General features: G+C 39.7%; 2 protein-coding genes across 16 annotated transcripts; one reads left to right on the top strand and one right to left on the bottom strand.

Moving 5' to 3' along the window:
• Positions 1-32477: 32477 nt before the first annotated feature.
• Positions 32478-106155, bottom strand: arfgap1 (ARF GTPase activating protein 1). Of its 15 annotated transcripts, none has more exons than XM_043710388.2 (16): positions 75352-75499; positions 66911-66954; positions 66417-66533; positions 64270-64388; positions 60790-60899; positions 58988-59156; positions 55925-56025; positions 48920-49000; positions 48705-48816; positions 46759-46815; positions 46330-46362; positions 45989-46018; positions 42083-42139; positions 38565-38624; positions 35956-36017; positions 32478-34111 (listed from the first exon to the last, which is right to left on the bottom strand). In XM_043710388.2, exons 3-16 carry the CDS (start codon positions 66421-66423, stop codon positions 33811-33813), a joined length of 1299 nt encoding a protein of 432 aa, XP_043566323.2. In that variant the 5' UTR covers positions 66424-66533; positions 66911-66954; positions 75352-75499; the 3' UTR covers positions 32478-33810. The 15 variants fall into 15 exon arrangements, with proteins under 15 accessions (XP_043566323.2, XP_087851015.1, XP_087851011.1 ...); XM_087994889.1 differs by having other exon boundaries at positions 35956-36023; positions 64270-64334; positions 75352-75498; XM_087994885.1 differs by having other exon boundaries at positions 35956-36023; positions 75352-75497.
• Positions 106156-106479: 324 nt separating this feature from the next.
• rh50 (Rh50-like protein) lies at positions 106480-112502 on the top strand. The gene has a single exon (XM_043710387.2). The coding sequence runs from the start codon at positions 106631-106633 to the stop codon at positions 108059-108061; it is 1431 nt and encodes a 476-aa protein (XP_043566322.1). The 5' UTR covers positions 106480-106630; the 3' UTR covers positions 108062-112502.
• The last annotated feature ends 19179 nt before the right edge of the window (positions 112503-131681 follow it).

The following is a 131681-nucleotide window of genomic DNA, read 5'->3' as shown; positions in this document are numbered from 1 at the left end:
TCAGTACAACATGTATGCAACTCTGCTTCGCATATAGCATTATTAGCATTCTGTAGAAATTGTACTGAAATTTGGATGTCTATGTCATACCTTTCCTTAGTTTATCTTAAAGTGTGACTCAACAACCTAAATTCTGGAAGGAAAATGTAAAAACAAATCTCAGTGTTGGATACCTTAAGCACTGAGCAGGCATATGTCCAGAGCATTGTTGATTTAATGAGACCAGAAAAAAAATTGAGCAACGTTTAAGCAGATCAGTGCAAAGTGGAGGGGGGTGAGGGAAGATATTAAAAAAGAGAGATAAAGTTACATTTATCTTAAAATGGTTTAAAGGACAAATGATAAGATTGTTGTGATGATATTTCTATCACATGACAAATAATAACCATAATAATGACATACTAACTAAAAACATGATGAAGGGCATGTGTAAAGCTAAGCTAGCAGGGGTAAATTATGTCTGAAATGAAAACAGGAGAAACTAGTAGAACCCAGAAATCTGAATAAGGAAACAAAACTAGTCAGAGAAAAGCATCATAAACATCTTCCACTGGCAAAACACAACTGAAAATTTTCACAGCAATCACCAATTCTTTGCCCTCTCCCATTTTATTTCTCAAAACAAACACATAGAAGTTCCATTTAAGTTCTGTGGTGATTATAGTAAATTAAAATGGTAAAGCACAGGAGTCTTAAAGTCACAATTGCAGACATAATTGGAATTGTAAGGTTCGTAATCACCTGATTATCATTTATAGAGCTGTTAACATCATAAAATGTCACAGGGTGCTTCGCAAAATTACAGATAACAAGCTATAGAAAATTACACCAAGAACGATGACAAAACTTTTGATCAGGGTAAGGACAGTTGGAGGATAATCAGGAGGAAAATCAGACGGGAAAAAAAGGTGAGAGAAGATAGCTTTGGTAAATAGGGTTAAAGAGAATCCAAAGAAATTGCACAAATACATTAAGGGTAAAAGAGTAATTCGGGAGAGAATAACAGCCTGTAAAGATTAACAAGGCCATCTTTGTGTGGAACCACAGAAGAAGGGTGAGATACTAAACAAGTATTTCGCATCAGTATTTACTGCGGAGGAGGGCATGGAGGCTAGAGAACCTGGGGAGATAAACAGTAATTGCAACATTTAAGAGGCATTTGAATGGGTATATGAATAGGAAGGGTTTGGAGGGATTATGGGCCAGGTGCTGGCAGGAGGGACTAGATTGGGTTGGGATATCTGGTTGGCATGGACAGGTTGGACCGAAGGGTCTGTTTCCATGCTGTACATCTCTATGACTCTATGACTCTATAAGTGTCCATATTACAGAAAAGGAGGTGCTAGAGGTCTTAAAATGCATAAATGTGGATAAATCCCCAGGACCTGATCAGGTGTATCCCATAACTTTGAGGAAAGCCAGGGAAGAGATTGCTGGTCCCCTGAGTGAGGTATTTGGATCATCAACAGCCAGGTGAGATGCCGGAAGACTGAAGGGTGGCTAATGTGGTGTCACTATTTAAGAAAGGTGGTAAGAAAAAGCCAGGAAACAATAGAATGATGAGCCTGACATCAGTGATGGGGAAGCTGTAGGACTGGATTCTGAAAGACAGAATTGACATGCATTTCGAAAGACAAGAACTGATTAGGGAGAGTCAACATGGTTTTGTAATTGGGAAATCATCTCTCACTAACTTGATTGAGTTTTTTGAAGAAGTGGCAAAGAAGATTGATGAACGCAGAGCAATAAGCATTGTCTATATTGACTGGCAAAGCTTTCCACAAGGTTCCGCATGGCAGACTGGTTAGCAAGGTTTGATCACACGGAATCCAGGGGGAGCTAACTAATTGGATACAAAATTGGCTTGAAGATAGGAGACAGAGGGTGGTGGTGGATGGTGTTTTTCAGACTGGAGGCATGTGACCAGCAGTGTGCCACAAGGTTCAGTGCTCAGTCCACTGCTTTTTGCCATTTATATAAATGATTTGGATGTGGACATGGGAGGTATGGTTATTAAGTTTGCAGATGACACCAAAATTGGTAGTTTAGTGGACAGTGAAGAAGATTATCCTAGAGTACAATGGGACCTTGATCTAATTGGCCAATGGGCTGAAGAGTGACAGATGGACAGTTCCTTGAAAGTGGAGTCACAGGTAGACAGGGTGGTGAAGGTGGTGTTTGGCACACTTGACTTCATTAATCTGTGCACTGGGTATAGAAATTGGGATGGGAATGTGGGGACTGCAGATGCTGGAGATCAGAGCTGAAAATGTGTTGCTGGAAAAGCGCAGCAGGTCAGGCAGCATCCAAGGAGCAAGAGAATCGACGTTTCGGGCATGAGCCCTTCTTCAGGAATTGGGATGTCATGTTGCGGCTGTACAAGACCTGGGTGAGGCCACTAGTAGAATACGGCATTCATTTCTGGTCTCCCTGCTATAGCAAAGATGTTGTTAAACTTGAAAGGGTTCAGAAAAGATTTACAAGATTTTTGCCAGTGTTGAAAGGTTTGAGCTATAGGGACAGGCTGAATCGGCTGGAGCTGTTTTCCCTGGATTTTGGGAGGTGATCTTATAGAGGTTTAAAAAATCATGAGGGGCATGGATAGGGTGAATACCCAAGGACTTTTTCCCATGGTAGGGGAGTCCAAACCTAGAGTTATACATGGCCACACTTACAGTCTTATCCAATTCCTTAAGCAGATCGCACTCAGATCTACTATTTGCTCAGGGATGGTGAAAGAGAAAGGAATGATTGAACTAAGCAAATGCAACATTTAAGAATAAAACTTCAGATTAGAATCCCCAAAATATTAGTCAAAATCTCAAAAAATAATAGAATTTGCCTAATACAGTCACAACAAATCTTCATTCACATTTTCACCATCAGAGTTGAGGCTATCAAAAGTTTAACTTCTGATAATGGCTAATCACCACCTTTAAGTTGATGGGCCCCAATCTATATCGTAACGACTTGTGTCTCTTTTTTTCTAAACATAGGAGGATGCTTATGGTCAGTCATGGACAATGGCTAATACTGTACAGATCTGCATCTAATGAATGTATAATTTGTAAAAGAATGTATAGGGATTCATAAAGAAACAGGAAATTCTTTACACAATAAAAATACTAGTTGAAGGTCACAATTTTGATCTCACCATTAATACACCTATTAACAAGACAGCAGCATGCATTCAAGGGTCAGAAGATAATATATTATTGGTTGTGAAGGGTGCCTTGTAAATGATTATGTACTTAGTCATTAATTTTTTTATATCCATTTGTCCTGTGTAAGCTTGCAGATTAAACTATTTAAGTACAGCATGTTCCACTGCTGGTTATGTTTGATTCTGCCTGCTAATAGAGGCTGGGCTTGTTGCCACCCAAATCACTTCAAGGGTTAATGAGTTTTAGCCAGAGATAGTGGGTCAGGAAAAGTAAGTGCTGTTGCAGTTCACTCGGGACAAAGAAAGGCTCGTAGGCAACATGATTGTGCTAAGAGCAGTTACAGAACTGGAATTATCCCAATGTAGCTGAGCTGCTGTATTGACTATGCCTGTGTTTAGATGCTGCACCACAGCCTGGCCAGAACAATGGGTTTCAGTCTCAGAAGTTGTCAGCTCAGCTGGAAATGTCTGAGAAGGCAGGGTCTGACAGCTCAGGGTAATTCAAGGGTAACACCAGTTCAGTGAAGTTAGTTGTTTAGTGAAAAGCTAAAATTGTGCTGGTCATTAATCACTTGCGAGTAGTCTCCGGAATTGGAGAATGCAGTGTGAGGAGAAGAGATTGAACAATTGGGACATAGCAATCATTGAGGCAGTATGTATTGGAGTGGTGTTTGAGGAAGCTGAGGTTAAATCTTCATAAGTGAAGAATTTCAATCCCTTATGAAGGAGGCAATGTTTTAATGAGATTTGCAGGGTCAAAACAATCAAGGTGTGATGCTGAGAAATCTATAGGATTGATCTTGACTACGACATTTTCAATTTGATCCCACAATCAATAGATGAGATCTAAGCTCTGCAGTCCTGCCATTTCTGGTCATGAATGGTAGTGGACAATTAAACAACTCACTGGAGGAGAAGGAGGCTCCTCAAATATCCCCAACCTTAATGACGGAACAGCAAGCACATCAGTGCAAAAGAAAAGGCTGAAGTGTTTGCAACAATCTTCAGCCAGAAGTGCTGCATGGATGATCCATCTCGGCCTCTTCCAGTGGTCCCCACCATTAACGATGCCAGTCTTCAGTCAATTTGATTCACTCCACATGATATCAAGAAATGGTTGAAGGCAGTACAAAGGCTACAGGCCCTTACAACATTCAAGCAAAAGGACTGAAGTGTTGCAGAACCTGCCGCTCCTTAAGCCAAGCTCTTTTAGTACAGTAAAAACACTAGCATCTATCCGACAATGTGGAAAATTGCCCAGGTAAGTCCTGCACACAAAAAGTAGAAAGTATCCAACCTGGTCAATTATTTGATTATCAGTAAAATGATAGTGTCGTCAACAATGCTATCAAGAAGCACTTGCTCAACAATAACCTGCTCAGTGACTTCCAGTTTGGTTTCTGCCAGAGCTACTTAGTTCCTGACCTTATTACAGCTTTGGGTTCAAACATGGACAAAAGAGCGAATTCTAGAGGTGAGAGTGACAGCTCTTAACATCAAAGCCACATTGAATGTGGCATCAAGGAGTCCGAGCAAAATTGGAATCAATAGATATCAGAGAAAAATTCTGCATTGATTGAAATAAAGCCTCACACATCTGTAGATGGTTGTTGGAGGTCAGTCTTCTCAACTCCAGGACATCGCCTCAGGGTAGTGTGCTAGGCCCAATTATCATTAACTGCTTTATCCATGACCTTCCCTCCATGATTGGGTCAGAAGTGGGGAAGTGCCGATGATTGCTTAATGCTCAGCACCATTCATGACTCCTCAAATCTGGAGGCAGTCCATTTTCAAATGTAACAAGATCTGGACAATATCGAGGCTTGGGCTGACAATTGACAAGTCACATTCGCACCACACAAATGCCAAGCTATGGCCATCACCAATAAGAGACAATCTAAACACCATTCCTTGACATTCAATGGAGTTACTATTACTGAATTCCCACTATCAACATCCTGGGAGCTACCATTGATCGGAAACTCAACTGGACTCACCACATAAACACAGTGGCTATGAGAGCAGGTCATAGTGTCCTCCTGACTCCCCAGTGCCTATCTATCATCTCAAGGCACATATCAAGAGTGTGATGGAATATTCCCCACCTGCCTGGATAGGTACTGCTTCAACAAAAATCAAGAAACTTGACACCATCCAAGACAAAGCAGTCCACTTGATTGGCATTACATTCACTCCCTCCACCACTGATATCAGTAACTGCAGTGTGTACTATCTACAAGATACACTTCAGAAATTCACCTGAGATCCTCAGACAACACCTTCAAAACCCTACTTTTCCAACAGAGTATAGCAAAGTTTATTTTAGTTTAAACCTGTGAAAACTTATGGATGGACCAGAAGACATAGGAGTAGGGACAAGCCATTTCACTCTTGGAGTCTTCTCCATCATTCAATTAGGTCGTGGCTAATTTATAATCAATTCCACTTTCCTGCCTTTTCACCTTAATCCTTGATCCCCTTTACAGATTATAAATAGAATGTACTTAACAACCCAGCCCCTACAATCCTGTGGTAAAGAATTCCACAGATTCACTATTCTCTGAGGGAAGACATTCCTTTTCATCTCTTCTTAACTGGGAAACCCTTCAATCTCAGATTATGTCCCCTGGCACGAGACTCTCCCATAAGGAGAAATATCTAGCCTGTAAAGCCCACTAAAAATCTCATCTGTTTCAATAAGGTTGCCTTTCATCCTTTTAAACTCAAATGAACATGGGTCCAGTTTACTCAGCCTCTCCTAATATGAAAATCCCTGCGTAATCAGGATCAGCCCTGTGAACCTTCTCTGGACTGCCTCCAACACGTTTCCTTAGTTAAGAGGGACAAATGCTTTTCAGTGTGCTAGGTGGGTGTAACTAATGCCTTGTATAATTTTAATAAATCTTCCCTATTTTTATATTTATTCTCATTTGAAGGCCAACATTCTCTTCGCCTTTTCTATCACCTGAACATATATGCTAAATTTGTGTGATTTATGCACGAGGACCCCAAATCCCTTTGTGCTACAGCCTTCTGCAGTTTTTCTCAATTTAAATAAGATCCAGCTCCTCTATTCTTCCTGCCAAAGTATGAAACTTCGCATTTTCCCAAATTATATGTCATCTGCCAAGATTTTATCCATTCACTTATTTATTATGCTGAACAGTACAGCAGAGGAAAAGGTCCTTCGGCCCACCATGTTGCACTGACCATGTGCTGGCACTATGTCTGTATCCCTCTATTCCCTACCTGTTTATGTGTCTAATGTGAAACATATAGTAGAGCAGAACTGATCAATTAACTAGGGATAGGGCCCAAAACAAAAGCAGATGAATCAACAAACAAATTTAACAAGTATAAGATGTACATATCTCAATAAAACATAGGCTTTCAGTTTTTAAAATCAGACAGGAAGAAAAATAGTAATTTCCCAAATGTTACAGAAACAAAACCCATGCTATTTTCACTGAACTTGTTTTTAAAGCGCTCTGTCGACTCCCTGTGTCATTCTCACCTCTTGCCTTCTCACCTATTTTTGTACTATCTCCAAATTCGACAGTTGTACATTCACTTCCTTCAGAGAGTCAGTGAACGCATTTGTGCCATCCAGATATCCCATTCTGACCTTGTCCCATTTGCCAGCTTTTGCCCTATATCCCTCTAAACACCTTCTACTCATAGACCCATTCAGATGCCTTTCAGAATATTGTAATTATTCCCACCTACACCACTTCCTCTGGCAGCTCATTCCATTCACGCATCACCCTCTGCGTGAAAAGATTGCCCTAGTAGAGCAACACACAGAAAAATCGAGAAGGACTGAAAAATCACTTAGTACTTTTCCAACTCTGGGTACAGTTGACTTGTGCAAACTGAAAGTGTGCCACAAATATTCAATGAAAACAGCTGTGCTTTGACATGGGGAAGCTGCACCTTTTGCTGCATTGGCTACTGAATATATAACTGAATCATCAAATGTGGAGGTAAGTCATAGTAATTTTCACATTTTGAATTATTGATAAGAACGGATAAATATGAGTGGGCTACATCAAAAATGCCAAATGTATGCTGGTGAATACATGCTAGACACAGCCCCAGCAGAATCAATCATTCTGGAAGGAATTGAGTTTGTATAGCAGCATCACATTTGGTTTGTAATGTTAAATTAATCTTCTTCCTTACTATTAATATAGAAGACACAAGTTACTCATTATTGCTTTATTTCATCAATTATTTGACACTTACTGTAGGTATTGGGTCAGTTGGAAGGTAGTGTTTGCATTGGTGTTTTAGAAACATTATTTGTTCTTAAATATTGTAAAATCTGTTGAACTACAGCTCACTTTTGATTCCATGCATAATAAGCTTTCCTTGAGAGTGCTCTATTACATCTGACTGGATTCATTATCAAGGAGGCAAAAGTGAGTACTGTAGATGCTGGACATCAGAGTCAAGGTTAGAGTGGTGCTGGAAGAGCACAGCAGGTCAGGCAGCATCCGAGGAGCAGGAAAGTTGATGTTTCGACCTGCTCCTTGAATGCTACCTGACCTGCTGTGCTTTTCCAGCGCCACTCTAATCTTGACTCTCGATTCATTAACAGCCTTCGCCTCCTAATTTAAAGGTGCAAATTGCTGCTGCTTCCAAATTGCTCTCAGTCTTTGGAAGGTAAGCATTGAGGGGGTGTTACCTGGGAGTGGCAGTTGGTGAGCATGTTGTATATAATCAGCCTAAGCACAAATGAGAAGAAATTATTGGAAACAATGTAAAGAGACAGGGTAAAATGCCAGTTGGAAAGACACAGATTAATCAAGCATAATTAGCATGAATTTATTTAGGGAAGATCATGTCTGATGAACTTGGTTCAATTTTCTGAGAAAGTAATAAGGAGAATTGATAAGATATTGATGTGGTCTACATGAATTTTAGTAAGGCTTTTGGCAAGATCCTATGTGGCAAACTGATTAAAAAGTGAAAGTCCATGGTGTCGGGGGTATGTAACAAGCTGAATACGAGGTTGGCTCAGTTACACAAAAGAAAGAATTGCTGATGAGGTTTTATGTAATAAAAAGGTTGCTTCCAATTGAGTTCTGTAGGGCTTAGTACCAATTCCCTTTCATGTTGTGGTATATCTTAATGATTTAGACCTAGATGTAAAAGTATGATCTAGAAGTTTGAAGACAATATTAAAAACTGACGGCACAGTTGCTAGTAAGGAGAATATTAATGGATGGATCGGGCACGCAGAGAGTGGCAAATGACATTCAAGCCTATGTGAGATGATGCGTACTGGAAGGTCAAACAAGTCAAAGGAATATATACTTATTGAAAAAATATAACATGGTACAGAGTAAGAGAAACATCTTGGAAATAGCAGGTCAAGCAATAACATGGTTAAGACAACATATGGAATCCTTCCCTCCATTAGCCATGGTATAAGAAATAAAAGCAGAAAAGCAATGCTGGAACTACATAATTGATTAATTAGGCCAAAACTTAGCTACATCTGCAGTAGGCATGAATAGAGTAAGAGATGGAAATGTGTTGCTGGAAAAGCGCAGCAGGTCAGGCAGCATCTAGGGAACAGGAGAATCGACGTTTCGGGCATTAGCCCTTCTTCAGGAATGAGGAAAGTTGGTCCAGCAGGCTAAGATAAAAGATAGGGAGGAGGGACTTGGGGGAGGGGCGTCGGAAATGTGATAGGTGGAAAGAGGTCAAGGTGAGGGTGATAGGTCAGACTGGGGTGGGGGCGGAGAGGTCGGGAAGAAGATTGCAGGTTAGGAAGGCGGTGCTGAATTTGATGGATTTGACTGAGACAGGCTGGGGGGAGGGGAAATGAGGAAACTGGTGAAATCCGAGTTCATCCCTTGTGGTTGGAGGGTTCCTAGCCGGAAGATGAGGCGTTCTTCCTCCAACCGTCGATTCGCTGTGGTCTGACGATGGAGGAGTCCAAAGACCTGCATATCCTTGGTGGAGTGGGAGGGGGAATTGAAATGTTGAGCTACAGGGTGGTTGGGTTGGTTGGTCCGGGTGTCCCAGAGGTGTTCTCTGAAACGCTCCGCAAGTAGGCGGCCTGTCTCCCCAATATAGAGGAGGCCACATCGGGTGCAAAGGATGCAATAGATGATATGTGTGGAGGTACAGGTGAATCTGTGGCGGATATGGAAGTTTCCTTTGGGGCCTTGGAGGGAGGTGAGGGGGGAGGTGTGGGCGCAAGTCTTGCACCTCCTGCGGTTGCAGGGGAAGGTGCCGGGAATGGAGGTTGGGTTGGTGGGGGGTGTGGATCTGACGAGGGAGTCACGGAGGGAGTGGTCTTTACGGAATGCTGATAGGGGAGGGGAGGGAAATATATCCTTGGTGGTGGGGTCCGTTTGGAGGTGGCGGAAATGACGGCAGATGATGCGCTGCACATGGAGGTTAGTGGGGTGGTAGGTGAGGACCAGTGGGGTTCTGTCCTGGTGGCGGTTGGAGGGGCGGGGTTCAAGGGCGGAGGATCGGGAAGTGGAAGAGATGCGGTGGAGGGCATCGTCGACCACGTCGGGGGGGAAATTGCGGTCCTTGAAGAAGGAGGCCATCTGGGTTGTGCGTTTTTGGAACTGGTCCTCTTAGGAGCAGATGCGGCGGAGTCGAAGGAATTGGGAGAATGGGATGGCGTTTTTACAGGGGGCAGGATGGGAGGAGGTGTAGTCCAGGTAGCTGTGGGAGTCGGTCGGTTTGTAGTAGATGTCCGTGTTGATTCGGTCGCCTGAGATAGAAATAGAAAGGTCGAGGAAGGGGAGGGAGGAATCTGAGACTGTCCAGGTGAATTTGAGGTCGGGGTGGAAGGTGTTGGTGAAGTGGATGAACTGTTCAACCTCCTCGTGGGAGCACGAGGCGGCGCCGATACAGTCATCGATGTAGCGGAGGAAAAGGTGGGGGGTGGGGCCAGTGTAGTTGCGGAAGATGGATTGTTCCACATATCCTACGAAGAGGCAGGCATAGCTGGGGCCCATGCGGGTGCCCATGGCTACTCCTTTCGTTTGGAGGAAGTGGGAGGATTGGAAAGAGAAGTTGTTCAGGGTGAGGACCAGTTCAGTCAGTCGAAGGAGGGTGTCAGTGGAAGGGTACTGGTTGGTACGGCGGGAAAGAAAGAAGCGGAGGGCTTTGAGTCCTTCGTGATGGGGGATGGAGGTGTACAGGGACTGGATGTCCATGGTGAAAATAAGGCGTTGGGGACCGGGGAAGCGAAAATCATGGAGCAGGTGGAGGGCATGGGTGGTGTCCCGAACGTAGGTGGGGAGTTCTTGGACTAAGGGGGACAGGACGGTGTCAAGGTATGTGGAGATGAGTTCGGTGGGGCAGGAGCAGGCGGAGACAATGGGTCGGCCGGGGCAGTCAGGTTTGTGGATTTTGGGCAGGAGGTAGAAGCGGGAGGTGCCGGGTTGTGGGACTATGAGGTTGGAGGCGGTGGATGGGAGATCCCCCGAGGTGATGAGGTTATGGACGGTTTGGGAGATGATGGTTTGGTGGTGGGGGGTGACTAAGGGGGACAGGACGGTGTCAAGGTATGCGGAGATGAGTTCGGTGGGGCAGGAGCAGGCGGAGACAATGGGTCGGCCGGGGCAGTCAGGTGACTAAGGGGGACAGGACGGTGTATAGAGTAGAGTAAGGTTGAATAGAGTAAGGTTGAATTATCTCAGCAGAGGAGTTAGTATCTAGGGGGCAGATCTAAAGTAACTGATTGGAGGATTAGAAGAGTGATGGTGAAGACTATTTCCAGAGTGTGATAGGGGTCTGGAATTCTATCTAAAAGCATAGTCAGGGCAGAAACTCCCAATTCATTTGAAAAGTGTCTGAATATGCAATTCATGTGTTCTAACTGGCAAGACTACATCGAAATGTAGGAAACTGGGACTATGCTGGGTAACTGATTTCACAGCTGGAGCAGACATTTGTATTTGTACCATAAACATTCTATAATTCTTCCCCAGAAGCCATGCCACCCCATTTACATCATGCTCATTAACCCCCTTATGTCTTTAAAGGAGTAATCACCACCCCTACCAAGGAAAGGATTCTTGCACTAGCAGGAGAAGAAGAAGGCCTCTCCAGCAGGGAGGTGGAGACATCTATATTCCACCACCCAAGTACCTGGCACATCGTCCCACTGCAGATCACATTAACCAGGTGAATACCATTACTAACCAGTTGATGCAATGCTTCTTTCCTCTTATGTCTTACAGATGAATCCATCATCTCAAAAGCGACATGTATCCCATAGAAGAGAGTTCCTCGACTCTCTAGATCATTGTGGGGAAGTACTGGAGGGACCACCATCTGCACAGTGCCCACTTCCCCTGCCCCCTACATCTTGTGTAGCATCATTGTGAATCATTTACAAGATGCAGTTCAGAAATTCACCAAGATTCCTCACAGAACACCTTCCAAACATATGGCCACTACCATCCAGAAGATCAAGGTCAGTAAATACATTGGAATACCACCACCTGCAAGTTCCCTTCCAAGTAACTCACCACCCTGACTTGGAAATATATCACTATTCTTTCAGTGCTGCGAGGCCAAAATCCTGGAACTCCCCTCTCCTCCCCAAACAAACAGCACTGAGTGCACCTACAGCAAAAAGACAGCAGTGGTTCAAGAAGGCAGCTCATTGCTACCATGCGCAACTAGGGATGGGCAACAAATGCAAGTCCAGCCTGGGAAGCCCACATCCTCGAAATGAAAGACATTCTCATCAGGAATGCTTAAGAAGCCACATGAGAAGAGTGCCGATATCTTGATCAGCCTGAACAAAATTAGACAGCACAAGGGTATTAGGCAAACGGGACTTTGTACGTGCAAGGCCAGAGTCAGAAGTGTTTTAGACGGCCCCACATTATTAAAGGTAGAATCTGAGAGGTCAGTCAGGAATGAAATGGAATTGAGGTAACAAAGACCCAGGGGGAACATTCCAGCAGGAAACCCATTGAAGGTGGGACACAAGTGAATGATTTTAGTGTGGTGATAGTCTTAATAACAGTGCAGATATGCAGTTGAAAGTTCATCTTGGGGTCAAACATGACACCAAGGGTGAAAGTCTAGTTCAGCCTCAGATGATTGCAATGGAGTGGAATGGAATCAGTGGTCAGGAAGCAGTGTTTGCAACAAGGACTGAAGACAATAATTCTCAATATTTAAAGAGGGAATCTCTGCTTATCCAGTACCTAGATGTCAGAGAATTACGAAATAGTGGAGGGCTCAAGTGAGGTGTTGGTGAGCTAAACCTGGCCGTTCTCAGAACATAGGCAGCAACTTTTCTTTGGATGATGTCACAAAGGGCAGCATCTGGACGATAAATGGGAAGGAGGCAGCTATCTTGGGTGACTTAAGAGGTAACTCTGCAGAGTTGAGAAACTAAGTTCTTGATGATGATTTGCTTACTACGATTAAACAGATAAGAATAGAATCAGAGGAGAGCAGACTCACCTACCTTGTTTACAGTGGAAAATCTTCAAAGACTGCTGTTGTGATCACAGACTGTAGACAGGTTGAGAATGATGAAGAAGGGAAGTTTGCTTTGTCAGTCTCATAAGATGTGACTTTCATAAATGATTCATTTTGATTCCACAAAAGGAGTAGGATTCTGATTGGAGGACTGAAGTATAGAGTTCAGGGAAAGATGGAGATATTTTACAGCCAACATCACATTCAAGAAGAAAGGAAAGTTGGAGATGAGGCAGTAATTTACAAGGATGGGTTTGGGGGCTTGCAGTTTCAAAGCTCAGCTTTTTTTGAGTAAAGTATATACCAATTGGGCTCCCTCTGGCAGAGATATACGAGGTTTTGATTTATGTTATTAATCAGTACTTTCCCTCCAATCGTTTCAGAGAACATATCTGTTAAGATCACCATAATCCACCATTAAAAAGTAAAGATTAATGTGGCTTACTACTTGTTCATTACAGTTTTCAAGCTACTTTTGTGCTAACATTGATCTGCTGTGAACCACTGTGAATAACATTTCCCAGGTTACAGATGTGATTGCTGTATCTAATAACAGATTTTATGTACAAAGAACACTGATGCAAACATATAGGTCAGTCAATTTTCCACCAGTGAACAATCCCATCCATTACAGACAATTGGTTCTATTTGTGGTCTATTTACTTTTAAGCTATTAGTCACAGTTTCTGTGCTGCTATAGCAATTAGAGTTAAGAATATGAAGGTCAACAGTCTAATCTATGAACATAAAAGGTTAATACAGAATTTAGCCTTAAAGCTGGTACTAGTTCATTTTAGAGTGAACTCATGTCAATAATAACCTTCAGTACTAAGCAAAAAAAAGTTATTTATTCATTTTAGTTTTAAAATTAGTTTCCAAGGCACTCTGAGACATGGTAGCATATTAGGTTGCTATATAAATGCAAACTATTAATGAATCACCTTTATTTCTGTTTTCACCAATTTTCCATAAAACTGTCCAAATATTCAATACAACCAACAGTATACAAGAATATGTTTACTTATAACAAATAATTATGAACACCATTTCAAAGCAATTGATTGAATATTTTTGAAAACTGTGACTACTGAAGTAAGGTGTTTTTGGGAAAAAGGCAACAATCACTAATTGCCACTATTCTGGTTTATAGATTAGGGTTAATATCCAGCATGTATTTTCTGTGAAGCACAGAACTTGCTCAGGTTTGGAAGGTTACTAACAAACCTTACTGGACAAAATGATTTCAGTTCCATTTTGGCTTCTCTAAACAAAGGGGTTCACACTTGCACATACTAAAAATACCTGTTTAATCTCTATACTATGGGAACATGTAAACACTGTAAAGTGCTACCACACCCAAAGTAAATGGTCACAGAATTAAGACAAGTTTGCAAAGCCTCCCTCTTATGCAACTGTAGCAGCGATCTTGAAGAGATATAATTCTTTGCTCACACACTAAGAGCTAAATCAGCTTGGTTAGGCTGATAGATAAAACCAAACATTTTATAGAGACCATTTTCACAAACAAAAACCACATTCATCATAATAATGTATTAAGTCAGATCATCTTCCCCAAATTATGGGGTGACTAATGGAGAAATATGTTTCTTAATACCAAAATATACAACAAAAATCTACCTAAATTAGTTAACTACTGAAAAGATCATATCACAGTTTGATAAATAGAAGTTTATAAGGTGTGCCATTGAGAATATGATCCACATTTCCAACACAAAATCCTATTTCAGAAAGAATATTTTATAATGTACCAAAAACATGAGCAGTTTAATGATTTGGAATAAACAGCTCGTACAGAAAATCACATTTCATAGAAATTATTACCATTGACACTTGTGTCAATGTCTATTTCCTAGCAAACTGTGTGTGTGTTTATTTTAAATGCAGCAGATGATCACAGATTTCAAAAACCAGCAAAAACAATATGTCTGGGAAGGTCCTATCATTTGCAATTAGTGATGGCAACCTGAAATGCACATGGTTGACAAGCATCAAGCTTACTAGTGATTTCAGACCACAGTCAAAGTATCTGCCAGTTTTCACTCTTTGGGGCCACATTGATACTATGGCAGATTGGGTGGAAACTGGAAGGCAGTTGTTGAGCCAAGATGTTGATAAACATTCAGCATCCTGATAAAAGGCAGAGAGTAAAAGATTTCAAATTTCTAATCTCCTCCTTTCGTCTGATTCTCATCCTTCATTATGTTTTTTGGGCTTTTCTTTATAAAAAAGAATTTTCAGTTGCTGAAACTATTTTCAAACTACTTTTTCAGCTACTTTAAATGCCTTAAATCAGGAAGATCAACAAGATTCCATACCAAATTTTAGTACCTTTGACACTGTTATATTATCAATCTCTCATCAATGTCCAAAAGGTTAATCTGACTGTAAAAATCACGAAGAAAATGGCCAAAATAGTTTAGGAAACATTATCTTCCCTCCTCCATCTTTCATGGTGGTCTGACCTCTAGCCATGTAGAGGAGAATACATCAGTCTAATGTAAACAAAGCGTTCAGGTCATTAGTGGCAATTTAACACACTGAGGATGCTGGAGTGACTCTCTGGCCTCATTTTTTGGTATCAGGTGTGGAAAACCATTACCGTAGACTTGAGTGGTAATGGATTGGCCACATGCGTTTTCTAGCTGTTGTCCAAAAATAAGTGACCAGAAGACCTTCACCTCTGATCTCTAGTCCACAATACTTAAAATAAGACTGCACCACATTATAGTCCAACAGGTTTATTTGGAAGTACAAGCACTCGGAGTGCTTTTCCTTCCTCAAGTAACTAGTGGAGCAGGATCATAGGAGACAGAATTTATAGCAAAAGATCATAGTGTCATTAAATTGAAGCTATCTATTGAACAAACCTAGATTGCTGTTAAGTCTTTCAGCTTTTAGAATGGATTGCAGGTTTCAATTCCTTAATATGTAAATCACAGAATTTCTTTCAAGTCACATTCTCAAGACAACATAGTTTTGTCAAAAAAAGGTGACATCTCAGCTCATACAATGCATTAAAGGTGTGAGTTTAGAGTCTGTCTGTGTTCCAATCTTGAGTCAGACTGGTTCTATTTCCAAAGTAGGAATTTATAGAATGTCACATGGATTGACTGCCTACAGATTGTGTGCTTCTTGAATAAAATAGAATGTATCTGCAAATACAATTCTGTAAATGCAAATTCACCCCATAGGCTTGTGTGTGTGTGAGCGCGCAGAGAAACCTTGATTATCCGAATACCAGTTATCCAATAAGCGGATTATCTGAAGGAGATCTCAAGGTCTCGATACAAACATTACATCAAAGATGTGTTTCCAACAGTGAACGCGTCTTGTTTACAGTGATTAAACAGGCACCATCTCCAAATGACTGTCTGCCCACCCTCTCTCTCTCCCCACAGTTTCTACAGGGGGTGTACCTTAACCCTCCCACCCCTGATAATCTCTCCAACATTGTCCTGCAGAGGGCAAACGTGGAACCTGATAAAAAGTTGCAGTAAAAAGTTGTGTGTGGCTGTGGGTGCGTGTATGCGTGTGTGTGTGTGTGTGTGTGTCCTATTTAGAGTCTTACCCCACAAAGGCAACTGCAGTAGCAACAGTCTTGTTATTGGTGCCCCGGAGAGGGGGCGGGGATGGACGGGATTGGGTTGTGTGGGGGGGGGGGAGCGAGGGGGCAGAGGGTAGTGTTGGGTGGGGTTGGAGGGTGGCAGGTAGCATTGGGGGTGGGGGCTCACGCGCTGTGTGCTACTGCACGGGGTGTGCTGCCGTCTCCTGAACGGGGAGCAGACTTGAAAAACTCCGAGCTCCAGAGGAAAGGCATTTAATCGATTAACTAAATAATTAACGGGCGGGCACTATTTCGTTCGGATAATCAATGTACCCCTGTACATGTGAGGGAGGGAGGGAGAGAGAGAGACAGACGGAGTGTGTGTGTGTGTGTGTGTGTGTGTGTGTGTGTGTGTGTGTGTGAGTGAGTGAGTGAGTGAGTGAGTGAGTGAGTGAGTGAGTGAGTGAGTGAGAGAGAGAGAGAGCGCGTGTGTGTGTGTGCTTAATAGACTGTGTGCGTGAGTGTGATGGAGTACTGTATATGCCTGTAAGAATGTGTGCACATGGGTGTGAGTGTGGGGGTTGTATGTGTGAATGTGTGTGTTTTAGAGAGAATGTTTATGAGAGAGGGTTTACATGAGTGTGAGATTATGTAAGAGTGTGTGTGCTTGAGTGTGAGTGAGAGTGTATGGTTTGGTGGGGTCACCTGTAGTGTGACATGAACCCTCGGTGCCATTGAGGCCATGCTCATGGGTACCGAACATGACTATCAGCCTCTGCTCTGCCACTCCGTGTTGTTGCGTATCCTGAAGTCTGCCTTAGAGGACAGTAACCCGAAGATCCAAGGCCGAATGTCCCTGACAGCTGAAGTGTTCCCCTACTGAGAGGGAACATCCCTGTCTGGCGATTGTCGTGCAGTGTCCGTTCATCCGTTGTTGTAAGGTCTGCTTTGTCGAGCCAATGTATCAAGCCTTGGGGTATCCTTGCCCACAGCATATGAGATAGACAACTTTGGCCAAGTCAAATGAGTACCTGCCGCGTACCTGCCGGGTGGTGTTCCCATGTATAATGGTAGTATCTATGTTGATACTATGACACATCTTGTAGTGGTTGCCACAACAGGACTGTATGGTGTTGCGGTCAATGTTGTCCTGAAGGCTGGGCAGCTTGCTGTGAATAATGGTCTGTTTAAGAATTGGCAGTTGTTTAAAGGTGAGAAGTGGAGGCATAGGGAAGGTCTTGGCGAGGTGCTTATCCTCCTTGATAATTTGTTGCAGGCTGCGAAGAACATGGCGTAATTTCGCTGCTCCCAGAAAGTACTGGACAACGATGGGTACCTTATCAGTCACATCCCATCTGTCTCCTGGGGAGGTCATTATGGTTTCTCGCTGTGGTACGTTGGAACTGGCGATTGATGAGTTGAGCATTGTGCCATGAGGGCGACCTTCAGGTGTCAGTCGCATTCCTCCTCATCTGAATAGATGCTGTGAATGCATAGAGCTTGTCCGTAGGGGTTGGCTGTTTTAATATGTTTAGGGTAGAAGCTAGAGAAGTGCAGCATCATGAGGTTACCCGTGGATTTGTGGTAGAGTGAGATAATGAGGTGAGACAGATACTAAAGAGTAGTCCATGGTAAGTCTAACGGTGGGATGAAACTTGTTGTTATCACTGTGTAGTGGTTTCAGTGACTCCTTGCCATGGGTCCAGAAGAATAAAAATGTCATATATCTGGTGTAAGATGCTGGTTGGAAGTCCAGTGCAATCATGGTTCCATACCATGGGTTAAAATAAGAGACATACCTTTCTGGCCCTCCTCCAATCAGACGACCTTTCTCTTTTGAAAGCTTTCAAAATGAGTTGTCTTTTAAATGAAAAAAATGAGGTCGAGGTTCAATGATATTCCTTCAAGTATCATTGTCATGTATTCTGTTTGCACTTTTACAAACACAAGCACACTATACCAGGAGCAACATTAGAAATCTTTCAGCAACATAAAGGTGCTGCTGACCTGTTGACATGCTTCTCCATCACATTGCTATAACAATGTACCTGGTAACAGAGTTTCCCAGAAATCAGATGGGAAAACATTCCCTTTGTGGTAACAATTATAGAGTCAGAGTCATACAGCTCAGAAACAGACACTTTGGTCCAACCAGTCCATGATGACCATTTTCCTAAACTAAACTAGTCCCACCTGCTTGCAATTTGCCCATATCCCTTCAAACACTTATTATTCATGTTTCTATCCAAATGTCTTTTAAATGTTGTAACTGTACCTGCATCTACCACTTCCTCTGGAAGTTCATTTCACATATAAATCATTCTGTGCATAAAAAAGTTGCCCGTCATGTCCCTTTTAAAATCTTTCTCCTCTCACCTTAACAATATGCCTCCTAACCTTTAAATCCCCCACCTAGGGAAAAGACACCTGTCACTCACATTATCTATACCTCTCATGATTTTATAAACCTCTGTAATGTCACCCCTCAACCTATGCTCCAGTGAAAACAAAATTACAATGGAGCATTTTAGCACATTACAAGAAATAATGTACTACACAATTACTAGAACACAGGGGAGAATGCTGATGCTTTCCTTAGAAATGTGTCATGGGAACGTTTACATCTACTTGAGAGGTCAGACATCTGACATCTGACAGCTCAGCATTTCCTCAGTACTGCACTGAAGGTCAACCTGGATTTTTATTCAATCTTCTGGAATGTGGTTTGAACTCTTAAATCTGACTCAAAGCAAGTGCTCGTTTTAATGATGACTAACAGTTGTGCATGTAAAGTTCACAACAAACAACCAAATATCACTTGCAGAATGAAGTTACCTTAGTAGTTGACTAACCTCCTTTATGTGAAAGTTTCACTTTGTGCTCCAGCAAAGTGCAGCAGTTTAAGTAAGAGTGGCTTGGGTTTCACTTAATTTCCAGAACAGGGATTAAAAAAATATTTTCTGAGACATTAAACATATTTAAAAAGGACTGGATCATATTTTAGAAATTCAGAATTTACAAAAGCTACCGAATTCACTAGTCAATAAAACCTATTTGACAGTCCTGATCTGCATATAATATCATCTTGTTGAACTGCTGAGGAAGTTTGCAATCTGTTGGTTGTCATATTTCCAATATTCCTTTTAAGCAATGATGTGTCCTCTCAGATCTGGTGCAAGAATTGTTCTACTGAGAAACTCTGCCACCGTTTTACTAAATAGCAGCAATATAACGATACTATCCTGCTTCTAAATCCTTCCCATATCTTCTATTATTAATAATAACATTTCTATTGACACTGCAAATGAGTCATGAGGATAGGAATGTAACCTGATGTTACAAAATTATCATATGTTGTTCTGAGATTGTGAGGCAGAAAGAGTACTCATCTGAACCCCAGAATAAATTATCCAAACAAGAAACTCATTGATTTGTAGGATGTGGCCAACATTTATTGGCTGTACATAATTGTCCTTCAGAAGTTGGTGGTAAAACCTCCACTTGAATCATTGTATATGCAAATACATTTGTGGTGCCATTAGGACAGAAAAACAAGAAGCTAAAAATACTCAATACAATCTAAATTTAACCAACATATTCACATTTGAAGAATCATTACAACATAAGAACATGGTAGCATTGCATACTTCAAAAGCCAAGTCTACTTACTAGGGGATGCAGAAAAAATTGGGGAGGCTGCCAAGACGAGTCGGGGGAGGTGACAATTGTTAAGATCTTTCCACGACAGTATACTAAGGGGCTGTAAACTGTAGAACCCCTCTAGCTCACATGGAATATACATTGTGAGCAAGAGCATTGAAACTATATGAGGCATCTCAAAGTGGAGTATGGTGTATGGAGAAAAGTTTATTCCCAGTTCTTTTTCTGTAAATTTTTAATTTGAAATGTTTTGCCCTTGAGCAGTATCCTCACATTGTGCATATATTGTAAATGTTAGAGGCACCAATAGTGGAATATGCAGCATGTTGAATTCTGTTACCCTTTCTATACATTCATGTTGAAATATTTTGCAATGTGCTTTGACAAATTATGTATAAAGTATATGTTTATTTTTTTCCAAAAAGCACTGAATATTAACTTTTTTTATCTAAAAGTGGAGACTTATCTGTAAAGGTCGCTACTTCAAAAACAGTCTGAGAAGTATTGCCCATTCAGTACTTCTAGAAAGGAAGTCCATTGCAAAAACATCAGCTTTAGCTTTTGTACTCGTGTACTAGGCTCCCAAAGTCTTACCTCTATACTTGCCTAGATGTAAGGAGTAATCATGCAAACTGAAGCTTGTCCCCAATCCAGAGCAAAGTAATATTAGTAGTGTCTTAGGCCCACCATTTTCCACTGTTTCAAGCCTTTTTCTGCATCATAACGTTAGAAGTGGGAATATTCTAAACCCATGACCACCACCAACGAGAAGGACAAGGACTGAAAATGCATGGTGATTCGACACCACCATCAGCCACCAATTCCACTCCAAGGAATTCACTGTCCTGACTTAGATATGTTTTGCCAATCCTTCAGCATTACTAGGTCAACATCCTGGAAGTCCCTCCCTAATAGCTTTGCGGGTGTACCCACGTTCACTCCAAGGACTGCAGTGTTTCAAAGAATGCAGTTCAACATCACCTTCTCAAGGGGAATTGGGGTAAGCAATTCATGCTAGCCAGTCGTGTCCACATCCTTGAATGATTTTTTAAAAATTTCTAGTGCTCCCACCAATTGCTTTAAAATTGCCCTTTTTGGATTTTTAAAATCAGGAATCTTTCTTTAAATATACGTTGAAGTCGTCAACATTAAACAAAATTGATCTGTGTCAATTTATAAAAAACATAACAGCGCTTACAGCTATATACAGGCAGATAGCGTAGACAAATGCAAGTATTCTCTATTGTACTCAAAATGCTCTGTTCTCACCTACAGAAGTCCCCTTCTAACGCTGTGCAGTGCTTCCATTATCCCAGTGAATGCATCATGAATCCACTAGCAATTGGCTGAGACTTCGCAGACTCTTTCACCCATGCCTCGTTCAATCAGTAGAGGGATGCTGTACAACCTACTCAAACCAAGGTTCCACACTGACAGTGAACTCACTACTTTAATGAAAAATTAACCAATTGTGTAATATACATATATTCATCTAATTTCACTTAAAGCGGTGTTGCCCAATAGAAACTGCTGACAAGCCACAGATATTGCTATGGCAACAGTTTTAGCCACATGCATTTCCAGTAGAAATTACATACACAATACAAATAAATTTCCTTCAAGGTATATATTTATTTTACAGGCACACATCTTCCTTTAGTAACCAAGTAGGTGAAGTGTTTCCATGAATCTGAAAACATTTGTTCACTCGTCTTTTTTAACTTACCATTCTACGAAGTAGAAAGAGTTTAAAGTCCACAAGTTTTCACCGTATGATTCAAATACTCATTCACATGTCCAGTGGCATTTCTTTGATTAACAAATGGGACAGTCATTGTCCAAATCTAGACATCTAAATTAGCCACATGACTAGTGTTAACACATTGGGTAACACTGACCTACTGTTGTGTTGTTAAACTTAACATATTCAGTCAGAAAAATAAAAGGCCACTCCCACAAGGATCTCGGAAGATTGGACAGCTCTGTTATCCTAACAGTTCTGATAAGAGCATTCACAGAAAATCTACATCCAATAAAAATTTGAAACAATTCTGTATTCTGTTAATTAATTGTCTTTACAGCATGTGTCATATCATTATAGCAGGTTCAATTTGGCAGAAATTAGTTTGGAACTCCTATCAGACAGTTGAGGTACAACACAGCAAGGACATAATGTTAGGCTGCATTTACAAATGAGAATGATCAATTACAGAAAAAGAGGAAAACATTCCAGAAGTTAGATATTAGTCTTAAAAATTAATTCCAAACTGGATTTAAATGTTTCAGATGTAAACTAGCACTAAAATTGTGAGAATGCAGGAATGGATGAAAATGTGGCAGCTGAAATATGTGGGAAAATGTGAAATTGTGCAATTAAACAGGAAAGAGGAGCCGAACATTTATATTATTTAAATAGAGAAAGAATGCAGAAAGCTGTAGCACAGAGGAAGATGGGAGTCTTTGCGCATAAAAAGCTAGCATACACATTCAGAAGGTGATAAGAAAGGAATATGGAATGTTGGCCTTTATTTCAAAGGTAATGGATTATAAAAATAAGATCTTGGTAAAACCAATACAGGGTACCCATCGGACCACAGCTGAAATACTGTGCACAGCTTTGTGGCACTTATTTAAGAAAAGATACACTGGCATTGGAGGCAGTCCAAAGAAAGTTGACTAGGTTGATCCCAGGTCTGGAGGGACTGCCTTATGAGGTCAGGTTGAATAGGTTACAGTATAGTACCGTCCCATACAAGTTCACTTCTGCTATCCTAATAGCAATCTAAATCCCATCCCATGTGGAAGTGAAGAGTGGGTTTGACGAAGTGTACAACACTATATACAGTCTTGAGAAGGAATATCCTGTGACCTTACTCATTGTAGCTAGTGACTTCAACCAGGCCAACTTCAAGAAGGTGCTACCAAAATGTCTTCTGTCCCACATGAGGTCTGAACAACCTTGACTATTGCTATACAACCTAAGATGCCTACCGCTCCATTTCTGTCTGCATTTTGGAAAAACAGATCACAAAGCTGTGTTCCTCCTTCCGGCTTACAAGCAGAAACTGAAGTGCGAGGACTCAGTACAGAAAGCAATGCAGTGTTGGGACTGCTTAGAGTCGGTAGAGTGGCCCACGTTCAAGAACTCAGCAGCCAATATAAATGAGTATGTCACAACCATTCTAGACTTCATTAGTACTGCATGCTGAAGAAGTTAATCCAAATGTTCCCCAACCAGAAACTAGGAACAAGCCAAGAGATCCACTTCCTAGGGAAATCCAAGCCTGAGGCATTCAAGTTGGGCAACCTTGACCGATATAGGAATCCAGGTGCACCCTTCATATGCCTTGGCTTCCCCCTCTGTAACTGGATTCTCAACCTCCTGATCCATCATAAACCTCAACACCGTGCCCTGCAAAGCTGTGTTATCAGTCGCCTATTATACAGTCTGTTCTGTTTTAATGCATGTTTCTTCAACGCAAATTGGCTTTAATATGATTGAAAAATTTTAGACTGTTATTTGTAGAACATAAACTTTCTTTACCTGTATTGGCTATAATGCTATTCTGGCTCCATTAGTTTAAATGGCATGGCTATTGCGCGATTTTCTTATAATGCGGGATCGCATGAGAACTGAACTATTGCATTATATCAGAACCGACTGTACTCCTTTTACACTCGTGACTGTGTGCTAAATTCCACCCCGACTCCATTTACAAGTTTGCTGACACCACCACTGTAGATCAGATCACAAACAATGAGACAGAATACAGGAAAGTGATTGAGGTGATTAGCAATATGATGTAAAGACAACAATCTCTCAATCGATGTCAGCAAAACAAAGGAACTGGTCATTGACTTCAGGAATTTGAGTGGAGGGCACACCCCTGTCTGCATCAATGCTGCTGAGGTGGAGATGGTCAAGAGTGTCAAGTTCCTGAGAGTGACGATTACCACACATGATGATGCAACAATCAAGAAAGCACACCAGCATCTCTAGCTCTTCAGGAGGATAAGGAAATGGCAGCAAAATTCAGCATGTCCACAAGGACTCTTACCAGTTTTTATAGATGCACCACAGAAAGTATCCTATCTGGGTGCATCACAGTGGGGTATGGCAACTGCTCTTCACGAGACCACAAGAAACGACAGAGAATCATGAATACAGACCAGTCCATCACACAAACCAGCCTTCTATCCATTGACTCTATCTATATTTCCTGCTGTCTCAGGAAAGCAACAAATGTAATGAAAGACACCTCCCACCCCAGCTATATTCTCTTCCAGCCTCTTCTGTCTGGCAGAAGATAGACAAACTTAAATACACGTACAAACAAATTCAAGAACACTTCCTTCTCCGCTGTTCAGGCTTTTGAACGGAGCTCTCAAATATTAATTCTGACCTCTCTCTCTCTCCGAGGCTGTAACAATATATTCTCCACTCCTTCTGTTACTCTGAAGCACTTTGTATTGTACAATCTGCCCACATAACATGGAAAACAACACCTTTTGCTATATTTTGGCAAATGTGACAACAATAAATCAAACTCAAACTCAGAGTCAAGGACCAGAGGACATAACCTCAAAATTAGGGATTAGATTACATTACAGTGTGGAAACATGCCCTGCGGCCCAACAAGTCCACACTGACCCACCGAAGCGTAACCCACCCATATCCCTACATTTACCCCTTACCTAACACTACGGGCAACTTAGCATGGCCAATTCACCTGACCTGCACATCTTTGGACTGTGGGAGGAAACCAGAACACCCAGAGGAAACCCACGCAGACACGGGGAGAACGTACAAACTCCACACAGTCAGTCGCCTGAGGAGGGAAATGAACCCGGGTCTCTGGCGCTGTGAGGCAGCAGTGTTAACCACTGTGCCACCATGCCGCTCACACATTTAAGACAGAGATGAAGAGAAATTTCTTCTGAAGGTGGCAATTCTGTGGAATTCCTTACCACAGAGAACTGTAGAGGTTGGTTCATTAATATGTTCAAAGCTAGATAGACAAACATTTAACCAGAATGGGACTCAATGGGAAAAGGCAGGAAAGTGGAGCTGAGGGTTATCAGATCAGCCTTGATTGAATGGTACAGCAGAGTTGATGGCTGAACGGCCGAAATCCATTCCTATTTTAAGATCTTAGGAATGTAAACTGATGATAACAAAGTGAAAGACCATGAGCCACGTGTATTATTAAATGTATGTGGGACCTACGTAAGCACATCTAATGTTACACTGTTAGAACCATTGCTACTCAACTTAAAATGAATAAGTCAATCCAAGACACTAATACAATTTACATTATATGTCAATAAATATTCAACTGCAAATTTATCATCTTCCATTTGATATTTGTTGGTTTATACAAAAGTAATGTCATTTGAACGTGTCTCAACTAAATGACAGGTGATGATGAATTTGCTATTGCCATTTTATGAAAATACCATTCACTGATTGAAGTGCCATCTAGTGGTAATAAAATCAATTCTAAAACATTAACTACAAAAGCTGGAAAACTGAGGATAGACCTGAAAATGCTAAAAAACAAGTACGAGCAAGAGTGGACCATGTGGTTTTCTGAGCTCCACCATTCAATAAGATTATGGCTGACCTGATCCTCAGCATTAACTATACTGCTGTCCCCATGCTATTTAATTTGATTTTTCAAGACCCAAAATGTCTACGTCAACTACAAGTCAACAATGGTGCTTCTACAATGCTCTAGGGTAGAAAATTCTAAACGTCCACAACTCTAAAAAAATGTTCTATGACCGTACCCTTATGTTTCGTCTGTCAAGCTCCTTCAATATCTTAAATATCAATGGTATCGCCTTCTAATATTCTACATTCCAGAGAATAAGCCCCATGTACTTAGTCGCTTATCAAAGGGCAAGCCTCTCACCCCATGAACCACTTTGGTAAATCTGGTATACTGCCCCCGCCCCAGTGCAGGCATATCCTTTATAAATAAGGAGACAAAAACTATTTAAAGTATTCTCAATATCAGCTAAGCCCTTAACAACTGATTCTTGTACTCCAATTTTCTTGCATTAAAGGCCAACATTGCATTTGTTTCCCTAATTGCTCATGAATCTACACGATGCCTTTGTTCTTTTTAGGAGAACAGACACATCTTTCTGAATGTCAACATTGTTAGTTTCTGCCTTTTCTGTACCTAATTTCCCACATACTCAAGATGGCAAAAGAGAGAAAAAAAGACAGGGCTCAGAGGAAAAGAGAGATGGGGGAAAAACATATTTTTCTCCCACTAAATGTATAGCTTCACATCTACTAATTTATTTGTTCTCTAATCAAACAAAAGCACTTCTTGCTCACCTTCTCCAGCAGGATGAATAAAAACATAACACAAAGTCAAGGAAACATATCTATCCACCACAGGACTGAAAGCTGGAGGCACAAAACATTCCAGCCAATCAGGAACCACTGTGTGTGAAGCAAGTTATTGTTACACAGTGGGTGGAAGGTGCTTGGAATGTGCAGCCAGGGAGGTGGTAGAAGCAGATGCAATAGCACCATTCAAGAGGCATTCAGACAGATGCAAGAGCAGGCATGGGATGGAGGTATATGGACCATGTGCCAGCAGTGGGGTTAGTTTAGAATCTTAAAAATGATGTCTTAATGAGGAAATGGAGACCATCACATACTCAGGCAGATGAGAAATCGGCAGAAGTTCATCAAGTCATATTACCAGTGGGTTACAGACAGGAGATGCTGCAGGTAGCACATGATCTCCCAGTCGGAGGTAATTTAAGGGTAAGAAAAACTCAAGCTAAAATACATTTTTACTGGCCTGCACAAGGATGTTATTGAATTTTGCCAGTCATGTCATCCATGTCAGGTAATTGGAAAACCACAGGCAGTAATAAAACCCACATCTTTAATACCGATTCTTCCATTTGAGAAATCTTATACAAGAGTTGTAATTGATTGCATAGGACCCCCACACAAAACAAAAAGTGAAAATCAGTATTTGTTAATAATGGATGTGTCCACTAGATTTCCAGAGGCCATTCTGTTCTACAATTCTTTTTGCTGTGAAATTGTGGAAGTTAAATTTTTCATGAGGTACAGACTACCCATACAGATACAATTAGATCAAGGGTCAAACTTTACACCAAAATTATTGAAGGAAGTTATGGATAGTTTTGGATTAAAACAATTCAAATCCACTATGTACCATCCAGAGTAGCAGGGAGCGCTAGAAAGGTGGCATTGGATATTAAAGACCATATTGAGGGCTTTTGGTCAAGATTATCCAGAAGATCAGGATATAGGAATTCTGTTTGTATTTTTTTCCATTAGAGATGCACCAAATGAATCAAGTCCATTTGAATTAGTTTTTGGGCATGACATAAGGGGACGATTAAAATTAATTAATGAGAAGCTGGTGAGTCAGAATTCAGAGACCGCATATTTCGAATGTGTGCGAAATTTTACAGAGCGATTAAATAGTGTGGGAGAGATGGCTAGACAGCATTTAAAAGAATCACAGAATAGGATAAAACAAAAAGCAGATAAGAAATCAAAACTCAATTTTACTAACAGAGATAAAATGTTAGTGTTACTTCCAGTGATAGGTGAATGTTTAAAAGCAAGGTTTAGTGGACCTTATCAAGTCAAAAGGAGATTCAGTGAGGTGATCTAATTGATAAGAACTCCAGGCAAAAGGTAATCTCAGAGTGCGTCATGTGAATATGCTCAAAAGGTATTTTGATAGGGAAAGAAAGTAAACGGAGAATGTATTACCGGTTACAACACAGAGTGAAGAACCAAGCTCAGAGGCTTCTCAATTGGATATTCCTCATATAAAGTTGGGCAATGAGGAAGCTGTCAATGATTTAGATAAATTAAGTTACCTTCCAGAAGAAAATCAAATGACCTGAGTTATTTGCTATTGCATGGGGAGAGATGTGGAAATAAGTCAGGATGTACTAATCTAGTTATGCATGATGGAGAGATAGGAGATGATGTTCCAATTAGGCAACATCCTTATAAACTTAACCCTCTAAAGTTGACATAGGTTCAAAAAGAGATTGAATGCATGCCCAAAAACAACATAATTGAAGTAAGTTGCAGTGACTGGAGCTCACCCATAGTAATGGTGCAAAAACCAGATGGTACCCAATAGTATGTGGACTATCACAAAGTCAATGCAGTTACAGTGTCTGATTCGTATCCAATTCCACGTTTGGAAGTCTGTATTGAAAAGGCGGGACAAACAACTTTTATTTCTAAATTGGACTTACCCAGAGGATACTGGCAGGTACCTTTACCCAAAAAAACCAAAGGCAATTTTGGCTTTCGTAATGCCGAATTGACAGTATCAATTTAAAGTTATGCCATTTGATATGAAAAATGCACCAGCCACATTTCAAAGACTAACCAATAAAGTCATTTCTGAATTACCCAATTGTGCGGTATATATTAATGACCTGGTGATTTTTAGTCACACATGGAAGGAACATTTGCAGCATTTATCAGAATTATTCGACCAACTTCGGGAGGCAGGCTCAGTGATAAACCTAGCTAAGAGTGAATTTGCCAAAGCCTAAGTCACCTTCCTGGGCCATATTATCGAACATGGACAGCTGGCCCCACAGAATGTGAAAACAAAGGTTATTAGAGTTTTCCATACCATTGACGAAGAGAGTACTCTGGTTCGTGGCACTAAGTGGGTTTTATTGGAAGTTCGTACCAGTGTGGCTGCTCTACTCACTGAATTACTAAAGAAAAGCAAAAAACTTTCAGTGGACGGCAGACTGTCAAAAAGCATTTGACAGCCTGAAAGCGGTGTTCACCACTATCCCAGAATTAGCCACACCTAATTATGCAAAGCCATTCAAGGTGGCTATAAATGTGAGTGATGTGGGTATTGGTGCTGTGCTCTTAAAAGACAAGATAGAGAGATCTATCAGACATTTCTCCAGGAAATTGAACATTCATCAACAGAAATTTTCAACAATTGAGACTTGAGCTTGGTGTTGGCATTAAAATATTTATGTTGCCAGTAACGTGTCTGAGACAATCTTATATACTGCTCACAACTCTTTAAAGTTTTTGGAGAACTTTAAGGAGAAGACTTCCAGACTATTTAAGTGGAACTTATAACTGCAGCCATTCAGTTTGAAAATTGTATTTGTGGCAGGGCAAGAAAACATGATTGCTAACGCATTGTTGAGATTGGGATGAGAAACAGCAGCATACAGTGGCAGAATTAAACAGACTGAAATAGAATGCAGTCGGGCATATTTACATGGTTTTAGTTAATGTATATGCATTGTAGTGTACTAACAGGTTAAGGTTCAGGGATTTCAAAATGCAGCCATCTTTGTATATTGTTGGTTCATTTTTTTTAAAAAGGGCAGAGGTGTGACGATACTGCCCCTTTAACAAGGTCATTTTTGTCCTTAGCTTTTTTTCAAGAGGGGTGCCGATCTATCTGGAAGTGGCTACTTTAAACGATGGACAGTGAGGAGTGGCCAATTCTCCCAGTTCAGGTTTTTTCTAGTTTGTTTTGTTTTAGTAGGCAGTCAGAATCTGCTGGTAGCACAGAAGCTGTTACTGAGAAAAAAAAACTCCATGCTTCAACAGATATTTCTTACCTGACTCTTTATCTCTGCAATTTCCCCTGCCTGTAAGAACCAGAGTTTGAACTTACCATTTGCTAAGGGGTGTGTTTTTGGGACGTTGCCTGTATTGGAACAGCTCCTTTGTTAAGTCGTGATTTCAAGTCAGTTGGGTTCCCTAATAATTGTTATTCTATATTGTTTTCTTTTGTTCATTTTTCAACCATAAGTGTGTAAATAAATTCTGTTTTGCTTAAAGCGGAGTGGTTTGACCAGCTGCATCACTCCTGGAACATCTGCCTTTAAAATAAGAAAACATTAAAGTGTTCGGAGGGTGTCAGGGATGGTCCATGACATCTTACATTGGCACCTCTTTATTCTCAGATTCCACCCTCTGGTCCCACACATGCTCAAAGAGAAAGAAATATGGGCAAGTTGTTGGAGGGAATCCTGAGGGACAGGACGCATATGTTTTGGAAAGGCAAGGACTGATTCGGGATAGTCAACATGGCTTTGTGCTTGAGAAATCATGTCTCACAAACTTGACTGTTTTTTGAAGAAGTAACAAAGAAGATTGATGAGGGCAGAGCAGTAGATGTGATCTATATGGACTTCAGTAAGGAATTCAACAAGGTTCCCCATGGGAGACTGATTAGTAAGGTTAGATCTCATGGAATACAGGTAGAACTAGCCATTTGGATACAGAACTGGCTCAAAGGTAGAAGACAGAGGGTGGTGGTGGAGGGTTGTTTTTTAGACTGGAGGCCTGTGACCAGTGGAGTGCCACAAGGATCGGTGTTGGGCCCTCTACTTTTTGTCATTTATATAAATGATTTGGAGGTGAGCATAAGAGGTACAGTTAGTAAGCTTGCAGATGACACCAAAATTGGAGGTGTAGTGGACAGCGAAGAGGGTTACCTCAGATTACAACAGGATCGGGACCAGATGGGCCAACGGGCTGAGAAGTGGCAGATGGAGTTTAATTCAGATAAATGCAAGGTGCTGCATTTTGGGAAAGCAAATCTTAGCAGGACTTGTACACTTAATGGTAAGGTCCTAGGGAGTGTTGCTGAACAAAGAGACCTTGGAGTGCAGGTTCATAGCTCCTTGAAAGTGGAGTCGCAGGTAGATAGGATAATGAAGGCGGCGTTTGGTATGCTTTCCTTTATTGGTCAGAGTATTGAGTACAGGAGTTGGGAGGCCATATTGCGGCTGTACAGGACATTGGTTAGGCCACAGTTGGAATATTGCGTGCAATTCTGGTCTCCTTCCTATCGGAAAGATGTTGTGAAGCTTGAAAGGGTTCAGAAAAGATTTACAAGGATGTTGCCAGGGTTGGAGGATCTGAGCTACAGGGAGAGGCTGAACAGGCTGGGGCTGTTTTCCCTGAAGCGTCGGAAGCTGAGGGGTGACCTTATAGAGGTTTACAAAATTATGAGGGGCATGGATAGCATAAATAGACAAAGTCTTTTCCCTGGAGTTGGGGAGTCCAGAACTAGAGGGCATACATTTAGGGTGAGAGTGGAAAGATATAAAAGAGACCTAAGGGTATGTGTATGGAATGAGCTGCCAGAGGATGTGGTGAAGGCTGGTACAATTGCAACATTTAAGAGGCATTTTGATGGGTATATGAATAGTAAAGGGTTTGGAGGGATATGGGCCAGGTGCTGGCAGGTGGGACGAGATTGGGTTGGGATATCTGGTCCGCATGGATGGGTTGGACCGAAGGGTCTGTTTCCATGCTGTACATCTCTATGACTCTACGACCCTGTTGAGCCTCTTAAGAATCATGCGTTTTTCAATGAGATCATGTTGTATTCTTCTAAACTCCTGTAAGAAGAGCCTCAACCTATCTAGCTTTTGTTTAAAAGTCAATCTCCATACTGGGCATCATCCTAGTGAACCTTCTCTGAACTGCCTCCAATGAAGTAGCTTTCCCCAAATAATTTTTCTCACACATCAGCATTCATCACTGCATATAGCTCATACCACATAACAACTGCCGAGTCAACATCAATGCAATGTAGTTCAGAGTACCATTGTTATATAGGTTGCTACTTATGCAACTCAGTCACCATTGAAGATCAGATTTTCCAAGAAGCTCAGAGACAGGAGTAATTGCCATTTTGAAAAACATTCCTTGCTCAAACCCTTGGAGGTTTTGGAAATTTCATAAGCATAAACTCAAACTGAACAATAATAAAATTAATAATTCTAACATACAGTGAATAGAAACTCCACTACTCAGTTTCAGAAGGAAAAAGGTTTGGCCATTGTTTACTCAGAGACTGTTAAAGGAACAGAAATGTATTGGGTTTGGAGCCTATAGGACTGAGCAAAGGTCACTTTCAATACCCATAATGTCAACAAAGTGTGCACCATATTTACAAGCTGACGATGCTAAAATATAACTGATAAATCAGAAAGTACCCAATATTTTGTACTCGAAAGCAGAATACATTCACTTTGAAGAATCTTCACACATTGAATTCCAATCGTCACTACACCAAAAGTCATCATGTAAAGTACAGATTTTTAAACAGATAACTTTTATTTGTTTGCATTGGAGAAATAAATGATTTAGAAAAAGTGCACCACCTATTGACCAAAGAGTGACAATATTAGAGGGCTGGAGCATTTTTGGCCAATGCAGAACTTCAGTCAATACGGTATCATAGGAACTGTTACATTAAACATGCACACAAACTCTCACACATACCAATACAATGAAGAACATAAATTCTGCTCCTGTAATAGTAAGTGATAGGTATATGTTGATCAGACCTCAAGAAGTATCACTCCTGTTAGAGCATAAGAAATAAGTATGGGAGTGGGACATGTGGCTCTTCAAGCCTGCTCCATCATTCAAGATGATCATAGCTAGTCCTGATGTTCATTACATTCACATTGAAAGTGTTCAAAAATTGGGATGTCAAAGTGAAAAGAATGAAGTCTTAAAATAAACTGGAATGTTAATAACTCTTCCCATGCAATTAAGAAAAAAGACAATCACTTTCACCTGCTTTATTGTCATACATCAACAAATAAGCGATCACACTCAAAAATGGGTGCAAAATAATTAGCAACGCAAGTTGCTATACAGAATTTGTAGATATTCATTCATGTCAGCAATCTTCCATGTTGGCTTTTATAACATAAAAGCTCAATAATCCCAAGCTACAGAATGAGAATACATTAGCTTGTTTCATGCTCAAAAATATTGCACAGATTTAATCAAAAAATCCAATACTGAAAGATCACTTATCCATATTATATCCACACTATATGCAACTGGAATGTTTCTTTTGGTGGTGGGGGTGGAGAGATAGGTTTTGGAGGCAGAAGACCAGACAAGAAATGTCACTGCACTTATAAATCTAATACTTTAGAAAAATTAAAGCTGACAAACCAGAGAATGGATTTAATTTCTGAACATTAAACAAATAAAAGATTTTTATGTCACGTCATACATTTAGACTGGAAAAAGTTTCTGTTCTAGTTTGATGCCAAAGGCCAGTAAAATTATCCACATTTTGTTTAAAATTGACATAATGGAGTACTCTCAGCCCCAGATGAATATTTAATAGACTAATTTATTCTTTCATCTACTATTTTAGTGGTGTTAACCGATTGATGTTAGAAAGTGTTAAGATAGTAGATGACAGAATGTTATAATAATTATATAGTCATTTGTAAGGCATGTAAAGTGAAGAAGGAGCAGAGTTAGTAATCAATTATGATTGGATTAGATTAGTCAAATGAATCATCTATAACCTTATTTCTATCATCTAGGGAAAACTATAATAAGTCACACTGAAAACACCAATAATGAATTTGCAAATGCTACCTGCCCTGTACAATTGCACATAAAAGCTGAAGACAGACACAATATAGCACATGCAGTAAATGCTACGTTTGTTGTGTTTCTGAAAGAAAACCTGAGCTACAATAATCGCTGCACTACTTAACTTTACATTTTTCTCCTTGATACCCTGCAGATTTCTAATGAATGTTTGTATGTGCAAAAAAAATTGTGGCAAATTAATGGAGAAATTATATTGTCTTAAAAAGAAAAATGTATGTGTCATGTATTCAGTGTAAAAATGATACATTTAAATTCAAAGTATGCAAAGGGTCAGTGTTCTGGTTACAATACTGATTGCTCATTGTAAAGTCTCCTTTTGTTGGTAAAATATGCATGTAACCAGCCTCTGAAATGGAAAATAGATTTATGAAACATTGATTCTTTATAGACAGAAATAGGAACTGGTTTATGACAGCAATGAAGCCAAGTAATGCAAAGTGAATTGCAGGTCCATTCAATTTCAGGCACTTTCCCAAGCTACCAATTTTGATTGTCCCATCCATCATCCACAGTTCCTTCACTTTCTTTCTTCGGCGACTTTTTATTTTTGCTTTCCCCACCTGCTGCCCAATTATCATCCCAACTGTCCCAAGCATTGCTACCGTTTGCTTGTTTTTTCATGCTGTTCTCGGTGCCCCACGCATCATCATTTTTTTCACCTGATCCCCAAGCACCAGCATGAGATGGCATCTTCATCTTGGAACTCTCATCCTGATCAAAATTTTCCCAGAAATCATCTTCAAGTCCACTGTTCTGATAACTTTCTCCAACCGGGTGGCTGTAGTAAAGAGAATACAACAGACTTCAGAAGTGATCAGGCATTTGAAAAATAATTTGTAATGCAAGCTGGACCTTGTACAAGATTTTCAATTTATGCACGAGATGGTGTATGCGCTTTTGTGCCACCAGACGAGACCACTAAATTTAATGTTACAATCTGACTAAGGACCAGTATTCATTTTTAAGTTGATAAATTGAGATCCCAGGTCACGTCCTACGTGTATAAAGTCACAAAATTCCACAGTTTTGAACAAAGAATGATAAACTACTTTACAAAAAGTTGTAGATTGTATTACTGTTCAAACTTATATTCCAGCATCCAATTAGAGTTACCCTAAGATAATTATTAATAACAAACAAACCTGATTGAATACCCTATAGAACACACTGAATACCAAATGTTGTCAAGACAGATCCCACTCAGTGAGCCTAATTAGTGACATTATGGGACATCAAAATTTTACTGAAACTTTACAAGGGTTTCCAATTCTTCTCTTTCAAAGATCTAGCTTCAAATGCTCCCTCGAAAGCCACTCCATCATGGAATTCCTCAACAACTACTCACATTTGGATAATCCACCTTCCATTCCCGGGTCTACAAACCTGGATTTTGGAAACTACACTCTAGAACTTACTCTCAGGCACAAATGCAGCTTTTCAGGGACAGCTAGCTTTACCAAGCCTCCAATACTGCTGCTGCTGAATTCTCCACTGCCCCATACCCCCCCAAAACATTCTTCAAGGACTTACCTCACCCCTAACTCCAACACTTAGTTACACCTGCTGGCTCCAAGAACATCCCAGAGTCCCAAGTGCACAGAGCTATCCAAGTACTCTTGGGACATCTGAGTTCTAGTACACAGAACTGACCATCTTCTCAGCAGCACAACTTTAACAGCAGAATGTTTCTGCCTGAAAGCTGCAAGAAGCTCTGTCTCATTCTCCAAATGCCTCTGACACTTGAAGTATTCTTCAGTGATCCATGAACAGTTTTGTTTACCTACTGAAAGCCTTGCAATAAGATCTGCCCTTGCTCCTTGGCAGAATTGAACTCAAGCGTAGCAATCCCTTAGAACTCTGTGTACCCCGAATTTTGCAAAATTTCAGAGTTTGCTGGCTTACACAGTAGGAATTGCATGCAAAAGAGAGTATTTGAGCACAGTTGCAATATCAATGCATTTTAAAAATGTCACACATCAACACTCCAATAAAGTTCTGTAGTTCTGTAACAGTTCAAAGATTCACCTAATTGAGTGAGGGTATCATATCTGTCCCATAGTTCTACCTCAGAAATAGAACAGGCTAGCCTTCCAACCAGTTACAAACCTGGATGCCCTCTGCGATTACATGCAGTGGCATAAAACATAAATATAAAATACCATAAAACTCTTGATCTCATGACCCCAAAATTGCAAAGATATTTCCATATTTATTTTAAAGAAACGATCAAGTTGTTGAACACAAAGCTAATTTATTACTAGTCAGAACGAAATACTACACAAACTGGGCATGGCAAATTTTACCATAAATGCACACAACTTCAGTGTCATACCTAAACCTTCTCACTGAAGAATATTGCATACATTGGAATCTCCAACATATATTAAAAAAAAATTGATTTGATAAATAGATGGGGGTGGCAAATCGTCGACAGAAGGAAACAGTTCTAATAATTTCTATTTGGATCATAGGCATAATTGTCCAAAGAATAGAAGAGAACATAATTCTGTTAATGTATTAAACTTGTTATTTCTGGATCCATAATGATTCATTAAACTATTAAGTTCTACAAATGTGATGGTTTTATTTAAATTTATTTAAATGTGTTAAGTTGCACATTACCTTTCAGAATCCTTATTGGTAAAGAAAGAACTGACATCTTGCCACCCTTTAACGGTCACTCCCTGCACCTATGAATGTTATTAAAATGCTTGAAACATCATTCCAGTATAAATCTAAAATCATATTTAATTATATACACAAATTAAAAAAAATAAGAATTGATGCTCTAACATCAGCTATTAGTCTTCTATTACTTAAACCAAGAAAACAAATACAGTTCCTCACATCAATGTTATCATTATCATACAATACTCAGTAAAGTATTAGAACTCAGGTTATAACCAGTTTAAATAGACTAAACCTTTTCCTACATACTAAGTTGGGGAAACTCATGTAACAGTCCAATGAATTAAGTATTTGATCACTGAGGTATCAATATAATATCGAAATTTCATTCAATATACAATATTACAATAAAATATGAAATCAGAACATAATTCCAGAACCACACACATCTTAAGGCTAACCATGATTCAAGTTATCAAATCTTCCTCAGAACCAAACTTTAAAATTATGTATTGGTTCTCTCTGCAATTTTAATAAATAAATCACTTTTCCACATAGACACTCACCGCATCAATTATCATTGATAGCAAAAAAGAGGAAAACACAAAATTAGTACTGAATCAAAAAGGTTTGCATGACCACTCTAAGACAGATTTCATACCTGGCAACTGTGCAGCCAAGAAATTTATATACAATTCTGATGTGAACTGTAATGTTATCTAATTTTGCTTAATGGTTACATTAAATGTACAGTGCAAGTCCAGAGGGAGTCTCAACCGATTTCACTCTGGTGTGAGGTTGGCTTCACTTCACATTTGTACAGCAGGGTTGATACCAGATCACAACTATGTTCAAGGGCAAAGAACTACACGCAAGACTGAAATACCCAGTAGGAGAGTCACAGCACTCCATCCACTCCACCCAGGAATTCCTAAAAATCATCAAAAACACCAAAATAGAGGAAGACGAAACAATGATCTCATTCGACGTAACAGCACTGTTCACCTCCGTCAACATCGACCTGGCAAAGGAAACACCTACCACACTTTTAGAAGAGACCATCACACACACTCCAACCACCATCAATCACATTACCAACGAAAACATCATGAAGCTAGTGGACCTGTGCCTCACCACCCACTTCATCTTCAACAACATAATCTACAAACAAACCAACGGCACACCCATGGGTTCTCCGCTATCAGGATTCATAGCGGAAGCGGTAATGCAAAGACTAGAACAAACAGCCCTACCAACCATCAAACCAAAAATCTGGGTCCGCTATGTAGATGACACCTTTGTCATCCCAAAATGAAACAAGATAGAAGAGACATTTAACATAATCAACAACACCCTCACAGGCATAAAGTTCACCAAGGAGGAAGAAACCGACAACAAACTCGCATTCCTGGACGTCACAGTCCAAAGAACGGACAACGGAGAACTACAAACCTGTGTATACAGAAAACCGACAAACACTGACCAAATACTTAACTACACCAGCAACCATCTCAACACACACAAATGAAGCTGTATCAGAACACTATTCCAACAAGCCACCTCACACTGCAGCACAGACGAACTTCGGAAAACAGAGGAGAACCACCTATACAACGTATTCAAGAAGAACGGATACTCAAAAAAATACAGTCCGCAGATTCCTCAAGAACAAACCACAACAAGCAGACCAAACCCTAACCACCTTACCATACATCAAAGTTGTTTCAGAAATGACAGCCAGACTACTAAGACCCCTCAGAATCCTAGTAGCACACAAACCCACCAACACTCTCAAACAAAAACTAACAAACTTAAAAGACCCAGTACAACCCATGGACAAAACCAATGTCGTCTACAAAATTCCACGCAAGGACTGTCACAAACATTACGCAGGACAAACAGGAAGTAAGTTAGCCACCAGGATACACGAACACCAGCTAGCCACAAAAATACATGATCCTCTCTCCCTCGTAGCCCTATACACAGATGAAAAAAAACCCTCCATTTCAACTGGGACAACACATCTATCCTGGGACAGGCTAAGCAAAGACATGCCAGAAAATTCCTAGAGGCCTGGCACGCCAACCACAACGCCATAAACAAACACACAGATCTAGATACCATCTATCAACCCCTCAGAAAACGAACAGGAAATGACATCACCACAAACCCCATCCAGGACAAAAATATAAATAGCAAGCAGGAGACAACAGCTTCGCTTCACTTGGAGATCGCCACTGATGATGTTACCTAGCCAGGTAATGAAACGTCTGGATATCAAACCTACAGCTCAGCAAGCAAACCTACACTCTAAACCTCAACCTGAGCTACAAACCTTCACAAACTTTGCAAACTAATGCTGCTGCACATAAAATCTTTACAGTTTCTATTCCATTAGTGAGTTTCCCAGCTCAACTGACAGCTGTAGTTTTAAGAACTTGATTTTTTTTCCCCATCTTATAAAATTTAGTTTTATACTGATCCAGGAAGGCACTGTGAACTATTGTTTTTTCAACAATGTGGCCTTTAACCTGTTCTAGCATCAGTTGCACAGTATATGAAGGCTGGCTTTGAGACTTGACCAGCTGCATCTTTCTTCATACCTTATTAGCAATGTGTGACACACCAATGGATACATCATCTAAAAATTTCCCATCTTTCACCTGTATATATAAAAATGCCTACAATTAAAAATAAAGGCAGTTTTGAGAGTTACACAACAATTTACAGAATACCTTTATCGATGAAAAATAGAAGAGTGCAAATATCCAAACATTCTCTAGGTGATGATAAATATCGAGATCAAAAGGTGGGAATATAATAAAACTATCAGTGATTTTAAGAACGGATAGTGACCAAGACATTATCAGAAATAAATGGACATTGCACCAAAAGGAAGTGTATCAATGTCTGACCATTTTGATGAGCTCCTCTGAAGAAAAAAGGGAAGCATAAAAAGTCAGCAAGATATTTCAAAGCATGGGGTTTCGGAGCTAACAATGTTTGTAACTGGTGGAGTGATATCTAAAGATCAGAGGCAGACACAATGAAGTTGCCATTAAAGAATAACATATTTTTAACAAACTAATATACATCTTTATTTGTCAATCATTTGACTTAAAATTTTCAAAGTGCCACATACGAATATGGACAAGGTGGTAGAGAGAGGAGGAACAATCAGGCTTTCTTCAGTTTCCACAGTTGAATAGTTTGTAAGCAGTATTTGCCTCAATTGTGACACAAGATTTAAAAGAACAACCAGTTGGGAAAGATATTAGAAAATCAGAAGCAGCTATGGAATTGCATCCCACCTGAAGTCAGTGCCTTCAGGCAGAGTACAGAAAGTTAGAATGCTTTCAATAATAACACTTATTCTTCCTTTTTGAAGGAAGATACATGAAATCATTAGGTAATTAATCTGCTAAACAAAACATAAAAAGATCAAAAATGAAATTATTAGCTATATCAGATGTTACTATTAGCACAAATACTAGGCTAAAATAGCGACTTCACCTCTCTATTCATACAATGCTGCCTGCAGGCAGTCATTTCTTGGGATATACATCTCCAGAAGCAGAACACACCCAAAATCTGGTTTGGTTTCTATGGTGACTGATAATAAAGGTGAATGGCCACTGAACATATTGGCTGATTACATTAAATATCTAGGCTAATGTGATTTCCATGCTACCTGGCTGTACACTGGAACAATTTAAACAGACAACTTAACAAGTAATATTATGACACCAATTAGACTCAAAGCAGTCCACAGTAACATTTGATAAGGTACCACATAAAAGACTCATGACAAAGATAATGGCAGATCAAATTAAGGGAGATGTGGCGAAAGGAATGGAGGAATTCTTGAGGGTAGATTGCAAAGAATGAAGATCAAACAGAAGTCTTTGCAATGAAGAGATATGCTGAACAGTATTCTACTGGGATCAGTTTCAACCCTGCTGTTATATTTTGCACATGTGAAAAAACATACTCAGAGGCAGACTGAAAATTGTTTATTCTAATGTGTGGACAAGAGGATGTGGCAAATGAAGAAAAGCATTATCAAGACTGGAACAGTCCATAAAAGTAGAATAAGCACATACAGTTCAATACAGAAATAGTTAGAAGTAACAGCCTTTGGAATCAGAAGTGAAAGAAATACATTTCAAATAGTAAGATTTTAATTGTACAGGAATAAAAGAGGATCATATCTACATATGTATATCCCAGGTGGCAAAGCAAGATTAAAAATAAAGCTTTTTTTGTTGTATATAGAAGCACAGAATGTAGGAATGATGACGCAATGTTGAACTTGAACATCCAGACTTCAATTACTTGGAACACTGTGCACAATTTCGGACATCCCATTATAGGACAGAAATCAAAGTAGAAACAGCGCCAACTACCAGTGAAATGGACTGTCTTTGATGTGCATTCTAATATATATGGAATATTAAAACACTAACTGCCAAAGGAATATGACAACAAAATGTACAATTAAACATCAATAAAACCATAAAAAATCATCCACAGGTAGGTGCACGCAATATAGACCAATAAGCATAAAGAAGCGCAGAATTCACTATTTCTGAAAGTAGTATTACTTATTAGCTTCAAGTATCCTTATAGGAATGAAACACGCACCCAAGTAGCATGGAATGAGGCTTTAAACATTTAACTAAAAACAGAATACGAATGCCAAAACTGTTCAAAACTAAATGCCTCAAACAAAAATAACACAAAGATAAATATTAAAAGTAATGGTACCTTTAGAAGTTTGATTCTCTAAAATCCAATACCATTACCATAAAATGAAAAATACTTTATGGCTAATAAGTTATAAAATGTAACACAAACAGATAAATAGTCTGCACAATTTCAATACAAACAATGGGTCAACTTTTACTGTAAAGATATCCCTGCTGTTTATGGATAAATGGTACATTGACTTCAGATTAAAGCAAATATTCACAGCCACACCACAGTTAGTAGCACTCTCACCTCGGTCAGCAGGATGTCAATTCATATCCCATACATAGTTTGACCACAAAAATCGACTCAGAGGTCACAGGACAACAGGTTATAGTCCAATAGGTTTATTTGAAATCACAAGCTGTTGGAGCACTGATCGACCGTTAGGTGAAGACCTGTTTGTCTATAATCTACTGTCGTGAGACATCTGCCTTTGTCCACCGCAGTACAACACAGGCACCTCTACATCATGGCTACCAGAAAAATCAAGAGTGCAGTATTGAGGGAGTGTTGCATTTTTGGAGGTGCTATCTTTTGACATTTCACCAAGGTAGTGTCTGCCTCTCCAGGTGAGCATAAAGGTTTTCATGGTAATATTTCTAAGAGCAGAAGGGCTGTCCTCTGTATCCAGGCCAGTATTTAACCCTCAATCTGCATCACAAAAGTAGATTATCTGGTCATTATCATCCTGATGTTTGGAGGAGTTTTGGGGTGTGTGCAAAGTGGCAGCTCAGTTTCCTGCAATGGCTATGAAACACTTTGAATTTCATGACTGGCATACATTGAATGAGGAGACGCTACTGATATTTGCAGAGTGGCCACAAATTAAACTCACTGCAAATATTTAGGATTAGTAATTAATATACTATTTTTAGTTATGCACTTTAATCACCAGAAATCAAATTTCTATGGCACTGCAAATTAAATATTTTTTTTTTTACTTACTTGCTGGTGAAGAATATTCAGGTGTTGCCAGAATGCAACTGGAGGGTCCAGCTGAATAGTTATCCAGGAGTTACAGAAGAATGTTTTAATACAGTAACATTTCCTGGGCAACAACTAAATTTGAGTGATCAAAACCCTTTGAATTCTGACTTTAAAGGGACTTCAGAGGGGTCTAGAAGCAACTCAATTTCCTGGTCAATTCTCATGGCGTTGACTGCATGAGGTATTCTGCATAGTCCTAATGCACAACTCCAGCAACACAGTGATCATTGAAATATCTGGGCAACTAGCTGCAGAAAATTGTCTGCCAACCGATTACATCCTCTTGATTGGGAAAACGATTGCCCAAAACTCAAGTAGTAAGTTTTTAAGTACATTAGTGCACTGATAATAATTTTGAGCTCCTCAAGCAGGGTTGCATTACCTTGTCCTGAGCAGGTTTAATGACATTCTCATTAATTGTATGACTTAATTCTGTAGCCTATTTAAAAACAAGAAAGAGTTCATCAGTACTGAAATGAATGCATCGCAAATTTATTTCAATCACGAGAAGCAAATAGTTTAAGGATACACATGCTTCAGCTTGAACCACAATACATGCAGACAAGACACAAGGACAATGTCAACAAAACAGGCTTGCATGACATAGCAATCAAGGTTTCAGTCAAACATCTATTTCAATATTGCATGAATTCAATCTAATGCATGAAACACAAGAAGGACGCAGTCCTGTTTTTAAGTTCAGTCAGGCATATAGTTTAAGCTGAGTTCGAATTCTAAAGGTCTCTCCCAAGTAACTATTAAAGAGATCCACGCTGCATTATTTTAAGAGTTTTTAATGTCCTGTGCCCTGCTTAGGATTTATGTTCAAAATTTCATTTTCAGTACAGAAAAACTTTAATATAAAGAGATAAATTCAACTTTCATGGGGGTGCAAAACAGACAAGAGCAAATCAACCACATGCACTGCTGAAAAAGAAGTTGAGTCGAGGGAATGGAAGGTGGCCAATTCATAACCACTGGTTTTCTACTTCTACCAAAGCAGAATTTTACCTCCAAGGCGCAAAATAAAATTTTACTGGAGAGCCTCCAAACTCATTTCGAAAAAAGATTGTTGACCAGTTAGCTAAATTTCCACTGTAGAAGAGAATTTTCTGCGCTAGTATGTAATCACATTTGTAAGCCATTAACTTTTACAATTACTTAGACTCTGTGACCTTTGAAGCTTTCTATCTAAATCAGTAATAAAACTATAATAAAGCTATAAAGGTCTTCCACAAAGGCAGGAAAGATTGTGTGTGTCTGGAAAACAATGTTAGTATGATTTTGTTTACAGAAATATTTCAATTTTAAAAGGCTTTATTGGCTATATTACACAAGTTTGTGAGATTTCCTGCTTGTATACAAAGCTGGACTTGAAACACAAAGGATTACAAACAAACATAAATGCAATGCTGAGACTGAGCTGTTAGTATACCTGCATGGTGATGACATGAAAAGGATCTGATGTCTGACTCGGTCAAATAGCCTGCCATAACTCAGAATCCAAACCAACACTAAGTGCGGCTAACAACGCTGTGACACAAATTTTTTTCCCAAAAACATCTATCAGTGGTTTCAGGACAGAAACCACTTATGTAAAACAAATTTAAAATATTATGGGTTCTGGAGTTCTGAAATAAAACCAAAGTGCTGCAGAAGCTCAGCAGGTCTGGCAGGTTCCATGGAGAAAAGGAACAGAATTAGTGTTTTTTCACGCAGAGGGTGGTACATATATGGAATGAGCTGCCAGAGGATGTGGTGGAGGCTGGTACAATTGCAACATTTAAGAGGCATTTGGATGGGTATATGAATAGGAAGGGTTTGGAGGGATATGGGCCAGGTGCTGGCAGGTGGGACGAGATTGGGTTGGGATATCTGGTCGGCATGGACGGGTTGGACCGAAGGGTCTGTTTCCATGCTGTACATCTCTATGACCCTTCTTCAGAACTGGAAAAGTGGAAAATGATGTTGTTCCACCTAGTTTACCCAACCACTTTCTACAATGTAAAACAATATAGACATTTTCAACCTCTCTCTTCAGTCATACCAGACTCGAAAGGTTAACGCTATTTCTCTTTCTACAGATACTGCCAGATCTATTGAGTTTCACCAGCACTTTGTTTTTAAAACAATACGTGAACTTGGTTCGATACTTTTACTTACTTAGAGTCACAGAGTCAGAGACGTACAACATGGAAACAGACCCTTCGGTCCAACCCGTCCATGCCGACCAGATATCCCAACCCAATCTAGTCCTACCTGCCAGCACCTGGCCCATATCCCTCCAAACCCTTCCTATTCATATACCCATCCAAATGCCTCTTAAATGTTGCAATTGTACCAGCCTCCACCACTTCCTCTGGCCGTTCATTCCATACATGCACCACCCTCTGCATGAAAAGGTTGTCCCTTAGGTCTCTTTTATATCTTTCCCCTCTCACCCTAAACCTATGCCCTCTAGTTCTGGACTCCCTGATGCCAGGGAAAAGACTTTGTCTATTCATCCTATCCATGCCCCTCATAATTTTGTAAACCTCAATAAGGTCACCCCTCAGCCTCCAATGCTCCAGGGAAAACAGCCCCAGCCTGTTCAGCCTCTCCCTATAGCTCAAATCCTCCAACCCTGGCAACATCCTTGTAAATCTTTTCTTGCAAGTTTCACAACATCTTTCCAATAGGAAGGAGACCAGAATTGCATGCAATATTCCAACAGCTGCCTAACCAGTGTCCTGTACAGCCGCAACATGACCTCCCAACTCCTGTACTCAATACTCTGACCAATAAAGTCCTGCTAAGATTTGCTTGCCCAAAATGCAGCGCCTCGCGTTTATCGGAATTAAACTCTATCTGCCACAGATCCTGTTGTAATCTGAGGTAACCCTCTTCGCTGTCCACTTTACCTCCAAGTTTGGTGTCATCTGCAAACTTACTAACTGTACCTCTTACGCTCGCATCCAAATCATTTACGTAAATGACAAAAAGTACAGGACCCAACACCGATCCTTGTGGCACTCCACTGGGCACGGGCCACCAGTCTGAAAAACAACCCTCCACCACCACCCTCTGTCTTCTACCTTTGAGCCAGTTTTGTATCCAAATGGCTAGTTCTCCCTGTATTCCGTCAGATCTAACCTTGCTAATCAGTCTCCCATGGAGAACCTTGTTGAACGCCTTACTGAAGTCCATATAAATCACATCTACTGCTCTGCCCTCATCGATCTTCTTTGTTATTTCTTCAAAAAACTCAATCAAGTTTGTGAGACATGATTTCCCACGCATAAAGCCATGCTGACTATCCCTAATCAGTCCCTGCCTTTCCAAATACATGTACATCCTGTCCCTCAGGATTCCCTCCAACAACTTGCCCACCACTGAGGTCAGGCTCACTGGTCTATAGTTCCCTGGCTTGTCTTTACCACCCTTCTTAAACAGTGGCACCACGTTAGCCAACCTCCAGTCTCCCGGCACCTCACCTGTGACAACCGAAGATATAAATATCTCAGCAAGAGGCCGAGCAATTCCTTCTCTGGCTTCCCACAGAGTTCTCGGGTACACCTGATCAGGTTCTGGGGATTTATCCACCTTTAACCGTTTCAAGACATCCAGCATTTCCTCCTCTGTAATCTGGACATTTTGCAAGAAGTCACCATCTATTTCCCTACAGTCTATATCTTCCATATCCTTTTCCACAGTAAATACTGATGTAAAATATTCATTTAGTATCACCCCCATTTTCTGTGGCTCCACACAAAGGCCGGGTTGCTGATCTTTGAGGGGCCCTATTCTCTCTCTGGTTACCCTTTTGTCCTTAATATATTTGGATTCTCCTTAATTCTATTTGCCAAAGCTATCTCATGTCCCCTTTTTGTCCTCCTGATTTCCTGATGCATAAAAGCTGACCTCTACTACCAGCTAATATGAAGTCGGAATAAAATTGAAGTTGAAGGGAAAAGAGAAAAATTAATGGAGTTCTTTATACCATGACAAAATATCATTACAATGATAATACTAGTGGTACCTTCAGACAATTTCTGGACTGCTAAATGGAAGAGGTAAACCACAGCTCAGCAACAACTTAAAAGGTTCCAATCATGCATTTAAAACACTTGATAAACACTCATTACTTGTGCAGACAAACTTATGATTCAAAGCAAATTCCTAAAATTTGAGTAATCACATAAAATCAAAGTGATGTTGATCAAAATAAAAGGAGGATATTGATGCTACACATTGAACGGACACTGTTGCTAGTAAACAATCTATCGTGCTTGGAAAACGAACACTTTACCGGCTCAGACTGCTGCTTGTAGCCCCAAACCTTTATCCAGCAAGAAAGCAACAAAGGACAGAACAACCACTTTTAGCAATTCAAAAATTCCCAATATTATTCCTCATTACCAAGGCGCCACTCTGCCCCAAACCAAAACAAGATTATTTAATATGCATTCAATGCCGTAAATATGAATTGCATTTGAAAAGCTGGTTAATCTGGAGTGGAAAATCTAAATTCCAGTCCTTTGATTGTTCTGCCAAAGCCTGTTATTTTGGGTGCTAAACTATCTCAGCCACATCTGACAGTAGTTGACATACAGAGTATGGAACAACATGAATAAAGAAAAAAACAGGTACCTTTTGTGTTGCCTGACTTCCAAGTTTCACTGCCTGGTGAGCAAAATAATGATTAATTTCACCCACATATCTTCAGTACTTTTCATCATTAATCTTCTTTTAACATTACTCTCCTTCAATATACAAACTTGTCAAAGAAAACCACATTGAAAATGTCTTAATTAAACAAAGAATGTTTTTGTGCCTGACTTTTGCTTTTTTTTTTTAAAACACACACTGCTTACAAAAATGTAGAAGCAACAATTGTACTTATTTTTTTAAAAAGAAGTGCTTAGACTTTTGAATTTCTCTTTAACATCAACTATTAAATTAACAACATATGAAAGGTTCAGCAAACATCAGTAACAAAATAAAAATGCATTACTGCATTTACCCAATTGAAAATCTGTTTCTGGATATAAAAGCAGAAATTGCAACAGTGCTACTTACACCTTCTTTTGCAGCTGATGCAAACTTAGTGGCCCCAACAGTAAAACTGCTCCAGCCCTGTAAAATAGTGAATATATCCTAAATTAATTAAGGCCATTCATTAGATTTTGATTTCTGAGATGGATTTGAATTTCCAAATTTAATAATGGACAATAGTTCAGAAATTTGGTAATGTGAAGCTTTGAACAACTGAACTTCTAAATCATATTGACCATTTTTCTGTTCTCTTCCCACAAGCTCCAGTCAAGCTGACCATAGGTCAAGTAGCTAAGCAGTGTTTGCAAATAACTACGAGAGAAGATTCCATACATTCATATGGACGGATCAAAGGACTTGAGCACTGGGCTAAAGTTTGAAAACTTAAACATACCCATTTATATGCATGGCTAGAAATTCAAGTTAGTATTCATAGATTTCAAAATAAGGTTACCAAAAATGAAAACTTTATATTAGTTAAAAACAAAAGGTTAGCAGAAAAATAACCCAGGTATTGATCTTGAGACCAAAAGAGAAAATGCTGGAAAATCTCAGCAAGTCTGGCAGCATCTGTAATGAGAGAAAAGAGCTGACGTTTCGAGTCTAACTGACCCTTTGTCAAAGCTTTGACAAATGGTCAGTTAGACTCGAAACGTCAGCTCTTTTCTCTCATTATAGATGCAGCCAGACCTGCTGAGATTTTCCAGCGTTTTCTCTTTTGGTTTCAGATTCCAGCATTTGCAGTAACTTCCTTTTACTGATCTTGAGATCCTTACTATATATTGCAAATGTATTAGCAGATCTGTCAAACTTAGAGTAGACCTGTGACAGCACATTCATAAGCCAGAAAGACTTGAATATAAAGTCCAGACTGACATTTCAGCATAGCACTAAAGAAGTTCTGAAGAGCAATTGATCATTCACCACCTTGTCTTATGTGTCTTATGTGACTAGTGTTTCCGCTTATAAAAAAAATTACTATAATTCTTTGATGAGAAGGAAGTTTGAAAGGTGCATTTGGCAGTTTTATCTTTTTTAAACATGATATTGCTCCAAAATGTCACCAAGGTTGCAATGTGGGACTCCTGAGCTGGAGCTGGTCTGTGCTGACCACTTTGTTTCTTTTTATTCCCTCTCTGTTTTCACATTTTTTTTCTTTTTAACCTCCTATCCTCTGTGATGTCTGGGCTGAAATCCAGCATGGACCCAGACTTGAGGGGGGAGTCCACCACAGGCTGGGTTGGAAGGCCTGTTATTCTGAACTCCTATTTCTTTATTTTTCTAATTTTGTTTTCACATAAGAATACCTTGGTACCTAAGATAGCACCCTAAGTAGAGACTTGTAAACTTTTCATTGTCCTCATGCAAGTACGTGACAATAAAGATAATTCTTGCTTAGTGATAATTAGAATCATTTATTATAGGGTCAGGTATCATAGCCTCTTAAGGCTAGAAAATCTAACTGTCATAAGCAAGCATGAGGTAAGAATGACATTTAGTTAAACAATGTGCCCCATATGTTCTTGAAACTACAAAGCCTAAATAGTATTACTGCAATTTCCAGCTAACAGTCAGAAATTGTCACATTAACAATCATAAGAAATATTTGTGATACCAATGTAACTGCATTTTTTACATTGACTATTCAAAGAATATTACAACACTTTATTTGAAAATCAATATACAGAACAAAAATCTTATGTCTCAGAGTAAGTTGTTAAAGCCAGCATAAAATCAATTTTCCTCAATAAACAGAGTTAAGTAATTTGTACTATAAGTACAGAGTTCAGATAACAGGTACAAGGTTACTCCCAAATCTTTATCACAAGATAAAATATACTTGAAAACAGTGTCACTTGGTGGTCACGCATAATTAAAATTAGGTATTAACTAGTAGTCCAAAAAAAAGGTCTCCCATGAGAGTTCTGAAGTAAAACCATAACTATAACAAATCCAAGATTATTTCATACCGAATAAAGAGAAGTCATGGCGTTGTTGAGAAAATCATCTTCCTTTTTCTGAGGAGATGGACTGTTTCCAAATCCAACGTAACGATTATCCTGACTACCAAATCCTCCGCCACTTTAAAGAATGAAAGGAAATTAATCATCACTCCATCAACTGAAAAACAACAAAAGGAAACAAAATACATCACAGATACCTAGATAGAAATGTAAAATTTTACCTTTGATAGGAATTATCATCGTTGAGCCAGTCCTCAAACATTTTATCAGTAGATGATCCAGGAGCTTGGTTAGGTCTGGAACTACCAAAGAAAATATGTAATACCATAAATGGAGAAAAAAAAAATGTATCTGTAACAGTGACATATCGATATAACAAAGTGGTACATGATGATTCCTCAATGCTTTTTTTAGCTTGAAACACAAGAATGGAAAGCTTTCAACAAGGTTCTGCATGGTAGATTAATTAGTAAAGTTAGGTCACATGGGATTCAGACTCAGCTTGTTAATTGGATACATATTGGCTCAACAGCAGGAGACAGAGTGATGGTGGAGGGTTGCTTTTCCAACTGTCACCAGCGATGTTGCACAGGGATTGGTGCTGGGTCCTCTTATTTGCCATTTATACAAATGAGTTGGACGACAATATAGAAGGCATGATTAGTAAATTTACGGGTGACACCAAAATTGGTGGCATAGTAGATAGTGAAGAAGGTTTTCTAAGATTATAAAAAAGTGAACTTGATCAACTGGGTCAATAGGCTGAAAAATGGCAGATGAATTTCAATCCGGATAACTGTGAGGTATTGCAATTTGGTACAAAAACCAAGGGTAGGGCTTATACAATTAATGGTAGGGCCTTGACTAATGTTGTAGAACAGAGGGAACTTCGGGATTCAGGTACATAATTCTTTCTACAGGGTGGTGAAAAAGGTGTTTGACATGCTTGCCTTGACTGCTTTGTTCTTTGAGTATAGGAGTTGGGAAATCATGTTGAGGTTGTACAGGACATTGGCAAGGCATCTTCTGAAATACTGCCTCAGTTCTGGTCACCCAGTTATAGGAAGGACATTAGCAATGTGGAGAGGGTTCAGAAGAGATTTACCAGGATAATTCTGGGTATGGAAGGTTTGAGTTATAAAGAAAGTCTGGGTAGGCTGGGTCTTTTCTCACTGGAATGTCGGAGGTTGAGAGACAAACGGATAGAAGTTTATAAAATAATGAGGGGTAAAGAGAGAGTAAATGGTAGTTGTCTTTTCCCTAGGAGATTTTAAGACCAAGGGGTCACATTTTTAAAGTGAGAGGAAAGAGATTTTAAAAAGATCCAAGGACAAATTGGGTAAACAGAGAGTGGTGCGTATGTGGAATGAACATCCTGAGGAAGTGATGGATGGGAGTACAATTACAACGTTTTAAAGACATTTGAATTAGTATATGAATAGCAAAGGATTGGGGTGATATGGGCCAGGTGCAGGCAGGTGTGTCTCGCTTAGTTTGAGATTGTGTTCGACATGGATCGGTTGGACCGAAGGGTTTGTTTCCGAGCTGTACGAGTCTATGGTTCCATGTTGAAAAGGCAAATAACAAGACTACATATGCATTTTATAATGGGACAGCACAGTGGCTCAGTAAATTGCACTGCTGCTTCACAGCGTCAGTACCCGGGTTCGATTCCAGCCTTGGGTAGCTGTCTGTGTGGAGTTTGCACATTCTCCCAGTGTCTGCATGGGTTTCTTCTGGGTGCTCCGGTTTCCTCCCACAATCCAAAGATGTGCAGCTTAGGTGAATTGGCCATGCTAAATTCTCCATAGTGTTCAGGGATGTGTGGGTTAGGTGCAATAGTCAGGGGCAAATATAGAGTAATAGGTAGGGAAATGGGTCTGGGTGGGTTACTCTTCAGAGGGTCGGTGTGAACTTGTTGGCCAAATGGCTTCTTGCCATGCTATAGGGATTCTATGATGTTAACATAGTTGTAGCATTATTGTTGATAGCCTGCTCATGTTTTAACCTATTTACATGAAGATTTGCAGAATGCCATAATCTGTGCATCATAGTTCAACTAAAACATCAAACATCAAAATTAAGCAATCACAGAAGTAATAAAAGACAATACTACTAGTCGTCAATTTTTTGAAAAAAATCAAACTTGATCCAAGCAGAAGAGAAGCCAAGTTGCTGCTAAGTGAACAAAGCATTCAATAAGCAGCTGAACTCAACTGATCATGCAACTTGGCTAGATCACACTCCTGCAGGAAATACCCAAGTGGTGCAAATGAAGAAACAGCCAAATTATCAGCTTAACACTGTAATCATCCACTAGACAATGTGGAGTCACTCCCCAAATGAGGGCCACATATAATCAATATTCAAATGGAATCAATTATTGAAATACATACTCCTGTTTAAATTTTAGTATTATTAACAGGGAAAAATATAGTACAGTGGAAATTTTATATTTGCAGCTGTAAACTTAAAGGAATGCAATGCCTCACCTCAAAAAGTTAAATTGAAATTCTGTTAAATCTTCAGACATTTAAATTTAATATCCTTCAGTCTGTTACAATTACTTAATCTTATTTGCACAGAAAGATTAAATATCTTCAGTCCTTAGTTTTCTCTTCAGTTTACTATGTCACCAGTTTTATTGAAATTTTATGATCTCCAAAATTTTTCCTTTATATTAAAATGCTTGATGAAATATTTAATCTAATTAATCACAAAGTTCACTTTCTGTGAGACAGACCTCATTATTGAAAATTTTAAAAAGCATCAGTTCCAATAATTTGATCCTATCAGTTTCAAAATGCATCCATTAACCTTGAGGCACTTCACCTTCATATAATCACAGAGGTCAAATACAAATAATAGGCTCTCTTTCCAAAACAAATTCATGGCTCTCCCATCACAACATTGAATTGCCTCTTTAACAAATTCAGACTTTTAAACTAATTACACCTGGAAAACACTCTGCATGAAGAAATGCTTCCACAATATCAATCCTAAAGACGTCTTTTTCCAGTTCTTACCTACAGTCTTCATCCTGCAACTATAGTTCAACTTGCAATAGGAGTCTTAATCAATCTTTTCTTCCATACCAAAACATGGATACTTCTACATTTTTTTCCCTTTTAACAAACCTCATGCACTCTTTATTTAACAAATCTACTGCTGGTGAAACCACTCAATCCTCAAATTGCATAGAATCAATGCCTACACCTCTTCAGTCAAACTGGTGAGTCAACGCATCTAGGTAGCTTTTTATACTTGGATTTTCCCTAAAAACATTTTTTGCTCCATTCCAGGTACAATTCCTGCTTCTTGCATTTGATGGCATAACTGAAGGCTTTCATAATCAACTTTCAAATCTCCTTCCTTGTTAAATCTGCCTGCTCTTTTGTGCAGTACAGACAGTGAAATGTGTCTGTATTGCTCCTCTCAACAATTTAATTCTATCTTTATTAATTCATGACTAAACAGTGCAGATGTGAAAACGTCTGCCATATACTAAATTTACCCATCGACTGACAAATCTAGTTAGACCGTATCATGCATTCGGCTCCTGCAGTCTTCTTCCAAAACTGTTCAATAATCCAGGATCATTGTATATTGCAGATACAACTACTAGCTTTTTCTCTCCACTGCCAATTGTCTCCTTTAATCTCTCTTCAATGTATCCTCCACACTCAACCCCTAAACTTAAGCACTTTTGCCTTTACTGACTTGCCCACCAAGCCAAGCTTCTCCTGAAGATCCTGCCTGCCTCAGCCCAGTGCATGCATTGGTTCTCAGTTTCCCTCATTTCATTTCATGGTTCAAGTTAATTTTAATTATGGAAGCTACCTTCAGCATTCTTGACTGTTCAAATTAAATTACTGACAACACAACTCTCCCTCCTGATTCACATCAGTTCTTATTTCCTCCCTTTCTCCGACCACTGTCTCAAATAGAACCACAGTGTTCACAATGTTGCCAACCTATTTCATTCTGATAGAAGTAATAGCCAAGGACTGAATAGGGATATTCAGCATGGATTTGTGCGAAGAAAGTCATGTCTCTCAAATTTGATTTGAGTTTTTTTGAAGGAGTAATCAAGAAAATAGATAAAGGCAAAGTAGTAGACATTGTCTACATGACTTTAGCAAATTCTTCAACAAACTTCCACACAATAGACTGGTTAACAATGTGAGATCACGTGGAATTCAGGGAGAGTGAGACTACAAAAGTTGGCTTGATAGTAGAAGACAGAGGGTGATGGTAGAGGGTTGTTGTTCAGACTGGAGGCCCATGACCAGTGGTGTGCTGCAAGGTTTGGTGCTGGGACCACCATAGTTTGTCATTTATATAGATGATTTGGATGTGAATATAGGTATGGTTAGTAAATTTGCAGATGACACCAAAATTGGTGGTATAGTCGACAGTGAGGAAGGCTATCTCATAGTGCAATGGGACCTTGATCACCGGGCCAACGGGCCAAGGAATGGCAGATGGAGTTTAATTCAGATAAATGCAAGGTGTTGCATATTGGTCAGACAAACCAGGGCAGGACTGACACAGTTAATGGTAGGGACCTGTGGAGTGTTGTCAGAGAGATCTAGGCGGTGAAGGTACATAGTTCCTTGAAAGTGCCGACAGAGTAGAGAAGATACATGTTTGGCACGCTTGTCTTCATCAATCAGAACATTGAGTACAGGAGTTGGAACATCGTATTACAGCTGTACAAGACATTGGTGAGGCCACTTTTGTGAAGTACTATATACAATTCTGGTGACCCTGCTACAGGGAGGATGATGATATTAAACTGGAAAGGGTGCAAAAACAATTTACAAGGATGTTACGTAGACTGGATGGTTTGAGTTATAAATAGAGGCTAGATAGGCTGGGGCTTCTTTCCCAGGAACATAGGAGACTGAGAGGTGACCTTTTGGTAATTTATAAAATCAAGAGGAACATAGATAAGGTGAAATAGCCCAGGGCAGTGGACTCCAAAATTAGAAAGCACATGTTTAAAGTGAGAGGGGAAAGATTTAAAAAGGACCTGAGGAGCAATTGTTTCCATACAGAGCATGTATGGAACAAGATGCCAGAGGAAGTGATAGAGGCAGATACAATTACACCATTTAAAAGACATTTGAACAGGGACATTGGTAGGAAAGGTTTAAGAGGGATAATGGGGCAAACACAGGCAAATAGGGCTAGCTTAATTTAGGAAACATGGCCAGCAAGAACAACTTGGGCTGAAGGGCCTGTTTCCCTGTGGTATGATTCTTTAATCAGCAAAATACATTTTTAGGATTGACATGTGGAATGATTTCTGAGCCTCTAATGCAAGTATTTGCTCTTGCTGTAGGACATTAATATTTTATTTTCAATTACATTGTTTATGGTTTTTGATATTGGGCAGGCCTAGCATTTTTAAACTATCCTGCTTTTGTACTGTTCCTTCATGTGGACTTAAAAGACAGACTGAATTTTCTAAACTATACAATCTGCTAATAACAAACAAGCACATCCAGCAGCAAAAGATCCAAAATTAAATTTAAGAACATGCAGATCACCTTTAATTTTTGCACTCTGATTACCAAGCCTTCTAGCACTAGATTTTTTCCTTAACTATTTTCGTAAAACTGTTCACGATTTTGAACTTTACTCAAATCTTCTCTTACCAACCTCAGCAATGATGACCATGAAGTGTGGATGCAGAATCTTTAAATATTTTTAAGGCAGAAGTAGATAGATTTTCAATTATCAGGGATTCGCAATAGTATACAGTTGAGGTTAAAATCAGTTCAGCCGTGATCTTATTGAAAAGTGAAGCAGACTCAAAGGCTCGAGTGACCTACTCTCATTCTTTGTTCATATATCTGTAGATAGCTCTTAACCACGATGTTGAAGTATGGTAAATTAGCTTGCATCTGTATCGTAACTTTGTAACTTAAATAATTTTCACAGTTCGTATCAGTTAAATTGTATGTCAAGCAGGTTATTCAGATGAAAGGCCAAAGATAGTAGCTCATGCTAGATTATAAAATGTGTCAACAGTCATGGTTTTGAAGAAAAGATTCCACCAACTAAATGATCAATTTGTTGTTAAGAACTTTAAGTTAATGAAGATGGTCTTTGATGTTTTTAACTAATTTTGGTGAAATATTCATGTGCATTAAGTCGTGTAAACTATATTGTCTATTAATAGATTTTGAGGGGTAGAAAGTACACATCCATCCTCTTTTATATGTAAACACAGCCGATCGTTTCTGTTTATACGACAGCAACAAGGAGCTGCCTACATTTTAATAATCAAATCAGTTTGGATTTAAACTACTTAGCTTGAGAACTGTGAACACAGATTTAGTGAGCTCATAATACATGTTCCTATATTAGATATTTTTTCTTTTCCAATGACCATAAAGAAATTGTCTGTTCCTAGAGTGAAAATTGTCCTGTTCATTCACACATTGTACATAAAATAAACTCGTTGCTTGAGTGAAGCTGTGCCACAACTTAATAAGAATGTTTTAATCAGCCTGTTGTAAAAGGAGAATGTGTGCAGCCAATATATCGAATAACTATCAGTTACAATTCTGAGGTCATGCTTTTCACAAAAGTTTGGGCAAAATAAAGACACACTTCAGATTGTAGAGGATGAAACCAAAAGAGAAAATGCTGGAAAACCTCAGCAGGTCTGGCAGCACCTGTAAGAAGAGAAAAGAGCTAACGTTTCAAGTCTAACTGACCCTTTGTCAAAGCAAATTTAATTTGCTTTTACCCTTTAGCTTGTAGAGAATGATGTGTCCACCTAATAGGACAGCTGGCTATGCAGAGTTCAAGAACAAACAAAAATGACCTTGTGAAAAACGCAGGACTCAGGATTCGACTGCTGAAGACTGAACATAATTAAGATTTAAGTGCAATATGTTTACTGTGAGTCACAAGAGAATCTGGTCTACAGAGTATTGTGTGAACTGAACTCCAAGCTTAATTGTTATAACTTCTTCTTGCGTTTAAGTTGCCTTTGAATTTAATAAAACCAGACCTTTTATCTAAATTTTGGTGTCAAATTATGATATCCAATGTCACTGTCGTCTATAAGTGACTTATTTCAGCAAGTATATAAAGAAAGTTACATATCCTATTGGGACCTATTTACTCTCATCAGTCTTACACTATACATTATCGGCAACAGTGGAACACTAGCTTTGGGTAATAGAAGAAAAGTGATGCCTAAATACCGATGAGCTGAAGAAATAGATACTTTGGGCTGTGGTGGGGTCCAATTCCGAGCTTCTGATGTTTCAATAGACCACTCTTTACCTTCAGCTAAAGTAGCAATCTGAAAATCGATAAGAAAAACAAGTGCATGTAGTGTTGTCTCTCAGAATGACAGATGGGACAGCTTGCAATTTTTTAAAACATAATTTCATAACATATTATGGATCCAGAGTTTTTGTTTAAAAACCGCATTAATATGAATGTGTACATTGTTAATGATGCAGAAGCAATGCGGTTACCAAGAAACAAGTTAAAAATGTATGCCAAAACTCAACACTATTTGCTCAAAGTAACAGAACACATGCAAGATGAGACAACAGAAATGATGCAAAGACATTGTTTTTAAACACTTCCCTTAGAAGTCTGCTTTTTTTTAAACACCGAATTATGGGAAATTTACAGTAGTAAGTACTTTCTGAACCAATTAAAAAATTAATTCTTGTTTGTTTGCTAATTATTAATATGCAGGTCAAGTAAGGTGTTCATCTGGACTGAAACTGGCGATAATTTTGCATCATTGAACATGAACATAATTATTCCCTTAAGGATTTACACATCTTCGATATTCTTAATGACAATATATTAGTCTTGGTACTCCACTAACATGCTGAAGGAAGACAACTTTAAACAAGCTGCCACGAGAACCAGGAGAAGTAGACAAGCAAATGTTTTTATAATTTTAATACACAAGCATTTATTGATCTGGATTACTGCCTCTATTTTCCATTTCTACAAAACGTCTTGACATGTTTACTACTTGAAAAGGACTATATACATATATTAAAAAAAAAGTTGTTGTCTTCCCATTATCCTGACATAGAGCACTATAAATCAAACCGCCTCATACTGACCTCTCAATTTCTGCACTTTATTTGATATAAACCATTGAGATGGACTAGCTAAAGCTCCAATGACAGCACAGCAAATTTAGTCTGCATAGTCAAAACATGCACATCAGGCCAATTCAGTTTCAACTCCCAGTCTGTGTTAAGTGATTAGTCTCAGGCAGATTAGTTGGGTTTCTATGAAACTAAACTATTGCTCTTAGTTTAGTCAATGTAAATAATTGAGAAGGCCTTCCACTTCTGAACATTATGAACATAAGAAATAGGAGGAGTAGGCCATCTAGGCCTACATTCGAGCCTGCTCCGCAATTCAATAGGATCATGGCTGATCTTTTCAAGACGTTAGTTCCACTTACCCACCCTCTCACCATAACCCTTAACTTGTTTACTGTTCAAAAAATCTTTGCTTTAAAAACATTCAATGTGGAAGCCTCAACTACTTCATGGGACAGGGAATTCCACCGATTCACAATCCTCTGGGTGAAGAAGTTCCTCTCAATTCAGTCCTAAATCTGCTCCCTCTAATTTTGAGTCTAAGCCCTCTTGTCCTGGTTTCACCTGCTAGTGGAAACATTCTCTCTACTTCTATCTTATCTATTCCCTTCATAATTGTATATGTTCCTATAAGATCCCCTCCTCATTCTTCTAAATTCCAATGAATATAATCCCAGTCTACTCAGTCCCGCCTCATAAGTCAAATCCCTCAACTCCAGAATCAACCTAGCGCATCTCCTCTGCACTCCCTCTGCAGCTAGTATGTCCTCCCTCAAGTAAGGAGACCAAAACTGCCCACAGTACTCCAGCCTCACCAGCATCCTATTAAACTGCAACATAACAGCCCCGCTTTTAAACTCAATCCCTTTAGCAAATGAAGGACAAAATTCTATTTGCCTTGTGCCTGCAGGCCAACCTTCTGTGATTGATGCACAAAGACACCAGGTCCCTCTGCACAGCAGCATGCTGCAATTTTTTATAATTCAAATAGTAATCATTTTCACTGTTATTCCTACCAAAATTATGCAGTAGCCCTAGTTGTAAGTGTGTATATGCTGACAGTATTGAAAGGTCAAAATTAGCGTCAAGTGGATGGCCAACACACTATTCACACAAAACAGAAGCTCCTCTGGCAAATTCTGCAAGGATAATATTGCCCATGAAACTTTACCCAGAAGATGGAGAGGGACGGAAAACAGATAAGCAGCAGAATTGACAGGTAAATTGCTATTAATATTTGCCCAATTCTTAAAATGTCTAGTGATTAACTTTCAAAAGTTTTCTCATCCATATATTTTCTTCAAAAAGTAGATAAACATTCTGCTTAACTTCAGGTTGCCCAGGTTTAGCTAACAACAATGGATGCTTTGTGAACCATTGGAAAGATTAATTCTTTTTTTCCTTAGTGCTTTTCTATTTTTCCCCATCGAATTTCAACAGGCGTCAATCATAAAGAAGTGTGACAATTACTCTTTTCAAATAGTGCCTTGAGATCTTGAAAATCTAAGTGAAACATTGGTCAGGAAGTTATGACCTTGATTTAATGTCTTATCCAAAGGACAAGATTTTTGGCAAATATGCACTCTCTCATATCCATGAATGGAGTTTGGACCCAAAACATTCTAACTCAAAAGACTGCATTTATTTCTTGAGAGCTCTGTTAATACTTAGAAGTTTAAAGCAGACTTTTAATTCTTCCAAAAAAGGCATGGAGGAGCAGCACATGTACTTTTCAGAAAGCAAGCAACTCATTAACACACATCTGTGTAGCAAATTTTAGAGGACAGTATATAAAAACTTGTTATGGACAATCATCATTAACTAGTAACAAACATAATGAAGGACAATTTATGCTTTTAGATATATTTTAATACAAATATTGGGGGCCATGATACATCATACTTATCTACCATAGATACTATGATTACTTGTTGCATGGCAACTAGGCAATAAACGAATGATGACCAAATGTATGTTAAGAGGGCAGCTGTAACAAAACTACTTTTTGAAGATTTTGACATTGTATGAATATCCTGCATGAAGGGTTTTGCAACTAGCAGCAGCTAAAACCAAATTAGGGAAATGTTAGAATTTCATCTGAATATTGGAAGCATCAAAGCAATGATTATCAAATGAAGTAATAACGCTTAGTTACACAATTTATGACCATTTGTATTATAATACCTTATCTCTATAAAGAGCTGCAGTGCGACTATTATATTTATCTTGGAGTGACCAACATGGATCATAGTCTTGTGATTCTAGAAACTGGCGGAATTTTGCGTTGCCTCCAACCTTCATTTTCTCCAATTCCAAATCTTTCCATTTATCCATGGTAACAGACCGCACAAAACTAGAGGACAGTAGGAAGCAATGTATTTTATTTACCTTTTAAGCAAAATTACATTTCTCAAAACTTTGTGAAAAAAGATAGCCTTATGCATGAAGCAAAATACAAGCGAGATCAACAAAAATAAAACCACTAACTTTACGCAGTCTCAATCACCAGGATTTTAACACATACAATGCATTTGAACTTTATGTTATAGAAACATGGAAACATATAAGAAAAGAGCGGGACACTGCCATTCGATGCACAAGCTGTTCATCAAGCTCAATAGTCTAATTCTATTACACCCCCATACCTCTTGATCCCTTCAAGCACAACAGCTACATATACCTCTTTCTTGAAAACACAATGCTTTAGCCTCAATACTTTCTGTGCTAGTAAATTCCACAAACTCACCACTCTCTAAGTAAAGAAATTTTTCCTCATCTCAGTCCTTATCCTTGAACGATGACCCCCTGCCTTCCCACCATCAGGAACACCACTCCTTTATCTAACATGTCAAGTCAGAATTTTAGATTTCTATTTGAGATTGCCTTTCATTCTTCTAAGATGATGTTAAATTATTTTCACTAGAAACATTGAAACAGGAGACCAAATAAGCCATTTTTAAAAAATGTTCAATTAATATAAAGTTTGTTTTCCTAATGATGCAAATAACATATCCAAATTGGGCTCAATTGGTTTAATACACAAATTCTAATTTTTAGCAGAGGATGTATCTTCCAAATAAATGCAATTTCATTGTAGTGCTAACCCTTAATAAACCACAGTAGGATAGTGTGGCAAGATGGAGGTAGATAGGAGGACACAGTCTCGCACTTCCGACAGCTGGTTTAAATTCAACACAATGTGAAATTTCATTCTCTTTTATGACTCTTCATGACACAAGTGTGGACAGTTCCAATCTATTTGCTGGTGAATATGAATCTAAGTAAAACATAACATTCAGTACTATTTAGCAATCTCACATAGGTTGACAGATGTTGGAGTTAAGTGTGTTTTGGGAGTGGAATACAATGTCACAGCTAACTATACTTGATGGAAAATGCACTGGGACCCCACCACAAAGAATTTCATTCCTAACTTTTTATTAAACATAAAGAAAAAAACCTGCTTCACCAAATCTAACACTGACAATATTAACAGGTCTTAAATGGTTATTTATTTAGTAATAATGCCTCTGTCCTGAGTGTATTAAATGCATGCTAGGGAATAATTCAATCATATTATGGTGCCACAGTCAAGTAGCCAATATCATACGAGTCTTGACTTAGTAGCTGGTTTTCCAACTATGTAGACTAGTTCAAAATGAAATGGGACTGACACTGGTATTGGAACCAGGATATACTTTGCCACAGTGCCGATCAAAGACAATAAGATCTCGTAGCATTGCAATGGCCTGCATGGCTTAACATTTCAACAGACACATCAACGGAGGACCATTTTCTTTATATAGTCTTGTCAGGATGTAGGCAATGCTGGCTAGACTAACATCAGTTGCTCATGACCAATTGTCCTGGAAAAGGGGTGGGGTATGTACATCTACAACGCTGTTCAAGAGGCACTTTAAGGATTCTGAACCAATATTTAACTTTCATTTTGCAGTTATGTTTTCTTTTTTAATCCGAGCTTATACCTGAGATGTACTCCTAGACCTCTGTGCTTTCCTGAGCACTCAAGGCAAATCCATATTCCATAAGTGACACTGACCCATTGAGGATTGAAAGCTCCACATTCAAAGCAAATCTAGGAGGCAGAAGGACAAAACATTACACAAATAGAAAGTATATTCCTTCACCAAAGACTATCTCTTTGATTTCTTCAGGCATTTACATGGAAACTGAACAAAAAATTACAAGTTTCCATATTAACATGAATTAAATTTGACTTGTTAAATAATGGACATTAGTAGCATGAATTATAGCTGAAAATGTGTTGCTGGAAAAACACAGCAGGTCAGGCAGCATCCAAGGAACAGGAGAATCGACGTTTCGGGCATAAGCCCTTCTTCCTGACCTGCTGCGCTTTTCCAGCAACACATTTTCAGCTCTGATCTCCAGCATCTGCAGCCCTCACTTTCTCCTAGCATGAATTATAAACCAGTAACTGAACTGAACAAGCAGAGAAATAGGAAGTCTGGAGATAATACTAAATCTATATAAAACACTTAAGTGATGTTAATGGGTTTTCAGTTTTGGGTACTGTATGTCAGGTGAAGGTTTTACTAGAATCATTAGAGAAGGTCATGCTTTAAATTGTCAAGACTGGAAAAGCCTTGGATCTAAGAAAATTGACAGGACATTTGACAGAGATCCTTAAATTCTTGAAGAGCTTACATACAGTAAATAAAGAGAACTTGCTCCCAATGGCTGAAAGGTCCACAACAAGGGGACACAAATTTAAGACAACTGGCAAAATAATCAAAGATGACAAGGAAAATTGTTTTGCATAAAAGGGTGGTGGAAGAAGCACATTAATAACAAAAGAGAGCAGTAGTAGGTCTGACATTCCTACTTGAACCTATTCTTCTTGTCTCTTTCCACTTTCCTGTCTGAACCTCACATGCCTTGAGAGGTCAGAAATTCATTTATCTTAGCCTGAAGTGTAGGAATACATTATAGAAAAATATTGTGGAAGATTCATAATCTTCTCATTTAGACAATTCCCAAAATAAGGAAGCTTTGTCAGGTATAGACAGGAGATATCTATGTTTCCTGAAGAAGGGCTTATGCCCAAAACGTCGATTCTCCTGTTCCCTGGATGCTGCCTGACCTGCTGCGCTTTTCCAGCAACACATTTTCAGCTCAGATATCTATAAAGGCAGTACGAGTATACTTAAGAGAGAAATCAGGACAGCAAAAATGAGATAGCTTTGGATTCTCCTTAATTCTATTTGCCAAAGGGTTTTTAACAAATATATTAAGGACAAAAGGGTAACTAGGGAGAGAATAGGAGCCCCTCAAAGATCAGCTTGGTGGCCTTTGTGTGGAGCCGCAGAAAATGGGGAAGATACTAAACGAGTATTTTGCATCAGTATTTACTCTGGAAAAGGACATGGAAGATATAGAATGTAGGGCAATAGATGGTGACATCTTGAAAAATGTCCATGTTACAGAGGAGGAAGTGTTGGATGTCTTGAAACGCATAAAAGTGGATAAATCCCCAGGACCTGATAAGTTTACCCTAGAACTCTATGGGAAGCTAGGGAACTGATTGCTGGGCCTCTTACTGAAATATTTGTATCACCGATAGTCACAGGTGAGATGCTGGAAGACTACAGGCTGGCTAATATGGTGCCACTGTTTAAGAAAGGTGGTAAGGACAAGCCAGGGAACAATAGACCAGTGAGTCTGACGTCGGTGGTGGACACGTTGTTGGGGGGGTATCCTGAGGGACAGGATGAACATGTATTTGGAAAGGCAAGGACTGATCAGGGATAGTCAACATGGCTTTGTGCATGGGAAATCATGCCTCACAAACTTGACTGAATTTTCTGAAGAAGTAACAAAGAGTATTGCTGAGGGCAAAGCGGTAGATGTGATTTATATGGACTTCAGTAAGGCGTTCGACAAGGTTTCCCATGGGAGATTGATGAGCAAGGTTTGATCTCACGGAATACAGGGAGAACTAGCCATTTGGATACAGAACTGGCTCAAACGTAAAAGTCAGAGAGTGGTGGTGGAGGGTTGTTTTTCAGACTGGAGGCCTGTGACCAGTGCAGTGCCACAAGGATTGGTGCAGGGTCCACTACCTTTCATCATTTATATAAATGATTTGGATGTGAGCATAAGAGGTGTAGTTAGTAATTTTGCAGATGACACCAAAATTGGAGGTGTAGTGGACAGCGAAGAAGATTACCTCAGATTACAACAGGATCTTGATCAAATGGGCCAATGGGCTAAGAAGTGGCAGATGAAGTTTAATTCAGATAAATGCGAGGGGTGCTCTATTTTGGGAAAGCAAATCTTAGCAGGACTTATACACTTAATGGTAAGGTTCTAGGAAGTGTTGCTGAACAAAGAGACCTTGGAGTGCAGGTTCATAGCTCCTTGAAAGTGGAGTCACAGGTAGATAGGATAGTGAAGAAGGCATTTGGTATGCTTTCCTTTATTTGTCAGAGTATTGAGTACAGTTGGGAGGTCATGTTGTGGCTGTACAGGACATTGGTTAGGCCACTGTTGGAATGTTTTGTGCAATTCTGGTCTCCTTCCTATCAGAAAAATGTTGTAAAACTTGATGTTGCCAGGGTTGGAGGATTTGAGCTATAGGGAGAGGCTGAACAGGCTGGGGCTGTTTTCCCTGGAGCGTCGGAGGCTGAGGGGTGACCTTATAGAGGGTTAAAAAATCATGAGGGGCATGGATAGGATAAATAGACAAAGTCTTTTCCCTGGGGTAGGGGAGTCCAGAACTAAAGGTAATAGATTTAGGGTGAGAGGGGAAAGATATAAAATAGACCTAAGGGGCAACTTTTCATGCAGAGGGTGGAGCATGTATGGAATGAACTGCCTAAAGTGGAGGAAACTGGATGGGTGAATGATTAGGACAGGTTTAGAGGCATTGCGGCAAATGAGACTACATTAATTTAGGATATATGGTTGGTATGGATGCATTGGACCGATTGGTCTATTTCCATGCTGTACAACACTGACTAACTCAGCTATATTCAAAGTTATTTAAAATAAATTTTAGTAAATGGACTCATTTTCATGGAAATGTTTTCATGCATAATTGCAATTTTTGACTATAACAGAACGATTTTCAGGTTTATATTTTCTTTAATTGTAGTACAATAGTAAAATTTGCCAAATTGGATCTGTCTCCAATAGGTATAGTCAATAAAATTTTATTAAATGGCTAAATAGAAGAGATTGCAAAACGGTTTCTAAATCTATACAAATAACATGAAATTGCCTAATTTTAAGAAGTTATTGGTTTTGAAATATCACAATTTTTAATATTTCCTTTTCACCATCTGCAGTTGTACTGATGCACAAAAATGAGAGATAAAATGCTTAGCTTTGCACAGACTTGTGAAACATGCATCTTTTCACAAAGTCAGATTGCTCTTAACAGCAAGTATACATTGTTATCTTAACATTTTCTTTGAGTTACATACATTGTTTTCATCTTGAGTCCTCACTTCTTTGAGAACCCGTCTAGTTCTTGGACTCGCCATGATGTCTAGAAGCGAAAAAAAAACCCAATTCATCACTATTGAATAGTTCCTGTTCAACCCTATCAGGAAAGGTAAAACGTGGAAGATTATTACACTGCTGAAAATGGTGTTGGCCAGAAACAATTTTTTTATTCTTTATATCAATGTAATCAAGCAAGAATTGTTATAAATAAATAAAACTGCAATATTAGAACTCTAAAACGAACACAGTAAAGTCTAAACAAATATATCTGGTAAACGGTCAGTCAGCATCTGTTAAAAAGGCAGGCTTTGATGTGTCTCTTCATCAAAACTGAAGCCTAAAAAAATTAAATACTTTTGGGAGGTTAGGAAAAAAGGATGGTGGGTGGGGGGGGGGGGGGGGGGGGAAAGAGAGGAATAGAGAATCATAGTGAATAACCTAAAATTTCTTCAGAGAGATCAGTGACTCCACGAATCTATGAAGGGAAAGTGTATACACAGCTGAGGACATGAAAACCCAAGGGAGAAAGCCACTGAAAAAAGATGCAAGAAGATAAAGTGAACAAAGGAAAGGGCAAATTGTAAGCATAGGTATCAAGTTAATACTGAGAATAATAATTTACCAGTCCAGAAAATGGATAGCAAATCAATGTGACAGGTTCAAAACCTTGACATCACTCCACACTGATAACCCAGACAACAATTTACTTCCTTCTCTTGCTAGACCCATAATGTAAGCATTTCCTATTACAAATAAATGGGGATTTGAAGGGCTTATGCCCGAAACGTCGATTCTCCTGTTCCTTGGATGCTGCCTGACCTGCTGCGCTTTTCCAGCAACACATTTTCAGCTCTGATCTCCAGCATCTGCAGTACTCACTTTCTCCATTTAGCTATAGTGCAAAGTTATTAATAACAATGGTCAATAAGAGACTACAGAGTATACAGAAGAGCCGGTAATGACTTCTTGTTTTTAGAAACGATAAGACACTTAGTTCCCTCCTACCCACCATCCCCATCCTTAGTTTTTGCTTTGAACAACAGTGAAGTCAGCAGCTAATTGTGCTCATAAAACTCACAACAGCAACAAATCAATGACCCAATAATCAGTTTTTTTGTAACACTGAATGTAAAATAAATATTGACCAGGGTACTAGAGATGACTTTCCTCATCTTCAAAATAGTGTCATGGGATCTTCCACACCCACCTAAGACAGGTGGAGTCCATGTTTAACATCTCATCCAAAAGATAGCAGTCCTGACAACACAGCATTTCCTCAGTGTACTGGAAGATCAGCCTTGATCTGTGTGCTCAAGTCTTGGATTAGGACTTCAATCTATGAACTCCTGCCTCAGAGACAAGAACACTACCAACTATACTTGGCTGAAAAACCTAACAGTTTACTAATTATAAGACAGGGTTAGGCAATCAGTGCACTGCAGCATCTTACCAGGTTGCTCAATCACCAGCAAGGCAACTTTTACCCTCCATGAAATTTCACTCAAGTTAGAGAAGACCTGGGTAACACTTCAGACTGTTATTTTCCTTACTCATATACCAAGCAAAGTACGTTTTTAAAATTTTGAATATAATTTCAATGGTTAAGGGTAGACCTGTACGAGGTACTAGATCACCATGCCATTACTTTTTGCATTTTCAGCAACAACTTAAGCAAAAACACGTGGCGAGAAAGTAGCAAGCTCTGGACTAATATTGAGCTATTTGGAATTATCTTCAGACTTCACTTGAATTGACTTTTATCTAAAGATATTTACTAATGTACTTCTATCAATAAATGTGCAGCTCTCAACTTCTGCTGTCACTGTTTCTGGTCTCACTCCCCCAGGGTTCTGCTAAGGTAGTTGACATTTTAATCAATTACAATATTGAGTAGTTCTCAAAGTATAATTAAGCATATTTAATTTATAACAGTTTTTCAAGAGATTAGAAAATAATTAAAAAATAACAGATTGCTTGGTCAATTGATAAAATACCACGGTTATGATCAACTTACTAAATTTGCATTATTTATAAAGAAAATTAACTATATGGTTAGTTAAGTAACTAATTATGTGAATTATTACATCCAACTGACAACAGCAGTATGATAAATTTGATGACTTACCATTCATATCTTTGACAGTTCCAATTAAACAAACCAGTGATGTTCCAAAACTTGTTGATGATTTTCTCTGAATCAATATCCTTAGTTCAGTTCAGGATATCCATTTTCCCTCAGTGCCTTGTTGAATCAGTAATCTATTAGTTCATCCATTCCAATCTGATAGCTCTTTTCAGCAGTCTGTGAACCCTGATAATTAAAGTGGGTCCACTTGCCTCCACATTGTTCACTGCCACACCACACCAAAATGACTTATTATTTTTCTGCCATTCAACACAAAGTTATAGAACAACAGGACCAGATACAAGCTGCTGCCTTATAGAGTTTGTGGCCAGAATGGAAAGGTCAGAGAAACGGTATTGCAATACTTAAGCCAAGAGGTTACAAAAACATGGATAAGATTCTAAACAGAAAAAGGAACTGACAGAGGGGCGAGGCAAGCTGTGCAATAACATATTCAGTCCCATAGATGGAAAGATGTGGAATATGAACCTCACCTTGCTGTCAGAAGAGTCCTGCTTGGTCCAATCTAAGCAAGCGTCTGTACAAAGAGATGCACCAAATCACATGAATCTTACCGATAAATTGACACAAAAATTGTGCCATATCAACATTTTTTAAACACAGTCAATTCATCTCATTATTTCCTGTATCCTATTTCATATCTTCTCTCGGAGGACCAAAAACATACCAAGCCACATTTACTTCATCCACCATGTATTCTTCAGAATTCTCCCTTCAGACTTCTTTGTTTTGCCCACAGTATGAAAAGACCTTTGACAAAATTACATTAATTACATCTTTCGTAACTGTAATTGTAGAAGCTATCCTTCTTGCTTATTTGATCTTTAAAAGACAACTACTCCATTTCCTGGCATCATTCTATCATGGTTCCATAATTTCAAAGACCGCAATTCCCCCCCAGACGTGATCGACAATGCCCTCCACCGCATCTCCTCCACTTCCCGGTCCTCTGCCCTTGAGCCCCGCCCCTCCAATCGCCACCAGGACAGAACCCCACTGGTCCTCACCTACCACCCGACAAACCTCCATATACATCGTATCATCCGTCGTAATTTCCGCCACCTCCAAATGGACCCCACCACCAGGGATATATTTCCCTCCCCTCCCCTATCAGCGTTCTGAAAAGACCACTCCCTCCGTGACTCCCTCGTCAGGTCCACACCCCCCACCAACACAACTTCCACACCCGGCACCTTCCCCTGCAACCGCAAGAAATGCAAATCTTGCGCCCACACCTCCCCCCTTACTTCCCTCCAAGGCCCCAAGGGATCCTTACATATCCGCCACAAATTCACCTGCACCTCCACACACATCATTTACTGCATCCGCTGTACCCGATGTGGCCTCCTCTATATTGGGGAGATAGGTCGCCTATTTGCGGAACGTTTCAGAGAACACCTCTGGGACACCCGGACCAACCAACCCAACCACCCCGTGGCTCAACACTTCAACTCCCCCTCCCACTCCACCAAGGACATGCAGGTCCTTGGACTCCTCTATCGCCAGACCATAGCAACACGATGGTTGGATGAAGAGCACCTCATCTTCCGCCTAGGAACCCTCCAACCACAAGGGATGAACTCAGATTTCTCCAGTTTCCCCATTTCCCCTCCCCCCACCTTGTCTCAGTCAAATCCCTCGAACTCAGCACCGCCTTCCTAATCTGCAATCTTCTTCCTGACCTCTCCGCGCCCACCCCCACTCCGGCCTATCCCCCTCACCTTGACCTCCTTCCACCTATCGCATTTCCAATGCCCCTCCCCCAAGTCCCTCCTCCCTACCTTTTATCTTAGCCTGCTGGACACACATTCCTCATTCCTGAAGAAGGGCTTATGCCCGAAACGTTGATTCTCCTGCTCCTTGGATGCTGCCTGACCTGCTGCGTTTTTCCAGCAACACATTTTCAGCCTATAATTTCATCTACAACTCTCAGCAACTTATCCACATTTCACTGGTCAAATTACACTCTCAGGCGTGGGAACCGGACAACATTCAAAATGAGGCAAAGCACAGAGCACCTACCTAAAATGTGCGAGATAAGGTCAATGGGAGGGGTCCTGCTGACCTCATTCATACTCTATCAATGAACACATGATCAACAATACCTTCCAGCGCATCTCCTCAACTTCCTGCACCTCTCCCTCCAACTGCAACAAGGATAGAATTCCCCCACTACCCCCCCCAAACACAGCTCTATCCTTCCACCTCACTAATCTCCGGATGCAGCACATTATCTTCTGCCATTTCCACCACTTACAGTCGGACCCCACCAAAGATATATTTCCCTCCCCAACCCATCTGCATTCCACAGAGACCATTCCCTCAGCAACTCCCTTGTTAGGTCTATGTCCCCCCTTCCCCAATAACCCACCTTCCATATTTGGCAGCTTCTCTTGCCATGACAAAAGGTGTAAAACCTGCGCCCACAGCACCTCCCTCACCGCCAAGGCCCCAAAGGATCTTTTCACATCTGGCAGAGATTTCTGCACATCCACCCACCTCATCTTCTGCACCTGTTGCTCTTGATGTGGTTTCCTCTACATTGGAGAGATAGGATGCTGACTCATGGAGCGTTTCATGGAACATCTCTGGGACACGCACCAAACAACCCTACTGCTCCCAGCCAACCACAGCACAAGTACTGGGCCTCCTCCCCTGCCAAATTAAAGCCACCTACCAACTGGAGGAAGAACACTTCATCTTCCACCTTGGGACTCTTCAACCACATGGCATCAACACAGACTTCACTAGTTTTCCAATCTCCCCTTCCCCATCCCACTCCAGATCCAAACAGTCCAACTCAGCACCGCCCTCTTAACCTGCTCTCCCTGTCCATCTTCCTTCCTATCTATCCACTCCACTCTCCCCACTGACCTATCACTATTACCCCCAACCTAACGCCTTCCCACCCCAGCCCCAACTCCTTATTTATCTCTCAGGCACTGCCGCCTCTACATTCCTGATGAAGGACCTTATGCCCAAAACATCAATTCTCCTGCTCCTCGAATGCTGCCTGACCTGCTGTGCTTTTCCTGCGCCACCCTTTTCGACCCTCACTCTCCCGCATCTGTAGTCCTCACTTTCTCTGAACAAGAAGGCAAGCATGATTGGAAATATGCAGTTTGAAATGAGGGGTGATAGAAATATTGTAGAGAAAGGGGAGTCAGTAGCAAGAGTCCTGCTCGTCATGGCACCACACAGCAAGAAGAAATATTTTTATTTATGATTGGTAGCAGGTATCAGTGGTCCCTTTAAGAATCCTGTATTGGCTGCTATGTATTTGATAAATCTGTAGTGAGCTTGTGCAACTGATGCTACACACAAACAATTCCACAAAAATCTTATTAAAAATAGAGTATCATTCCTAACACCAACTAGCCATAGGAAAACAGTGGCATTATTGCAGAAAATGTTTGTTAATAAACCATGAAATTAAAACAGCAGTATATTAATAATGGAAAAGCATGTAAGTTTGATGACAGATGGATGGAACCTGATGCCCAAATCAACCCTCTGCAAGCCTCCCACAGACCCTCCAATATCTGTGGATTCCAGGTTGAAAACTTGGCATGCCAGATTTTCCATAATTTCTTCTCCAATCCTCATCTACCAGATTATTTCTCAAAACACTGCCTTCGTGATGAAGACCATATATATATCATCTCAGTCCACCTCTTAACACTACTCTCAACCATGTAACTTCTACTGCACCACAAGTCTGCTTGTTTGACAAGTTAAGTTTTTCCAACCTAACAGACAGGCTTGTAATCAACCTACTCCTGGCAGATAGGAGAAAGTGAGGACTGCAGGTGCTAGAGATCAGAGCTGAAAATGTGTTGCTGGAAAAGGGCAGGTCAGGCAGAATCCAAGGAGCAGGAGAATCGACGTTTCGGGCATAAGCCCTTCTTCAGGGCTTATGCCTGAAACGTCGATTCTCCTGCTTCTTGGATGCTGCCTGACCTGCTGCGCTTTTCCAGCAACACATTTTCTACTCCTGGCAGATAGTCTAAGTTTATCCGAAGGTTCGTTCCCATGCCCTGACAGCTTATTCAGGAAGAATCTGACAATTTGTAACTTGTGTACTGTTAGAGCCTCAATTTAATTTCAAACTCACATTCCTTATCTACTTATAGTTACACTTCTATAATTTAAATCTTCAATTCTACCTCTGTCACTCAGGTTCAACACATTCCTCCATGACTGTGATCTCACTTTATCCTACACCCAGTTCCCCAAAATTCTCCCTCTCCTCTCCTCTCAAATTGGTGAAAGTCATCTGCCACATTTCGGAATACAATCCTTAATTCCCTTTGTCTCAAATCATTTAATAGCATTTTTCCATCAACCTTGATCTTAGCTAATCCCTATTTTCTGAGGTGCCTTGTCACATTAAAAGCATATAATAACTACGAGCCATTATATAGATAGCATCCCATCATACGAACATGATAAATAAAGTCCAGCATTGTACAACTACAGAACAGTATCGGGTATTAGACACGGAAGCAAAAGTAGGCAATTAAGCCCCTTGAACCAGTTCATCTTTCAATGTGAAAGCTATCTGTGGGCTAACTCCATATACTACCTTTGGCCAATATCCATTAATAACTTTGTTTAATGAAAAGGATCTCTCATATTTAAAATTAACTGATCTATTATCAACTGCTTTTTGTGGAATAGAGTTCTACAATACCTCTACTACATAGCAATGCGGTTGCTGAAGATCTGAAATAAAGATTGAAATTACTGGAAATACTTGCCAGATCTGAGTTTCTCCAGCAATTTCTGTTTTTGACTTAAACTTTTACCAAGGTTTAAAAGTATGTAAAAGTGTTTATTAATAATATGTCTTCAGAATAGCCTGGTACTAATTTTTCAATAATGCTCCTTAGTTATAGAATCTCCAACCAGTAAACTTTATCTTGATCTACTCTGCCTTTGCTGGTTATATTGAAGACTTCAATCAGGTCAACCCTTAATTTTCTAAATTCTAGAGAAAGCAGACCTAATTTATGTAATCTCTCTTCATAACTTAATCCCTGAAGTCCAGATATCATTTGTGTAAATTTGCAGAATACTCCCTCCAAGACCAATATACCCTTCCTGAGTACCCAGATCTGCTCTCAGTACTCCAAGTGGGGTCTAACCAAGGTTTTCTATAACTGTAGCATAATTTCTGCATCCTTTTACTCCAGTCCTGTAGATGTAAAGACCAACATTCCATTAGCATTCTTGATGTTTTTCTGCACTTGTTTGTGGCATTTTAAAGATTTATGCAACTGAATCCTAAAGTCTCTTTGGACATCTAGAAAATAACCTGATCTATCATTTTTGGTCCAAAATGGATACCCCATACTTGTGTAACTGAAATTCATTTGCCACACTTTTGCCTGTTCATCTTGTCTATCAATATTTTCCTCCACAGTGAATAATGACATGAAAAATTCATCCAGTATCTCCCCCATCTCCTGTCGTTCCACACATAGACAGCCTTGTTGATCTTTAAGGGGCCCGATTCTCTCTCTAGTTATTCTTTTGCCCTTAGTGTATTTGTAGAATCTATCTGGATTCTCCTTGACTCTATTTGCCAAAGCTATCTCCCTTTTTTGTCCTCCTGATTTCCCTTTTAGTATATTCCTTCTGCGCTAAGACTCTTGAGAGATTCACTCGATTCCAGCTATCTATACCTGACAATATGCCTCTTCCTTTTTTTGAGCAGAGCCTCAACTTCTGAGTGACATTACCAGCTTTGCCCTTTATACTAACATGAACATACATGTCTCTGGACTCCTGCGATCTCATTTTCTTAAGGCCTCCCACTTTTAATCTGTCCCTTTACCTGCGAATAGCCTCTCTCAATCATCATTTGAAAATTCTTGCCTAATACCATCAAAATCGGCCTTATTATAATACAGAACTTTAACTTTTAGTTCAGGTCTGTACTTTTCCATAATAATTATATTAGTTTTAAAATAATTATCAATGACCACAAAGTGATCCCCCAATGACAGCTCAGTCACTTGCCCTGCCTTATTTCCCAAGAGGTGGTCAAGTGTTGTTCCTTCTGTAGTAGGTACATCCATATACTGAATAAGAACATTTTCCTATACACACTTAAATCCTTTTCTATCCAAGCCCTTAACACTTTGGCAGTCAAAGTTTGGAAAGTTAAAATCCCCTACCATAACCACCCTATTATTCTTACAGATATCTGAGATCTCCTGCGTAGAAGGACATGAAAGCTAGAGAACTTGGGGGAATAAATAGTGATATCTTGGGAATTGGACATATTACAAAAGAGGGGGTGATGGACATCTTACAGTGCAAAGATCGATAAATCCAATCAGGTGTATCCCAGAACTTTATGGGAAGCTGGGAAAAAGACTGCTGAGCCCCTCGCTGAGTTATATGTTATCATGGACAGCCATGAGTGAGATGCTGAAAGACTGGAGATTGGCCGCTGCGGTGTCATTACTAAAGAAAGGTAGTAGGGAAAAGCCAGGGAAATGTAGACCAGTGAGTACGAGTAAGTTGTTGGGGAATCAGAGGCACTGGATTTATATGTATTTAGAAAGGCAAGGAGTGAGAGGGATAGTTAACATAACTCTGTGGTTGGGAAACCATGTCTCACTAATTTAGTTGAATTTTTGTGAAGAGTTAACAAAGAAGACCGATGAAGGCAGAGTGGTAGATGTTTGTCTATATGGACCTCAGCAAGGCATTCAACAAGGTTCCACATGGTAGGCTGGTTAGATCATGTAGAATGCAGGGGGAGCGAGCAAGCCAATTGGGTACAAAATTGACTTGAAGGTAGGAAATAGTGGGTGGTGGTGGAGGGTAGTTTTTCAGACTGGAGAGCTATGACCAGCGGTATACCACAAGGATCAATGCTGGGTCCACAGCTTTTCATCGTTTCTATAAATAATTTGGATGTGAGCATACGAGGTACGGTTAGTAAGTTTGCAGATGACACCAAGTTGATGGTATAATTGGCAGTGAAGAAGATTATCTCAGAACAATGGGATCTTGATCAGATGGGCCAAAGAGTAGCAGATGGAGTTTAATTTAGATAAATGAGGTGTTGCATTTTGATAAGGCAAATCAGAGCAGAATGGATACAGATAATGGTAGGTCCTTGAGAAGTGTTGCTAAACGAAGAGACCTAGGGGTGCTTGTGCACAATTCCTTGAAGGTAGAGTCGCAGGTAGGCAGGGTGAAGGCAACATTTGGCACCCTTGCCTTCATTGGTCAGTGCATCGAGTATAGGAGTTGGGGTATCATGTTACGGCTGTACAGGACATTGGTGAGGCCACTTTTATAATACCGTGTTCAATTCTGGTTTCCGTGCTATAGGAAACTTGAAGGAGTTCAGAAAAGATTTATAGGAATGTTGCCAGGGTTGGAGGGTTTAAGCTACAGGGAGAGGTTGAATAGGCTGGGCTTTTTTCTCTGGAGTGTCAGAGGCTGAGGGGTGACCTTATAGAGGTTTATAGATTCATGAAGGACAAATAGTATGGTGAATAACGGAGGTATTTTTTCTCCCCAGAGTAGAGAAGTCCAAAAATTAGAGGGCGTAGGTTTAAACGGAGGGGGGAAAAATTCAAAAGTGACCCGAAGAGCAACTTTTTCATGCAGAGGGTGGTACATCTATGGAACAATATGCCAGAAGAGGTGGTGGTGACAGGTAGAATTACAACATTTAAAAGGCATCAGGAGGTTACGTAAATAAGAAGGGTTAAGAGGAATACGGACCAAACGCTGGCAGAAATTTGACTACATTGGTTTAAGATAGGTGGTTGGACCAAAAGGGTCTGCTTCTGTTCTGTATAACTCTATTATATCCCTTTGCCCCAATGTTTCACAAGCAGCTATTTTAAAAGATGCAGATGACTATGTATAGCAATGCATTTAAACTTTTTATTTAAAAGCAAGACATGTTAGTACACAACAAAAACCAAAACCAAGAAAAAAGCTTTAAGTATCAAAAAAATTGGTCAGAGTTGCAAATTGGACAGTGAGGAACACCAAGACGGCTACAGTGAAAATTGAATTAGACATTTTAATATTCATAGTTTCTAAATACATGAGCCTATATTACAGCTCAAGTTGAAGAGGTAATACTACAACTGTCAAAAAACGTGTTTTTTAGCTTTAAATTTCTACAATATTAGGGAACAAATCAAGTTTTCGCTCGATTGTAAATAATTCATTCTGGGAATCATTTCTAAATTTTAAATCAGGAAAGGGGGAAATACATAGTTCATTCACTGTCAGTAAAGAAACAAATGACGGATCGATACATCAGAGCTGGTCTCCAACGTTATCATAATCTGAAGATCAGGCTAATAGGACTTCAAGTCAAAATTAAGCTAGACAAACAAATAAATGTCCGTGAAGCTGCAATGCAATTTTCGGTATTCAATTGGTTTGATTCTTTTTCAAATCAATTCTGCTCTGCTGCGGACGTGGCAGGACGATTATGATCTTCATGGAAGTAAGAATGCTGTTTGAGTGCATGAAGGAGTGAGGGGGTAACAATCTGTACGAGGTGAAGGTTTGATTACGCACAAACCAAACCACTGGGGATTTTTTAAAAAAACACTGAACAGCCGACATAGCTGTAAGCCGCTGGGGCTGTCCAGCCACTTGCTCCTCTTCACCATGATTTGCAGAGAAAGGGACGGGAACGACTAGGAGGCCTCAACCGGCAAACACACATCTTAACTTACACATCACAACGCACTGACTGACAAGCAGGCTGGACCAATCCCAGACATAGCTGGCCTGCCTTCGGCCAATCAGCTACCGGGGAGGAGGGCGGGACTTCACCGCCATCACGTTAGATTGAGTTTACTAGCCTTACCGGCTTTTTCATCCCGCCGACGGACAGACCGGGTTATAGCCGCCGACTCACCTATCCAAGGTCGCCGCTTCGGATCACACCAGGTCCCGTTCAAAAGGAAGACGCGTCTAGCCTCAGAATCAGAAAGAACCGCGAATAAAACCCGCTAGTCAATCCAACACCAACCGCCTCAGGAGCAGGCGGCCGCCATCTTTGAGGACGTTGCATTTACAAGGGGCTTTTGGGTAACGTGGCCTCTGCAAAGTGCTGAGAAATGATGATGTGTGAGATTGGGTGGAGGTGTATATGAGGTATCAATGATGAGAGCATGACATATTGCATAACGCATACCGATGTATTAATATGCACATTAGCTCCTCGTACCAACCTATTTATTTCAACACTTTTTCATAAGTCCTTCTCTGCTAGGATACTTCCAGGGTCAGTTAATGAGGCAGTTCAATTTGGCTCATATGAAAAAAGAACTAGAAATTGTAAATAAACAAAAATTGTTTGGAAAAAGAAACATCCGACAAACCCATTCAGCATTTATGAGGAGAATAGAACGGTTGAAAAGGGTTCACACCTTGTAGGAGAAGAAGGGCTTATGCCCGAAACGTCGATTCTCCTGTTCCCTGGATGCTGCCTGACCTGCTGCGCTGTTCCAGCAACACAATTTCAGTTCACACCTTGTAGCCAGATAACAAATAGTATACAGCGTTTCACATTTTCACGACATCCAGATTGAAAAGTACGAATACAGTAACTTGCTGGAGATGTGTGCTGATAACAGTGCAGTGAGAGCAACAGGTATATTGGACTTGGTCTGCCCCCTTAACAGAAATATCAAATTGCATGAATATATGGCACCTACATTCGACTATCCCAAGATATTTCATGGCAGCATTTCCAAGCACGATTTGACTTTCCAAGCTGCACTGTGAGATTTTGATCAACTGACCAAAAATTAGACAAATGGTGGGTTTTAATACACTTAGGAATGTGAAGACTAGAGATTTTACAAAAAAGCTTTGGCAAACAAAATCAGAGATGTGCAAGAGAGCCATATTTGGAGGGTTGGCTGGAGCACAGAGACCTTGAAGGGTTGTAGGGCTAGAGGAGGTTACAAGTCTGGACAGGGTCATGGAAAGATTTGCAAGCAAGTATAAACATCTTAATATCGATGAATTGCAAGACTTGCAGTCAATGCTGATTTGTGGAAATTGGTTTACAAAAAGCATAAAGTGGGAAGCCAGTCAGCAAATCATTGACAAATTCAAGTCTAGGCTAGAGGGACCAGATGATTATTTCAGTAGCAGATGAGCTGATACAAGGGTGAAGACAAATGCTGCTATGGAGGTAAAAGTAGCTGATTTTTGGTGATGGAATGTACATGAGATTGGAAGTTATAGAGTCATAGAGATGTGCAGCATGGAAACAGACCCTTCGGTCCAACCTGTCCATGCCAACCAGATATCCCTACCCCATCTAGTCCCACCTGCCAGCCCCTGACCCATATCCCTCCAAAACCTTCCTATTTATATACCCATCCAAATGCCTCTTAAATGTTGCAATTGTACCAACCTCCACCACATCCCCTGGCAGGTCATTCCATACATGTACCACCCTCCGCGTGAAAACATTGCTCCTTAGGTCTCTTTTATATCTTTCCCCCTCACCCTAAACTTATGCCCTCTAGTTCTGGCCTCCCTGACCTCAGGGAAAAGACTTTGTCTATTTATCCTATCCATGCCCCTCATAATTTTGTAAACCTCTATAAGGTCACCCCTCAGCCTGCGAAGCTCCAGGGAAAACAGCCCCAGCCTGTTCAGCCTCTCCCTATAGCTCAAATCCTCCAACCCTGGCAACATCCTTGTAAATCTTTTCTGAACCCTTTAAGTTTCACAACATCTTTCCGATAGGAAGACCAGAATTGCACACATTATTCCAACAGTGGCCTAACCAATGTCCTGTACAGCTGCAACAGTCCCACCCTGTACTCAATACTCTGACCAATAAAGGAAAGCATACCAAACGCCGCCTTCACTATCCTATCTACCTGCAACTCCACTTTCAAGGAGCTATGAACCTGTACTCCAAGGTCTCTTTGTTCAGCAACACTCCCTAGGACCTTACCATTAAGTGTATAAGTCCTGCTAAGATTTGCTTTCCCAAAAATGCAGCACCTTGCATTTATCTGAATTAAACTCCATCTGCCACTTCTCAGCCATTGGCCCATCTGGTCCAGTTCCTGTTGTAATCTGAGGTAACCCTCTTCGCTGTCCACTACACCTCCAATTTTGGTGTCATCTGCAAACATACTAACTGTACCTCTTATGCTCACATCCAAATTATTTATGTAAATGACAAAAGGTAGAGGACCCAGTACCAATCCTTGTGGCACTCCACTGGTCACAGGCCTCCAGTATGAAAAACAACCCTCCATCACCACCCTCTGTCTTCTACTTTTGAGCCAGTTCTGTATCCAAATGGCTAAGTTCATTTCATTCAAATAGAAAGTCAAAGTTAGACATGTTTGACTCAAATGATATCCAGAGAGAGATGAAATCATTGACTGGGGTGCTGGGTTTATGGCAAGAGTCCAAAATGATTTAAGAATTTGGAAAAGAAGAGCATGGAAGGGGAAGAAGTGTGACTAAAATGACTGGAATATAGTTAAATCAGGTGCAGAAAAAAAGGGAGTGAACAAGACCTGCTTGAAGAGGAAGAAAAAGTAATGGAAACATTTAAAAAAATTAAACTTTAGAAATCTCAATAATTTATAGCCTGCAGGAATGTGACAGTACAGTATAAATTGTTCTCCTTCTGCCCAAAGGTTGATTGAAATGGTTAAAAATGGAACCTCCACTCTCAATTACCAGCTCTAAGTTTCTGTAACTAGTTTAATGAGCAAATTATTTGAAAATTCAAAACAGTTTTTCAAAATATTAGGGAAGTCTGGTTGGCATCCTTGAAAATTGACCAGAATTCTAGAAATTTGACACCCATCTTAACTATAAGATTACTAAAACCGACATCATCCATTCAACTGCTTCTGCCACTTCCATTCCTCTGCCTTTACCACCAAACTAAACTTCACCTTTGTCCAAATGTTGAAATTTGACAGTTTTGTTGGAACAGGTATTCTATCCATTAAATGTGGCTAACTGCTTACTAACATGGTAAGTGAAGTCGCAAACTCAGTTTCTTAGAGACCAGTTTTTCCCTTTCTTCCTCAGCCACTTTATTGTTACTGAATGTTTGGCCTTATTCCTGGCTGAGACAGCACATTCCGAGTCCGTGATCACTTTCATTTAGGAGGGCTAAGGGAGCAAGTACATGGAAACATCACCTGTAAGTTCCCCCCCAAGCCCCACACCATCTTGACTTGGAAGTTTATCACTGTTCTGTCACTGTTGATGCATCAAAATCCTGGAATTCCATCCCTAAGGGCATTATGGCTCAACCTACAGCACGAGAATTGCAGTGGTTCAAGAAGGCAGCTTACAACCACCTTCTCAAGGGCAGCTCGGTAAGGGCAATAAATGCTGGCCAGCCAGCTAAGCCCACATCCCATGAGTGAAAGAAGAAAAGAAACAGAAATGATAAAAAAAAGTGAGGAAGAAAACGACATGCTCAACTTGTAACTTACTGCTGTAGAATTCTTCACATGCACCTCAACAAGTACATGAAGCTTTAGTGTAATATCTCATTGGAACAAAAGCATCTCTGGCAGTATAATCCTCTGTCATTACTGCACTATGGGCACACAATATGATGTGTGCAAAATATCCATTGAGAAGTGTTACTTGGTGACGATGCAGAAGATATGCAGTCAGATGTGCTGTATGAGTGGAGATGTGTGCAAGAGTATAGTGGGGAGCTGTATTGTTGGATGGAAACTGCAAAATATCTGGGAATCTATTTCTTCTTTAATGAGATTTGACCATCACTGGCAAACTCAGCATTTGTTGCTGATCACTAATTGCTTGTTAACTGGGGGGTTTGCGAGGCAATTTCAAAGAGCACTTGAGGCAATTGTGGGGGCCTTTCTGTGGCACAGTAGTAGTGTCCCTGTCCCTGGACCAGAGGGGCCTACATTCAAGTCCCTCCTGCTCTAGAACTGGGTAATAACATCTCTGAATAGGTTGATTAGAAGAATAGGTTAATTAAAAAAGAGAGGCAGTTGCAATGCTCTTGCTCTCAGATTTATGCCAGAGTAGGTAAGGATGACAGATTTCCTTCCTTGAAGGACATCAGAGAAGTAGCTGCTCATTTTGCAATCAATGATAGTCGCATGGTCTAAGCTGCTGTTTGGAAATGTACGCTAAGCATCACAGAAGATGTAGTGGATGGATATGTATGCAAGATATCTTGTGATTTGTACTGCTGGGTAAACTTTTGTGTGAACTTTCCTCCCTAAGACCAATGAGTCCTGTTTAAGGCTGTTATGTTATCTATTTTTCATGGAATAAACTTGCAGATGTAATTCAATTTAGAACATTGTCAGTGGTTCGCCAAAAGGGGGCACTGGAACTGGCCACCTGAATGTAACAGAAGACTTCATCTTTAGTATTGTTTGAAATTGTGATGCCTTTTAGTCTGATTACTTGCAGGAACCTGGAACCTTTAACACTTCATAAAATAGTATCATACTACCTTGTTTAGGACTTTATTTTGCAAAGCAATTTGGATACAAAATAATTGGTTATTTGAAGTATCCACTTAAGAGTCAACTATGTTTTTTCCAGAACATATTTTTAAAATTAACCATTATTATAAGTGCCTAGCTATCAGTTTGGAATATCTAATAATTCAGTAAAAACCACCCCATGTATATTCTGGACATGCAATAATATAGCAATAATATACAATGGAACTGCGGTAAACTAAAAAAAAGATCCCCCCCCCCAACCCCAGCAACGATTGAGCATGTCTGTGTATTTTTCTTACTGGTGAAAATAGCCTAAGGACATACAACAACTAACTTATCTCACTCAGCAACTGCAAACGTTTTTAGAACATTTATCTGAAAACCATCTTGTTTTAGTGTTACATTCGCAATGTTTATGATCTAGTTCAAAACCATGAAAAGGAAAACAATGTCTGCTGCAAAATTTAGTAAAGCTGGGCTTGTTAATTACAAATATAGAAAATAGTGGCTGGAGTAGGCATTTCACCCATCAGCGTGTACCATCATTCAAATCATCATGGCTGATCTTAATTCTCAATGCCATTTTAATACGCTATCCCCATATCCCTATATATCTTAATTTCTACAAATCTATAAATCTCTGGCTTGAATCTACTCAGTGAACAAGCCTCCACAGCTTCTGTGCTGGAGAATTGCAAAGATTTACCACCCTCTGAGTGAAGAAATCTCTTCTCATCTCATGTGAGCTCTAAACGAGACTATGTCCTCTATTTCTGTACATTTCAAAACCACCCACCCCCACCACACCACATCTGTGACAAGGGAAATATCCTGCTGTGCCTTGTAAGACTTTTGTCATCTCACATTCTTCTGAACTCGAGAGAATATAGTCATAGCCTCCTCAATCTCTCAAACATATGATGTATTACAATAATTTACATTACGGTTATCACTTAAAGTTAAGGTTGTGCATCTGGAAAATGCTACTTGAAGTGAAACAAATTTAAGCGAATAGGAATCAATGTTAAATCTAGAATTAAATGCATTCAGACATTTTCTTGCCTGGGAAAACCAATACTGTGTATGGGCTGCACTGTATATTTATAGCTTAAACTGCAAAACAAAATAAGACATAATGTATAACAGAATTACTGTATATATTCAAATTAGATTGCACTCACCATTTCTCTTAAGTATAGAGTGTAATGGGTCCTGTCCCTCTATGTCTCTGTTACTTTACCTTTCCACTCTTTGACACTCCCTATCGTCAACCATTTCCATGCTTATCTCTCTGCCTGTCTGTCTTTTGCAGCCCACCTCTGCTGCTCTGTCAACAAATCAGGTCCTAATGCAACAACAGATGAGATGATGATGCGATACTGTGACACAAATGTAAAAATAAAAATGCGTTTCAAGAAAACAGGTCATAAAGATTAATCAGTATTAAAATTTGTTAATTAAATGTTAATTGGAATAATATAAAAACAAGAACTAAATGTAAAATCTAAAGTTGCCATTATCTTGTCAGACCATAGTGCTGCTGTGTCATTAGAGAGAGATAACTGTAATGGTTTAATCTGAGGTTAACCATCCCTCAAGTCAGGTGAGAAGTTGACAGTGAGAATTCTTAATGTTACCTTTGCTGTACAACAGTTTTACTATTGAAAACATGTCTCATGACAATTCATACAGGTGGCATCAGAAAGAAACTGAAACAGGGGCGATATTAAGAAGAGTAAGCAAACAGGTATGTGGAGCTGAGGCCACAATCAGAACAACCATGGTCTTATTGAATGGTATAGAAGATTTGAGGTCCCAAATGCCTCTGGTGTGCTAGTGGAGCCTTTGGCCAACTGAGAAAAATGGTGTTCGAGAACAACAACATCAGAGCATGGTTTACGGAGTTGTGGTGGTTCCTGTCCTCCTATCTGGCTCTGAGACATGGGACTGTCTACAGCAGACACCTCAATGCACTGGAGCAATACCACCATTACTGCCTGCGCAAGATCCTGCAAATCCACTGGGCAGAAAGACAACCCAACACCAGTGTCCTCAACCAGGCCAACATCGCCAGCGTAGAGGCACTGATCACTCTTGATCGGCTAATATGGACTGGGCATGTCATCTGCGTGACTAACACGCGACTCCCTAAGCAGGTTCTCTACTCCCAGCTTCAAAATGGCAGGTGAGCCCTAGGTGGACAGAGGAAACACTTCACTGGCAAGGCGCAGCATTCCCACAAACACCTGGGAATCGCAGGCCCAAGATCGTTCAAAGTGGAGGAGGAGCAGCTGGGAAGGCATGAGCACCTGATATTTGCCGTTTTGAAAAAGCCAGGCAAAAACTAGGCAAAAGGAGTGCGCTGCCACACCAATGTCCCACCCACCCCTTCCAACAACTTCCTTCTGCCCCAAGTGAAACAGAGCCTGCAGAAGCCACATCAATCTGTAGAGCTACCTATAAACTCACCTCTACAAGGGACTGCCAATGATGATGATAACTCCTTGCTTCTAACTTATATGCTCATATAAAAGAATGCAAAATTTAAATTTGCAGATGCTCCAAATCCCAAAAAAACAGAAAATGCTGGAAATATTCAGCAGGTCCAGGAGCATCTGTGCTATGTTCAGATTTATAACCTTCAGGACTGAGAAAAGCGAAAAGTATAATAAAGTTTGAGGAATGAGAAAGTACTAGGTGATGCTGGTGTGTGGTGGTTGGACGGAGGATGAAAGGGAAGGTCTGTGATAGGATGGAGAGCATGAGCTAAAGCAAAAGGTGCAGTAATGTTATGAGTAAAGAAACAAAAGATTTGTCCACATAAATTTGAATAGCAGGATAGCAGCCATCCAATAAAAAGTAAATGGATTAAGAAAGAAACCAGAGAAAAAACTGAAATCAACTTAAAAGAAACAAAATTGAGACAGAAGTTATGATTGTAAGCCATTGAACACAATGTTGATTCCAGAAGGCTGTGAAGTGCCCTATCAAAAAATATGCTGTTTCTTGAGCTTTCATTGAGTTACTTTTGCCCACATATTGCAGGAGGCCAAAGACCAAATGTTCAGAGTGGGAGCAAGGTAAAGAATTGAAATGAAAAGTGATGGGAAGTACAGGATCATGCTTGTAAACTGAATGAAAAGGCACAATTATCCCCTCCATGAAGGTGGCAAGAAGTGGAAATACTAGGTTGAGTTGGCCCTGGGGAGAGACGTGTGACCTGGTCACCTCAGCAATTAAGTGCTAGGTTTGAAAATCCATGGGTAACTTTCTGAAGTTGCCTGCAATTGAGGCCCTTAGATGGTCAATTAATGGACATTTAAGAGTTTCAACTCACCAGCTTCCTGATTACTTGCCACCCCTGCAGATGTGAAAAACTAGGACAATGGAAGAGTGCTGAGGAAATAAGAGTAAGCAAGTGTAATCAACATAGCTATATAAGTCCAAGAATTCATAGTGAACATTGGTAAAAGAGGTTTTTTTCTTTGTATTCACTCGTGAGATGTGGGCCTGTCCCTAGTTGCCCTTCAGAAGGTGATGATGAGCTGCCCTCTTGAACCATTGCAGTCCACTAGCTGTGGGTTGACCCACAATGCCATTAGGGAGGGTATTCCAGAATTTCAGTTCAGCGACAGAAGGAATGGTGATATATTTCCAGTGAGTGACTTTGAGGGGAACTTTTCAGGTGGTGACATTCCCATGTATCTGCTGCCGTTGCCCTTCTAGATGAAAGTGGTTGTAGGTTTGGAAGGCACTGTCAAGGATGTTTTGTGAATTTCTGCAATGTATCATGTGGATAGTGTATATTGCTGCTGCTGAATGTCAATAGTGAAAGGGGTGGATGCTTGAGGATGTGGTATCAATCAAGTGGGCATTTTTTTCTGGATAGTGTCAAGATTCTTGAGTGTTGTTGGAGCTGCACCCATTCAAGCAAGTGGACAGTATTTTGTCACAGTCCTGGCTTGTAGATGGTGGACAGGCTTTGGGAAGTCAAGAGGTGAGTTACCCGCCGCAGTACTCCTAATCTCTGACCTGCTTGTATAGCAATTGTATTTATATGGTCTGTCGAGTTGAGTTTCTGGTCAGTGGTAACCCCTATAATGTTAATAACAGGATTCAGTGATAGTAACACGATTGAATATCAAGGGGCGGTGGTTAGATTGTCTATTATTGGAAATGGTCATTGCCTGGCACATTGCCTGGTGCACATGTTAGTTATCATTTGTCAGGAGAAAGTGAGGTCTGCAGATGCTGGAGATCAGAGATGGAAATGTGTTGCTGGAAAAGTGCAGCAGGTCAGGCTTATCATTTGTCAGCCCAAGCCTGGATATTGTCCAGATCTTGTTCTATTTGAACATGGACTGCTTCAGTATCTGACAAATCACAGATGGTGTTGAACTCTGTGCCATCATTGGTGAAAATGTCAATTTCTGACCTTATGTTGGATGGAAGGTCATTGATGAAGCAGCTTGTTGGTGATCATAGATGCCGCTTTTGTCCATATTTGAACCAAGGCTATAATGAAGTCAGGAGCTGAGAGGCTCTGGCGGAACCCAAAGTGGCTATCACTGAGCAGGTTACTGCTGAGCAGATGGTGCTTCATTTACTGATCAATTTACTGATAATCGAGGGTAAATGGGACGATGATTATCTATGTTGGATTTTTCCTGTTTTTTTTGTACAGGACATACCCAGGCCATTTTCCACATTGTCGAATAAGCACCAACATTGTAGTTGTACTGGAGCAGCTTGGCTAAGGGAATGAAAAATTCCAGAGCACAAGTCTTCAGAACTTTTGCTGGAACGTTGTCAGGGCCCATAGCCTTTGCAGTATCCAGTGCCTCCAATCTTTCTTGATGTCACAGAGTGAATCAAATTGGCTGAAGTGTGGCATCTATGATGCTGGGGAGCATTGGAGAAGATAAGATGTATCATCTTTTAAGAATGATCTTAAAAGTGGACATGGAGGGGGCGAAGCCATGGGGCTTCAGGAAAGATATTCAGGGTAGTGAGACCTGGTAGTAGTAGGTAGAGATGCATAAAAGTACAAAATCAAAGGAAAGGAGAAATTTAAGAAAGGTTTGTCAGGTTAGAGGGGACTACCTATACAAAGAAAGGTGGACTGAGGCTCTGAAAGTGTTCAAACACAAGGATAAGAATGTTTGATTGGAGGTATTGGGGGAGAGAAGCTAAAATAAGTCAATGTTTTAGGGAATAATGCATGAGTGAGCATAAGGGTACAGAAAAAGTTACCAGGATGTTGCCTAGTATGGGGAATTTTGCAATGAAGAAAGGTTGGATAGGCTGGGTTTGTTTTCACTGGAACGCGGAGGTTGAGGGGTGACCTGATTGAAGTTTATAAGATTGTGAATGGCATGGTTAGAGTGGAAAGTATAAAGCTTTTTCCCAGGATGGAGGGGTTAATTACCAGGCGACACAGGTTCAAGGTGCGGGGATGTGGGGGGTAAATTTAAAAGAGGTGTGTGAGGCATGTTTTTCATACAAAGGGTAACGAGTGTCTGGAATGCATTGCCAGAGGAGGTGGTGGAAGCAGCATCAAGAAACACTGGGACAAATACATGAAAAGGAAGGTAATACAGCGATACTGATCATGTAAGTGAAATCAGTTTTAGTATGGAAGGGCAAAATGTGTCGGCGCAGGCTTGGAGGGCTGAAGGCCCTCTTCCTGTGCTGTATTGTTCTTTGTTCTTGTCATAACAAATATCCTGTCCCACCAGAGGGACAAGTTCAAGACTTCATGGCAATACCCCCACTCCGAACACTGATACCTAATAGACCATATCATCGTTTGAGCCAGGGGCTGCAAAGGTGTCTGCAGCATCTGCACCATTATTAGAGCCAATGTTTGCTGAACAAACCCTTGAATAATTCCCCTCTACCATCTCCACCAACCAGACTCCAAACCGGCAAAGGCAAAAAAAAACTCTTACCACAGAAGACTCAGTGTTGCTGGACTTGAAAACCTTGAGAATAAATACATATCGGGCAGCACCTCACAGCCAACCTGGAGATGATCAATGTACCAGAGCCACAAAGTGCCCATAGCACCTGGTCCACCCTAAAAGCCACCATAGTCAGTATCTGCATGAGGATGTTCAGCCTGTTGAACAGGAAACACCAGACTGGTTAAAAATCGAGAAATCCAGAATCTCGTGGATCGCAATGTAAGGGTTCCTGAACTGGCACCTCTGCCAAAACTGAAGTGAGAGGATGCAAGCCTAAAGGTGACTGTAGGACAAGATACAACAAGGACCTGAGAGTTATCATCAATGTTGCCTTTGCAAAATCTTGCAAATCCACTGGCAGGATAGGCAGTAAGCATCCTTTCCCTGGCCAATATCCACCATGTCAAGGCACTGGTTACCCACTGTGTGATAGCCACATTATCTACATGTCCAACACAAGTCTCCCTTAACAAGTGCTGAGATCCACAATAGTAAGCAGTTACTGGGAGCTCTGAGGAATTTACTGGAAGCACAGAGGAAATGCCACAAGGACACCCTAAAAGCCCAACTGAAGAAGTGCAACATGCCCACTGACATGTGGAAATTGCTTGCCTCAGACCTCTCAAACTGAAGAAGAAGCATCCATCAAGACACCAACCACTTTTTGTTTAACCTAGCAGAGCACATGAAGATTAAGTGCAAGCAGTGGAAAGAGTGCACAGAATCCAGCATAAGCTATCCACTATCCTCAACAACTATCCTCCTTCACCTGTGACAGAGTCAACGGGTCTGGGATTGGACTATTCAGTCGCCACAGAACCCACCCCTGGAATGGAAGCAAGTCATCCTTGATCCAGAAGGACTGCTGAAGAAGAAGCTACACACTAAATGCCAGTGGTGGAAAGAATGAATATTTAACATGGTGGATGAGGTGCCAACCAAGCAGAATGCTTTACCTCGGATGGTATCAGGCTTTTTGGAGCTGCATTCATTCAGGCAAGCGGACAATATTTAGTCACATTCTTGACATCTGCCTAGTCTTCAAGGAAGAACATGGGGTGTCCACAATATTTATGCGATTGGTCCAGTTAAGGCTCTGGTCAATGGCAACCTCGCAGGATTTTGATTGTGGAGATTCAACATCAGTAATCCCATTGAAATCAAGAGGAAATATTTGAATTTTCTCTTGCTGGAGTTAGTTACTGCCTAACACTTGTTATGGTGCAAAGACTGCTTGCCATTCATCAGCTTAAACCTGAATATTGTCTCAACCTCGTTGCTTGGCAACATGTACTTGATTCATTATCTGGGGAGCTACAAAAGAAACTAAAGATTGTAATCACTAAGATTCCCTACTTCTGATCTTAAGATCGTGGGAAAGTATTGCTGAAGATGCTTTTGCCTGGCCACCATGTTGACAAATTGCTGCAGCAATATCTTGGAGGGAAGGTGATTGACCGCCAATAACTAAAACCACCCTCTTCTACATTAGCATCATTGCTAATGCTACACTCAGTCAAATGATGTTTTGATGTCAAGGGCAATCACTCTCACCTCACCTCATCTCAGGAATTCAATTTTCTTGTCCACATTTGGATCAAGGCTATAATGAGGTTTGGAACCAACCAGTGTTAACAGAGCCCCAACTGAGCATTGATGTGGTTATTGCTGAATAAGTTTCACTTGATAACACTGTTGATAAAAGCTGACATCACTGTCCTGACGCTTGAAGTTAAAAATCACACAACACCAGGTTATAGTCCAACAGGTTTATTTGGAAGCACCAACTTTTGGAGCACTGCTCCTTCATCAGGTGGTTGTGGAGTATAAGATGATAAGACACAGAATAAGTATACTGATAGGGCAGTAGTTGACTGGTTTGGAACTGCTTTTTTTGTGGCCAGAACATAATTGGGTAACTTTGCACATTGCCTGCAGGTTCCTGTATTGAAGTTATACAGAAACATCTTTGCTAGGGCACAGCTATTTCTTGAACTCAAATTTTCAGTATTACAGCTTATGTATCGTCAAGCCAAGAGCCTTTGGCGTATTAGGCCATTCCTCACATCTATGATACGAGTTATTGAGATGAAGGTGAGATGGAACATCTACTTTGCACTTTTGGCTGAAGATGGCTGTAAATACTTCAGCCTTGTCTTTTGCACTGAAGTGCTGGCCTCTGCCATTATTACAGTTGGAACTGTTTGTGGAATCACCTCACCAGCTGGATTACCTGACATCATTCTGAATTGGATATGTTCAGAATGCAGAATTTGATCTGAGCAGATGACTATGGTGTCGCTGAGCTTTACTCCTGTTTAGTCTGCAAGTATTGTAGCTTTGCAAAATTGGTATTTTTAGGAATGCCTGGTGCTCCTCAGGACACTTTACTACAGTCCTCATTGAATCACGCTTAGTCCCTAGCTTGATAGTAATGGTAGTCTGTGTAATATGCCAGGCCATAAATTTACATATCATGGTTGAATATTGTTCTGCTGATGGCCCACGGTGTCTAATCAATGCCCTGTTTTGTGTTTAGATGTGTTTAAATTCGTCCCATTTAGCATGGTGTTAGTGCCACATGACACAATTAGGGAAAATCTTGGATTGGAAGCTCAATTCAGGGTCAGAATATTGGTATGGAGTTCAACATCATAAGCTTAGTGTTGTGAAACTTTAAATGTGGAATGGTGTGTTAATCAAAGATTTAACATTTGTTAAGTAGTTTGATAACAACAGGGACAAAGGAAGGGTTGTAAGGAGGTGGAAAGTTAGAGGCAGATATTATGAGTTTAACAGATCTCTGAACCATCCTTGCATTCAAACCTGCATATATATAACACTTTAAAACAGTGAATTATACCATTGAATTTCTCAGGATTATTGGATCTTTTGGGAAGAGAATCAGGAAAGAAGGCTAATGAGGTAGATTTTAATTTTTGTGGGAATTTAGGAAGACCGTTTCAAAGATTATGGTATAATAAATGAAGGTTGTGTTATTGCTGGCTTAAGCTCATTAGTGTCAGTTGGTACTGTCAATATAAAAACCTGGAATGTCAAACTATTTTTCAGCGTCTGTTTTCAATGCTGAAATGCAAGACGAAACATCCAAACATAAAAATGCCAAATCTGGTGAAACAAATAAGCCAAATAATTATTTATAACACGGTTATAATTTAATAAAACCTGGAAGTTGTTTAAAAAGGTCTAATTAAGCTAAATGGAAACACATAATTATTTGGATACCTGTTTTATAACTGCAATAACAATTGTGAAGTTCCACTAAGATGTGCTCATAGGAAGACTGAAAGCTGAGTGGAATGCATAATTGCCAGGCCATAAATTTACATATCATGGTTGAATATTGTTCTGCTGATGGCCCACGTGTCTAATCAATGCCCTGTTTTGTGTTTAGATGTGTTTAAATTCGTCCCATTTAGCATGGTGTTAGTGCAGTATGAAATCGTAAAGGCAGTAAAAACGAAATAATTCATCAACATGTTTTTTTAATACTACAATAACGTCCAATATTATGGACCAAAATTGATTATTGTCCTCAGCATTTCTTTAAGTTGATAAGCTAAGATTAGGAGAGACCCAAAGAAATTCCGCTACACACAGACCACTAAAATATTGCAGTAAAGTGCAAAACAATCAAAAAGCCTGAAGAAATGTTAGCCTTTACTGCATGTGTTCTAGATTATACAGGAAAGGAGCCTTCTCTATAGAAAGTAATAAAGGCTTGCACTTCTATATAGCCTGTTCCACATTTGATTTGATTTGATTATGGTAACGTGTATTTTGTTCCAAAATGCAGTAAGAAGTATTATATAAACATCCTAGAGTGCATGAAGTCAATTAAGTATTTTTGAACAACTTTACTAAGCCTCAATTAGACTGCATCTGGAGTATTGTTTACAGTTTGACTTCCACAATTTAGAAAAGATTAGTGGCCATAATGTGTAAATTCACCAGAATGTAACCAGGGTCCCCAGGTTTATTGGGAGAGATTGCATAAACTGGGCCTATTCCTTCTGAAATAAAGTAGGTTAAGGTTTTCCTTAAAAAAGATTTTGAAAGAAATTGATGGGGCAGGTAGAATCTTTTTCTGATTGTGAAGGATATTGGAACATATCCTTACAATCAGAGCTGAATTCTGGAACCATGAGTCAATGCTACACTATGCATTGGCATGCTAATTGCCTTGTATGGAGCCTTGTAGTGGCTTGGAGAATGTTGCTGGGTGCACAGCAAATGTTGGAGCACCTCTTCAGAACTGTTTTAGGAATTTTGTTGGGTCCCATAGCATTTGCAGTAGCTAGTACCTCCAGCTCTTTTTTTGCAATCACATGGAGTGAATCAATTTGACTGAAAGATGTCATCTGGACTGCTGGAAAAAGCCAAGAATATTCATTCACTTGGCACTTCTAGCTGTACATTGCTGGAAATGTTTCAACCTTACCTTTTGCACTATATGTGGAACTCTCCCATCAATGAGAATGGGGATTATTGAGAAGCTATCTCCCCCATTATTTGGTTAATTGTCTACCAACATGCACAACTGAATGGGGCAGGACTGCAGATCTGATCCATTGGTTGTAGAATCATTAGTCCTGTCTTTCATTTGCCATATGTGTTGTTTAGCATAAAGGTATTCCTGTTTTGTCGCTTCACCACGCTGCCAGTTCATTTTTATGTATACCTGCTACTGCTCCTGACGTACCCTCCTACACTATTAATGAACCAGAATTGACTCGTTGGCTTGACGGTTCTGGTAGAGTGGGGATATGTCGAATCATAACATTACAGGTTGTGTTTAGATATAGTCCTGCTATTGCAGATGACCTATAGCTCCTCATGGATGCCTATTTTTGAGTGGGTAAATATGTTCAAAATGTATTTCATTTAGTATGGCACGTAGGAGGGTACAAAAGCAGAAATTGCTGGAAAATCTCAGGTCAGGCAGTATTAGTGTAGAGAAATCAGGGTTAATGTTTCAGGACGTATGACTCTTCTTCAGAACTGGAGGGTATCTGCAGTGTGAAGACTGGATTTTGTCTTTTTTGCAGTGGTCACTCCTACCTGTACCGTCATAGAGCAGACAAATTGATGAGGATGAGGTCAAATATGTTTTTCCTTCTTGTTGAATCCCTCACCATCTGCTGCAATCTAGATGCAATGTCCTTTATATATGTCATTGGGAACAATTATTAAAGATGTTATATTAGGACACTTGGATAAGTTCAAAGTAATCAGCAGAGCCAACATGGTTTTGTCAAAACATGTTGTCAAGTCAAATGATTTTGTTTAGCTAATTTATTAAACTTCTAAGGTAACTTATGTTGTGGATAAAGAGGAACCAGTGGATGTATTGTACTTAGATTCTTGATGCAAGACCTCACCTCTCTTTCTACTTGTGTTATTGGTACTAGACTTTACCATGACCTCTGCCTGATTGTTTTCCCCCTTCAGGACGGACTGTAGCCATTCTGTGCCATCCCACACTCAGGCGCCAGGGAGGCAACACACCATCTTGGAGTCACATTGATGGCCTAACTGAGGGTCTGACTGTTTCCTTAACTATGGAATCCTCCATTACTCTTGCTCTTTCTCCCTTCTTCCCCTCCTATGGAGATAGGCTGCTTGGCTCTGTCTACATTCCTTGGAGGAACCAGCCATCTTATCAGCCCCCAAACCAGAATATCGATTTGCGAACAGGACCCAAGGGAATCTTGGACTGCAGGTGGTCAACCATTCCCTTTCTCCTTCAGGTCCCTTCATCTGCGGTGTGACCACATCTCTAAATGTGCTATCCACAATGCTGTCAGACTCACAGATCCTCCACAATGCTGTTGGAGCTTTCAAGAGCTGCAGCTGGACACACTTCCTGTACACATGCTGGCCCCATGCACTGGAAATGTTCCCAATCTCCCACATGAAGCAAGAGTTGACTTAGTTGAAGCATATAAGATCCTGAGGGGACTTGACTGAGTGGATGTGGAAAATATATTTCCTCTTGTTGCTGAATCTAGAACTAGAAGCATAATTTAAAAATAAAGCACCACCCATTTAAAACAGAGATGAGGAAAAGAAAATCTATCAGAGGGTTGGGAACCTTTGGAATTCCCTTCCTCAAAAGGCAGTAGATGCAGAACCTTTAAATATTTTCAAGACAGAGGTAAATAGGCTATTGATTACCAAAGGGATGAATGATTATCAGGGGAAGCAGGAATGTAGAAGTGAAATTAAAATCATATCAACCATGATCTTACTGAATGGTGAAATAAGCTTGAAGGTGAAAGTGAGAACTGCAGAAAGTGAGAACTAAGTGGAGATTAGAGTTGAGAGGGTGGTGCTGGAAAAGCACATCAGGTCAGGTAGCATCCGAGGAGCAGGAGAATCGATGTTTCAGGCATGAAGGGCTTTTGCCTGAAACGTTGCTTCTCCTGCTCCTCGGATGCTGCCTGACCCTGCTGTGCTTTTTCAGCACCACACTCTTGAAATAAGCTTGAAGGGCTGAGTGGCCTACTCTTGTTCTTTGTTGTATATTTGTATGTTTAGGATTTAGTCACCTTCCTTCTCTCTCAATTAATATCTTTAAATCAAAGATCAAAATACTTATGTCTGCTATGAGTATAAAGGGATAGGAAACCAAGATGGGTAGATGGAATTAGGAAAACGCTCAGTAATAATAGATTTGATAGCTTACTTTTGATCCTATGTTTCTCAATAATATACACCTTTTCTTATTTCTTTGATAGAAATATATTTTGTTCCCACTTTATTATCAGTTTTTGTGTGGGGTCATGCGTTGGCAGAAACCTTAGAGATTTGGCAAAAACAACACCGTTTATGTTGATTCCTTAAGACACCCATTAAACATATGGTGAGAGATCTCCTAGGAGAAGCTCATAGTATTTTTCATTGTCTTTCAATTTTAAAGTTGTTACCAAAACTTCTTATTTATAGTTAAGCCGATTAACGTTGTTAAGTCTCCAATCAATTGTGGGTTTATTTCAGTAGATCAATTTTAATGTATCAACAATTGACACAATTGTAAATGATTTAGCTACATTAATTAATCACATCATTTGCTACCTTGTTAAAACTGTTATTCTCTGCAATGTTTGCTATCAATCTATTGTTAATGATAACAAAATTCAGTTGCATTCAGTTCAACAGATCAGTTTGCACCTTAAGTTAGCTACTTTGTGTAGTATCCACTATTTTGTTTTTGACTCTGTTTAGTTTAGAATCTCCTGCAAAACTCATTAAAAGACTCTAAATTAAGCTCTTGATAAATCTACCCAGTGAAGTTTGTTTGCCTACTTCAGAAAAAAAAGAGAGGCTTAGGATTCAAATGCACAAGGCTTTTTTAAGTGAGAGAGCAAAAAAAGCCATAAAAATTTTATGTACAATTCTATATTTTATAGAAGACAATGTATGGCAGCAAAGAGTCAATGTTCAACAATATATTAGAAGGGTCTATTTCTGTGCTCTATAACTCTATATATTGTTGGTTACACTATGGCTAATTGCTGTGTCCAGTTTTAGGTGTTCCATCAGGAAGGATCATACAAGATTAACGAAGATTATAGCAGAGCTGTAGAGCTTTATTTATAATGAGAGCCTTTAGATAATGAGGATTTTTATTAGAACTTGAAAGATTCAGAAAAGCTGTAATAGAATTGTTCAAAACTGTGTGATGCATTGATTAGATGCATAGGAAAGCTGTTTTCATATTCAGTGATTCAGTAATTGACGGCGTAAATTTAATGCAAAACTAAAACACTACAGATGCTGGAAATCTGAAAGATAAAAATGCGAGAGATAATCAGCTAGTCAGCAGCATCTTTGGAGGGAGGAATAATAAAAAAAATTACAGATAATGCTGGCCCTTCTCATATAAATTAAACTTTATTGTCAAGAGCATAAAGAGAAGTTAGAAGGTTTTTTGTCAGTGAAGGATTATTCGCACATGGAAGGCATTGTCTGAAGAATGGAGGAAGCAAAGTGCACAATAGCTTTTAGAAAAAACTGTATAAACATTTGAGGAAAAGATCTTGAGAAATGGAGTCAATTAGATAGCTGTATCAGAAAGTAATGTAGGGTTGATGGGTCAAAGCCTCCTTTTATGTAATTATTTTTAATAGTTCCATGCAGCAAAGAGGTAGCCTCAAAGGTCATTCAGAGGAATATGTCTCTGTGATCAGATGGATCTGCCTGTCTGGAACATCTCTGTTTAGATTAGAGTAGTGCTGGAAAAGCACAGCAGGTCAGGCAGCATCCGATCTAAACTCTAGTTTCCAGCATCTACAGTCCTCACTTTTGCCTGGAACATCTCTGTGCCTATGCCACTGCTAGCAAGTGTGAACTCAAAACTCCATTTAGAACATACAACGTAGAAAAGTACAGCACAGAACAGGCCCTTTGGCCCACGATGTTGTGCAGTGGTTTAATCCAAATGTAAAATATAATAACTTGACCTACACATCCCTCAGCTCACTGCTATCCATGTGCATGTCCAGCAGTCGCTTAAATGTACCTAATGACTCTGCTTCCATCACCACCGCTGGCGATGCATTCGATGCATTCACAACTCTCTGTGTAAAGAACCAAACTCTGATGTCTCCTCTATACCTTTCTCCTAATATCTTAAAACTATGACCCCTCATACCAGTCAATCCTGCCCTGGGGAAAGGTGTCTGGCTATTGACTCTATCTATTCCTCTCATTACCTTGTATACCTCGATCAGATCTCCTTTCTTCCTCCTTCTTTCCAGAGAGACAAGTCCAAGCTATTCAACATTTCTTCATAAGGTAAGCCCTCCAGTCCAGGCAGCATCCTGGTAAACCTTCTTTGCACCCTCTCCAAACCCTCTGTATCTTTCCTATGGTAGCGTGATCAGAACTAGACACAATTTTCCAAGTGTGGTCTCACCAGGGCCTTGTAGAGCTGCAGCAAAACCTCGCGGCTCTTAAACTCGAACCCTTGTTAATGAAAGCCAAAACACCATTTGCTTTCTTAACAACCCTATCCACTTGGGGGATCTACGTAATTGCACACCCAAATCCCTCTGTTTCTCCACACTGCTAAGAATCCTGTCTTTAATCCTATATTCAGCATTCGAGTTCGACCTCCCAAAATGCATCACTTCCATTTATCCAGGTTGAATTCCATCTGCCATTTCTCAGCCCAGCTCTGCATCCTGTCTATGTCACACTGCAGCCTGCAATAGCCCTTGGTACTATTGATGGCACCTCCAACCTTTGTGTCATCTGCAAATTTACTAACCCACCCCATAACCTCCTAATCCAAGTCATTTATAAAAACTACAAAGAGCAGAGGCCCAAGAACACAACCCTGTAGGACACGACTCAACACTGACCTCCAGGGAGAATACTTTCCATCTATAACCACTCTCTGTCTTCTGTCAGCCAACCAATTCTGAATCCAGACAGCCAAATCTCCCTGTATCCCATACTTCCTGACTTTATGAATGAGCGTACCATGCCTTGCTGAAGTTCATATACATCACACCTTCATCAACCTATCTTGTCACCTCCTCAAAGAACTTTAAGATTTGTGAGGCATGACCTGCCCCTCACAAAGCCATGCTGACTGCCTTTAATCACACTATGCTTTGCCAAATAGTCATAAATCCCATCCCTCAAAACTTTGCTGACCATATTACATTTCAAACATCAGAATCCCAAAGCATGTGGGAAAACCCAGCTAATAATTTTTAAGCCTCTGACCTATCTTTCGCCAGTTCCCTCAAATTCCATATTTTGTCCCTCCTTTAACTTATTATTGTTGCCTTCATCTAGCTTTTCTCCATTTCAGGAGTCATCTCCTCTTCATTTCCTTCTTTGTCATTTGCAAACACTATCTCAGTCCATTGGCACCCTGTTACCAACTGTCAGCTAAACCCTTCACCACACTAACTCAGAGACTGTTATCGGTGTGGATGAAGATATTGCATCAGTTGACTCAAAAAGCTTTCGAATGGAATGGAAAAGGATGTCCCCATTCCCTTTTACAGTCTGCACAGAAGTCAATTTCAGATCTCATGGATCTTGTTGTGGATATTTACTGAACTATACAAGGAATTCACCGTCCTCATCTGCAGTAACTTTGAAAAAGATGCTCTTTTATTTCAGATGTAAACAGATTACATAGCAGCTTCATCGGAGTCTGTGCTTCGTACACCTAGCTTATGCAAATCCCAGGATAATTCACTGTTTCATTTCTCTGTTCTTCAACAACTCAAACTGCAATCCTAGAAGCCAACAATGCATGCTTAGAAAGGCCTGCATTCTGCTGTTCAGACATTTTGGGTTGGCTTGCTAGGGTCACACTCTTGAGTATTCTTGAGATTGAATCCATGATGGGTGCTTTTCAGATCACGGCTGTTTAGGGAGGAAGGCAATCTGAGTTACAAGAGCCCTTGATACCAAACCAACAGCCAACTTCACAACACAGATCTTCTTTCAGTATTTAAATACTGCAACATATTAGAAAATAATAAAGCACACCTAGCCCCCAGGGAAATGTGGTAATAAGAAGTAAGTTTGAATACTCTTGTAAAATCAGTGTAATATTGAATTGACTATGCTAACTTGCCCATAGTGTTCAGCGATGTGTAGGCTAGGTGTATTAGTCAGGGGAAATGTAAAGTAATAGGGTTGGGGAATGGGTCTGGCAGGGATATTCTTCGGAGGGTTGGTGTGGACTTGTTGGGCCAAATAGCCTGTTTCTACACTATAGGGATTCTATGATTGCCTAAGTTATCATATGTTTTAGGTTTTAGGTTTGCAAATGACAAATGTTATATTTTTGTTCATGGTGTCTGAAAAGACTATGGAATGTTTGCAGTTAACAGGAAGGTTGCAACTTTGTAATAGTCTAAAGTTTCAAAGGATAGAACTTCGGCCAATTAAATGTATAACACTCAATGCCATAAAAGCAGCAGAGGAAATTTCCACCCAAACTAGAAATTTCTTTGGAATGTACATGGAGGTAAACTTGACAGAAATATACCTATTAAAATATTATACTCAAAATTGAAGCCATATACTTGTTCAAATCTCTGTCTTATCACTGCAATTCCTTAGATGCCTAGGTATGCAATTGATCCTTACATTCCCAACTGTAACAAAGTTTTTGGTCCCTCAATTCCAATCCAGAATATCAATGGGATGTTGTTGTGAAACAAAACCTTATTGCTCAGTTTCAGAAGAGCATTTCCCATGTTATTGGACCCAAGCACTGTTTTGTTCTATCAGTACTATTCCTAACTTCAATTAGAGCTTTTTTGAAGGAACTCAAACAGGTGCCTCCAAACCTTCTATTAGTTAGGCAATGCAATAAATTCTCCAGTTGAAGTGGTTCATTAAGCATTTCCAACCAGCATTTGCTCGGGCCTTCACTTGACTTTTGCTGAGATGCCACCTCTGTAAGATCAATGACGTGAAATCTGATTCTGTTTGATAGAATCATAGAGTCATACAGCATGGAAACAGACAAATGCCAATTATGTTCCCAAACTAAACTAGTTATACCTGCCTGCATTTGGCCCATATCCCTCCAAACGTATCCTATTCATGTACTAACCAAATGCCTTTTAAACATTGTAACTGAACTTGCACACATCATTTCCTCTGGCAGTTCATTTCACATACTAACCATGCTCTGTGTAAAACAAAAGGTTGCCCCTTATATCATTTTTAAACTTTTCTCACCTTAAAAATACGTCCCCTAGTTTTGAACTCACTCACATTAGGGAAAAGACCTTTGTTTCTTCACCTTATCTATGCCCCTCCTGATTTTATAAGCCTCTATATGGTCATTCCTTAATGTCCTACACTTCAGTGAAAAATGTCCCAGCCTGTCCAGCCTATTTTTATAACTCAAATCCTCTATTCTCAGCAACATCCTGGTAAATCTTTTTTTTAACACTCTCCAATCTAATAATATCCTTCCTAAAACAGGGTGACCAGAATGGCATACAGTAGTCTAGAAGAGGTCTTACCATCGTCCTGTACAACGTCAACATGACATCCCAACTCCTACATTCAGAGTTCTGAGCAGTGAAGGCAAGTGCACTAAATGCCTTCTTAACCTGTCAACCTGTGTTGCAAATTTCAATAGGTTACGTAACTGAACTCCTAGGTCCCTCTGTTAGACCATAAAACATCGGAGCAGAAATTACGCCACTCAGCCCATCAAGTCTACTCCACCATTCGATCATGGCTGATACGTTTCTCAACTCCATTTTCCCGCTTTCAGCCTGTCACCTTTATTCCCCTTGATACTCAAGAACTGATCTATCTCAGTCTTGAATATACTCAATGACCTGGCCTCCACAGTCTTCTGTGATAATGAATTCCATAGATTCACCACTTTCTGGCTGAAGATGTTTCTCCTTATCTCTGTTCCAAAAGATCTTCCCTTTACTCTAAGGCTATGTGCTCAGGTCCTAGTCTCTCCTACTAATGGAAAATCTTCTCAACATCTACACTGTCCAGGCCATTCAGTGTTCTGTATGTTTCAATTAGATCCTCCCTCATCCTTCCAAACTCCATCGAGATCTCAAACATTCCTCATATATTAAGTTTTTCATTCCTGAGACCGCCTCTGAACACAATCCAGGATCAGTACATCCTTCCTGAGATATGGGGCCCAAAACTGAATACAATACTCCAAATGTAATCTGACCAGGACCTTATAAAGCTTCAGAAGTACATCCATGCTTTTATATTCAAGTCCTCCCAAAATAAATGCCATCATTGCATTTGCCTTCCTAACTACCTTGAGAGAATCCTGGACTAAAACTCCTAAGTCTCTTTGCACTTACTCCATGCCTCTATTCTTCCTACCAAAGTGCATGACCTCGCACTTTCCCACGTTGTACTCCATCTGCCACTTCTTTGCCCACTCTCCTAACCTGTCCAAATCCTTCTGCAGCCTCCTCGCCTCCTCAATGCTACTTGTCCCTCTACCTATCTTTGTATTGTCTGCAAACTTAGCCAGAATGCCCTCAGTTCCTTCATCTAGATCGTTAATGTATAAAGTGTAAAGTTGTGGTCCCAGCATTGAGCCTAACGGAACACCATGTGTGACCAGCTGCCATCTTAAGAAGGACCCTTTTATCCCCACTCTCTGCTTTCTGTCAGACAGCTCGGCTTCTATCCAGCTGGCACCTTGCCTCTGACACCATGGGGTCTTATCTTACTCAGTAGCCTCCTGTGCAGCACCTTGTCAAAGGCCTTCTTGAAGTCCAGGTAGATAACATCCATTGGCTCTCCTTGGTCTAACCCGCTCATTACTTCCATTATTCCCTAATCCTACCAGCCTTACCTTTCTGCAAGAAACATAATGCCTCTGAACTCTCATTGTCACACTTTTGAAAGCCTCCCACCTCCTATTCCAATCAACTTTTGAAATATCTTGTCTCATACCAATAAAATTTGCCTTAGGTGTCCCTCTTCACAGATTGTGCCTGATCTGCTGAATATTTATAATAGTTTTTGTAGCATATCTTGAGAAAGCCCTGACAGGTATTAATCAGTTTACAAATTGAAGTAGTTCGTAGATGTAAGTGTTATCCAGCAAGATTTCTCCTGTAAATTATTCATTTAAGGCAAATTCACATTGATCTAAAATTTTTTCTCCATTTGAAACAGTTTAGGTTTGTATTAGTATTTCCTTTTGTAAGTGGTTAATGTATTTGTATTGGTCATGTCTAGAAAAGAGCTGAAAATGTGTTGCTGGAAAAGCGCAGCAGGTCAGGCAGCATCCAAGGAACAGGAGAATCGACGTTTCGGGCATGAGCCCTTCTTCAGGAATGAGGAAAGTGTGTCCAGCAGGCTAAGATAAAAGGTAGGGAGGAGGGACTTGGGGGAGGGACTTTGGAAATGCGATAGGTGGAGGGAGGTCATGGTGAGGGTGATAGGCCGGAGTGGGGTGGGGACGGAGAGGTCAGGAAGATGATTGCAGGTTAGGAAGGCGGTGCTGAGTTCGAGGGATTTGACTAGAAAGAAAAGAACCAATGGAATAAGTTGAGCTGTGTGACATTGGTTCACAGATACATGAAAGAAAACGTCCCTCATTGGCTTTGTTGAAAAGGATAATTTATTTTTAAATTAACAAACAACTTTGCTAAAATAATGAACTGCAAGTTTCTTTTTGTTCATACATGGGATATAAAGTAAAGGTAAAATCATCAGACATTTTCTATCAAACCATGGGGCTGCTCTCTCATTAGAGTGAGATGACTTGTGGTTTAACCTGAGGAATATTATGCCTCAGATAAGGGGAAGAGGTTGAGAAGGAGAATCTTCACAGTAACTTCAGCGAGTGTTGGTGACATCACTCTGCATCACAAACCAGCCATCCGAGTAAATCGATGACTGATATGATTTGGGTTTCACTGGTAAAGCCAACATATAATGTCCATACCTAAAATGCCCCTGAAAAGATAGCTTGTATTCTTGAACCACTGCAACGCAAGTGGTGAGCCCAGGCAGTACTGTGAAGTGGTGAGTTCCCTGGATTTTGACCAAGATGTGATTTACTTTCAAATCACAATGGCATATGACTTGAAGGGAAACTTGATGATGATGGAGTTCCAATGTGCCCATTATCCATGTTTCTCTCAGCAAAAGTGTTCATGAGTTTGAATAATGCATGTGTATACACTTTCGTATACTGATACTGTGCAGTGTGACTTCATTAAGTGTTCACTTCCAAAACTAGAACTTTAAACAAGATGTTGATAATAATTAAAATAATTTCTTAAATTTGATGAAACTTTCAATTTCACTAACTTTGACTTCTCGTGTTATCCAAATAGATACAAATGTTGTAGCAAATGCTGCTTCGCATTAACTAGACAATAAAGTGTGAATCAGTTTACAATTTTCCCTCTTGTAAATTCCAAAGCACACACAGGTGTCTTCACTATGATGGGTGCCATCGTTTAAATAAAAACGGAAAAAGCTGGAACTAAACACCATCTGTAAAGGTTTTGGATCTGATTGTTGAATCTTGCCAGACATATTATTTACACCAACTACAAAGCCACATCAGGTAAAAGCACAACAAACTAAATGAAATGAAACTTTTCCATTGAAACTTTTCCATTATAACAACAAATGAACAGGACTTGTATAACTCCTTGATTTTTACAATGTGTTTCTGAGAAATGAATATAAACGAGTAGATAAGAACATAGAAACTGGGACAGGAGTAGGCTGTTTGGCCCTTCACACCAGCGCCACCCCCATTGAACGAGGTCATGACTGAGCTTCTACCTCAATGCCATTTCCCTGCACTGTCTTTATATAATTTGATGTACTGAATCTGAAATAACTGATTATTCATTTAACTGGCAAAAATGAGGACTGCAGATACTGGAAATCAGAGTCTAGATTGGAGTGGTGCTGGAAAAGCACAGCAGGTCAGGAATTACATCGATTTTTCTGCTCCTCGGATACTGCCTGACCTACTGTGCTTTTCCAACACCACTCTAATCTAGATACTATAACAGCCTGCCTTTTTCTAATGTACTGTATCTTAGCATTTAAAACTGATTCTGCTTTCAAAAGCTCACATATGAAATAGGTTGTATCTTTTTACTTGTTGGATTCCTTTTAATATTTATTCAATTAACTACACAGGTACAAGGAGAAAACTGCTAAAAATATGAAAATACAATTGGAGATTAAGCAGTGATTTCAGTATGGTCTAGAATGCTGCAGTTACCTTCTGTGTTATTATACATGGGTTCTTTTTATTTGTCGTTACAAGAGTTCTCAACTTTACTGGTATTTGAAACTTTTTTTTTGTTATCAACCATGAAGCTTTCCTTTTCAACAATTGAATTCCCTGTCAATGTTTAATCATCTAAACCATCTGAACATATCCAATGAACCAAAGCAGTCTTTGGTCTCAAAGGTCATTATTGTTCAATGATGAAAAAAGATGACTAGCTGGCAAGTTCCTTCACAAAATGCAAGCCCAAATGGATCTGTTGAATTATACAGTAGGTGTTTCCAAATAATCTATATATGAATTAGGACAGATAATTGTCCAACTATTATATGGCAAAGGCCATATAGAGAATTCTGGCTCTTCTACAAATGACCTGAATTGATTTACAAGATCTACAGTGAGTTCACATCAAAATCAAAAGCATGCCATGCATATGTAAACTGTCACATTTGGGACAATAACAGCTTAGGCATTGATGCCAATATGTTCCAATACAAAGGATATTTCTGTGAACAAATGTGTGTGAAAGTCTGTATTAATTCTGTACTGATATTAAATAGAAGTAAATGATAGAACAATAACGTGCATTTGTATAGCACTGTTAACTTAAGTAAAATGATTCAGGATGCTTCACAGGACTGTTATCAGACAAAAAGAAGGAGATGGATGTAAGTTTGCTCGTTGAGCTGGAAGGTTCATTTTCAAACGTTTTGTCACCATATTAGGTAACCTCTTCAGTGAGCCTCCGGACAAAGCCCTGCAGAACAAGCAAAGACCTGTGATCATGCCATCCAGGCCGTTGTGTGCCGTACATCTGCACAACTTAGCAGGAACATTAATTATTGGGTTGTCAGAGTCTACAAAGATAGAGAGGGAGTAAGCTAAGGACAATAGCAAGGATAGGAATTTCAAAATCAAGCCATTAGTCAACCAAAAACAATGTAGATCAGCAGGAACAATTAAATTAGGTGAATGGAATTTGGCAAATGTCAGGATATGGGAAGCAGAGTTCTGGATGAGCTTCAGTTTGTGGAGGGTAGGTGAGGGTAGGATAACCAGGATAGCAGTGAAATATTCATGTTTGAAGACAACAGAGGTATGAAAGAACGTTTTCAGTAACAGATGAGCCAAGGCAGGAATGGATCATCATATTTCAGAGATGATTGGGTTTTCTGATGGAGAAATTACAAACTAGAAGCTTTGCTCCACGTAAAATGATAACTCAGTCAGTTTAGTGCCCAGGAGGGAATGGAATTTTGTGTGGATACTATGGGGATACTAGAATTATTATTCTTATTGTCAAGAATATAGAGAATGGTAAGTTGTTTCATAGCCTAAGTTAGAGCCATATATCATAGGTTCATCATCATAAACCAATCAGCTCACCTGTGGCTTTTTGCACTCTAAATTCAGCAGTAATCCTTTTGATGCCTGGCCAGGGGTTACTGCAACAATTCCCAGCATTTCTTAATTAGGAACAGCATACAAGTTCTTGAGGGATTAATTCTTTCTCTTTCAATGACTTGGTGAATTATCCTTTGCGGAACTGCCATGCAGCGCAAAATGAGTCAGGTTTGATCCCTGATCTGCACTAAATTAGTGGATCTTAGCCAGAGCACAGTATGCTTATACAATAGTCATTCACTTTCTTAGATTGGGGAAGCATAAATAACCAGGTTCTTCAGTGTTAATCACCATCTGATTACCTCTGCTGGAAATGTACAAGTTTGTGGGAGAAGAAGCAAAGAACTATATTTGCAGTACACATTGGCTTTAGTGCAGAAATAAATCCTGAGACACATAACAGAGGCATAGATGAACAGAGAACAAACTTTATGGTTAACAGAATTGCTGGAGAAACGCAGCAGGTCTGGCAGCATCTGTGGGGAGAAAGCAGAGTTTCTAGTCCAGTGATCCTTCTTCAAAGCTTTTGTTTCAGATTTCCAGCTTCAATTATTCTTTGTTTTCTTTATACTTTGTTTGTTAAGTACTAACCAATGACCGGGTCAAAATAGAGTTTTCACGGTGCTTTTAAAGGCAAACGGGAATACAGAGGAAGGGACAAATAGAAAGTTTTAAAGCGAAGAATCTAAAACGTAGCAAAGAAGTGAAATGCTAAGGGAATGCTGCATTGTAAAAGGACGAGGTAATTTTAAAAAAAACGTACAAGTGAGTATCCTATTCCATTATTCGTTTTTTTTTAAAATGGGAATTTCTGTCCTTATTCTAGTCTGCCTATCGTTCACCTCATTGCTGTTTCGCAGATACTTGACTGTCAACAGTAGTAGAATAATTAACTTGCATTTATATAGCACCTTATCACCTACCCAGCTTGTTCAAAGACACTGTATATTCGAATGCATTACTTTTTGAAATGTTGTCGTCGGTGTGCAGTAGTCAGAGGAAGTGGCCAGCGTGTACACAGTTCTCAGACCACTCCAAATGCTACCGGTCCCTATAATACAACATTGTTACACACACCTTAGTGTATCTGTTTATAGTTTGGGGTCTTTTTTACTATGAATGCCATCAACTGAGCCAAACTGAAACTCAACAAGAGGAGGGTTTATTTGGTGGTGGAAGCTGGGGTGGCTGCTGGTTACTATTCTTAAATCAGGAGAGAATTTTAAATTACAGGTGTGGAGGACTGAGTCTCTACAAGTTAACAAGGACAGAAGCAACGAATAAGTAGAATATAGTGGGCTTCTGCCTGACGCAGGTGTTTGGAAATGCTGAAACTTGGGGAAGGTGGAGACAAGAAGGATGATGAGACATGTAGATTGGAAGCAAATTATGGGTATATCTGCTGAAAGCAGTTGGGATTTAGGCTGGGTAGAGGAATGTAAAACTGAAAGGAAGTAATTTTGATGATGTAGGCAATAAAGACTAATTATTCTTTATTTGCTCACAGTCTCTCGTTTAACCCAGCAGGAACAATGCCAGTCCACTAAAGTTAATAGCTGTAAAGCAATGGAGATCCCACGCACAATTGCCTTCGCCTTATATGTACTCTCCATACCTGTGGGTTCCCAACATTCGGGCGTAATTGGGAAATTAACCTTGGGGCTCTGAAATTGATGTCGAGATTAACAGGATGCTGAAGTTTACAGTAAAGTAAAACAAAGAACCGCGGACTCTGCTTCTCTGTCTACAGATGCTGCCAGACCTGCTGAGTGTCTGCAAGCACTTTCTGTTTGTGTTTCAAGTTTACAATAGTCTGGCTCGCCCAAGTGAACATCTAGGGAAAGGAACTGAGTTCACGGCAGGGGGAAGCGATTTCGATTGGGACTGAAATTCTTTGTTTCAGACTTCTTAGTCTTCAATTAAAGGAGGAACTTTTGGTCCGAATTTGTCGTGTCGTGTCATGCGGCATAACAAGTCAGAAATGATGATAGGATCGAGAAAAGTGAAGGAGCGAGATAATTCGATGTTGTCATACAGTTATCGAAGTGGATTCCTTTGAAAGTGAATAGCTGAGCAAATGGGTACTGGGACCGGGACCTCTGAGGGTGGTGTAGCAAAGGACAAGCCTCTGCTGCCACAGCCCCAAAAGTCACGACCTATTCGTCAAGAACAAATGGGATGTAATTTGTGGTATTCCAAGATCCAGTGACAAAGTCGCGGTGCAGAAACCGCAGCATTCAGACTGTTAGCGACACACGTCGGACAGGCATGTTGATTAAAAAAAAACTCGAGGCAGGTTGAAAGCACGTGGTTTCTCGGCACTATTAGAAAACTTTATTTCAGGTACGAAACAGCTGGTGTATTCAACTGATCCGCACTGACCTGGTGAATGAAATGCTGTGAGATTCCTCAAACTTTAGCTTTCCCCACGTCCATGGTGTAGACTGATGGCTTACACCAAGAAACATTCCCCAAAACTGGTTGCTGAGTCTCCCTAAACTACACCGCAACTGCCCTCAACAGCCCTTCATTGATCACGAAGCTCTCTCCGATATCCTGAACTTGTGAAAGGTGCTACATTAATGCAAGTCCTTTCACAGCTGACCTAAGCGAGGCTGTGGAAATCTATGGGCTCGATTGCCTGCTCCGGATTCTGAACAGCACCCCTCCAATTGCCAAGGCTGAAGCCTAGCCATATACACGCTGAACCTCAGCATTTTACATTAGGAGCAGAAAATCTGCAAGAAACACCCAACCAGACTTTCGGACACTCCCTGTCGAAGTCTCCGAGTCAGTGTGATTGCATGACATTATTATTTCCCTTGTGCAACGAGGCCAGTTCTAGCATGCGTTATGTAATGGGAACCTGGCAGTGCACCACAGAGATTTCTCAAATCCTTGCAGTGCTCCAAATAACCAGCAGCGACAAATTCCGGAGGCTTTGGACTTACTGTGGTCAACTTCAGCTGTCAGCTGTTCCAATGCACTTCCACTTAACCCGGCGTTTCATTCTCATTGACTGAAATCCTCTGGAAGAGATGGCAGAGCACAAATTGACACGGAGGCACTGCGCGGCGAATCCACAGACACATCCGGCCAGCCATAGGCGCGGGACCACAGTCCGCTTCAGAACGCCTCTGAAAACTTCTCGTTATATGAATCGGGATCAACCCTGCCCCGGGTGTGGAAACCAAGCAGAAATAATCTTCAGTGCTTTGTGAATTCGAGTATTGCACAAGACACCACTCGAGGGTTGGTCTTCGATCCCTTTTTAGAAAGTAATTTCCAGAGAACTTGGCGAAAAAATGCAAATGATTGATTATTTCGACTCTCTGGCTAGTAAGAGATAAGCGGGTGCACCGAATGCTCAAAGTTCAAGTCACGTGTTTCTTTCAATATATAAAAGTGCCTTTTGAAGTGCCCTTTGCAGCCAGTTAGCGCTCGGAGTGGGAGACAACACCAACCAAGCTGGTGCAACGTGTCCAGTGCACAGCAGCTAAGCCGCTGCAAAGTCCGTGGAGCTCTGACAGTGGCACGTCAGGGAAGGAGATGTCCGCTATACGCTGCCGGCTGCCCTTCCTTGTCATCTTCCTGGAAGGGATCCTACTCGTGCTGATTGCGCTTTTTGTGACTTATGATGAACACACTGATGCTGCAGCGCACAGCAATGAGACAGATCACAGACATAATCAGCTGTATGCCATCTTCCCAGTCTTTCAGGACGTCCAGGTGATGATTTTTGTGGGCTTTGGACTCCTGATGGGTTTCCTGAAGAAGTACGGGTACGGAGGAATTGCCTTCAATTTTATGATTGCGGTGTTTTCCGTGCAGTGGGCTCTGCTGGTGCAAGGCTGGTTCTATCATTTCCACGACGGCAGGATTCACATCGGAGTTTACAACTTACTGACCGCAGAAACCGCTTGTGCCACTGTCATGATCTCATTTGGAGCCGTGCTTGGCAAGACCAGCCCAGTGCAGATCCTCATCCTGTCCCTGCTGGAGGTGCCCATCTTCACTGCAACCGAGTGGATTATTATGGAGCTTCTTAAAATCAAGGATGTCGGAGGGTCTATAACCATCCACTTGTTTGCTTGCTATTTTGGTCTCAGCGTCACCACGGTGCTGTACAGACCCGGCTTAAAAGATGGGCACAAGGACGAAGGGGCGGACTATAACTCGGACAAGATGGCCATGCTGGGCACTTTGTTGCTGTGGGTCTTCTGGCCCAGCTTTAACTCGGTCTTCGCAGCGAATGGGCACGGCCAGCACCGGGCGGTGATCCACACCTACATCGGTCTCAGCTCTTGTACCCTGACCACGTTCGCCATCTCCAGCCTACTGGACAAACGGGGCAAGATCAACATTGCTCATATCCAGAATGCTGCCCTGGCAGGCGGCGTGGCTGTGGGCTCTGCAGCCGACATGATGGTGACTCCAGCCGGGGCATTCGCCCTGGGCTGCATCGCCTCGGTGCTCTGCACCGTGGGATTTAAATACTTGACTCCCTTCCTGGCCAAAAAACTCAAAATCCAAGACGTTTGCGGTATCAATAACTTGCACGGGATCCCTGGCTTTGTCGGGGCTATTGCCGGAATTGCCACTATCCTGTTGACAACCGATGAGAGATATGGCCATGGCTTGTATGATACCTTCCCGGAGCGGGTCCCGAAGGAAGGGGATATCAAGTTGGCCGAGTTGGTCGGGGTGCTGCCGCACCTGAAGGCTGGAGGTGGCCGCAGCGCATGGGAACAGGCCCAGTATCAGGCGGCAGCTATTGGGGTCTGTTTGGGTATCGCTGTCTTAGGAGGGACCGTCACTGGCTTCATACTAAAACTCCCCTTTCTGGCTCAGCCCAAAGACGAGTATTGTTTCAATGACGACCCTTACTTTGAAGTACCCGAGGTGGAAGAGAAAGAAGAATTTGAATTTACCAATAAAAACAACGCGAACAATAACCAGCGCCTTAAACTTCCGGTTTGATTTCAAACTACTTTAGTTGTGTGCCCGAACATCGTTGCCTGTACATCAGTTTCCAGGACCTGCCTGAATTTAGACAAAAACACCTTGTGGTTAGCATACATTATGCTAATTGTCAAATACTTTCCCAGATATACTTATTAAAGAGAAGCCTTTAACATGAATTGAGTTGCAAATTACTGTTTCAGAATCGCACAACGCTCTAACTTCTTATAAGAATCAGGATGTGCCCCACTCCTCCAAAATCATTCACAACTCCTGCACATTCCATGAGCTTTGCAAATAACACATTGCCCGGAATGTGAATCAGAACATATTTGTCACACTTGTTTTAAAAATGATTACTTGTATTTTTCCACCTACAACATTTCGGCGAATGAGATACAAATTCACAAGTCTGGGGTACCTGACTGTTAACACACAGTGACATGCTAATCATTAATGTCAATCTCTGTCTACCAGCCAGGTCAAGTCTACACAGATGAGCCATTCAGCCAGTACTTGTGTAAGAGTGAGTTTTTATTTTACCTTTTTCTAAACTGCACACTATAAGACTTTCATGAAGAATTTTAGAAAAGATAATAATTAAAAGAATTTTATTTACTCTGGTTAAGGTAATGAGTAGTTTTAAGAAATTCAAATAAAGTTGTTCAAACACAATGATCAAGAGTGTTCAGTAATTTCCTGCTGTACATTGTTTCCAGCAACTTTTGTTTTTACTTTATTGACTCCATATCAGTTTTATTTTCACCCAAATCTGTACATTTGTCAATGTTTTCCCCCTTTCTCCCTCTTTCTCAAATGTTATAGTTTCATGGGATCCTCTGGAATGTTTTACAACTGCACCATCCTTAATGTGGAAACCAGTATAATGAATTTTGACAGATTATTTAATGGCATGGGGAGGGGTACTCACATTCATGCCAAATCCTGTCATCATCTTGACGTGAAACCATTCCACTCATTAGGAACTCAGCCTACTCCATCACCCCCTACTACCTCCATCACCCCCACACCCCATCAAATACATCTACTAACAATGGCACTTATTGCTATGCAGCAGGAACCCTGTCCAATTTGCCAACTTACCTTCCTGGCCAATGGTCACTGGGAACAGGCATAGAAGCTCACATGACATCTGAACAGATATCAGTGACTGCAGCACAGACTGGAATCAAAACATGTGCCTTCTTGTATTTACAACTCAGATTTATATTGCATTTGCCAACTGAGCCAGAAAGAGGGTGCTTTCCTTCACTGCTTTAGTTTATTTTTCATTGGTGTCTGTTCCCATCACGTCCTGAATCCTTTAATTCCATCCTCTTATTTTTGTGACCTTTATTTCCTCTCTGAAGGTTGTGAACAGTTGCAGCAAAACAAGTCTAAAGTATAGGTCAGTACATTTGCCTACTGATTATGGTTGACCTTTCATTCTTTCCTCTTATTTCTTGAGTTAACACTGTTTTCTTTCACTGTTGCAATTCTTCTCTGGTTTAATTCACTAACTTATTTCAAGTCAGCTCTTTTTCATTTTTTCAGTTTCCATCCACCTTACTTAACTGTCTCAACATGTTGTTATTTTGATGCAACCTTTTGTATTTTAATGAGTACTGTATTTTACTTGTTATACTCCCCTACAGTACTGCTCCACCTCACATAACTCATTCCTATCTCTATAACTTTCTTGCTTTGTTTCTCAATTTTGAAGAAGAATCTGAAGGGCTTCTAAAGTTTTAAAGTGTTTTAATAGTAAACCCTGTTATTTGTCTTAAGTTTTCCTTTTCAGATTCTGACATTTATATTTTTCTTGAACTTTTGTACTAATTTCAATAATTTCAGTTCTTCTATACAATCAGCAGCAAATTAAATTTATCTTTTACCTCTTTGACCCATTTCCACTTATCAAGGCAATGCTCATACTTAGGTATAGAAAGTAGCTTTTTAGGAAGCTCTCTAGTTCCTTGCCAACTTAACTACACTTCATTTATCTTGAGAGAGTCTTGGTCAGCTATTTACAGAATCATTGTACCTTAACTCAAATGTCCTTTAGATGCTTCTACACTCACAAACTATTCAACAGGAATCATCCAGTTAGGAGCAGGAATTTTGACAATTTTTGTTTGTCTTCTTACTTAAGGGACACAGTTTAACTGTAGTACTCCCATTGCTATCTCAGTTGATTTATCAAAATCAAGAATTGAAACTGAGACTTCTGAGAATTATATAGTTCACACCATGCAGTTTAATTGCATCACAGAGATTTAGATATTACACATCTTGAAGGTGACTGTTAAACTCAAGTGCATAAATTATACTTGAACTCGTGCTAGCTATATACACTGTGATTTAATTTTTTTCTACACTATAATTTTCCTCTTTGTAGATTTATTTAATGTCATTTAGAATGCTATGATTGATCTAGTTTAACTATTCACAGAAGTAATGCATTCCACTCTAGTAAATATTCATACAAAACATTATTCTAATTTCTATCCTTCTTATCATAGTCATTACTATTGACTCATAAATAATAATTTAAGATTTTGCCTTTCAACTACTTTCAAGACTTTGAACACATAACTTTGTTTGCTGCAAAGAGCCTAGCCCTTGTTTTCAGGTCTCCCTCATAGTGTCTTCTTAATTAATCAATTTTGTGCCTTTTCCATGGCTTCAAGACCCTTTCACATTTGATTCTTTGAGCACTGTAGAATATTTTCTTCTGTGGACTTCTTCACAAATCTCTTCTTAAGTCCCCTTCAATGCTACTGTTTATTCAAATTCCACATTAAAAAAAGAGTTCTATGTGTCACATTTGTATTATTCTTTACCTCATCATCTCATTATCTGCACCAAACCCCAGCCCCTGACTTGTTACCTCAAGCTAAATTTGCTTAGTTGCTTATTCTTTGAGCTTTGGTCCTGCTACTTTCATTATTGACAGCTTTCACTGCAATCATAAATTTCACCCCAACTCTTCCTTCAGATTATTCATTGCATTGAGCTGTTAACATTCACTTAACAAACATGCCTCCCAAATAGAGAAGCTAATTGAGAAAATAACCTGGGACTTAAAGTTTAATCAGACTTCCACGGTATGACAATGCTGTTCTGATTTTGCTATATGTTAAGGTTGATAGTCAATTATATGTGAATATAATCAAATTCCCATTGCTTACAAAACCCAATGTTATTCTTAAAGAAAAAACACATCAAGCACCATTTTATATGAACCTCAGATTATATTGTTTTAATGCACATGAACTACAGACGTTTGTATAAAAATGGACATTGAAAATGGTTTTTGGCATAGCATACCAGGTTCTATGTTTTTATACAAATTTATATTATACACGTAAGTGTTTGATAGAAAGTTTATGTTATATATGTGTGTATCTTAGGAGCAAATAAATTACAGTAATCCCCTTTGATGGTCCATCCATCGTAATAGTGGTTTCAAGTTGTAGTAGCAGATAATATCAATTAGCAGCATAATAATGAAATACAGTTGGATCAGAACAAGAGATGAACATGTGGTGCTGGAAAAGCACAGTAGGTTAGGCAGCATCTGAGAAGCAGGAGAGTCAAAGTTTCGGGCAAAAAGCCTTTACTGAGAAAGGGCTTTTGCCTGAAACGTCAACTCTCCTGCTTCTTGGATGCTACCTGACCTGCTGTGCTTTTCCAGCACCACACTCTTGACTTTAATCTCCAGCATCTGCAGTCCTCACTTTTGCCTCAGAGCAGGAGATATTTCACAGTTTACTAATTAGTGGCTTGTGTTGCAATTTCATAGTTTGAACCAAACAAAATTATATCCCTGATTTCTTTAATCGGTATCCAAGCCTATTCCCAGCAATATTCTCCATTATGTTACATGGCCAGAAGATGCAGTGTTTATCTCCATGCATTTTCTCCAACAGTTCTCTTATACTTCTGAAACTCACTTGTCAAGCCCCACTGGTGTAAGATAGATCACATTGCTCATTGTCTACTGATCTATTGTAGAAGTTTATGCATTAAAACTTGTGAAGCCCTTGTAGATCCTTTCTTAAGTTATAGCAAAATATACCAAGAAGAGCTTTTGAAGCAAGCATATTTTCAAGCAAAAATAGTTTTAAAAATGGGTGAAGAGAACAATTGTTTTGTTTCTTTCTCTTTGGATCTTGTTAAAGTAATTGGTAATGTTAATGTATTGAGATGGGAGACAATGATTCTACAGATCGTAAAATTATTATTCATCTACAGACTTCCTGTAAATGATTGTAAACAGGAATTTTAAGAAAATACTAATAGCGCAGCAATTATTTAGTCACATGGGTGTTTCACAGAAGAAGCATAGTTAATATAATTTTATAAAGCTAATCCCAATTAATACTCCCATCTGAATGCATTTTGAATAACACCTATGCTTATTGAAATAAAAACTATTAATTGTTCTGAGACTGTTCATCAGTTTAAATTTCATGACTTTTCACTTCAGATCATAGTTACTCACATGCAAGAAGATGTATGTTCTTCAAAGAAAGTTTTCTGGAAAATCTATGTTTTTTAAAAAGCATTTACATCCAATGGTTTGGGATTGGGAGGATTTCATAATCCAAATTTTGAAACTTTGAAATGCTACTATCAGTTTGTTTAAAATAATTTCTACAGTGTTCGTCTGTGCTTTGGTAAGTTAATTTCAACATATGTAAAGGAGCCAAGTTCTAGAAAACACGAGTAATATCTATAATGGAAATGTTCTTTGCTAGTGACGTCATTAGAGTGCATTGTGTACTCTAAGGTTCAAGGTACTCTACCTTTAGTAAGACATCACTTCCATAATCAGTGACCACAGGCCTTTGCAGAAATTGATCTGCTTATCTTGTCAAACATTTAAGAGTGTACATTGTTTGGACAAATTTATAAATGAGCATTTATTAGATAGACCATAATATCATAGTGTGTATTAAGTATAGTCACAGGTTGTTTGCACTAACCTCCCTAACTAAGCGGTATTAGATTTGTGCCTAGTACAAAAAACTACAGCTGTCTTATTTATCTGAATTTATCTATTATTTTGTCTCTATCCCAGACAGGTGTGTTCAGGTTGGTTTAGATGACTGCATCTGAAGAAGCACTATTAAAGTATTTCTAATAGAGCTCACCATGCACATAGTATGTTACGTCAGTGTAGAGGTAAACAGTAGATGTTAAGGAGTTATAGTAATATAAAAAATTGGAGTGGTTGATTAGGAAGAAGATTTTGTTAGTTTGGGGTAGGTAGTATGTTATGAATATGTGTTTTTCATCTGCCCTTGAAACCTTTGTAAAAGGCAACAACAACAGGCATGGAAAAACCCTATTGGTTTCTTACTAGTGAGCCATAGCTGAAAAGTTTACAAGTTATTAGGTTGTTGCACTATAAGAAGAAAGACATTGAGCTCGTTCTTCACACTAGAAAGTGGTGTAACCTCAGAGTGGTGTTGAGAATTGTTTTCCAAAAAGTCAAATAGTTTATCTTAGGTAAAATGTTGGTCACAATTTATTCCATTGATCTTTCTTGCATGAAAGGCTATTATTCCATACATTCCATTGCACTCTGGTTACCATTCTCTGCCCCATCAGTGGGAGAGTGTTGACAAAATTTACTGTCATGCCCTCCACCAAAAATAAATTATATAATCAATGTTGTGTGCTGCATTGATGACAAATGACATGTTTCCATAGGAATACATTCAAATTGAACATTAACTACATACTAGTTTTTGTAAAACTTTTCATATTAAAATAGACAGATAAATGAAATGTATTAGTTGCATAAAAGATACTTTTGTGTACTGTTGTGGAATTTTGGCAATAAGTCTAAGGTTCTAAAATAAAATTTATTAAAAATAAGAATGCCTCTTGCACAGGATGGGTAAGTTAGTTAGGAGAATTTGTCAAATCCAATCTCACATGTGATTGCCCGTCTTTGCTGCGTGTACAGTGTAGGATCTGAGAGATAACAACATCTACCTTGAATATTGCTTTCAATCTAGTAATACTTTACAATGTTTATAAAAGACAAGCATTTTTAAGTAATTCTACATCTGAGCATGATAATGAAATTCATAAAGTTAAATCAGTTTTGATGGATAAATTGGTGCTGACTAAAAAAGGTTTCTCCGAGTAGAGTTGTAGAGTAATAAAGTTAGATAGCATGGAGACAGACTCTTCAGTCCAACTTGTCCGTGCCGACCAAGTTCCCCAAACTGAACTAGTCCCACTTGCCTGCATTTGGCCCATATCCCTTTAAACCTTTTATATTCGTGCACCTTTCAAATGGTGGAACTGTACCTTCATCAACCACTTCTTCTGGCCATTCATTCCACATACAAACCACCCTCAGTGTTAAAGAGTTTCCCCTCAGGTTCCTCTTAAATCTTTCTCCAGTGGCCATGTTACTTCCATATACAGCATAACCAATGAGTTAAGCAGAAATTTACGGCAACTTTGCCAATGTTAACTTAAGTTGAAATTTTCTTGCTATTTTTCAGCTTATACTGACATATTGCTTTTATGTATGAAATAAACAATTTGCTACCATTGACCATACTTCATAACATTACCCACAGATGTTTATGAAACTATAATCATGAAATTTAAAAGTTGAATAGTTTTCAACTTGCTCAAATACTGTAAATATGCATTCAAAAATGCACCCACAAATGCATTTCATATCTCAGTGAAGAGAAATATTTAAAAGTTGATTAAACATTACTATCAAATATGAAACTTTAAATCATCATATACCTAAAGGTTTAGAGAAAACTCACATTTTCTAGCCTTTTGCAAGTGACAGGAATATGTTAATGAGAAAAGGAGGGCTTTGGCAAAGATATCACTGAATTGGTGGTAAAGTTTGGGGAAATTTGAATGTAGCATAACACACCTATATTGTACACCAAAAAGCCAGATTGTGAACGACAGAACTGGACCCAATCTTTATACACTTTTATATGCATTTTACAGATACAAACATCTTTACCCAAATACTATGTCTCAATTTGTTCTTACATAGAAGGATGTAAGTGAATCCACAGTTAATGTCCTCCATCTGTACGCACTTAAATACAACTAACAATTTACACTTGTAATAAATTGTTTCTGCCAAAAATTGCTATTACTATTGATTGTTTGAGTTCATGTAAAAAGAATATTTGAGGCTCTTATGGATGTTGTGGTAGCATCTCTCCCTTTGAGCCAAATGTCTAATAAGTCTCACCTGCTATGGAGTTGGGTCATAGCATGTCCTGTAAGCAACAGCTTGATTTAAAAGACAGGAAATTCTAGACCATAATAGTTAAATCAGACAGGCCTTAGATTTCTGCTAAGGAATGGAAGTACAACACCTGGGAGTTACTGCAGGGTTCATTCCACACAATATCATTTAAGTGCTCATTTTACTGAAAGCAGAGGCTATTATGATCCTGTTGGAGTAATACTATCTCCATCAATCCACACAGTTTTACAACATGCTTCTTTACTATGTACAGTGTACATCAGTGTTTTATCTCTGGATAACCAGCATTAAAAAGTATAGCAGAATTGTTTTAAACATACAACATCAATATTGGTGCAGCCTGATTCCCTATAACAGCAATTAAATGCACCTCTGAACTGTTAAAATGGATTGTCTCTCTTGTGACTTCAAATATTCAGTCTGCCACTGATGCTAGTTGCAGATTTGCCAATGGTATATTTATATGATGCAGTGAATGAAGATGCACAAAAACAGAGCGGGAATATTGTGAACATCATGTTTGTACCCATCATCGTGGTTTGTGTACATGTTGTAATTTTTGTTCATTATTATTGCATCTGATAATGTTGTTGATGTGCCCATTGCTGGAGCTAGACTAGACTTCTCTTTTTCTTTGCAAATTAAGTTCTTATTATCTGAGAGGACCATTTTGTTTTTTATATTTGACCTGTTAAAAGTAAAATTCTGCTGCCTTGTTTTTTTGTTGTTGAAGAAATAGAAATACTGTCACAGATAGATCAGAGTGCAAGCTTTCCAGCTCTTTTTAATAATTGCGCACTGAGGGACTGCTGACTGTTGGAGGTGCTGTCTTTCAGTTGAAGGGCACCTTCTCAGGTGAATAGGAAAGATTGCATACTACGATTCAAAGTGACAACTTTTTTTCCTAATTGCAGAGCAGGTAATGTGTCTGGACTGCAGTGTGTGGGACGTTGTGATCAGCTAGACTGTTCTGAACCCCCACATATGCAACATCTCTTATCTCTCTGACTCAGAGTCATTAAGCTGGGAGTGAGCTGGAGTACTGTGTGAGTTGAACCCATTCAGACACATAAGGCAATGAGTGCAGCACTTGAAAAGTCACACCTTGTAGAAAAGTGCTACATCAAAATGGAGATGGTGTGACTGAAAGTGTGTCCAGTAAGAGGCACCTAAATGAAATGGAGAAAGAGGATCTGTCGAAACAGATCTTATCCAACAAGTACAATATACTTGCTACCTTTGAGAATAATAATAAAGCCAGTTGGAAGATCCATCAAGATATGGATCATAGCAACATGGAGCAGGATGGAGAGTGTGAATCATAATGTAGTGGTAGTAGGACATTCAGTTTCTAAGGAAGAGATGCCATGTTTGATAAATAGAATTGCGAATCCCACATTGTAAATTGGTTACCTGGCACCAGTGTTATGAAGTTGAAGGCATGTACTGTACCTTTATGAGAGAGAGAGTATGCTGTTCTGAACTGAGAGCTTACAAGCACCTGTGTACATGACTAGATGGCAGTCTTAGAGTGTACTGGAAAATGTAAAATAAGAAGCATTTGGCTGTGAAAGAGTTTTGGTTGCTGTTTTGACAACAATTTGAATTTAACCAATCAGTTTAAATTATGCCCCAGGATACTAAAACCCAATCGAGTTTGAATTTATTGTTTTGCCAACATAGAACCAATGAGATGATCCGATGTTAGGGGTATAAAAATGCGGACATTTTGAAAATTGGAGAGAGAGCAACTTCCATTGAGACAGAAATACATTTCCCTGCTCTCCAGGGAAATAGGAAACATTCTGTATCAAAGGTACCTTTTCATATGAAACATACATGCAGTTTAAAGAAAGAAGATGACCCAGGGAGATCCTTTGCTGGAAGAGGGAAGACAGAAGAAGACAGTGGCTGTGTGTTTTTGAAATTAAGTTGATGAAATTTTAACAAGTGTCTTATTGGAACAGCATATTGTTATCGAGCTGGAGGCAGATAGTGAGCAGTTAAGGGAAAGGGGGGCTAAGAGTTGTGAATAGTTGTTGATTAATGTTCACTTTTAGAGTTAAAAAATAAATTAATGTCATTTTCTTTAAATAGTGTAATTTGGGAGTTCTTTGTCACTCATATTTTAACAGATTACGAGGTGAGACGAGCTTTTCTGGGCATTGGGGTTAAGTAACAGAGGGGTTCACCTCCATGTCGTAACAGTTTAGGGGCTTAGGTCCAAGATTTGGACAGGTTTGGATAGACTCAGTCAGGGATTTGGACAGATTTGAACTGATTTGTGGTATGAAAGATCCCAGCAGATTTAAGCACTTACCAGTTAGTGACATCTTAACTCGACTTGAACCAGAATTCAATAAAGAATGGGAATTCAGTCAGTGTATTTCATATCGGGACAAGCAACATCAGCGAGAGTAGGTATGAGGTCCTGTTTGAAGAGTACCAGTAATTAGGGGCAAAAATTAAAGAACAAGGCTATAGCCTTTAGATTATTTCCTGAGCAATGTATAAATTGGCAGAGGAATAAACAGATTAGTAAGATGGCTGAAGGAGTAGTGTGTAGAAAGGGGTTCCATTCACAGGGTACTGGCAGTGTTATTCTGAAAAGAAGGAACTGAACTGTTCAAATGGGTTCCACCAGAACCAACCTGAGCCCTAGAAATGATACATAAGTCAGCTGCAAGGAATTTAAACTAACAAGTGGGAAGGAAGCTTACAAGGAAAAGGGAGCAGAAGTAATAATTGAAAACAAATGGAAGCAAAGAGAGTAATCATCATAAAACTAAAAGATGTAAAGTCGTTAAACAACGAAAGAGAAAAGCACATGCGTGAATAAGACATCAGAATAGAAATTCACATAATGATGAGTGGACCAAATAGGCAGGCATTGTTTATGCAACAGAGACAAACTAAATGAATTACATGGACAAATTCAACTTATAGGGTATTGCATGCTCACCATTGTTGAGATGTGGTTACAAGACAGTCACAACTGGGAACCAAGTATACCAGAAATAAAATTTGTACAAAAGAAGAGAAATAGTTTGTTGGAGACTAGCTTTAGTGATACAAATGAAATAATTTCAATGATAAGAAATGGTGTAATACAAGTTAAGCAAACAACAGAGTTTTTTTAATATGATCAAAAGATAGAAAGAAATTTAAGACTATATTAGACAGTTGTGTTTGGTAATGATGATTTAGAGATGCCGGTGTTGGACTGGGGTGTACAAAGTTAAAAAAAAACACACAACACCAGGTTATAATCCAACAGGTTTATTTGGAAGCACTAGCTTTCAGAGTGCTACTCCTTCATCAGGTTGTCAAATGTTTGGTAATGTTTAGGATGTGGTAGTTTATATGCATGCAGAGATTAGATAAGCAGGTATCAAAGGCAAAGTGGTTTTAATGGAGGTTTCAACTTTTACGTAGATTGAAATAAGAGATTAGCATATATGAATCTCATGTGTGCCAAAACAAGGATGATTTCTGCAGTAACTTATCCATTAAACGACAAAAAACAAATAGCAGGCTATAATAGATTTAGAAATAAGCCAGATTTAGTTCACAGTCTAGCAGAGTGTAAACATTTATTTAGCAGTTATCATAACATGAATTAATTCAACATAATGTTTGAAAGATGAAATATAGAAGAGCTACAAGAATTCTAGGGATTTGAATCCAGGCCTCCTAGCTCAGAGGTAAGGACAGTGTCACTGTGCACATGAAACCTTTTTGATAACAATGTATACTCACTGATAAATATGATTCTTAAGTATGTGCATTCATTTAATATATTTACATTTTGTTGAATACATTCTTTCATATATTTGGAGACCTGCTGGGGAACATACATAAGTGTGAATGAACAGAATCGATATATATTGAGGAGAACTCATTAAAAAGTACATGGACTTGTAGAAAATTAACATATACTGAAGATTAAGTACCCATGAACATGTGTACATAGCCAGTGACAAAGTTATATCCATTGATGAATACATGTAGCAGATTAGATTAGATTCCCTACAGTGTGGAAACAGGCCCTTCGGCCCAACCAGTCCACACCAACCCTCCGAAGAGTACCCACCCAGACCCTTTTCCCTCTGACTAATGCACCTAACACTATGGGCAATTTAGCATGGTCAATTCACCTGACCTGCACATCTTTGGACTGTGGGAGGAAACCGGAGCACCCGGAGGAAACCCACACAGACATGGGCAGAATGTGCAAACTCCACACAGACAGTCGCCCGAGGCTGGAATTGAACCTGGGACCCCGGTGCTGTGAGGCAACAGTGCTAATCACTGAGCCACCGTGCAGCCCCAATCATCACTGATGAATATGTATACTCGTTAATGAAGATGTGTACTATTGATAGGAAGAATATTATAAAACTGGAGACGGTCCAGAAGAGATTTACCAGGATTCTGCCATGTATGGAAGGTTTGAGTTATAAAGAAAGGTTGGATAGGATGAGATTTTTTTCACTGGAATGTAGGAGGTTCAGACGCGAACTTATAGAAGTTGCCACACAGAGCTAATCTGTACCTATATAAGATCGCTATTTGCTAAACAGAAAAGACAGCCATGGTTGACTGGTGAGGTATGAGATATCACTAAACTAGAAGAAATGATGCAAAAATGCCAAAAATGGCAAGATACAAAAACAGCAAAGAGTGAAAAAAACCCTACAAAAATGGAGTACAAAAAGGAACTTTCAAGCAATATCAAAATCAACACAGGCAGTTTCATGATTTTTATTCTTAAAAAAAAGAGGGTGGTCAGGAGCAAGGTAGGTTCTGATAAATGTCTAATGGTAAAATAATTATTGAAGTGAAAAGAAGGAAAAAGCAGAACAGCTGAATATTTATTTTGTGTCAGCATTTACCATACAGGATGAGGTCAGCATGATAGACATCCCAAACCAATTATTCCTGAACCAAGGACAGGGTCTCACCAAAACTAAAGTAACACTAATGAAGAAAATAATGGCACAAAACAGTAGAAAATTCTTAGTGCAAGATGGTTCCCATCACTGGAATGTAAAGGAAGTTGTTGAGAACACTACAGATGCCTTAACCAAAATCTTCTAAAGTTTTCTTGTTTCAAGACTTTTTCCTTTAGATTGCAAAGTTGCACTTGTCATTCTGGTATGTATAAAAGGTGAGAGGGGCAAACCAGGGAATTACAAAGCCATTATTAGAAAATTATGAAGAAGATAGCTAAGCACTCTGAAAAACTCAGCCGATGAGGAAAGCCAGCATAGACTTTTAAAGTTAGATCATGAGTGACATACCTGAGCAGAAAACTGGAGGCTGACTGGAAAATTCCAACTCCTTCAATTGCAGGGAATATGACTCTTAACAAACCAAATTGGCTACTTGCCATGTGGGGCAACGCAGCCCTGTTGGTTGCAATCCTGCTTTCTTTAAATTAGCCAGTGTCAGCATCAGGATAATGACATGCAGACAGCACTCAAATCTTTGGTACCTTCTGCCTTTGCTTCCACCCCCAGCAGGGCATAAAGATCTAACTCTTAAGTGTATTGTTAATGTGCAGATACTCTAGTTGGCACGACATAATCATTAATGGCATGTTGCAATCTGTGTTGGGGATTTGACTCTTCATTGTATTTATTGACTACTTAGATGATGGAATAGAAAACCAAGTTTGCTTATGACATAATGATAGGTGGTATTGTAGATGGAATTACATGCAGATATTAATAGATTAAGTGAACCAGTAAAAATTGTGGCAAATGGATTTCAATGTAGGTGATTGTGATGTAATCACTTTGGTTGTAAAAGGATACAACAGGATGCATTCATTCTTGCCTTCTCTATCAGCTTTTTCCAATTTCATATGAGATCACCACAATACTAGTTGATCAACTTCAAAACAGATGTTTTTTTTAATGCAGCAGGTAGTTTTACAAGACAGGATATTTTCCGAAAGATGAAAATCTACGCAAAAATGGGGATCCAAAGAGACATAACAGTCTAGATATATAGATCATTCAAATGTCACAAATAGGTAATAATCAAAAAAGTTGATGGAATACTGGCCTTTACATAGAGGACAGGAATACAGGGCAGGAGAAAGTGAGGACTGCAGATGCTGGAGTACCAGAGTTGAAAAATGTGGTGCTGGAAATACACAGCAGGCCAGGCAGCATCTGAGGAGCAGGAGAATCGACGTTTCAAGCATAAGCCCTTCTTCAGGCAGTAGACGTCTTATATTAGCTGCACAAAGTCCTTGTTAGACCATACGAGAAGTACTGCAAACCATTCTAGGCATGTCATTTTTGGAGGAGTTTATTGGTCTTGAAGGGGATACAATGTAGGTTTATCAGAATGATACCTGAAGTCCAAGAGTTAAGTTACAAAAACAAATTAGGGTTGTCTTCCTTGGAATAAAGAAGGATAAAGTGTAATTTGTCCAAAGCTTTCATGCTATTAGGAGGAACAGATAGGATAGATTTAAAATACTTCCATTGATTCAGGGGTCTATACAGGGGAAGAGTCTAAAAGTTAGACCTGATCTTTCAGGAGTGACATTAAAAAACTACTTCTTCATACAAACGATGGCAAAAGGTTGGAACTTTCTTCTGTAAATGACAAATTGATGCAAGATAAATTGTTAGTTTAAATTTGAGATGGGTGGCTTTTTATCATATTTGTCTCAGATAATTGCTGTTGATAATCAAATTAGTCTCTGAAAGACTAATGTCAAAACTGCAGGATTTTCAAACCTCCCTCACTTGTTTGGCCTGTGTTCCACTGAAGCATTCTGTAGGAATGTCATGCTGAATAGATAAAGAGAATTATTTGTGGTCAATGGTGAAGGAATAGGCTGAAAATTTGAGTAAATGTAGAAAACGTGTTATCATTATTAAATGGTGAAGCAGACTCAAGAGTTATTCCTGCACCTATTTCTTATGTTTGTATCAATGCTGCTAGCCCTTCATTCGGCTGACAGCTTCATTTCCATATAAGGGACTCAGACAGGAAGAAGCAATTTAGTCTCGGTAGGTAATCAGCCATGATCTTATTGAAGGGTGATGGAATCAGCTCAAAAAGCTGAATGGTCCAAAACGCCAAAAAGCCTGGTCCTTTTCATTATGGTCTTATAATATTCATTAAACTTCAGTTCCCTGCCAAATTTTTTGACAGGTGCAAGGTTCTGTACACACCAACTACCACAATAAATCACATTGGCAGATTTGGAATCCAGGAATTTGGCTTGCTCATTTTTTAAAAATAATTTTTATTTTGAAATTTCAGGTATGTTTTGCTGCATTATAACTGTTGGATTATTTGGTTCTGCTGCATGGTGCATTTTGCATTTATATGACAATAGGTGTATATCACTATTCTTGATTGCAGTTGCCACTAAATTAGCACTGAATTTTATGCCATGATATTGCATGATTAGAGCAGGCATATTCATGAGAGGGCATCATATACAGGTGCATTGACACTTAAGCTATTTTGCAAATCCAAATCCAACATTCTTCCAGACTCTTCCATAAAAGTTATTCATCCAGAGGGGCTCCATCTTTGTCACCATTGAATCACAAGTCACAAACTCATATCATTTGCAGCAAGATGTACTATAACAGAAAAAGCTGAGCAGGGCATGCTTGCCACATCAATGCTGCATTGATTCACAACTAGTATGTGAAAAGGTAAGACACATCCACCTTTGCGTTTGTAGCAAAGTATGAAGGACTTAATAACTTCAGCGACTCTTGTGGCAATCTCCCTTCATATAGCATACACACTGAATTTGTTGTGGAAGGTAGCTAGCTGGATATTGTGAATAATCCATCTTTTTTATAACAAAAATTAATCCAGACCTAAGTACTCATCACTATCTGGACTTTGTATGGCAATAGCCTATTCATTTTAGAGGAAGGAATTCTTCAGAAATTTAATATGGTCTTCCTCTGCACTGCTGGCACAATTGACCCTGCACTATGGTGTTAGTGCAAATCAGCACATTTGTGCAGCATTTAATCATATGCAGGTGGATATCTCAAAACAAGAACATAAGAACTAGGAGTAGGAGTAGCCTGCTCTGTGATTTGATACAATCATGGCTGATCTCATCTCGGCATCACCTCCACTTTCCTGCCGACTCTCCATGACCCTTCAACCCATTACTAATAAAAATCTATCTATCTCCTCCTTAAATCAATTAAATGCCCCAGCATCCACTACATAGTGAATTCCACAGATTCCCAACCCTTTGAGAGAAGCAATGTCTCCTTATCTCTGTTTTAAATCTGCTATCCCTTGTCCTAAAACTATGACCTCTTATTCTAGATTGCCCCACATGAGAAAACATCCTTTCTCTGTCTATATTTTGTCAATCACCTTTAGCATCTTATATACATCAATTAGATTTCCCTCATCTTCTAAACGCCAGACAGTGTGGATCTAAACTGTTCAATCTCTTTCCATGAGACAAGCCCGATCTCTGAAATTAATCTAGTGAATCTATAGGGCAAACGGTGGCACAACAGTTAGCATTGTTACCTCACAATGCCGGGGGGTTAGACTCCAGTTTTCACGTTCTTCCATGTCTGTGTAGATTTCCACCAGGTGCTCCAGTTTCCTCCAATAATCCAAAAATGTGCAGATTAGATGGATTGGCCATGCTAAATTGCACTGTAGTTTCTAGGGATGTGCAGAATAGGTGGATTGGCCATGGTAAATGCAGTGATACTGAGATGGATCTGGATGGGATGATGTTCAGAAGGTTGCTGGAGATTAATTAGGCTGAATGGTCTCTATCTACACTGTGGGGATGCTGCGATCCTAATCTCCTCTGAACTGTCTCCAGTACAACTTAATCTTTTTCAAGTAAGGGGACCAAAATTGTATGCAGTACTCCAGTTGTGATTTCATTAATGCCTTGTACCTGCAGCAACACTTCTTTACTTTTATATATTCTATTCCTTTAGCAATAAATAACAAAATTCCATTGGGCTTCCTTATTATCTGTTGCACCTACATGCTAATTTTCTATGATTCGTGCATGATTATACACAGATCCTTATAGGCCAAAACACTCTGAGGATTCTCTCCATTTAGATAAAAAATTGCTTTCCTATCCCTCCAATGAAAATGGATAACCTCACATTTATCCATGTTAAACTACATCTACTAAATTTTGGTCCATTCACCTTACCTATCCATGATCATTTGTAACTTTCTTATTTCTTCAATACAATTTACTTTCCCACCTATTTTACAATATAAGTTTCAACAGGGAGAACAGGAGGAAGTGATAAAAAGCCTGGAATGGTGGATCAAAAGGAGAGTTCTGAAGAGTTTTTGGCATCATTGCAAGACAAAGTAGAAGGAAGTAGAGAGGCAGGATTTAATGCCTGGATGAGCGATTGCCAATGTTGGGCCATAAGAGCACAATAAAACCGTAAGAAAATGGAACAGGACTAGGTTATTCGACCCCTCAAGCATGCTCCACCATTCAATGGGATCATGGGATTATCCAACATTCCTTACATCCACTTTCCTGCATTTTCTGTTTAAGCCTTAACTACCCTACTGATCAAGAATCTATCTCAGCCTTAAATATACACAAATACTCTGCCCCCAAAGCTCTCTGTGGCAAGGTGCTCAAAATACTCTCAACCCTCTGAGAGAAAAGAAGCCCCCTCATCTCAGTCTTAAATTGGCACCAGTTTATTCTGGTTCAAGATTATCCCATGAGGAGAAATATCCTTTCAGAATTTGTGTTGTTGAGCCCTCTAGGAATTTTATATATTTAAATGAGATGTCTTCTTTTTTCAAAACTCCAATGAGGAGTGTCCCAATGTTGTTTAGCCTTTGCTCATAACCTCAATACTGGAGATAATCCGAGTGAATATTATCTGAGCTACCTCCAAAGAAATGATATAATTCCTTATATAAGGGGACTAAACTACTCACAGGACTCCAGATGTGATCTCACCAGCACCTTGTATAGTTGCAGTAAGACTTTCCAACTCTTAATAATACTCTGTTATTTTGTCCTCCCTTCCAAATTGAACAACTTCACATTTTCCCACATTGTACTTCACTTGCCAAATTTTTGGCCACTTAACCTATCAATATCTCTCTGTAAACTGTTTCTATCTCTCTTGCAACCTGCCTTTCCACCAATTTTTGGGTCATCTACAAATTTGGCTGCAGAACATTCACTTTCTTCCTCTTGGTCATTAATGTATATTGTAAACAGTTATGGTTGGAAGCTATTTCTAGAGATGAGGCCAGTGAAAATTCTGAAATCAGTTGCTTGATATTTGGTGATGGGGAATAGTCAGAGGGAAATATGAAGAAATCTTTGAGAGTTGGCATTCAGCCTCTGCAAGGTAGGCCTGATGATACCAGCTTCACACTTGTCAGCAAGTGTGCTAGCAAAGTGAAGGTTAGTTCTGAGACAATGGAGTGCAGCAAGTCCAGAGGAAGACAAGTTAGAGTAGTGAGAGGCGCAAAGAAATTGATGTTGATGTCATGGCAACAGGATAAAACTGAATCTTTTGCTGAGCACAGAACATTCAGTGCTAGGAAGCGAAGGTCAGAAGGTAAAATGATTACACAATGAGAGTTGTGATTCGAGGAATGGCTCGGATCAGGTGGGGAAGAGGTATTGAGGGAGGTGTCAGTAATCAAAGTCTTTGGAGCTTGCTTTCCTTAACTCTTGACAGAGGGAAAAACCTATTTTTGTTAAGACTTTTGGCGAGAAGAAAATTCAGATGAGAGTGGGGACCAGGATGCTTTAACAAAGCATGAGTCAGTGTTGATGGAGAGAGAGGTGGAGTGTGGGCATCTGGCAGTCCATGACTCTGAGTGTGAATATTATGACGTGGTGAAAAGAACAGTCTGAGGAAAGTTGTATGTGTTAAAGATATCTGTAATCTCAGTGTAAAGGACTTTGAGAATAATTAGCGAGTTTTGAGAAGATTTGTAGCCTCAGGTTGAGATTCTGCATGTAAGCTTGCTCGCTGAGCTGGAAGGTTCATTTTCAGATGTTTCATCACCATACTAGGTAAAATCATCAGTGAGCCTCTGGTGAAGCACTGGTGGTATGGCCTGCTTTTTAATTATGTGCTTAAGTTTCCTTGGGTTGGTAATGTGATTTCCCGTGGTAATGTTATTTCCAGTGATGATGTCATTTCCTGTTATTTTCCTCAGGAGTAGTAAATGGAATCTAAGTCAATGTGTTTGTTGATAGAGTTCCAGTTGGAGTGCCATGCTTCTAGGAATTCTCACGCGTCGTCTATTTGACTTGTCCTAGGATGGATGTGTTGTTCCAGTCGAAGTGGTGTCCTTCCTCATGTGTATGTAAAGATTCTATGAGAGTGGGTCATGTCTTTTTGTGGCTAGTTGATGTTCATGTATCCTGGTGGCTAGTTTTCAGCATGTTTGTCCAATTTAGTGTTTGTTAAAGTTCTTGCAATGTATTTTGTAAATGACATTAGTTTTGCTTGTTGTCTGTATAGGGTCTTTCAAGTTCATTAGCTGCTGTTTTAGTGTGTTGGTGGGTTTGTGGGCTACCATGATGTCAAGGGGTCTGAGTAGTCTGGCAGTCATTTCTGAGATGTCCTTGATGTAGGGGAGAGTGGCTAGGGTTTCTGGACGTGTTTTGTCTGCGTATTTGGGTTTGTTGCCAAGAAATCAGTGGACTGTGTTCATTGGGTGCCTGTTCTTTTTGAATACATTGTATAGGTGATTTCCCTCTGCTCTTCGTAATTCTGTGCTGCAATGTGTGGTGGCTCATTGAAATAATGTTCTAATGTATCTCTGTTTGTGGGTGTTGGGATGATTGCTTCTGTAGTTCAATATTTGGTCCGTATGTGTTGTTTTCCTGTAGATGCTGGTTTGAAGTTCCCCAATGGCTGTTCACTCTACTGTGACATCTAGGAATGGCAGTTTGTTGTTGTTTTCTTCCTCTTTCATGACTTTTATGCCAGTAAAGGTATTATTGATGGTCTTGAATGATTCCTTTAATTTGTTTTGTTTAATGATGACAAAGATGACAAGTTTGGGTTGGATTGTTGGCGAGTTTGAGACTGTTTGTTCGAGTCTCTGCATTACTTCCTCTGTTAAGAACCCTGATATCGGAGATCCCATGGGTGTTCCATTGGTTTGTCTGTAGGTTTTGTTGTTGAAGGTAAAGCGGGTGATAAGGTATAGGTCCACTACCTTGACGATATTGACCTTGCTGATGAAATTGATGGTGTTTGGCCTAGAGTCTTTGGTTTTTCTAATAGTGTAGTCAGTGTTTCCTTAGCCACGTTGATGATAATGGATGTGAATAGGGCTGTTACATCAAAGGACTCCATTATTTCATCTTCTTCTATCTTGGTGTCTTTAATGGTCTTCAGGAATTCTTAGGTGGAGTGGATGGAGTGGTGTGAGTCTTCCATTAAGTGTTTCAGACTTTGGTGTAGCTCCTTGGCTAATCTGTAAGTTGGTGCTCCTATAAGTTTGGGAAAGATTGCTAAGACTTCTCAGCAGAAACTTAGGTGTTTGTTTTTCAAATTACAAATTTTAAAGCAGAAATGTTCCCTTAACAATTTTTAAAAATCTGCAATTCAAAACTGCATGGCCATGACAAGAGATTTAAAAATAATGATCAAAATTTAGAATTACAGATGCTGCAAGAGGACAGCCATTGGAACCTGATTAGGATGACAATAAGGAAGATGATAGTGTGAATGAGGAAATGAACACAGATTTCAGTGTTTCTGAAGTGTTGAAATGCAGGATTTCTATAGAAGAACAAATTGGAGAATTTAAGTCTTAACATTTTAATAATTTCAAAAGTAGAAAGAGTACATGGAGTAGATGGCGGCATTGTAGTGGAAGTGGGAAAAAAAAAGCATAGGCAATGAATTGATTGTTGGGATGGAAGCTAACCTCAGGGTAGTCAAATAATCAGCATCAAATTAATTTCTAGAAATGTGAAAAACAGCATATATTTTGGGGGGTTTTGGTAGTCAATGCATGCTTCAATTGTTAGGGGTATAATAAGTAATGATAAATCTAGTCCCATTTGTCAACATTTGGTCCATATCCCTCTAAATCCTTCCTATTTATATACCCATCCAGATGCCTTTTAAATGTTATAATTGTACCAGCCACCATCACCTCTCTGGTAGCTCATTCCATACATTCACCTTCCTCTGCATGAAAAAAATGTCTTTTAGATCTTGCTTTTAAATCTTTTCCCTCTCACCTTTAACATATGCCCTCTAGTTGGACTCTCCTATCCTGGGGAAAGACCTTGTCTATTTATCCCATCCAAGCCCCTCATGATTTGATAAACTTCCATAAGGTCACCCCTCAGCCTCCATCACTATGAACCTACATCCCAAAGTCTGTTTGTTTGCCAACACTCCCCAGGATATTGCCATTAAGCATGTAAGTGCTGCCCTGATTTGCCCTACCAAAATGTAGCATCTCACATTTATCTAAATTAACTTCCATCTGCCACTCCTCAGTCCATTGGCTCATCTGATCAAGATCTCATTATACTCTGAGGTAACCTTCTTCGCTGTCCACTACACCTCCAATTTTGGAGTTTTCTTTAAATTTACTAATCGTTGATATAAATGATAAAAGGTAGTGGGCTCAGTACCAAATCTTGCAGTACACTGCTGGTCACAGGCTTCCTGTGAAAAGCAACCCTTAATCACCATTCTCTGTCTCCTACCTTTGAGCCAGTTCTGTATCCACATGGCTAGCTCTCCCTGTATTCCATGTGACCTAACCTCGTTAACTAGTCTACCATACGGAACTTGAAAAATGCCTTATTGTAGTCTATAAAGACAACGTCCATTGCTCTGCCTTCATCAGTCTTCTTCATCACTTCTTCAAAAACTCAATCAAGTTTGTGAGACACAATTTCCCACACTCAAAGCCATGTTGACTATCCCTAAGCAGTCCTTGCCTTTTCAAATACATGTACGTCCTGTCCCTCAGAATTCCCTCCAACAACTTACCCATCACTGACCTCTGTGTCACTGGTCTGTAGTTCCAGGCTTTTCCTTTCCATCTTTTGTAAATAATGTCACCATTACAGCCCAACGTCCAGTCTTCTGGTAGCTCACCTGTGGCTATCTATGATACAATATCTCAGGAAGGAGCTCAGCAATCTCTTCCCTAGCTTTCCACAAACTTCTGGGGTACTCCTGATTAGGTTCTGGGGACTTATCCACTTTTATGCATTTTAAGACACCCGCACTTTCTCCTCTGTAACGGATATACTTCTCAATATTTCACTATTTATTTCCGCAAGTTCTGTAGCTTCTATAGCTTTTTCTACGGTAAACACTGATACAAAATATTTGTTTAGTATCTCACCCGTTTCCTGCAGTTGCAAACATATGCAGCCTCACTAATTTTTAAGAAGTTCTATTCTCTTCCTGGTTACTCTTTTGTCCTTAATGTATTTGTTAAATCTCTTTGGATTCTCCTTAGCCCTACTTGCCAAAGCTATCTCATGCCCCCTTTTTCCCCTCCTGATTTTCCTCTTAAGTATACTCATACTGCCTTTCTACTCTTCTAAGGATTCACTCGATCTCTGCTGTCTATATCTGACACATACTTCCTTTTTCTTGACCAAAGCCTCAATTTCTTTAGTCATCCAGCATTCCCTACACCTACTAGGGTTGCCCTTCACACTAACAAGAACATTCTGTCTCTGGACTCCTGTTGTCTCATTTTGAAGGCTTCCAACTTTCCATCTGTACCTTTACCTGTGAATATCATTCCCAATCAACCTTTGAAAGTTCTTGCCTAATACCATAAAAATTGGCCTTCCTCCAATTTAAAATGTTATCTTTTAGATCCAGTATACCCTTTTCCATAACAACGTTAAAACTAATAGAATTCATAATTCTTAATCTTGCAAGGAATTAAGCGATACAGGGTCAGTGCAGATAAGTGGCATTGAAATGCCCATCAGCCATGATTGAATGGAGGAGTGGACTTGATGGGCCAAATGGCCTTACTTCCACTCCTATGGTCTTATGGACTAATTATGATCACTGACTCCAAATGCTCCCCCACTGATAGCTCAGTCACTTATTTCCCGCCTTATTTCCCAAGAGTAGGTCAAGTTTTGCTCCTTCTCTAGTAGGTACATGCACACACCAAATAAGAAACTTTTTTTGTATACAATTAACACTTCTTCTCTTTCTGAGCCCTTAACACTATGGCAGCCCCAGTTTACGTTTGGAATGTTAAAATCTCCTACCAAAACCACCCTATTATTCTTAAAGATAACTGAGATCTCCTTACAAATTTATTTCTCAATTTCTTGCTGATTGTTGTGGGGTCAATGACATGATCATCCCTTTCTTAATTCTCAGTTCCATCTACATACCTTCACTAGCCCTGGAACATCCTCCCTAAGTACAGCTATAATGTTATTCCTAACCAAAAATGCCACTCCCTTTCTTCTCTTGCCTCCCCTTTTCTCTCCTTCCTATACCATCTATACCCTGGAACATTAAGCTGCCAGTCCTGTCCAACCCTGAGCCATGTCTCTATAAAAGCTATAGTAGTCCAGTCCCATGTTCCCATCATTCCCTGAGTTCATCTGCTTTACCTACCAGGCCTCTTGCATTGAAGTAAATGCAGTTTAATTAATCAGTCCTCCCTCATTTTCTGCCTTGCTCCTGCCTGCCTTGACTGTTTGACTTGCTCCTTTTCTTAACCACACCAGCCTCAATCTGATCTCACTGTCTCTCTGGGTCCCATCTCCCCTCCCTATCTAGTTTAAATCCTCCTGAGTAGCTCTAGCAAATCTCACTGCTGTTATTTTAATCCTCTTCCAATTCAGGTGCAACAGGCCACTGCTACCCCAGAAGAGATTCCAATGATCCAAAAATGTGTATTCTTCTCTCATGCATCAGATTCTCAGCCATACATTCGTCTGCTCTATTCTCCTATTCCTATTCTCACAAGCACATGGCTCAGGAGTAATCCAGATCTCACTACCCTTGAGGAGATACTTTTTAAACTCCTGCCTAACTTCCTATGTTCGCTCCTCAGAACCTCTTTTCTCTTTCTATGTGCGACAATGCTATCATTTTAACAAGGTTATTTTGTCCTTGGGTTTTTTTGAGAGGTCATAAAGGCAGAGGTATCAAAGTGTATTGGAAAGGGCCCAGTTAAACAATGGCAGGGGAGTTGCCAGATCTCCCAGTTCAGGTTTTTTCTAGCTTGGCTTAGTTGTAGCAGAGAAGCTGCTGGTAGCGGGCAGTCAGAAGCTGCTACAGTGTAAAAAGGTTCCATGCTTCAGCAGATAATTCCAGCTGACTTTTCTCACTGAAATCT

The sequence above is a fragment of the Chiloscyllium plagiosum genome, unplaced genomic scaffold (assembly GCF_037043375.1).
Source record: "Chiloscyllium plagiosum isolate Xiang-an unplaced genomic scaffold, Cpla_swu_hap1 HiC_scaffold_15, whole genome shotgun sequence".
In the NCBI taxonomy this organism is placed as follows: domain Eukaryota; kingdom Metazoa; phylum Chordata; class Chondrichthyes; order Orectolobiformes; family Hemiscylliidae; genus Chiloscyllium; species Chiloscyllium plagiosum.
The sequence above is the reverse complement of the archived record's forward strand: the minus strand, read 5'-3'. Positions and strand labels throughout refer to the sequence as shown.

Excerpts from the sequence above, each read along its gene's own strand:
- arfgap1 (XM_087994885.1), bottom strand. Across the intron at positions 60,900-64,269 it reads GGACTCAAGATGAAAACAAT|ATTTGCTTTGAATGTGGAGC; the intron begins GTATGTAACTCA and ends TCTGCCTCCTAG. Across the intron at positions 34,112-35,955 it reads ACCAATAAGGATTCTGAAAG|CCACCCGGTTGGAGAAAGTT; the intron begins GTAATGTGCAAC and ends TCTTTACTACAG.
- rh50 (XM_043710387.2), top strand. The coding sequence starts at position 106,631 with ATGTCCGCTATACGCTGCCGGCTGCCCTTCCTTGTCATCTTCCTGGAA.